The sequence below is a fragment of the Tenrec ecaudatus genome, chromosome 17, assembly GCF_050624435.1.
Source record: "Tenrec ecaudatus isolate mTenEca1 chromosome 17, mTenEca1.hap1, whole genome shotgun sequence".
Classification (NCBI taxonomy): Eukaryota; Metazoa; Chordata; class Mammalia; order Afrosoricida; family Tenrecidae; genus Tenrec; species Tenrec ecaudatus.
Window position 1 is genome coordinate 64770600 of NC_134546.1, and position 141153 is coordinate 64911752.

The 141153-nt window shown below is 52.6% G+C and overlaps 2 protein-coding genes, 1 non-coding gene and 1 pseudogene across 7 annotated transcripts; 3 read left to right on the forward strand and 1 right to left on the reverse strand.

Moving 5' to 3' along the window:
* The first annotated feature begins 6903 nt into the window (after window positions 1–6903).
* IGDCC4 (immunoglobulin superfamily DCC subclass member 4) lies at window positions 6904–55194 on the forward strand. 5 transcript variants are annotated; one of them, XR_012780676.1, is made up of 20 exons: window positions 6904–7033; window positions 18240–18590; window positions 19737–19878; window positions 28104–28240; window positions 29451–29591; window positions 33979–34134; window positions 35002–35415; window positions 36053–36217; window positions 36955–37092; window positions 37852–38025; window positions 38837–39073; window positions 39180–39281; window positions 40454–40637; window positions 41180–41307; window positions 46726–46896; window positions 47156–47293; window positions 48007–48112; window positions 48523–48786; window positions 49501–49662; window positions 51860–51998. XR_012780676.1 is itself a non-coding variant. In XM_075535995.1 (20 exons), exons 1-20 carry the CDS (start codon window positions 6964–6966, stop codon window positions 52268–52270), a joined length of 3756 nt encoding a protein of 1251 aa, XP_075392110.1. In that variant the 5' UTR covers window positions 6904–6963; the 3' UTR covers window positions 52271–55194. The 5 variants fall into 5 exon arrangements, 4 of the variants coding, with proteins under 4 accessions (XP_075392110.1, XP_075392111.1, XP_075392112.1 ...); XM_075535995.1 differs by having other exon boundaries at window positions 48523–48751; window positions 51860–55194; XM_075535996.1 differs by having other exon boundaries at window positions 37855–38025; window positions 48523–48751; window positions 51860–55194.
* Window positions 55195–58050: 2856 nt separating this feature from the next.
* On the forward strand, window positions 58051–102478 carry IGDCC3 (immunoglobulin superfamily DCC subclass member 3). Its single transcript, XM_075535567.1, has 14 exons — window positions 58051–58159; window positions 61337–61642; window positions 96186–96330; window positions 96585–96715; window positions 97217–97354; window positions 98487–98645; window positions 99453–99618; window positions 99833–100080; window positions 100237–100401; window positions 100621–100812; window positions 100933–101037; window positions 101427–101565; window positions 101908–102115; window positions 102308–102478. The coding sequence occupies exons 1-14, from the start codon at window positions 58051–58053 to the stop codon at window positions 102476–102478; spliced, it is 2382 nt and encodes a 793-aa protein (XP_075391682.1).
* Window positions 102479–111423: 8945 nt separating this feature from the next.
* LOC142430191 (peroxiredoxin-4 pseudogene) lies at window positions 111424–112338 on the forward strand (annotated as a pseudogene).
* Window positions 112339–132843: 20505 nt separating this feature from the next.
* LOC142431119 (U5 spliceosomal RNA) lies at window positions 132844–132959 on the reverse strand. Its single transcript, XR_012780686.1, has one exon. It is a non-coding gene; the product is annotated as a U5 spliceosomal RNA (small nuclear RNA).
* Window positions 132960–141153: the final 8194 nt, after the last annotated feature.

Genomic DNA, 141153 nt, shown 5'->3' on the forward strand with positions numbered 1-141153 from the left:
TCCCAATATGCAATGGCCATAAAATGCAATCTTTCTCCCAACTTTAGAGAGGCAAAAATATTGCTCCTTTATTTTATGCAGCGTTCTTTTCAATGTTTAAATCCCATAAACATGAGGAAAATATGCTTGAATATCTCATTTCAAAGTTAAGAAAAATGAGATATTTCTAACACAATTTAAAAAAATTTAATTTTTCATATAGGGTGGGGAGTTTTGTAACATTTAATTACACTGAATAAAGGAACTATTTCAAGATTTTGTAAAGACTCTATTTAACAAGTGATGTAGATGGATTTTAAATTCATTGTCAAAAAAGAGCATGATTTGCCAACAAAACTAAATATGTAATTTAGTTGGGTATAAAATGTCTATGGGGATTTAACCATGAGACTAGAAATTGCTTTCATGATATGATTAAATTTTGTTCTCTAAGCCAACCTTTTAAAATGGTTGAGCTCTGTTTCTGTGATGTGAAATCAAAGACTATTTAGAAGCACTTCTTGACACAGAGCATCATGTAGGTAGGAATCGTCTGCTTCCCCCATAAAACAAAAAGCAAGTTCCAATCGTCGATACCAGCCCACCCCACTGACATTAAGGCAATTTTGACTCACCATGCTGCTCAGGGTTTCTGAACCTCGGAGTCTTCATGGGCACAGCCTCATCTTTCTGTCACAGAACAGCTGGTGGGTTTGAATCACCAACCTTGTGATTCAAAGCCCAACATGTAACCCACTGCACCATCAGGACTCCTTGAAATTTAGGTTCTATTTTCTTTGACAATGATGTTTAATGGCTTAGTGACTTATAAATTTTGATTGGAAGACTATAACATCCTTTTCTGATAAGAAACGGCATGAAGTCAATTTGAAAAATTGCCATTTTTCTCCTCAGCATCAGGGTTGTTTTGTGACTTAGCCTTGTTGTCAGTGCAGCCAAGGCGATGCCCACATGGAGCAGCCCCACGTGCCCAGATGACTGTATAGGTGTGGTCTTTATCGCACAGCCCCGCTACGCTGGGTAAATCTGCCACACACGTCTGTGAAACTCTTTGAAGTGTTGAAGAGCAAGGATGGTGTGCCTGACCCAAACCATGCTACCTTCAATCGTCTCACATGAACGTGAAAGGTACACATTGAATAGGAAGACTGAAGAAGAATTCATGTATTAGCATTATGGTCCTGGTGAAAAATATTCGGAGTACGGTGGACTGCTAAAAGAGCAAACAAATCTGTCTTGGAAGAAGTCCAGCCAGAATGCTCCTTACAGGCAAGGATGACAAGAACCCGTCTCGCATACTTTGGAGATGTTGTCAGGCGCCACCAGTCCCTGGGAAAGGACAAGTGTGGTGAAGTGACTTCCCTGCCTTTGAGCCAATGCCGACTCCTAGTGACCCTATCAGACAGGGTAGAACTGCCCCGGCGAGTTTCTGAGACTTTCGCTCTTTACGGGAGTAGAGAGCAAGGCCCATCTTTCTCTCTGGTGACGCGGAGGGCCGGTGAAAAAGAGGAAGGCCCTTAGCAAGATGGACTGACACCAAGGCAGCAAGATGAACTCAAGCAGGATGGCACGGGACGCGGGTCCATATGAGGCAGAACTGACTCAAGGGCACCCACCAGCCACAAACAGCCATCTTCCCAGGAGCCGCTTGCTAGGTCTTTCTCCCTGGAGCAATGGTGTGGGCTGGAACCAGGACTTTGCAGTTGAGCCGCCAGACTCCTTAGGTGGCGTCAGTGCTCCGGCTACATCTCGCCATATGCATCTTGGGGCTACATCTCGCCATATGCATCTTTGGGGCTACATCTCGCCATATGCATCTTTGGTCCAACACGAGAAACTCAGACTGGAGGCAGGTCTCCCCTGACCTATAGGATCGCCATGAGTTGGAATCGACTTGATGGCAGTGAGTTTGAGTTGGGTTTACTTTCCTGTCCTGGTGGTGTAGTGGTTACGAGTCGGGCTTCCATCTGCAAGGTCAGTAGTATGAAACCACCCGGTCTCCCCTTGGGAGAAAGATGAGGTTTTTTACTCTCATAAAGAGTTACAGTCTGGGAAACTCACAGGGACAGCCTAACACTGCCTAGATGGTTGCTATGCCTCGACATTCCTGGCCCTGGATGGCAGTGAGTGAGTGACTCTCCTGCCACTTCATACCTCTGACTTTCTGCTTACACTGGATTCAGGGATGTGTTGGCTTGGGTAGCCTTCTCTGACACCTGCCCAAATTTGGCTTGGGCACCACTTATCCACAATCACCTGGTATTGTATCTGCCCCACTGTCTGGCTGTCTCACTAGACTGAGGACTATCTAGGTTCCCCCTGAGCTCCCATTGTCCTGAGCAGGTACCCCATGACTGTCAGTGCTTCCCCACTGCCGAAACCTCCCTGTGCCCACTCCCCACAGGGTCTCTGCCGAGCATGTTTCTCCTGCCATCCCTGTTGGTTCTACTCTCCACACGTTGTCAAAACCCACAAGCATCAACAATTCTGTGAGGCCTGTTCCTCAATGGCCCATCCCCCCACAGACCCAGAGCCCCTCCTCTTCCTTTTCCCATCCCCCTCCCACTGCGGACTCGAGTGTCCCTGTGGACAGGATTTCTTTTAAAATAATTTTATTGGGGGCTCTTACAGCTCTTATAACAACCCATACATCACTTGGATCAAGCACAGTTGTACATATGTTGCCATCATCATTTCCAAACATTTTCTTTCTTCTTGAGTCCTTGGTATCAGGTCCTCCTTTTTTCTCCCTCCCCCACCCTCATGAACCCTTGATAAATGACAAATTATCATTATTTTCATATCTCACACTGTCTGCTCTCTCCTTTCACCCATGTTTCTATTGTTTGTTCCCCTTGGGGGGGTGTTTATACTTTGATCATAATAAGTTCCTTTGTTCTCCCCCTTCTCCCCCCACCTCCCCCTACCTTCATGGTATTGCTACTCTCATTATTGGTCCTTAGGGGGTTATCTGTTCTGAATTCTGTGTGTGGAGAGCTTTTTTTAAAAAATCATTTTATTTGGGGCTTGTACAGGTCTTATCACAATCCATCCATTGTGTTAAGCACATTGGTACATATGTCGCTATCATCATTTTCAAAACATTTTCTTTCTACTTGAGCCCTTGGTATCAGTTTCTCATTTTTTCCCTACCTCCCTAATGAGCCCTTGATAATTTATACATTTTTTTTGATGTCTTACACCGACTGCTGTCTCCCTTCCCCCACTTTTCTGTTGTCCGTCTCCCTGAGAGGGGGTTATATGTTGATAATTGTGATTGGTTCCCCTTACTCCCCCCACTTTCCCCATGTTATCCTGGTATCACTACTCTCATTATTAGTCCTGAGGGGTTTATCTGTCCTGGATTGCCTGTGTTATGAGCTCTTATCTGTACCAATGTACATGCTCTGTCCTAGCCAGATTTGTAAGGTAGAATTGGAGGCATGACAGCGGTGGAGGGGTGGGGGGAGCTATAAAGAACTAGAGGAAAGTTTTGTGTTTCATCGGTGTTATACGGCACCCTGACTGGCTCATGTCTTTCTGTGACTCTTCTGAAAGGGGAGGTCCAATTGACTACAGATGGGCTTTGGGTCTCCACTCCACACCCCTCCCTCATTCACATCAATATGACTTTTTTTGTTTTGGGTCTTTGATGCCTGATACCTGGTCCCATCGACACCTCATGATCACACAGGCTAGTGTGCTTCTTCCATGTGGGCTTTGTTGCTTCCCTGCTAGATGGACACTTGTTTAATTTCAAGCCTTTAAGATCCCAGATGCTACTTCTTTTAATAGCCGGGCACCATCAGCTTTCTTCACTACATTTGCTTATACACCCATTTTGTCTTCAGTGATGGTCTCGGGAGCATCGCAGAGTGCCGGGTTGTTAGAACCGTGTTCTTGCATTGAAGGAGGACTTGAGTAGAGGCCCAGTGCCAGTCTGCCACCTTCATACTTAACCTATAAATATACGTGCCTAGACTGATATCCCTATCATCACATAGGAATATGTTTACATATGTACATGCTTATCTTTAGCCCCCTAGTTCTTTCCTCTATTTCCTTTTACTTTCTTTCTGTCCCACTATCATGTTCGACCTTCGTTCGGCTCTCTGTAGTTCCTCTTGGCTACATTGCACTTGGCCACACCCCACCAGGCCTTCTCCACCCTCCTTGCCATCTCTTGTTCCCTTGGCCCTGGGTTTGTTGTCTCCTCTCTTACTTTCCCTCACCAACTCCTGTCCCACGTCCCTCTGGAACCATTGGTCCTGTTGTTTTCCCCTTGGGATTATAAACAATCCTGCATATCTTATTTAGAAAGTCGTAAAAAAAAAAAAAGCCTATAAATAGTTTCAGGTCTGTCTCCTGACCCTTATGAATGTTTTCCCATTGGGTCTGATGAGGTGCCAAGCCCTGACCCCTCGGGTTAGAAGTCTGTTTTCGGGATTCCTTGGGGACTCTGTTGCTTTGTTCTCCTTGCTGCTCTGTTTCACCTTGGAGTGTGTGTGTGTGTGTGGTGGTGGTAGTGGTGGTGGTGTGGTCAGACTGGGCACAATTCCTCCACTGTCTCCAGTGCTGCCCCCCGTAGTGCTGTGGGTCAGTGAAGGGACTTCGTGTCTCATAGCGGGGCCAGCTCTCGGATCCTCTGTGCATTGGCTGCTCTGAACAGGCATGTGTGGACAGGATCTTGCGTCTTCTCTTGCCTCCACCCCCAGCACCTATACAGCGCCAGACACCCGTCCAGCTGTTTAAAATGTATCAATGAACACAACAGACAAAAACTCCTGTCCTCGTGGAGCCCACAATCAAATTGGAGGGAAAGATCATCAATGAAGAGAGTAGACGTTAGATCATGTTAGAAAGTGGGGAGCATTCGGTAGAAAACAAAGCAGGGCGAAGGCTAGGGGGAGTGGGAGACATCTGAGGAGGAATCCAGGGCGGGATCTGGAGCCTAGGCCTGGCTGGCTGGCCAAAGGTCTCTGAGGAGGAGGGAGGGGGCTGGCCACCATGGAGCGACAGTGAGGAGGCCAGTGTGGCTGGAAGCAGGGGGTGGTGCAGGAGGGAAGGCCAGAGGTAAGCTGCCTACAGACCTGGAAGGCTTGTCGGTGCTGAGAGGGCTTTGGCTCTGACATAGAACCTGCCCGGCTTTGAATGGAGAAGAGGGTGACTTCGCTCACATTTTAACATGTTCACTCTGGTTGCTGCATTGAGAAAAGATGGAAGGGAGACAAGGGCTGAAGGGAAAGCAGTGAGGAAGTTATAGCAACATTCCAGATGAAAGATAATGGTATTTGGACCCAGGTCACTGCCATTGGGTTCCATAGCGGCCTTACACAGGACAGAGTAGAGTTGTTACTTAGGGTGTCTGAGATAGTAATCTTTATAGGAACAGTCTGCCTCCTCTTTTTCCCTTGGAGCCGCTGGTGGGTTTGAACTGCCAACCTTGTGACTTGCCGCTGAATGCCTAGAGAGCAGGGGTGGGGGTGAATTACATGCAAGGGAAGACTCCATCCTAACCTGAGCAGTGCAACAGTGGAGCTGCCAGATGGATTGAAGGAGGGGGAAGACAGTAGGCGGAGCAGGCTGACATCTGAAGTTTGAGATGTCTATGGGAGAGTTACTGGTGATGGGGTAGCTGGATACCCAAAGTTCAAGGGATAGCCGGAGAGCCTGGGGATAGAAACGTTGACATCCTCAGTATCCCGATGAGAGCCACAAAATTTAAGCATCTTAAGGAAGAGGCAGTGATAGACTGAGTCAAAGTTGCTGCTGGGTCAAGAGGACACAATGAATACATGTCGGGTCTAGTTAGGGATGGAAGTACAGATGATTATTAGGGCTGTTACTAGATAAAGGAACCCTGGGGCGGGGTGGTTATGAATTGGGCTGTGATAGATCTGCAAGGTCGGCAATTCCAAACCACCAGCCACTCCTTGGAAGAAAGGTGAGGCTTTTAACTCCGTAAAGAGTGCCAGTCTGGAATGGAAGGACCTCAAATGGGCCATTTCATCTGTACTCTTCTCCTAACTCAAGACTGACTGTGGAGTCCCTGGTTCTAGAACAAGGAGTATGTGTCTGATAGTGAGGCAACCAGTCTGGCTACAGTTGAAGTAGAGAGGACAGGTCATCAGAGGGTGGACAGCAGACACCGAGTGAGGTGTGGGAGACAACTGCTCCCCAGCCAGAAAACCTGGATTCACAGAGTTGCCCATCTGATGCTCCCTGGCGTCATGTCACGCCCCCTCCCGTAGCCTCAGTTTCCGCAGGCGTAAAACGGGAGTGAAAACACTTGCCCTGTCCCAACCAGGCTGGCTGCCTGGTCTTGACATTGCTTAGGGTAAATGCCCTACCTGGCTGGGGGATTGCTTGAGCAAGGGAAGGGGTGGGGTGGGGCGGGGAAAGCGCTGGTTTACAGGCACCGGGAGTGAGGATGAGGAGGGAGCCGCCGTGTCCTGGGTGGGCTGGCGTGTGCGTGTGGAAAAGCTAACGAGGCTAGAGATGAGGCTGTAGTCTGAAGCAGGGACTTTGAACGGACCTCCACTGGGCCTGGGACAGAGAGGCAGGAGACCCCCAGACAGCGATAGGGATAAGAATCAGGGACACTGAGGTTGAAAAGATACACGGGGGTCCAGCGAGCAAGCGGCCCCATGGGAGCCCGGGGCAATCAGGAGGGCGCGAGCGCTGGGGCGCAGACCGCCGCCGAGCAGGACCCCCGCGCGGGGCAGGGGGTCCCCGGCGGGCCCCGGGCGGCCGCACTCATTGGGCGCCCCCGCCCCGGCGGCTCGCCCAAGATGGCGATGGAGGGGCGGGCGAGGCGGCGGCGGCCCCGGCCCCCGCTCGGGCCCGGGCCCCCGAGGCCGCGCCCCCGCCCGTGGCGCCGCGCCTCCCCGGGCCACTGACGCCCGGCGCGCCCTCCCCCGGCGGCGGCGGCCGAGCGGGCAGGCGGCGGCCGGGCCCGGCCCCATGGCGCGGGGCGACGCTGGCCGCGGCCGCGGGCTCCTGGCGCTGACCTTCTGCCTGCTGGCGGCGCGCGGTAAGGCGGGCGCGGGCCGGGGCTGCGCGGGCGGGCGGCGCGGGTCTCGGGGTCCGCGGGCGCGGGGCCGGGGCTGCCTGAGACGCCCGGCTGCGGGCTCCGCGAGCTGCGGCCGCGGCGGCGGCGGTGTGTGAGTGTGAGTGTGCGCGTGTCTGTGGAGGGCACTCCTGCGGGCGTGCGTGTCCGCAGAGCGTGCCATGGTCACAGCGTGGCACCGGCGGGGCGGGTGGCTGCGGGGCTGGTGGCTTGCTTGCGCGGGTCAGGTTCTGCCCGCGCGTCTCTCAGGCGTGTGTGTGTGTGTGTGTGTGTGTGTGTGTGTGTGTGTGTGTGTGTGTGTGTGTAAAGGAGAAGGGGTAGGGAGGGGTGTGTCTACACCTCCATTTGGGTCGAGTGCGAGTGTGTAATTGTGTTTCTGGGGCTGAGCTAATATTTGGCCTTGATTTTGGGGAGTGTCCTTGTCCGTGGTGGGGAACAGGGAGGAAGGTTCTGGACTGAGTCGGGGGAGGGGTGGGGATGATGACAGAACACCACTCAACTTTGCTCAGTGGGTGTGGTCCCCGGGGGCCGTTGGGGCAAAGAAAGTCTGCTCCCCCAATTCGTGGCCAAGAGTGGATCGAGGGGGAGGGGCATTAAACCAGTTGCTTTGGTGGACGTGTCCTGCTCACCACCAGGGGTGGTCAGGGGAGCGTGGAGGAGGTCAGCAAGGCCTCTTCTACCCCCCTTTCCCCCAAATACACACTGTTCCCCCAGACCCCCTCCCACTGTCCTACACACACACACACACACACACACACACACACACACACAGCCCCAGCGGGCGGGGGGAGGAGGTGAGGGTCTGGGATATCCAGCTGAAAGAAGGACTGTAGACTGGGGGGACGAAGTCCGTGTGTGTGTGCCCAGGTCGCTCCTTTCACCCCTAGCCCTCTCCTTTCTGTCCTGTGTGTTGGGGGGGGGGGCGACCCAAGGGGAGAGTAGATGGTGAGGCTGGGGAGGGGGAGGGGCTACCCGCTTTGTTCACCTCCTTCTTGCCTTCCCTGCCGCGGGGGTGGGGGGTAGTGGTGCTGAGGATGTGCCTGGGAGCCAGGGAGGGACTTGGAGGTGGGGGTGGGGAGGGGGATTTCTCTCCAGCTGCTGCGCCTTCCAGAGAGACTCAGCCAGGCCACGTGGGAGGGAGGCAGGAGGGTGGCCGCGGAAGGAGCCTCAGCCGGAAGGAGCCTCAGCCGGCTGGGCCAGCCCCAAGCCCACCTCCAGGAAACCCAAACAGCCTGTGGGAAAAAGTGCCCCAAGGCTTGGACCCCTTCTGTCCCAGCACAGACACGCCCCTTTCCAAGGCTGACCTTTGACTCAGCGGTCTCCCACGGCAGGAGGCCCCAAGGAGGCTGGGTGGGGTAACTGGACAGAGGAGTAGGGCGGGCCAGGGATTTATCAGGGTCAGTCCTCCTGGAGCCCTGGGGCTTAAGGTATAGTTTTGTGCATGTCCCTCCTCTGAGAGCTCCGGAAACAAGCTCTGGGGTCAGCAATGTGGGATCCCACTAGGAACCCAACCAGAGCTCTCCAGTGCCGCCAGGGCCTGGAGACTTGGCACAGGCAACCCCCAGCTAGAGCTCCTCCTGGCTGCCGAGCAAGTCTTGGAGTGTGCAATACTGCAGCAGGCCTGGGGACCCTCCTAGCGAGCTCTGATTCACCACGTGATCCAGAGCGAGGTCATTCATTCATTCAACGAATATTTGCGGAGCACCCTTATAGGCTAGCGTGTGCCTGGTGCATGCAATAGAGCAGATAAGAAGGAAGCATGGTCCTGGCGACAACGCTTCTAGACTGACCAGTAAAGGAGAACCCTGCAGTATCATGGAAGATCCTGGGAGGAGGGGGGGGCCTAAGCTCCTCTGGGGAGGGCGGGAAAGGCTTCCTGGAAATAATAAATAACAGAGCTACATATGGAGAAAGGAGGTCGTGCTGGGGGTTATAACATAATGGTGGGCGGTTCGGGCCCACCAGCAGGCCTGCTGGGAAAAAAGGGATCAATCTGCTTCTGTAAAGACTGACAGCCTTGGCAATCCCAATGGGTGGCACAGGGCAGGGCCCCAGCTGGGGCTCTCCCTGGTACGTCCTGCAGAAGGGTAAAGAGCAAACCATTTCCCTGGGAGAATGATGTGTGCAAATGCTCAGGTGATTTAACCAAACCCTGAACGAAAGGAATCCTGGAGTAAAGGTGGGAGTGTGGCAGGCTGGGAAAGCAGGGTGGGACAAGGGCCATGGAGTGCCAGAAGAGGAGACTCATGGAGGTCCTTGTCAGCCCCACCCAAACTTCTGGCCTGAAAGCCCCCATGAGCCACTGGCCAGTTTTAAGATCAGTTTGGCATCAGCTCCCTCCCTGTGGTCTAGTGTGGGGAATTAACTGGGCAGGGGTGGAAGCCCAAAGCTCCAGCTCCTTGGGAGGCTGTGCTGCCCATCCAGAAGAGAAGATGGTAGCAGCTAGTGTGGTGGCAGTTGGCATGATCAGGGTGGCTAAACTCTAGAGCAGCGGTTCTCAACCTGTGGGTCGTGACCACTTTGGGGTAGAACGACCCTTTCACAGGGGTTTCCCGCTTCTTAAGAGTAGCAAAAGTACAGTGATGAAGTAGCAACAAAAATAATTATACAGTTGGGGAGTCACCACAACCTGAGGAACCGTATGAAAGGGTCACGGCATGAGGGAGGCTGTGAACCACTGAAGTAGAGCTATTGAGGGAGGAGAATCAGTGGGACTAGAGGATGGACTAACCTGGTAGGGCGTGAGGGAGAGGGAAGTAAAAGAGGTTTAGCAGCCTCGGCGTAGCACAGAACCAAGCACTGAGGATGGGGTGGGGATAACAGCAAAGCCTCTTTCCTATCAAGTCCTCTGCACCTCCGCAGGGTTCACTGGACCATAAGTCTTCAAGGGAACACAGTCTCAACTTTCTCTTGAAGAGTGGCTGGTGGTTTTGAACTGGAAATCCAATGCTGACTCAGCAGTGTCAATGTAACCTAGGCCCATCTGCTGCAGAGTTAGGGATTGGGAACCAGGGAGACATTGTATGAGGGTGAGGAGGGAGGTGGAAAGCTGAGCTCGCCATTTTCACCAGATGTAAGACATCTCTGTCTTCAACCCAAGTCAGAATCCTGGAAGCCTGAGGGGGCAGCAGGAGAACTGGAGAACCACTCCTCACCCCCAGTTCTTTCTCAGCCCGCAGACTCTGAGATCTGTCTCAGTCAGATGAGGCGCGGTCCTCTCAGACGACACGGTCTCCGTAGTTGGGAACCAGCTCAAGGAAGAGTGAATCTTATTTAGGTGTCATCTAAACCTTTGTAGAGCCTGGTGTACTTCCATGCCCCAAGGAATCACACAGTGATGTGTAAATGAGCATTTCCTTTCAGTTCTCCTTAAAGAATCTTTCAGTCAAGTGATCTCAGAGGGATTCAGAAATAGTTGTTGCCTGACACCATTTTACAGATGAGCAAAGTGAGCCCTTAAGAGGCCAGCGGCTTCCCAAAGTTGTGAGGGTGGAGATTGAGCTGCAGCTGGGTCCAGGTCACCCTGCTCTGGGAGGCTGGTTTTTGAAAGACACCAACCCAAGTCCACCCTGCCAATGAGATGTCATCAGCTTTGAGCCTGGTCCCCCTCTGTCCCTCTGTCTGGGCTCTGGAATAGACCTTCCTCCACTTGCCCCCAACCACCCCCTCCCCCTGTTTGGTTCCCACTGCCTCTGAGGTACAGAATTCCAGATGCAGAACAGATGTCATTGCCAGGCGGGCCTGGGGCTTCCAGCCCTCCTGTGGTGGGGTGGGGGGCAGTGAGGGGGATGCGGGGAGGTCTGGGCAAGAAAGTCTGACTGAGGGGGAGGACTCAAGCCTGTCAGAGGAGCGGGATGATGGGAGATTGGCAGGGGGGCTGAGGGGGAGGGCAAGGAAAACCCAAAAGAGGCAGTGCCAGGGCCAGTTTCTACTCCCCCCCTTTCTGCTGAAGCAAAGGAAGCCTCTGGATTGGGGGGCTTGGCGGAGGGTGAGGTGGGGGGTCAGGGAGGCAGAGACTCCAGAAGCTCTCTTTTAGGTGCCAGGGGAAATGGCATAGACCTCCGGCCTCAGGAGGTTGACCAAGGCGCTCTTTATCTTGTCGCCTGGTTTGGAGGACAGATCTCTGGGGAAAGAACCAAGCACACAGGGAGGCAGGTGGGCGTTGAGACACGTTTGCCATCATGTGAGCCACACAGCAGTAAAGCAGGCGAGGGAGTGAGTTTCTTGCGGTGCGGGTGTGCTGCTTTGTAAGCGCCTTTCACGTGCCATGCCGTGTTTATTCCCACGTATGTTGTGCCCTAGCCCGAGCCTGGACAGGTCTGGCAATTATTTTTACAGATAAGGAAACAAGTTTAGAAAACTGGTCCGTGTCTTTTATTTTCGAGTGTATCTCTGCGTGTCTATCAACTCATCTACTCAAGGAGTATCTATTGAGCATCTACTGTGTCCTTGGAAGAAAGATGAAGCTTTTTACTCCCATAAGGAGTTACAGCCCTGAAAACTCATAAGGGGCAGTTTGCTATGAGTCAAAATTGACTCCCTGGTAGTGAGTTTCCTGTTTATTTTCACGATGTCCTTCAGGAGCCCTGGTGGCTGAGGGGGTCTAAGTCGGGCGCCTGACCACAAGGGCGGCAACTTGAAACCACCAGCTGCTCCATGGGAGAAAGACCCGGCTTTCTACTCCCATAACCAATTCAAGTCTCAGAAACCCACGGGGGCAGTTCTACCCCGCCCAGCAGGGTCTCCATGAGTCGCCATCAGCTCGGTGGCAGTGAGTTATTTTTGTTTGTTACGTGCCTTTGCCTGGTGCAAGTGGTTTACACTCAACTGCTGACCTACAGCATGGCCGTCTGAGCCCACCCAGAGGGGCTGCAGAAGAAAAGGCTGGCCATCTGCTTTCGTGTAAAGATGATAGCCAAGAAAACTCTCTAGGCAGTTCTGCTCCTTAGCACATGGGCTCCCTGCAGCAGAATGGACCCGGCCACAGCGGGGAGCATGTGCCGGGTACTGACTGGGTTGTTGAGAAAGCTGACTTAGGGTCCAAGGGTGTGGGCCTCAGCGAGAATGGCAAGTGAGAAACCTACAGTGATCTTTGCAATGATCCCAGTGGCCAGGGTTTTTGGGTTCAGAAAAAGGAGCCGGCCCGAGTCCGATGGGGATGGCAGAGCTATCGTAGACAGAGGGAGCACCAAGAGCTAGGTGTGGAGCTGCCTTGTGCCCTCTGAGAAGAGAAAGTGGTTTGGTGTTTCGGGGGCAGGGGGTCCCGAGAAGAAGGCGGGGCATAGGCCGAGTTTGGCTGTGCCATCGAGTTGGCTGGGCCTGTCTCCTCAGGGCTGCATTTGAAGGGAGGGCGGGGGGGGGGGGGGCCTCTCCTGTGTCCCAGGCAACCATCCCAAACTCTCCTTCCAGCTGTTGATGGGAAGGGCTTAGTGTGGGGGAGCCAAGCTGGGGGACAGGGAAGGAAGTTGCTAGAAGAAACTGACCAGAGGCCCAGAGGAGAGAGTGCTGACAGGGCCATGGAGAATTACCTCCTCGGCCTGCAAACAAGTTGTCTAAATCTGTTGAACCCCTAATTCGGAAGAGACAGGCATCCATGTGCACAGCAAGTCCTTAGCCTGACGCACCAGGCCGCCTGGCCTTCTCCACTCCTGCAGCCCCTTCTGGGAGCTCACTGAGAGGGGGACTCAGGAGGCCCCCTAAGCCCAGCCAGCCGGCCCTGTGACTCACCGCAACCCTCCTTTCTGCCTGGGCTCTAGTGGGCCTCATAAAATCTAGTTCATCTGTAAATGGGTAAAATAATCTGCCAAAGAAAAGATATTGAGCGAGAGCGAACCCTGCGGCTCCAAGCATAGAAATTCTGTGTTTCTGGCAGGGTCTCCCTGAGAACACGAAGGAATAGGAAGGAGGCCTCCCAGGGACGGAGAGCTGGCGGGCAGCAAAGGTCCACTGAGCTCCTCTGTCCGCCCAGTCCTGCTGCTCCTGCTGGGGTTCCCAAGTCTGCTGAGTCGGCCACAAATCCGCTGGACAAGCACGGCCCGCTACGCAGGGCACCGTGTTTTTGAGAGGAGTCCGTGGGGTAGGGACAGTGTTGGTATTATAAACGTTGCTATACTATTGGGACAGAATGTGAACTACGCCAGAGTTTTACAAATAAGCACATTTCTGGCAGTCATGAGTACGTCTTCTGTACTGTTTTTGTTTTTTTTGTGTGTGTCTTCTATACTGTTATGAGAACGTCCGTGCACATGTCTGAGAAGGGCGGCAATTCCTAGGCTTACACTCTGTGGAAACTGAGGCTGAGAGGAAGACAGTGACTGGCCCACAGTGACACAAGGCCACACGGACCTTCTCCTGCCGCAGCCAGCACAGAACCCTTCGTGATGTTCATTATCCCCTTTAACCGAGAATTGTACAAGCAGCACATTGTAAATGGCTGCCGTGAATTGATTCTTTATTTGACTATCAACAGAGAATGTGTTTTGTAAAGTCTTTTGACATTGAATTACAACATTACTACTTGCCACATCGTTAGTGACTGACGAGAAGCTTCTCTCTGATATTTTGCTGCCTTTTCCATTAATTGCTACTTCATTTGCGAAAAAGTTATTGACAGAAGTTCACAAATGCCAGTGACCATAATATTGTGGCTGCAACACAAGAAAATTCCACCCAATCGGCAGTTACGGACAGCCTTCAGCAGGGGACACAGCGTGTGCTTGTAGCTGCGGCAGACTCCGTTCTCCGGGCAATAATGATGGAGCACCTACGGCGTCCAAACTGTGAGTCCGCACAGGGCTTTAGCCTGGCAGGTAGTGATGCAGATAAGCCGGCTGACAGTGAAAGCTGTTTTGTTTTTATAACTAGCTAAATTCAAAACCGAACTCACTGCCAGCAAGTTGATGCTGACTGAGAGCAACCCTACGGGCCAGGTTAGAACTGCCCTATCGGTTCCTGAGTCGCACTCCACAGCCGCTCATTTCGATGTCACCCCACGGGCATTGTGCCCTGGTTTGCCTCGCAAGACCCCCTCGGACAAGTTACACCACTGACAGAGGCCAAAGCTTGCCACTTCACACCACGTGGCCCGGGCAAGAGGAAGACAGGGAAGGGACCTGCGAGTCTGTGAAATGCGAGGAGGCTCGGAACCAGCTCCACCTGGGGAAGACAGGGGCGTTTGATATGGGGGCTGCGGTTGAGCTGTGAAAGCAGAGAGACCCTGCAATTGGGGAGCGATTGTTCTGTTCGGGGATAGACTTATCCCCCTCCATAAGGTCAAAGAAAGTTTTGCCAGACATTATCTCCCAGAGAACTAAGAAACACATGGACCGCCCCTTTGTCCCCCCCCGACCCCCCCTCTCCCCCACATACTCTGGGCCTCCATTTCCCCATCTGTAAGTCGAGCTCTCTCAGGCTGTGCAAACATCATCATTAAAATAGGCCTTCCTGTTCCTGATGCTCTTTGAGGGGGACCCTGGTTCTTCCTCCCCCCCGCCCCCCACCTTTTCCTTTGTGGGTTCCTCAGAGGTGGGGAAGCTGGACATCTGCTGCTCCATGAATATTCAGGATGGGAATCAGCGCCTCGGGGCTCCCCAGCCAGCACTGGCGCCTCTGGCCCCGTCCTGCCTGCCAGAGCCCTGGCTGCTGACATGCCCAGCAGCTGCTGGGCCCCAACTGTTCACATTGTTTGTTCAGCGCGGCAGGGGATTTTCCAAGCCTGGGACATGCTTTGGGGGGTGGGGAGACCTGTTGTGTGGGGCTTTTCTCCCCTGAAATCCAAGCCCACTGCTCAGCCACTTGATCTTGGAGGCTGGAAGCCACTGAACTGAGCCCAGCCTTGCCCGGCGCCCCCTGCCCCCGCCCTGGGTTTGAATCATGGACCCTAGCGCCTTCGAGATAGACGATACGGGGTGTGATGGCCCACAAGTAGCTCTGTACTGCCTTTTACAGTTTATGGGAGCTGTGGAGGCTCAGGGGTGAAAGCGGTGGCTGCTGCCCACAGGGTCAGCAGTTCAAACCCACTGGTCACCCGCTCCATAGGAGGAAGATGCTTTCATAAAGATCCACCGCTTTGGGAACTCCGTGGGGCAGTTCTGCTCTGTGAGGACTCCGCGCCAGCAGTGGGTGTAGTCTGACAGTTGATGAAGTGCCTGGAAGGAAAGAGCAGTGTCCTGAGTGACGGCCACCTACTCTGGGCTGGAGCCTCGACAATCATCTTGTTTAATCCTCATCAACTAGTAGGAGCCTCTCCCTGTCACACAGGTGGAAACAGAGGTCCAGAAAGGCGAAATGCCTTCCTCCCCAGCTAGTGGATGGATCTTCAGCCCCGAGGTCAGACCCTTTTCTGCCAAAGCACGGGCCTGCCATGCTGTGACCAACTAGACTGGAAACGCAGGCTACCTTCTCCCCGCTGCCTCCACCAGGAATGCTGAGCCCACCTTTGCAGGGGGGGGTGCTCAGAGGGTCCTTTCTGAGGGATTAGAAAGGAGAGCGCCTGACTAAGCCCCTCTGTTGGTCCACCAGTGTCAGGACCCTGGTCTGTGTGTGTGTCTTAGTCTCCTTGGCTTGGCCAGTCAGGACTTCTCCCTCATCTTCATCCTCACCCCTCCTTGGGGGTGTGGGGCAGGTTGCCTCGGGACACACTGTGCTGAAGGGCTCTAGGCATCAGCCTGTGCGTGCCCAGGGCTTGGTGATGACAGCAGAGACTGCCATGCGTGCTCGCAGGAGTACAGGGCATGTCTACAGTTTGATGTGCGTGTCTAGAAAGTGTTAAACGCTTGTCCAAGAAGAAGTGTGTCCAGGCCACTGAATCATGAAATCAGAAATGGTCAAATATCACTCACTTCCTTCAAGTAAACAGAGGCTCAGAATAGGAGGTCACTGGTCCAAGATCATATAGCTAGACAGTGACAGAGCTGGGGCTCGATCTGAGAATCTCCTAACTCCTCTGTCACTCTGCTGGCTACCGGTCCCCAGGTGGCCCCGTCTGCCCAGACCTGCCTCACAGGGAGAATTGGTCATTGTTCTCACCTCTGCCCCGGGTTCACTTACGGATAGGGCATTCTGCCTTGAAGAAAGGAGTCAGGTCAAAGGGTGAGAAGGGACCCTAGGCCGTTGAAATGTTTATAAGAAGGACAGAGATCCACTCCTGGGGGGACCAACCATTTCTCTCTGGATAATGGGTACCAGGCCTGGCTAAAATGTCAGTTAAAACAATAAGCATCGGTCCTGACCTAGCATAGTATTCCTTCCCTCCATTGTTCTGTGCGTTTCTCTCTGTGGGAATCTACCAGCTCTTCAGGTTCTTGGGGGTGCAAAGAGCCCTGCCCTGGGCATCAAGAGATCTGGGTTCACTTCGAGCTGCTGCATGGCTTTGGATAGATTCACCTTCAGGAAGGAGGGCTCCTGGGCTTAGCTTCTTCCATCTCTGAGGCAGAGGAGGCAGCTGGCTGCCAAGCCACCAGGGTTTCCTGTCTGCCTGGGGCCTGGAATGAACCATGGGAGCTTCTCTTTGGACTGGCCTTGAACCCAGCTTGCATCTTATGCCTGCCTGACAGCACAGGCCACTTAACTCCGATCAGGATCTGTTCACTTTGTCCAAAGTCAGGGACAAGGTGGGGTCTGAACTGAACTTCTCTTCATCCAGGTGACTCCACAAACCACCTTGAAATTATTTCTGTTTTGTTTATTCAGGATATATGTGTTTTCACACACACACACACGCTTTCTTATACTCACAATACACATGTTTGATGTTTCCTTTTTTTTTTTTTTACATCACAGTATTTTTCTAGGGCATGATATGTTTCTCCCTGGGTAACATCGCTCAGACCATCTGTGAGGTGCCAGGGGAGGAAGTGCTACTGCGGACCCCATGCTGTGCCGCGTCCTGTGGCACTCTCCTTCCCCACACACACGCTCTCACGTCCTGCTCGCCACAGCACTGGGAAGAAAGAGCCCTGGATCTTTGGAAGCATTGAGATACAATTCACACGCCTGGAAATTTGCCAGTGAAAGTATACCCGAGTGTATTTCTGTCTGTTCACAAGGGGGTGCTATCACATTCTAATGCTAGACCATTTTCATCACCCCAGAAACAAGCTTAATACCCCTTAGTAACCACTCCCAATGATCAAGTTCTCTTAACCCTTAGTAACCACTCCCAATGATCACGTTCTCTTAACCCTTGGTAACCACCAATCTACTTCCTGTTTCTATGGTTTTACCTATTTTGGACATTTAATATCCATGGAATCCTACAGTATATGGTCTTTTGCAATGGACTTCTGTCATTTGGCATGTTTTTAAGGCTCATGCATGTTGCAGTATATACCACAACTTCATCCCTTTTCATGGCTGAATATATTTCCTTGTAGGGATTTCTCACACTTTATGTATCCAGTCACCAGCTAGGAGAGATTTGTTGTCTTACTTTGGGGTCTCTGGAGGAGCAAAACCAGGGAGAGGGTGGGAAAGAAGATAGATAGGATTGATTGATTGATTGATTGATTGATTGACTGACTGACTTCAAGGAATGGCTCATGCAATGGTGGGAGCTGGTAGGTCCTACTGTTGGAGGTCAGGTGGCAGACTGGAGCTGGCTCACAGGATTGTAAGGAGCTGGCATTTCAAAATCTGCAAATCAGGCAGCAACTCAGAATCTTGTGCAGGTTGACATCCAAGATCTGGAGGTCAGATGACAAAAAGAATAATGGGCTGAAAGAGAGAATGAGCAATCGATGCCAGAACGTACCTGTGTATGATCTGGAGTCAGGCCACACTCCTTTGTACGGATAGGTTCATCACATCATGGAATACAATGACCTGGGTGCATGATGGAGCAGCACCCAGTCCAGTCGATACCAAACCGTGGCGAGTCATAACCTAGCCAAGCTGTGAAATTAACCAGCACACTTGAGTTGTTTTTGCTTTGGGGCTCTCGTGAGTAGTGCTGCTACGAACCGCATCTTTTTACAGAGGAGGGAATGGAGCTGTAGGCGAGGGAGCTGCAGAGAAGTGAAAGGGATGGTCCAGATCACAGTTAGGAAGGGGCAGAGCCAGGATTCAGCCACCAGTCTTGCTTCCCAGCCCTTTGGGGGCTGGTGAGTCAGGAGCCGGAGGCGGTGGGTGGCGCAAGGACAACCTGGTGACCCATGCCTCCTCATCCATGCAGGGGAGCTGGCGTTGCCCCAGGAGACAACCGTGGAGCTGAGCTGTGGATTAGGGCCACTGCAAGTGATCCTGGGCCCAGGCCAGTCTGTGGTGTTGGACTGCAGTCTGGGAGCTGCTGCCTCTGGGCCCCCCAGCAGTGTGACCTGGAGCAAGGATGGAGCCTCCCTGCCCGAGCACCAGCCCCTGCACCTGCTGCCCAATGGCTCCCTGTGGCTGCCCCAGTGGCCAGCACTCAATGACAGTGGTGAGGTCATGCCTGAGGCCTCAGGCACCATCGAGGGTAGCTATTCCTGCCTGGCCCGTGGACCCCTCGGAGCGGTAGCCAGCCAGGCTGCTGTGGTCAAGCTCGCCAGTAAGTGCCTGCATCTGGGGTCTGGGAGTGGGTCCCAGGAGAGCTGGAATGTGGGAGGTGGGGTCTGCAATTAGTGATTTTTCACAATGGTGGTCTCTTGAGCCCACTCCCCTCTCCCTGCCTCCCCTCCTACTCAGTGGTTTCCTTCAGGAATGCCCCTCCAGTTCTCTGCCCCCTTGCCATACCCCTTTCTCCGCTCCGTGCCCTGTCTGGGGGCTCCCGAGTGTGGAGTGGTGGGCTCCCCCATGCAGCAACCAGAGGGACTGCTAGGAATGCTGGGAGGCACAAGGAAGCCTGGGGACTCCACCCTGACCCAGGTTGGAGGATGTGGTGTGGTGACCTCCACCCTGTCGGGATCAGCCTGGGCTGATGCTGATGGAGAGTCTCTGTCCCTCTCCTGAAGTTACAGGAGGTCAGATGCTTCCGCCGCCGCCAGGGTGTTCTGATGCGGGTGGAGTGCGGTGGGGTGGGGGGAGCTCCACAGTTCAGTCCCTCCCTTGGGGGACTCGCAGGGGGCACCAGTTCCCATGAAATCATTTTGGGGCCAGGAATCATGTGCGTCTTCCTGTAGTCTGACCATCTTAGTGATGTTAGCCAAACATACCAAGGCCCTTGCCCTCTAGGCCAGTCTACGTTAGAGCAGCCCTGTGTAAGTGCCTGAGACTGCAGAGCATGCTGGGAGCAGATGGCCTGATCTTTGCTCGGAGTGGCCGATGGGTTTGAGCTACCATCTTCGTGGCTAGCAGCCTGGCATCTAATCTGGAGCCCTGCTAGAGCTCCTTGTGATGACGTGGAACAGAAACCACAAACCACTGCCACTGAGTGGACTCTAACTTGTGGCCTTACTAGGCGTTTCAAGGCAGTGAATCTTTATGAGAAGAGGCAGCCTTACCGTTCTCACGTGGAGCAGCTGGTGGGAGTGGGGGTGGAAGTGGGGGGGGTGTATTGGGGAATTTGTTCTGTTTGCAGCATCTGACCAATAATCCGTACTTCTTAACTCCTTGGCCACCTCTCTCCGACCGTGCCTGTGCAATGTGTGTGAATTTACGCTTCTGTGCACTTGATTCTTTGCTGTGTGTGTCTCGCTGTCTGTCTCATTCGCTCTGCTCCTCCCTGCCCGCTCTCTGCCTCACGGTCCTCACCCAGCACTTGCAGACTTCTCTCTGCACCCGGAGTCTCAGACGGTGGAGGAGAACGGGACTGCTCGCTTGGAATGCCACATTGAAGGACGACCAGTACCGGTCATTACTTGGGAGAAGAACCAGGCGACAGTCCCCGAGGAGCCCCGGTGAGTGAGGCTGAGGGGAGTGAGCTGGGGTCCTCGCGGCAGAGCAGGAAGGGCTCTAGGCTATGATCAGGCACCAGGGGCCACCATTTTTCCAAACCGACTGACTACTGTCTGACTCCCTGCTCATCCTGGCCCCAAAGACAAGGCGGACAAGAAGATTTTGCTCTCTAAGAGGAAGAGGTGGCTTTAGCAGGGACTCAGTGGGATGAATGTGGTATTCTTCAGAACGTATTGAATGTAATCGCTTGCTTTATTGAGACAGAAACGGGGCTGCAGAGAAGCGTTGATTTAGCTTCTTAGAGTCATCATGGAGTACCCCTTCATAATTCAGGGTCCCCAAGCTGCTGGAGGGGCTTCTCTCATCGAGGTTCTTCTGAAGGTGTCTTGGAGGGGAAGGGTGGGCAGCAGTGACATTCCCATTTCCTGTGCAGAGTCCCGAGTTTGAATGGATGGAGGCGCAGGTGTGGTTATAGGAGTCCTGGCAGTGTAGTGATTTACACATCGGGCTGCTAATCACAAGGTCACCAGTTCTAAGCCACCAGCTGCTCTACAGGAGAAAGATGAGGCTTTCTTCTCCTGTAGAGTCACAGTCTTGGAAACTCACAGGGGCAGTTCTCCTCTGTCCTGTAGGGTCGCTGTGAGTCCGCATCAGCTCAGAGACCGTGACTGTGTGTTGTTGCTATGTTGGTGACCACGTTTCAGTGGAGCTTCTAGACTAAGTCACACTAGGAAAGAAAGGCCTGGGGATTTGTTTCTGAAAATCAGCCAGTGGCAACCCCATGGCTACAAAGGTCCAGTCTGCTGCTGTTCGTGGGGACAGGCTGGGCAGGTTTCCTTCGCTGTGAGTGGGGACTGACCGGCTCAACAGCAGTTAATGACTAACACATCCAACCTGGATGCAGGACCCCTACTTCCTCTTCTGGTTCTTCCAGTGGAGTGCTGCCACGGGGTGGAAAAGGGGGTGTGGAGGTCCTTCCAGCCTGCCTCCTCCTCCCCTCTCCCCACAAAGGCAATGCGTAGGTGGAACCGCCCCAGGGAAGAGTTCTGGAGTGGAAGAAATGCGGAAACCAGACCCCAGACTGATCCCTATTTTGGGGCCCAGATGTGCATCCACTGCGACTGCAAAACCACAAGACTCGTTTGCATCTGTGGTCTCTGAGATGGTCTCATGACTAGGTCATCACCCCATGGATTCTTAAGTATTTGGGAATGTGGCTCCCAAAGCCTTTCCCAGCCACCCTGCAGTCCCCTCCCACCCCTGCCCAGCTGAGTCAGCCACTCAGCCCCTCTCTCCTTCCCCGCTGGCTGCAAGTGGGGAAAGGCTGGCAGCAGCGGACTGGCCTTCTCTGGACGACACTGAGCTGTGCCAGCTCCTCTCGTTTCCCGTGTCTGGCGAGAAGTGGGGTGTGTAGCAGACGCTTCAAGAAAGCCTACAGGACTCATCCGTGAGACCTTTGTAAGGAAGGACGCAGGGCAAGAGAGGTCACGGCAGAAGAGATCCTGTTGACTTTGGTGACCAGGTAGCCCGCTGGGCCTCAGTGAGTCACTTCCCATTCGGCCTCAGTCTCCCCACCTATAAAGTGTAAGGTTCTGGTTAGGGGAGAAAGGTGTTGGATTCCACGGTGAAATAGGGCCCCCAAACTCTGTAACCCAGATCAGCAAGGCCTTTGAGCTCATCCGCGACCCATGACCCGCTCTGGTAGCAGCGCTCTGTCAACCTACCGCGAGTGAGCACCCGCTGGGCTCAAGCTACTGACCTCCCAGTGCTAGCCCACCGCCACCCGGGCTCCTTAAAATTACAACAGCCACCGTTGTGACGGAGTCTTTTATGTTTACACACATTTTTAAATTGAATCCTTCCCATCATCTTTACAAAATCAAACTCACTGCCATTGAGTTGATGTCGACTCACAGAAATCCTATGGACAAGGTGGAACTGTCCCTGTGGGTTTCCCAGCCTGTCCCTCTTTGTGTGAGTAGAAGCCTCACACAGTATTTCTCCCTCAGAGCAGATGGGGGCTTCGAACTGCTGACCTTTCAGTTAGCAGCCCAGCATATACACCACCAGGACTCCTGCCATCCACACAAGTAGGCATTTATTCTTTCTCATCTATTTACTTCTAGTTTAAAATCCAAAGGAATTAAAAAGAAACAAAAATTACCCCTTCTCCCACCACCCACAGAAAGCCACTGTGAGTTTAGACATCTATCCATCCAGACATCCCCTATATTTTCTATAATTACTCCTCCTAGATTTTAAAAACTTGGATTATACTACACTTGCTGTCTTTGCTGTTGACTCTCCTTTTTTATTTTTTAAAATAGTTATATTGGTGTGCAACATTCCCCCTACACCCACATACATTTAATCAACATCTATGCAGGTCTGTACATATGGATATGCAGATGGTCTTGTTTGCATTAAGTGAGGACACAGAGTCAGAGGTGATTGCAATTGCGCCGTCACACGGCCAGCACTTGGGCCTGTCTCCCCCAGAGGTCCAGGGTGGAGGGCACTCGGGCTCTAGAAGGTTTGACTTGGTGGTTGGAATCTCGGAGCCACAGGCCCAGGAGTTCATGCTGCCAGTGAGGCTTCGTGATCAGAAGCTCCAACTGTGGCTCAGGACAGAGAAGTGACTCCTTCAAATGCTTTTAGCAAACAGCGGGGTTCAGGCCTTGTCCCCAACATCTAGCATGGGTGTTGTCCCATGAAGCCACAGACTGCCAGCTCCTGGGCCCTGGCATGTTTGCTCCCAAGTCCTTTGAAAAGTGATCCTCATCTATAAATAATCCGCCCACATGTCCCAGCACATTGTGGGGGGGGGGGGGGGGAATAAAGAAATGTCGAAAACAGCAACTTGATTATGCCCAAGGTATGTATTTTTGCACATGCTCTGATATAGTACGTGTACAAATATGCTATTCATCAACGCGGCCCAGTGGTTTGAAGGAGAGCATATGCCTTGGGGTGGGGAGCACACATGTGCACTTAATGAGCGCCCTCTGTCAGGGAGCTGTGCTTATTTTGGGAACTGATGGTGAGATGAGACCCCGAGGCAATTCCCTTGCACATGTGCTAATTCCTAATACCAAGGGATACTTTTCCCTTCATGGAAACCAGTCATCCATCAAAGCAACGCTTCCCAAATACCGGCCGGTCACCACCGCTGTGTAGGGTGGCTCTGAGCTGGACCGGACTCGGCGGCACCTGGCAATAGCAACCATACCATGTCCATAACCTCTCACCTGACACTTTTCTTGGCCTCAGTACCCTCGTTTGGAATGACAGCACCTATTCAAAGGTAACATTCTCTCCCTGCAGTTCAACGGGCCACTACCAATGCGTGCCATAAATAGAAGGGAGCCAAACCCATAACCACTTGGATGGAAACCGTGGGACTGGATCCACGGGGAACCATGTCGCTACCTCCACTCACTCACCCTTTACAAGACATGAAACTAACAGACTTGAATAGCTCCCTGGGCCAGCCTCTGCTCTACCCACTCCCAAGGTTCATTGTGTCCGTCAACTTCCTTTGGGCCTTGGCTAGTGTCACTTCTGCCAGGACGGGTTCCTTAAAGGCCTAGTGTGAGGTCTTGCTGGCCATCAGGAAACTCAGAGAAGCGCTGACGTTTCTGCAGCCTCGAGTCTCTGGCCCCAAGTGGCCTTTGGGGTCTGGGGTTGCAGGCTCAGGCTTGGGTTTACTAAAAGGAGGTTCCTTTCCTTTTGAATAGAGGTTGTTTTCATTCTAGAACTGTTTATTTCATTTTAGTAGAAATTCACATTTATTTTTAAATGATAAAATATACTAACTTTGCAGGTTAAAAAAAAAGAAAATGTTACCTGCCTACTGAGCCCTGGTGGTGTAGTGGTTACAAGTTGCACTGCTAACTGCAAGGTCGGCAGTTTGAAACCACCAGTTGCTCCTTCGAAGAAAGAGGAGGCTTTCTGTTCCCACAGAGAGTTACGGTCTCAGAAACCCACAGGGCGGTTTCACCCTGCCTTACAGGGCTCTATGAGTCTGCACTGACGCGATGCCAGTGAGTTAGCGTTTTAACCAACTGAACGCACCTGGGAGCATGTTAAGCGCTCTCTCCGGTCTTTCAGAGCGCGCACGCGTTTTACACCAGTGTGGCCACGTGCGCAGAGCTTGCCCTCCATAAGCCGTGTGGACATTCGTTATCTCTGCGAGCCTCTCAGCGCATCAAGAGGGCTAGGAGTCTGAGTGGCCAGGGCAGGAATTTGTAACCCACTTTTTCACAGATAAGAAACCCGAGGGAGGCCCCGACATGGGAATGCCACTTGCTCAGACTCGGAGAGGTGGGACCTGCTCTTTGTGCTGGAGCTGCAAGAATACAGTGTACAAGCGCACACAATTTTTGTTTTGCATTTCATTCATTTTCAAACTACCACACATGCATTTGTAAAGAAAAAGAAACAACAGACTGAATCAGAGTCCTCAGTAAGTCATCTCACTCCCAGAGCAAAGCCCTGCCCCGTCCCTGAGCTCTCTCCGCTGCATCTCCTAACACATCTCATTGGTTTCGTTACCCGAAGCTGAATTGCCTCCTCAACCACCTGACAGTCCCATTTACCAAGATATCTTGGATATCTTTCCAAGGACAGAACTTCTAAACACACATTTTAACAACACAGAAAAAACTTTAGTTGAAAACTTATGGTAATTCCTCTATTGCCTCTGGTAGCAGGACCTTGTCAGGGAAATGGATGGCTTCTTCCACCATTCATTCATTCATTCATTCAATATTCATCATTACTGTCAGAGGCGATATTAATTCTTGGTACCAAGTGTACAGCTTCAGTAGAAAGCCCCAGGAGCTTTGAGGTGAAGAGCTGTGGGCAACTCCTGCGGCCAACACCACAGGCACAGGCGAGGCGGGGCAGAAAAGGAAGGCAGTCCTGGCCCACAGTGCAGGGGGAGGTGTCGTCCTGGGAGGGGGCCGCAGGGCCCTGTTCCCAGATGGCTCCTGCTTTCCTTCCCCTCAGTTGCCCTTCTCACTGCTGTCGAGGCTGCAGGGCCAGGTCCCACTGCCCCCGTGGGTTTCCGAGGATATACCTCTTACAGGAGTAGAAAGCCTCACCTTTCTCCCCAAGAGCGGCTGGTCATTTTGAACTGTTGGCCTTGGAGTTAGCCCAATACATAACCAATTTCTTCATGGCAGCAGGCTGGGTCTTGGCCCAGGATTTGACCTTCAACCATCCCTTGCCTCCTATCTCCTTCTCACCCTCTGGTCCCGGCATAGGTCGCCAAACCCACCAGAGCAGCCATTGACGTGGAGGGGAAAGGATGGGGGTAGAGGTGGGGGAGTTAAGTGATGCAGGCTTCCAGGCCAGGGGCAGGAGCTCTCAGTCCCCCTCCCCAGGAGATCCTGGTTAATGCAAATGGTTAACATATGCAGCTGCTAACAGAAATGCTGGAGGTTCAAGCCCACTCAGGCACCTTGGAAGAAAGGCCTGGTGATCGACTTCCCCACAGACATCAGCCATTGGAAGCCAGGGGGACACAGCTCGACTCGGCAGCAGGGTTGCCGTGAGTCGGCGCAGACTTGACAGCAACTGCCTTCTGTTTTGCTTTTTTAAAATTTCTCTCCCTCAATCTTTGACCCAGATCTCTCCCACACGAAGATCTCGGGTGGAGACGAACCTGATCCCTCCATAGCAAAGGGATTTCCACCTAGTGAACAGCTGCTTCATGCCCTCTGTGATCATGTCCAGTCTCTCCCCCAGGGGCCAGCACCTTTCACTCCATTGAGAGGCTAGGACCCACCCTAGAACTGAGCCTGCAAGGGCACAGTCACTGGTCTCAGGAGACCCCACTGACCTGCTGGAGCCCTGCTCTGCTCCCCACCACCTCAATCCCCACAGAGCTCCCTGCTTGGATTGCCTGTCTCTCCAGCAAGGTCTCTGGGCCTTTCTAATCTCACCACATTGCCAGAGCCAAGGGTACTCTCTCACCTGGGATCAGGGCCCCTGCCCAGTAACTTGCATGCTGATTGGGCCCCACTGGGGAGCATGTTCCTTCCAGGGCATCTTCAGCCTTCTCTTGGTGGGTGCCGAGATGGGTGGATGGAGAGAACATAGGACTGGACACCAGGAACCTGGGGTGAAGTTTTAGCTGCTCCAGCACTGTTGTTGGGTGGCAGCCAGCTGATGCTGACGCGCAGTGGCTGAGAAGGCAGAGAAGTCCCTCCTGGGGGTTCCAGGGCTGTCGTTTTCATGGAAACAGAGTCGGCCTCATCCTTCTCCCACAGAGTGGCTGGCTGGTTTGAACCATCAGCATTTCGGTCAGCAGCCCACTTAACCAACAGGCCAGCAGAGCTCCTTTGTGAACACATCCTCCATTCCCCTGACCTGTTTTGTCTCCAAGAAATAGCGCTGTGCTTCTAGTCCATCTCTTGGCCTTGTTTCCAGGGACAGATGAGCCAGTGTGAGTAGAAGGGATTTGTTTCTCAGGGGAGGAAGGATGTGATACAGGCTCGCACTCAAAACCAACGCACTGCCATCAAGTTGATTCTGACTCATGGTAGAACTGCCCCTGCGGGTTTCCAAGACTAGCACTTTCTATGAGAGTGGAAGGCCTTGCCTTTCTCCCAGGGACTGGCTGGTGGTCTCGAACGGCTGGCATTGTGGTTCAAAACCCATCTCGTCACCCATCACACTGCCAGGGCTCCTTGTAATACAGGCAGGGGTGCCAAACCCAAACTGTGGCTGGGAATGGAGTAAGTCCTCGCCCCACCCCCGAATCCGGGGCCACCACCCAGACCTGGGCATTCACGACCCATACACATGGCCCATACACAGGGCTGCCTGCCCTAAGCACGTGCTGGCGAGTGTCCTCTGTGAGCACAAGTGGAGCTGTTTCCTCTTTTAAAACATTTTCTAACTTGTGGTGAAAATACGTAACAAGACATCTGCCATTGCGGCCATCTTTATGCGCACGACTCTGACATTCCGGGTCCTGTGCTTCGTATAGCTATCACCACTGTCTGCTTCCCAGCGCTGTCGCCCGTCACAGAAGTGCAGTGCCCCAGCGTTTCCCCGGCCGAGAACCACCTGCAAGCTGTCGCCTCTCGCAGGTGGCTTAGCGGTGTCCGCTCAGTGGGAGCATGCAATCTTTGTTCTTTGGTGCCACCTAGCACAGTGTTTCCAAAGCGCAGCTAGTGTCTATCAGAACCTCACTTCTCTGAGGTGCTAAGGGGTGTTCCAGTGTGTGTGTGGACCGCCTTCGGTCTATCCACGCATCTGCTGGTGGACACCACGCTGTTCTCACCTTCGGTGAACATGCTGATGGCGACTCGCAGGGAGAACACTGGGTACAAGCACCGAGGCCCTGCGCTTGGGTCTTCTCGATAGGTGCCTTGGAGTGCAATGGCTAGGCTAGCTCTACTTCTCTACTTAACTTTCTGAGGAGCGGCTATCCCATTTTCTTACCAGACCAGCAATCCGGGATGGCTCCAACCTCTCTGCCTGCTCCTTTTTAACAGCTGCCAAGCAGTCCTTAGTGTAAATGTACCCAAACCGATCCAGTCAGTGCCCACCCTGCGGATGGATGCTTGACTTGTGGGTTATATTATTGGGCTGCTAACTACAAGGTCATCTGTTCAAAGCCCCCAGCCGCTCTGTGGGAGAAAGAGGAGACCTTCCACTCCCATAAAAGTTCAGTCTCAGGAACTCACAGGGGCAGCTCTGCTCTGTCCTCTAGGGCACCTGTAAGTTGTTATCAGCTCGAAAACAGGGAGTTTGGGTTGGTTTGTGTATTTGTTTGTTTGGCATCATAAGGCACACATTTCTGTACACGTGTGTGAATGTACGTGTCTGTGGGAGACCAGCCTAGCAGTGGCCCTTCTGGCTGAAAGAGGGTAGGTACGTCTTTTTGTCTGTGTGTCATTGCAGTATGTTCTGTCTTCGGGTGGCAGTGCATACCACACTATCCCCTCCGATACTCGGGGCAGTGTTGAGTTTGAGGTCTCACCACATCAGGTGGGTGACCACCAGACAAAGCAGGAGCCCCACCCCACCCCACCCCACACACACACTGAAGCCTGGATGTATATCTGTCTGCTTGGTGGACTTTTGTTTATGTATGTGTGTGTGTATGATGAGGGAGGCCTGACTGAAATGCAGCCATTTCAGGCAAGGACAGCTGGGGACCTGTCCCCAGGACCCTGAGAGCCTCACCGTTGCCCTCGCCACCCTCTCCAAGGCTCATCACTCTTCCCAACGGCGTCCTCCAGATCCTGGATGTCCAGGAGAGCGACACCGGCGCCTACCGCTGCGTGGCCACCAACTCAGCCCGTCGGCGCCTCAGCCGGGAGGCTGTGCTCCGCGTATCCCCTCGAGGTGAGTGGATGTGTGAGCCCGAGGGCTGGGTTTACAGGCCGGAGAAGGGCCTCAGGAGGGTCAGCCAGACCTTCAGATGAGGCAGTGAAGTCAGTAGGAGAAGGTGGAGACTAGACTGAACGAGGAGGACTCAGGCCTTGGGGATTCCGATCCAAGGCTCCTCCCTTCCTGAGGACTCTGTGCCCCCTGGGGTTGGACAGGACTGAGGGAAGGGAGGCATCTAAGCTAGGGCTGTCATTGACCTCAGCCCTGGCTCTCCTGCCTCTCTTGTGTGAGGGTCCTGGGCAGTGGGGGATCCTCCCTAGTACCTGAGCGCAGGGTGCTGGACCCCACGGCCCTGGAATTCAGCCTCAGACTCCATTTCGCTGTAAGCCTGCTGTTCCTGCGCCGCCGGTGTAGGAGGGCGCGGGCTTTGGGGTCAGAACGATCCGGTTTGAATTGTGGCCTCTCTACCCACCATCTGTGCAGCTCTGGGCTCCTTATCAGATGTCCAGCTCTAGCGTAATGGTGAGAGTACCTGAGATAAGTGTAAAATGCCTGGTACCTAGCAGATGTTCAATCCATGTTAGCTCAGGCCTCCCCAGGGCCCCTTGCCAGCCTCTCCCGCCTGCACTGCGCTGGTGCTGTCATGCAGACCCCCCGCCTGAGCCTGGGCATCTCTGCTGCCACCTTCTGGAAAAGCGAGGGTTCACTAAGGCTGTCTCAAGGGGCCTGGGTCTCGCTGGGAACCTGGCAGAGGATGAGGTTCCAAGAGCTGCCTGGCTGGCCCAAAGAAACTCCAGCCCCAGCCCACCCCTCACACTTTCCTCCCGGGAAACCTGAGGGCCTTTCCCAGTCACCCGGGACATTTGTGACAGTGCTGGAGCTAGGCACTGTGGCTGCAGAACCCAAGTCCGGGACTCCGTCCATGAGCCTGATTGGGTAGTGGGCTGCAGGTGGGTTATGGGATGGATGAACGGGGCGGGTGTGGTCTGTCCAGTGATTTTTCTGATGCTGAATCAGAGGTCAGCTCATTCTTCTCCTGGAGTCAAGAGAAAGTCCCAGTGCTGCTGAGCTGTTTGGCCATGCGGCTCTGTGGCTCTCTTTTCCCCCCATCGGATTTCTGTCCAATCGGCCATTGTGGCTCCCAGGTCTCGGTGAGCATCGGGTGAAGCACTGCATGTGAGGACATGAAGTGGTAAGGCTGCCTGCTGGCCTCTTCTCTCTCCAGGGTCCCTGGCATCTACCAGGGAGCTGGACGTGGTCATCGTAGCAGCCCCGGAGAACACCACAGTGGTGTCCGGTCAGAGTGTGGTGATGGAATGTGTGGCCTCGGCTGATCCCACCCCTTTTGTGTCCTGGGTCCGGCAGGGTGAGTGAAGCAGGGAGGCAGAGGGCAGGTGGGAGGGCAGAGTGAAGGAGGAGTGGGACGTCTCACCTACGTCCACACTAGGGGGCTGTCAGGGAACCACTATGGTTCGGCAGGAACTCCTCTCCCAGGGCGGACCATGCTGGACCACCAGGTTGGCAGCTGCTCACGAACAAGCTTGATCAACACCAATCAATGTAGCGCTGTTCCTTGACAAGGCAGTTAGAGTTGGCCATTCCCAACAGCATTCTTGAGGTCCTGAATAGGGCAGCACCATGCTTACTCATTTCGATTCCTCACAAGTGTTGCAAGTGAGGGTTAGAGAGCAGGGAGGGCGACTCGAGGCCAGTAAGTCGGGTGGGACCAGGATTCCAGGGCTGTTCTGTTTAAGTACAAAGCCAGTGTGCTCCTGTCTCTGTGGACCCGGCACCAGGCTGAGCCTGTGACTCAAACACACAGATGAGAGAGAGGCACACAACCTGCCCTCCAAATTCACGGTCTGCCCGAGGGAGACAAGGCACACTGTGAGTGGGAAGTGCCAGGGGACCAGAGGCACTGCCGCTGCCATCGGGGTAACACGTGTGCTGGGCCCAGCTCCAATCTGCTACTTACTGAGCACATCCACACCTTCTTTTGTGAGTGAGCGGTCTGAAAGGAGGGACGTCGGTGACACAGCCACCACTTCAGAGCCTGTTATGTTACTGGTGCACTGCTCCCCACAGTCCTGTGAGCAAGGAAGCGCATTGCTATTGAGTTAATGCCCACTGAGTAGAACTGCCCCGAGGGCTTCTTAGAACCGCCGACCTTGCTATTGACAGCGCAACGGCTCAGGAAAGATCATTTTTATTTCCGCTCGTCACTAAGAAGCGGCTTGTCCCATCTTGGGGCTGCAAGTGGTTTGCACTTGGCTACTGAGCTGAAGGTTGTCGGTTTGAGCGCACTTGGTGGCACACCACAGCAAAGTCCCCGAGGTCAGCTTCCGTAAAGATCACAGCCAAGCAAACGCCATAGAGCAGTTCTATTCTGTTACACCAGGGGGCGCCCTGGGTTGGAATTGGCTTGACAGCAGCAGGTTTGGTTTTGGGATTTGTCCCAACTCCATGGCAGAAGCAGTTCTTGACCCCAGGGCTCTTTCCCCTTCTTCTCTGGCTGATTCTATCACACACACACCCTCCCCTCCCCGCAGCTGCCTTCTGGTTACGTCTGCCACACATTCATTAGATAGACACCCGTGTACACAATGAGTACGTATTGTTAAAGAAAAAGCATCAACAGAACAATGAATGTCCACCACTGAGCTGATGGCGTAGCAGAGTGCTCAGCCTCCCGGCCTGCACCACCTGATGGGACTTATGCCGCTCGTCCGCAGGGCCCGCCTTGAGCTGCAGTGTCACCCAGAGGGCCCGATGCCGATGTTGCTCAAATTTAGACCATGTGTTGGAACCACCAAAGGAGCTCGTAAGACTGCAGGCCCCTCATTCATCCTGGGAGAGCTGTGAGCCAGGAATCGGTGTTTCACACAGACCCTAGGTCCTTGCTACTGAAAGTGGGTCCTTGGACTTGCCACCTGGGCTGCTTAGAAATGCAGACTCACAGGCCCTGCCCCAGGCAGCTCCTTAACAAGTCTCCCGGGGCCTCTGGGGTGCGTCCAGGATGGATCTTCAACTTGTCCTCCCCAGAGGATCCTCACACTAGAAGTCCTGGGAATTCAGTGGGAAAAGCTGCCTCCAGCCTTCTTGGATCAAACAAGCAAACAAGCAGCAATGCAAACCCACTTGTCATGGAGCCTCATCAAATCTGACTCAGAATGGCCCTGGAGGACAGAGGAGAGAGAACTGCCCATTGGGTCCCCAAGCTGCCGGTCAGCTTCCTCGGTCTCCCTCTGAGCGGCTAGTGGGTTCAAACTGCTGTCTTTGTGTGAACAGCTGACTGTTTTAACTAGTGTGTAGAACATGGAGGAGGAAAGAGCTGGAAAGGGGCTGTTTTTCTGCCCCGACACTGTTCCACTTCCAGGAGCTTGCGCTACTAAGTAGGACAGGATCTCCCCCTCTGGCTGAAAAGCTATGCATGTCCACTGTAGAGAGGAGGGGAAACCAGAAGCCAGAAAGCAACCTGCTGCCCAAGATGAAGATGGTGGACAGATGAGTGCATTTTTGTCCAAAGCAAGCAGCATTTACAATTCTGAATCCTATTTTCACCCAACTCACTGCCGTCAAGTTGATGCTAACTCACAGTGGTCCTATTGGGCAGGGTAGAACTGCCCCTGCGGGTTTCCAAGATGCTAATTCTTTTTTTTATGCTAATTCTTTTAAAAAATTATTCATCCTTTTACAGGGAGCTTGTACAGATATCATAAAAATCCATAATTCAATTAGGTCAAGCATCAGTTTCCAAACATTTTCTTTCTTCTTGAACTCCTTGATATCAGCTCCCCTTTATCCCCTTCCTCCCCCACCCTGACCTTCAGGAACCCTATTGTTATTATATATTGTTATTGTTATTATTGCCATATCTTACCCCACCAAATATTTCCATTCACCTACAATTCTGTTGTTTTCTCCCTTCAAGTGGGGTTATTCAATCAGCTCCCCTCGTCCTGTAGCCTCACGGAGTCATTACTCCCGTTACTGTCTCTGAAGGGTTACCTATCTTGGTTTCCATGCATTGAACTATCTTAATTATACAATTGAACCTAGGCAGGTCAAACAAGATTAATGAGGTAAAACAAAACCCACAAAAGTAAGGGGAGGAACTATTTCAAAAAACTAGAGGATAGTTATGTGTTTCATCAGTGCTATATCACACCCTGGATTTGTCATCCCCTTCATGTGAACTTTCTGTGAGGGACTGTCCAATTGTCTTACGCATGGGTTTGACCTCCACTTTGTCCACACTTCTTCACATCAATGTTATTGCTTGTTTTTGAACTTCTGATACCCATTCCTGCCAGCACGTCATGATCCACAGGCTGGTGTCCTTCTTCCATGTGGGGTTTGTTGCTTCCCTGCTAGATGGCCTCTTGATTAACTACAATCCTTTTTTTTTTTTACTACAATCCTTTAAGACCCCAGACACTATATCTTTTAATAGCCAGGCACTATCAAGGACTGTAACTCTTTTTTCTTCTTCAAGGATTGTAACTATGAGATTAGAAAGCCCATCTTTCTCCCAAGGTGGTTTTGAACTGCGGACCTAGTGGATTGGTGTACTACAAGTAACCACTACGTCACCATGGCTCCTATTTCACCCAACAGCATTTTATAAATAGCTCCCCGTCTTTAAAACGGCTTCAAGAATTACTTGTTAGTACAGCACAATAGCCCATCATTTGATGTTGGACTTAAAGTCCCCTCCAGTTGTCCACGAGTGCAGCATACACTTCAATGACTGTCCTTATTTACAGATTCCTCCCTGTCAATCTGCTCATCCCCCCAGGGCAGGCTCCCACACACGGAGGGGCTGGTTTCAAAGGGAAGGGGTAGCCCCTGTACAGTCTCATCAGCATTTCCCCTTCACCGGCGGTGCCAAGGACCTTTCTGAACACTTCTCTGGTTCGATCGATGAAACACGGAACCGGGCTTTGATTGCTTGGCTCTTTAGTGCACGAATGCCGTTCTGCTGGCCTTCGCCGTTGTGCGTCTCTTCTGGATTCTCTCTTATTGTCTGGAAAGCAAGCATTTTTTGTTGGCTTGTTTTGTATTTTTCTTTTAACTCGAGATAAAAGTCCTTGCAAATAGTCAAGTCTTCAGTCCAGGTTAGATCTTACAGCCATCACTGGGGTCCTGGGCTGAAGCCCTAGGCAGGGAATGTGTGTCCTTCTGAGGGCGATGTGGCCTGCCGCTGGCCACTGTAGGACAAGTGCTTATTGTCTCTGTGGCACTGTGCCAGGCCTGCACCAACTTTAAAAAATAGCTTCATTGACATATGCTTCACATATCATGTAATTTACATGTTTAATCACATTAAGAGCTGTGCAATCATCACCACCATCGATTTCAGAACCTTTTCCTCTCATAGTAAGTGGTGTTAGCTTTCCACTTCCCCCCAAGCTGCCCTGCCCTGGCCTGCCCTAGGCAATTATCAATCCACCCATATTTTGTTCCCCCTCACTGTAGCTCTCCCACCTGGGGGCTGTCTGCCCATTCTGCAGATGGAAACCGCAGGGCTTAGAGAAGCCCAGGACTAGCTGCTGTGTTTACTTACCTGGCTGTAGACGCCCGAGTCTGGAGATGGAGGGACGGGACCTAGCGGACCTGGTCATGGTGCGTGTGGCGGGCAGCCCAGAGTGCCCGCACGGGTCACGGCCATGACACTGAGCAGCTCAGTCTCCGCCATGCTGGTTGTCTGGGGGCAGCCTGGGCTGCACAGCGTGTTCCCCTCTTTCCCCCAGATGGGAAGCCCATCTCCACGGATGTCATCGTTCTGGGCCGCACCAACCTACTGATCGCCAGCGCGCAGCCGCGGCACTCGGGTGTGTACGTGTGCCGCGCCAACAAGCCCCGCACCCGAGACTTCGCCACGGCAGCAGCTGAGCTCCGCGTGCTGGGTGAGGCGGCGCGGTGGGGCAGAGTGGGCTTGAGACATAAGCTGGGGCTAAAGCAGTATTGCGGAGGGGTGAGTGTTGGGGGATTGAGGAGTGGGGGTGGGCGCGGGGGTAGGGCTACAGAGGACTGGCTCCTGGGCAGGAGCCCTTAGCAAAGGGGCCTTGAGGATGGGGCAGGGGAAGCCTGGGAACAGGTTGGGGAACGGAGCGGTGGCAAAAAGGGAAGAGAAGGGTGGTTGGGGCTGCCCTGGGTGATTGGTAAGTGGCGGTGGCGACGGAAAGGAGCCCCGGTGGTAGCGTGGGTTAGGCTCAAGGTCCACAGTTCAAACTCAGCAGCCGCTCCCAGGAGACATGAGGCTGTTTGCCCGTCTCAGACGCCGTCTGTCAGCATGAGTGCGATGGCAGTGCGTTTGTCTAGATGGGACTGACAGCGGAGGGGGAGGCAGTGATCCATTGGGGGTTTTTGCTCTAGGTTGGGGAGGCTGCAGAGCCCCAGGTTATGCTGCTAAAAGTAAGGTCAGCAGTTCGAAACCACCGGCAGCGCCACCGGAGAGAAGGGGCTTTCTAGTTTCATCGAGTGGACGCTTCCGGAACCTACAGGGGCAGCTCTAGCCAGTCCTATAGGGTCACTGTACGTAGGCAGCGCCTGTTTGCAGGGAGTTGGGCGTTTGGGCCAGTGGGGAGAAGGTGGAGACCCGGTGCTGAGCCCTGGTATTTGGGGGAGGGGTGAGTTAGGCAGCGATGAGAGTGAGGAAGGCAGGAGTGACAGTTTCCCAACGGGCGGCGCTGGGGCATGGGGACAGGATATGGGGGGCGGGCGGCGCTTTGGATGGCGGCGCCAATGGTCAGCGTCCTCCCTCCCGTCCCCAGCGGCCCCGACCATCTCGCAGGCGCCCGAAGCGCTGTCGCGGACGCGGGCGAGCACGGCGCGGTTCGTGTGCCGCGCGTCCGGGGAGCCCAGGCCTGCGCTGCGCTGGCTGCACAACGGGGCGCCGCTGCGGCCCAACGGGCGCGTCAAGGTGCAGGGCGGCGGCGGCAGCCTGGTCATCACCCAGATTGGCCTGCAGGACGCGGGCTACTACCAGTGCGTGGCCGAGAACGGCGCGGGCACGGCGTGCGCCACCGCCGCCCTGGCCGTGGTGGTGCGCGAGGGGCTGCCCAGCGCACCCACGCGGGTCACGGCCACGCCGCTGAGCAGCTCCGCGGTGCTGGTGGCCTGGGCGCGGCCTGAGCTGCACAGCGAGCAGGTCATCGGCTTCTCGCTGCACTACCAGAAGGCACGGGGTATGTGGCGCAGCGGTGACTGCAGGGGGGCTTGGGCATGCTCTGAACGGGAGAGAGGAGCGTGGATATAGACTAGACCAGGGTTTGGCCGATCCTGCCCCTCATAACAATTTAAAAATTATTCCGGAGCCACAAATACATTTTTACAAGTGAAATCACCCTTATCTGATTAAATAGTACCCTTTCATTTAAAATTTTTCCACTTCTACTTTAGAGCACACGTATGTGTTGAAAGAGCTGCCCATGGCTGTGAGGCACGTTTTTCGGCCCCTGCAGTAGGTGATGGTGCTTGGGCCTGATACTGGTGCATGGGTGTGTGGCGAATTTTCCACCTCAGCCACATTTGTTCTGAGAGAGGATGCTTCTCCTGCCGGGGGAGGGGGGGGGGATGAGAGAGAAAGCGAGAAGGAGCATTTCAGAAGCCCCTTTGCACACCTGAGTTCTCCCTTCCACATGGGTCCCTCTAAGTAGAGGCGGGAGAGAAGGTCCCACCCAGCAGAGGAGGCGATGCGGTAGCCCTCCTGGGGAGGTTACGCTAGAAACTGCCCCGTCTCTGGGGTTTATCTGAGGGATGCCTACAAAGCTGGGGTCCGGAGAGACCCCGTGATGCTCCCTCGTCCCTGCGTCACCACCCTAGGCGTGGACAATGTGGAGTACCAGTTTGCAGTGAATAATGACACCACAGAGCTGCAAGTTCGAGACCTGGAGCCCAACACTGACTACGAGTTCTACGTCGTGGCCTACTCCCAGCTGGGGGCCAGCCGCACCTCCACGCCCGCGCTGGTCCACACGCTGGATGACGGTAAGGACAGTGGACTGCACAGATTTCCTGGGGACTCAAAGTAGCCCTCTGAAAACTAAGCCCCAAGTAACCACCATTGAGTTAATGGGGACTCATACTGACCCCCTAGGACAGGGTGGAAGTGTCCCTGTGCACTTCTGAGACTGTAATGTTAACTAAAGGGGGTAGAAAGCCTTTCTCCCTCAAAGGGGTTGGTAGTTATGAACAGCTGACCTTTCGGGTCGCAGCCCAACACATAACCAGTGTGTCACCAAGGCCCCTCAGAGTAGCCCTGGCTGCTTCCTACGAGTATGCGACAAGGTGCTTTTATGTGCCTCAACTCATATTGTGTGCCCCTGTGTGCAGGGAGGAGACTGAACCCCCCCCCCCGCCCATGAGAGTGGCTTGCCTAGGGTCAGTTGCACAGCTGGGGTTTGGGTCCAGGTCTTGGACTTCCCTGTTCCAGACAGCCCTGCACACCCGCCCACACTCACCTCAGGGTGGAACTGGTGACGGTCAGCGTTCCCCGAGGAAGCTCCTGCCCCAGACCTCGCTCTGGCTCCATGCTTGGAGAGATGTGCTCTTCTCACAGAACTGTGGGGATCTCTGGGGCCAAGTCCCCTCATCCTCCAGCTTGGGACTCCCCGGAGAAGCCCCCTCTTCTCCCTCAGACCCTGGCTTGACATGCCGTGTGACCTAGACAAACGTCTGACAATTCCTGGGCCTCACCCTCCTCATGCTGATGGTCTCTGTCTTAGTCCCCAGCGCAGCGCCTCAGCTCTCCCTGTCCAGCCCCAGCCCTTCGGACATCAGGGTGGCATGGCTGCCGCTGCCTCCTGGCCTGAGCAATGGGCATGTGGTGAAGTACAAGATAGAGTATGGTTTGGGAAAGGAAGGTGAGTGGGGACAAAGTGTGGGCTCTGAGGCCTAGGGAATCACTCGTGAAGGCTTGGTTAGGGCCTCTGGGGCCTCATCTGGCTGGGGGAAGTCAAAGGAAGTTAATCGGAGGGGTGGAGAGAGACCCTGGGTGGACAGGCTGGGCATGGGGACAGCAGAAATGACAAGGAAGATAGAGATCGCTAGCACGACCTCCTCAACAGCTGCTTTTCATTGCCCTGTGGAGTCCCTGCCTCGGTTTCCCCATGGGTGAGATGGGACAGGATCCCTTCCAGCTCAAAAAGCCAGTGAGGAGGTGAGGGGTGTGCTCATGGGGTTGCAACAAACCGGGCACGGGGGAGGAGGTGCTGGGCACATCTAGGCACTCTGGGGGTTAGGGGGATGCACTAACTGGGCAGAAAGGAATGATGGTAGCTAGACACCCAAGGGGATGGTGGGAAGTCTTGGGGTGTTTGTTGGGGCTCCTGAAGGCAGATGGTGCCTGGTGGCCTTCACAGCGCACCCTGTCCTTCCCCTTGGTGTGTCAGGAGGCAGAGGGTCACCTGCTGTGACTCTCCCTGCACTAGGGGAGCGGCCTACATCCACCAGGATGGAGGGGGGCACCCAGGAGCCCAATGCCTAGAGCCAGTGTCAACCCAAGCACTGGGTGGTCAGTACTGAGGGGGCCTGAGGCTCTGGTGCGCCCCAAGGAACCAGGGTCTGTGGTGGAGGTCCCTGGTCCTCAGGTGACCACCCAGCAGCCCTCTTTCCTGTGCCAGCAGATCAGATTTTCTCCGCCGAGGTGCCGGGGAACGAGACACAGCTTATGCTGAATTCACTCCAGCCCAACAGAGTGTACCGAGTCCGGATCTCGGCGGGCACAGGTGCAGGCTATGGGGCGCCCTCCCAGTGGACTCAGCACAGGACGCCGAGTACGCACAGCCAGAGCCACGGTACGGAGCTGAGGGGCAGGCCAGTGCTGAGAGGGACTGTGAGGGCATCTGTCTGTGTGCCCTTGGAACCCAGAACCCCACCTCCTTGTCCAGGGCTCCCCACTGCTTGTCGGGCAAAGGAAGCCTGGGCATGGAGGCTAGTGACTCCCGTCTGTCTCCCTTCTTGGATCCGCTGTGTGACCAGGACAAACCCGTCACGATGCTGAGGCCTCTGCTACCTCAAGGGGGTGGCATCTCAACTAGCAATGTAGCCTAAACAAAGTGCTTAGTACACAACACGAGCCCATTAAGTTGTCGCGGCTTCCACGAGGATGCTCGCTGGCTCTGTTGAGAGGCCATTTAGTGTGCAGGCGGGAGCTGAGTCCCAAACCTGTGGAACGCACGAGCCGTGAGCCTGGGCGAGCTCGTGAGGGTCTCTGAGGCTCGGTTTCCTGATCTGTCAAATGGGGACAGTGGAGCAGTGACAATAAAGGCCAGACGCACGGACAAAATGTGCAGCCGGAGACTGACCCCAACAAGCTCCCCCTCTGGTACAACCCTGCTGTCCAGCCTCCAAAACCCTTGCCAGTACACAATTGTCTGCCCACTCTCAGTCGATGCCCAGGACACACCCTGTGTCCCTGGCACCCTGTGGTTGTCCAGCAGGGAGTTGGCTACTGCCCAGCGTGTAGGGTGCATGAGTGACCAAATGGGGTGGCCTTGGGGAGTTTGGCCAAGGCTCACACTGACTAGATGTCTCTGCTGTTCGCCTCCTCCCCCTTCGGCCCTCCATCCCATTCTCATTTCCCCCACTCCGCTGTCCTGCCCCTAGTCCCCTTTGCCCCCGCAGAGTTGAAGGTACGGGCAAGGATGGAGTCCCTGGTGGTGTCCTGGCAGCCACCTCCCCAGCACACCCAGATTTCTGGCTACAAACTCTACTGGCGGGAGGTGGGGGCTGAGGAGGAAGCCCATGGCGAGAGCCCCCCAGGGAGTCGTGGAGACCAGGCTTGGGACGTGGGCCCTGTCCGGCTCAAGAAGAAAGTGAAGCAGTATGAGTTGACCCACTTAGGTGAGGAGGGCGGGGGTTGGCGGGGTGGGGGCGCAGGGCGGGAGTTTAGTGCAGAAGGGACCTTCAGGACCCTTTAGCCAGCGAATGGCCCTGTGACCTTCCACAGCTCCTGGCCGCCTGTATGAGGTAAAGCTGGTGGCATTCAACAAACACGAGGATGGCTACGCGGCAGTGTGGAAGGGCAAGACAGAGAAGGCCCCCACCCCAGGTGAGGACGGCTGGGGGCAAGGGTGGGCTGGCTCAGGCTCGGAGTTGGGGTGCTACTTCTTCCCTCTCCCCTCTGAGGTGGTCTGCTGGCCTCAGTGCGCCCTCGGGCTGATTCTCCTAAAGTGGGTGGACCTCTTGTAGCTCCAGAGAGCCTCCCTCTGTCACAGTGAGAAGTCACGGAAGCTCCTTTCCACCTGCTACATAGGGCCGATGCCCGTCACCAGGTCTTGATTCGGAAGGCTGTGACAACAGAAGCCTCGCCATTGTTCGGTGACTCCTGATCCCAAGTTTGACCTGAAAACAATGCACGTGACTGTCAGGTGACCACTCAATTCTGGATGATACGTAGGGAGAGTGGTCCTATGTGCTCCACAGGGACAGTGAGGCTCAGAGGGGTCAAGGGACTCACCCAAGGGCACATAGAGCTGAGGTTGGAGCCAGGACTCCTGGCTTCCAGGTAGAAGATTTCCATTGCAGAAAAGGGACACCTGCTCAGGAGACTGTTATATGATTCCCCCACCCTAATTCCCAGGCTGACTCTCAGCCATGTGACTTGGGGGAAGGAGCCAAGCCACCTGGTACTAATTCAGCTCATGTATTCATTCAGCAAATATTTATTGAGCCTACTATGTGCTGGCTCTGTTCTGAAAATTTAGTGGTGAACAGCACAAATTAGGAATCTGCTCTCGTGGAGTTCATTTTATTTTATATGTATAACATAATGCCTTCTGTCTACTTTACAAATATTAACTAAGTTATTCCTCATCCCAGCCTAATGAGGCAGCTCTGCTTTACAGAATAGGGATGGGGCCCAGAGAGGTAAAGAACCTTGATCGAGGTCACACAGTTAGTAAGTGGCAGGACTGGAATTTGAACCAGGGAAGTCTGGCTCCAGAGTCTGTGCTCCTCACTCCCACGGGGTGCTGCTGCTTCCCATCACATTCCTACACACGCATGCTCAGTGCCCTGCTAGATGTGTGGCCTTGGCAAAAATCACGTACCTTCCTGGGAACTTTCATCCCTCATCTCTGTCATGGGATCCATGCCACCTAATTCACAGGCTCAGAAGGGCAGTCCCACGGTGCATGTCGAAGGAGACATGGAGACATCACACACACACACACACACACACACACACACACACACACACACACGCTGATGTTCGTTTTTCAGACCTGCCCGTCCAGAGGGGGCCGCCCTTGCCGCCTGCCCATGTCCATGCAGAATCCAACAGCTCCACGTCCATCTGGCTTCGCTGGAAAAAGCCGGACTTTACCACAGTCAAGATTGTCAACTACACCGTGCGCTTCAGCCCCTGGGGCCTCCGGAATGCCTCCCTGGTCACCTATTACACCAGGTGGGGGAGAGGCTGGTGCTTTAAAGGGGGAGGAGTGACAGGCGCATGGAGGGGCTTGACAGCCGATGGCAAGGGGAGGGGGACATTTCACAGCTCACTTGTCATCCTGGGGATACATGGAGGGTCTGCGTGGGGTGCCGCTTTCTTTCCCTCTGGCCTGATGGTAATAGTGGCAAAGAGAGAGTCAGTCCCCTGTGCCCTTGCCACAGAGCTCAACTCTGGAGACTGAGAGGCAAGACCTCATTTTCCAACCTCACGGAGGTCCCAGTCACATGGCAAGACAGAGCCCTGGGTCTAGCAGAGGAAGCAGATTGCGTACAAAAGCAGTAGAAATTTATGTTTAAGCCAAGTAAAAGATCATCCGAGATGATTCCTGGGGTGGGAAAGGACTTGCATTAATCCAGGAAGGCTTCCCGGAGGAGGGAGGAGTGACATCAGGGGCCCCATAGATCTAGATCTCTCTGCCCATCCTCTTTCCGGCCTGAAGGAGCTTTGCTGAGTCAATGGTCTGAAAGTGCAAGTCACCTTTTCTTGCCTGACAGCTCTGGAGAAGACATTCTCATTGGTGGGCTGAAGCCATTCACCAAGTACGAGTTCGCGGTGCAGTCCCACGGCGTGGACGTGGACGGGCCTTTTGGCTCTGTGGTGGCACGCTCCACCCTGCCCGACCGTGAGTGGACCCCAGCCCATGTTTTATCCAATGCCTGCTCCCATGGCCTCCTTTCCCAAACATCCCTCAGAAACCCCTTGCTCTGCGTTTGTATGGACGGCCTTTGGGCTGGTCTCAACCATTTACCTCTAAACCTGATGGCTTGGGTGTGAAGTGTGAGCCTGTAGATGAGGCTGTGGCAAGACCTCCCTGCCACTGGCCGGCCAGCTGTCTAGGAGTCCCATTCTGGACCCCATCCTGCCCCTGATACACAGACAGACCTGGGACAGGTCCCTGCCCCCGCCCCCAGCCTCAGAGCCTTATCTGTAGAAGGTAAAGATGGCATCGTTCAGCCTGCAGCTGTGTCTCTTGGACACGGACCCACCATTGGAAATGGCCTTCCAGGGCAGACAGAATTTTCGGAGTCTGTTTCCCTTTCCCATCAACAGCAGGCCTTTGTCCTCGGCCTCAGGGTCTGAAATAGAAGGGGGAGAGGCAGGGAGTGTGAGACGGGGAGGCCCTCAGCACTCGGGCTCTGCCTTTTGAAAAGACACCTATTGCTCACTTACTGTCTCATTATCCGACCTGTTGCATTTACAAATGTACTCCCTGCCTGGTTTGCGCATGAACAAGGTCTCTGGTAGTGGGAGCAGTGTGGGCCAAGAGGAACCCTGTGGTTAAGGTCCTGTGTCAACTTGGCTGGGTCATGACTGTCAGTGGTTTGGCAGTTACATAATAAGGTGGTCACCCTCCTTTCTCCCAGAGCGTCTGAGTCTTTGGAACGCGATCATCAGCATGCACATAGTTTCTCCCCCTCTGGAACCTCCGTGACCAGGGCTCAGAGCTACACAGTGACTTTTGAGAGAACAGGTGCTTTCTCAAAGGAGAGTCTGTAGCCCTAACTTCCCAGCTCACCTGATGGAACTCAAAGGGTTCTCCTTGTTCAGAGGGGGTGCCTGAATCCTGAGAAGCAGAGATTTACCAGAGGTCTGAAAGGCAGCCTGGTGCGTGGCTCTGTTATACCTTTAAACCCTGGGACCCCATCACACCCCTAAGATCGGAGTCCCTTCCCTACTCCCCCCACCAGGATTAGCTCAAACTGAGACCTTTCTCTGGTGGGGCCTTCTGAGCCTGTGGGAGCCTGCGCCTAGGGTAGGCAGAGACAAAGCTATACAGGGCATCTTCGTATCCAATTAATTTTACTTGAAGACTTTCTAGGAGGATTTGGAATTTGAGATGATAAATGATTTACAACCTTATTTTAGATATTAAAGTTTACTGTGGACTCACGTAGTAGAGAATTGAAAACAAAATGTAAGTCTTCCAAAAAGGCCTTTGAGCTCTGGCCCAGACTTCTAGAATACTGGGACTACCTCCTCTACTCTTGGAAGTTTTTACATATGGAAGTATGTGTGTATGGAGGTATCTGTGTATGGAAGACGTGTGTATGGAGTATCTGTGTATGGAAGTATGTGTGTATGGAGTATCTGTGTATGGAAGTATGTGTGTATGGAGTATGTGTGTATGGAAGTATCTGTGTATGGAAGTATGTGTGTATGGAAGTATCTGTGTATGGAGTATCTGTGTATGGAAGTATGTGTGTATGGAGTATCTGTGTATGGAAGTATGTGTGTATGGAGTATGTGTGTATGGAAGTATGTGTGTATGGAGTATCTGTGTATGGAAGTATCTGTGTATGGAGTATCTGTGTATGGAAGTATCTGTGTATGGAGTATCTGTGTATGGAGTATCTGTATGGAAGTATGTGTGTATGGAGTATCTGTGTATGGAAGTATCTGTGTATGGAAGTATGTGTGTATGGAAGTATGTGTGTATGGAGTATCTGTGTATGGAGTATCTGTGTATGGAAGTATGTGTGTATGGAGTATCTGTGTATGGAAGTATCTGTGTATGGAGTATCTGTGTATGGAAGTATGTGTGTATGGAGTATCTGTGTATGGAAGTATGTGTGTATGGAAGTATCTGTGTATGGAGTATCTGTGTATGGAAGTATCTGTGTATGGAGTATCTGTATGGAAGTATGTGTGTATGGAGTATCTGTGTATGGAGTATCTGTATGGAAGTATGTGTGTATGGAAGTATGTGTGTATGGAGTATCTGTGTATGGAAGTATCTGTGTATGGAAGTATGTGTGTATGGAGTATCTGTGTATGGAGTATCTGTGTATGGAAGTATGTGTGTATGGAGTATCTGTGTATGGAAGTATCTGTGTATGGAAGTATCTGTGTATGGAAGTATGTGTGTATGGAAGTATGTGTGTATGGAAGTATGTGTGTATGGAGTATCTGTGTATGGAAGTATCTGTGTATGGAAGTATGTGTGTATGGAGTATCTGTGTATGGAGTATCTGTGTATGGAAGTATCTGTATGGAAGTATGTGTGTATGGAGTATCTGTGTATGGAGTATCTGTGTATGGAGTATCTGTGTATGGAAGTATCTGTGTATGGAAGTATGTGTGTATGGAAGTATCTGTGTATGGAGTATCTGTGTATGGAGTATCTGTGTATGGAAGTATCTGTGTATGGAGTATCTGTGTATGGAAGTATCTGTATGGAAGTATGTGTGTATGGAGTATCTGTGTATGGAGTATCTGTGTATGGAGTATCTGTGTATGGAAGTATCTGTGTATGGAGTATCTGTGTATGGAGTATCTGTATGGAAGTATGTGTGTATGGAGTATCTGTGTATGGAGTATCTGTGTATGGAAGTATGTGTGTATGGAGTATCTGTGTATGGAGTATCTGTGTATGGAGTATCTGTGTATGGAAGTATCTGTGTATAGAGTATCTGTATGGAAGTATGTGTGTATGGAGTATCTGTGTATGGAAGTATCTGTGTATGGAGTATCTGTGTATGGAGTATCTGTATGGAAGTATGTGTGTATGGAGTATCTGTGTATGGAAGTATCTGTGTATGGAAGTATGTGTGTATGGAAGTATGTGTGTATGGAGTATCTGTGTATGGAGTATCCGTGTATGGAAGTATGTGTGTATGGAGTATCTGTGTATGGAAGTATCTGTGTATGGAAGTATCTGTGTATGGAAGTATGTGTGTATGGAAGTATGTGTGTATGGAGTATCTGTGTATGGAAGTATGTGTGTATGGAGTATCTGTGTATGGAAGTATGTGTGTATGGAGTATCTGTGTATGGAAGTATGTGTGTATGGAGTATCTGTGTATGGAAGTATGTGTGTATGGAAGTATGTGTGTATGGAGTATCTGTGTATGGAAGTATCTGTGTATGGAGTATCTGTGTATGGAAGTATGTGTGTATGGAAGTATGTGTGTATGGAGTATCTGTGTATGGAGTATCTGTGTATGGAAGTATCTGTGTATGGAGTATCTGTGTATGGAGTATCTGTATGGAAGTATGTGTGTATGGAGTATCTGTGTATGGAAGTATCTGTGTATGGAAGTATGTGTGTATGGAAGTATGTGTGTATGGAGTATCTGTGTATGGAAGTATCTGTGTATGGAAGTATGTGTGTATGGAAGTATGTGTGTATGGAGTATCTGTGTATGGAGTATCCGTGTATGGAAGTATGTGTGTATGGAGTATCTGTGTATGGAAGTATCTGTGTATGGAAGTATCTGTGTATGGAAGTATGTGTGTATGGAAGTATGTGTGTATGGAGTATCTGTGTATGGAAGTATGTGTGTATGGAGTATCTGTGTATGGAAGTATGTGTGTATGGAGTATCTGTGTATGGAAGTATCTGTGTATGGAGTATCTGTGTATGGAGTATCTGTGTATGGAAGTATCTGTGTATGGAGTATCTGTATGGAAGTATGTGTGTATGGAGTATCTGTGTATGGAAGTATCTGTGTATGGAGTATCTGTGTATGGAGTATCTGTATGGAAGTATGTGTGTATGGAGTATCTGTGTATGGAAGTATCTGTGTATGGAAGTATGTGTGTATGGAAGTATGTGTGTATGGAGTATCTGTGTATGGAGTATCCGTGTATGGAAGTATGTGTGTATGGAGTATCTGTGTATGGAAGTATCTGTGTATGGAAGTATCTGTGTATGGAAGTATGTGTGTATGGAAGTATGTGTGTATGGAGTATCTGTGTATGGAAGTATGTGTGTATGGAGTATCTGTGTATGGAGTATCTGTGTATGGAAGTATCTGTGTATGGAGTATCTGTATGGAAGTGTGTGTGTATGGAGTATCTGTGTATGGAAGTATCTGTGTATGGAGTATCTGTGTATGGAGTATCTGTATGGAAGTATGTGTGTATGGAGTATCTGTGTATGGAAGTATCTGTGTATGGAAGTATGTGTGTATGGAAGTATGTGTGTATGGAGTATCTGTGTATGGAGTATCTGTGTATGGAAGTATGTGTGTATGGAGTATCTGTGTATGGAAGTATCTGTGTATGGAAGTATCTGTGTATGGAAGTATGTGTGTATGGAAGTATGTGTGTATGGAGTATCTGTGTATGGAAGTATGTGTGTATGGAAGTATGTGTGTATGGAGTATCTGTGTATGGAAGTATGTGTGTATGGAGTATCTGTGTATGGAAGTATGTGTGTATGGAGTATGTGTGTATGGAAGTATGTGTGTATGGAGTATCTGTGTATGGAGTATGTGTGTATGGAAGTATGTGTGTATGGAGTATCTGTGTATGGAGTATGTGTGTATGGAGTATCTGTGTATGGAAGTATCTGTTTATGGAGTATCTGTGTATGGAAGTATCTGTATGGAAGTATGTGTGTATGGAGTATCTGTGTATGGAAGTATCTGTGTATGGAGTATCTGTATGGAAGTATGTGTGTATGGAGTATCTGTGTATGGAGTATCTGTATGGAAGTATGTGTGTATGGAGTATCTGTGTATGGAGTATCTGTATGGAAGTATGTGTGTATGGAGTATCTGTGTATGGAGTATCTGTGTATGGAAGTATGTGTGTATGGAGTATCTGTGTATGGAGTATGTGTGTATGGAGTATCTGTGTATGGAAGTATCTGTGTATGGAGTATCTGTGTATGGAGTATCTGTATGGAAGTATGTGTGTATGGAGTATCTGTGTATGGAGTATCTGTGTATGGAGTATCTGTGTATGGAAGTATCTACGTATGGAAGTATTAGTATCTGTGTATGGAAATTTCTACCTAAGGAGGTATCTACCCATGGAGGCATCTGTGTATGGAAGAAGTGTGAGGAACAGAGCTGAGTGGGAAGGGCTTTCTGAAGAGGGTGGGCCAGGGGTGGGGGCATAGTGGTCAAGCCATTTCTCCCTGCTGTTTCTGAGCAATGTCAGGCCTGTGTCATCCTGGCTGGGCCCTGGTGGGTTTGTGGTTTGTTCCAGCAAGAGAGAAGGGAGACCCTGTCCTTGGACTCTGCCTCCCAGCTGCCACAGACCTAAGGCTCTCCGTGTCCCTGCCTCTTCCATCTGCACCCCTGCCCCTCAGGACCCTCCACACCCCCCTCAGACCTGCGCCTGAGCCCCCTGACACCGTCCACGGTCCAGCTACACTGGTGCCCCCCGGCGGAGCCCAACGGGGAGATCGTGGAGTACCTGATCCTGTACAGCAACAACCACACCCAGCCTGAGCACCTGTGGACCCTGCTCACCACGGACGGTGAGGACTTGGGCTCCCTCGCCCCACACCAGGCATCTGAGCTTATATCCCATCCTCCTTTCCATATGTCCCAGGCCAGGGGGCAGGTAGCAGGGAGCAGCAGCCTTTCCCAGGCTGATTGCCCTGTCCATCCCATATCCCAGCCCTACTGGATCCCCCAAGCCTGCTCTCCCGGCAAATCTGGCCCATGTCACCACGTCACCATGTAGAAATGGTGCTTCAGGGCAGATGGACTTTCTTCCCCCTACCCCGTCCCCAGGAAACATCTTCAGCGCCAAGGTGCACGGCCTGGAGAGTGACACGAGGTACTTCTTCAAGATGGGGGCGCGCACGGAGGTGGGGCGCGGGCCCTTCTCTGGCCTGCAGGACGTGATGACACTCCAGGACAGGCTCTCAGGTGTGAGGGCGGGAGGACCGCATGGGCCCTTGGAGGCTTCCAGCATCAAATCACCTCCCCCAGGGCCCGCCTCTTCATTGCTTGGCTTGGTGAGGGGCGTGGGGGAGGGCGCACCCAGGGGAATTGGGTGTGGGTGCGTGATGATTTTACTGCAAGGAAGGTGAAGCCATCTGCTTCCGTAAAAGCGGACAGCCTTGACAACTCCATGAGACTACCGTGTCCTACAAGGTCACTGAATCAGAATCAACTTTCTGGCAGTGAATTGATTGTGGGGGAGTGGGCGGCGGGGGAGGGGTGGAGAATGGTTTGGAGACCTTCTTAAAGGGTCCCAGTTTCTCTAGGAAATGGATCTGCCTGGAGGATTGGCTTAGTGAGGTAAGAAGCTTTCTAGAAGGGTGGAGGCTGCCCGCAGAACCAGCTGCATAAGTTGTACAATGAGAATGCCGGGCCCCTTTTCAAAAACAGGAATTAGACTTTCAGCATGGTGACAGCACCACATTCAGCCACATTTGGGGCCCTGGTGAGCGTGGAGCCCCGTGGCCCTGCTCATGCCCTCTGTGTTCCACCCAAAGGCCAGTGGGATAGGGGAAGGCCATGACTTCTGGATGGAGGCCGAGAGGACAGTGGGAGGAGGGAGGGGGACTTGTCCTTCTCAGAAGACTATGAGTCTTCCCTGTCCCTGACTGCCCTGTCCCCTTCCTCTCGCTCACCAGACTCCCTGGACGTGCACTCGGTCACGGGCATCATCGTGGGTGTCTGCCTGGGCCTCCTGTGCCTCCTGGCCTGCATGTGTGCCGGCCTGCGTCGCAGTCCCCACAGGTGGGCAGGGGCCACTCTGACCGCAGCAGGGAGATTCCCAGGAAAGGGCTGCAAAGATGGGCAGACGGGTGGGCGGGTAAGGGGCTGTGCCTTCCCTTCAGCATGGCAGTCAGGACTATGAGGATGGAGGACAAGGGTGAGGTCCTCATTCGATTGGGGAGGTGAGCCCCCCAGACCACCCTCTCAGCAAAGACAGCCTGAACTGTCTTTCTTCCTCTTCTTTGGAAAGCCCCGGGTGCCTGCAGGGACACAGGGACTAAGCAAGCATTGAGTTGTGTATATTCCTTGCACCAATAAGGAAACTGAGTCCCAGAGAGGGTGGAAACCCACCTAGAGCCACGACTGGATCCCAGGCTCACCTGCAGCCCCTCCCCCTGTACCCACGGAGCCCTCTGCCCCATCTCTCCTAGGGAAGCCCTGCCAGGCCTGTCCTCCACCACCACTGCAGGGAACCCAGCGCTGTATTCCAGAGCCGGCCTCGGCCCTCCCAGCCCCCCAGCTGCCCATGAGCTGGAGTCGCTTGTCCACTCCCGTCCTCAAGACTGGTCCTCACCACCGTCAGACATCGAGGACAGAGCTGAAGTGCACAGCCTCATGGGTGGCAGTGTTTCGGACTGCCGGGCTCACTCCAAGAGAAAGGTGAACCTGAGCCTGGGTGGTCGGTCTCTTGCCAGGTTAGAGTCCCACACTGTGGCTCATTCCCAAGTAGGACACCAGGTGGCGCCAGAGCACAGCTTGTCACCCCACCCTCTCCTGGTCCTGGGCCAGCTGCCCCAAAGAGAAGGACATGAAAGGGTTGGCAGGGCAAGAAGCAAGTGGGCCTCTATCCCCTGGCAGACTAGGTCAGCCTGGTTTTCGCAGAGGGGAGCGCCCCCAGTGGATGGTGGGTGACTCAGGAGGCTAGAAACCCAGCTCTCCCATCCCAGGAGCTGGGGAGGACCTCTAAGGTTTGGCCCAGCAGGGGCAAAAGGACTGGTCAGCTTGGCTGTGGTCAAGAGGGGGGCCAGACCTGCAGGGTGGACCCCGCCAGACCATCAGAGGTTGCACATGGCATCCTACCCTGACCAGCCCCCTGGCACCTCTGAGCGCTCCCCATCCCTGCCTCAGAGGGGAAGGATACTGCTCTGTGCTTGGCAGCTCCAGTATCTACTGCCAGGTTTGCTTTGCTTTCCCATGGGAGGACTTTTCCATCTCCAGATCCCGCCCCACTGACCCAGTCTGCTCTGGGCTCCTCCCCTGAGCCTTGGGCAAAGGCCACTGGGAGGAACTAGCCAGGGGCGGGCAATGGGGCAGTCTTCTTCCCCACACACTTCCCCATCTGTTTTTCAACCCCAGTCAGGGCTGGTCTATCTCCCTTAATGCCCACCCTTCTTTCTGTCCCCATACAGATTTCTTGGGGTCAGCCTGGAGGGCCGAGCTGGGCAGGCTCCTGGGCAGGCTGTGACCTACCCCAGGCCGGTCCCATGCCCTCTCTGACTCGAGCCCTGTTGCCCCCTGCTGGAACTGGGCAGACGTTATTGCTGCAGGCTCTGGTGTATGAGGCCATCAAGGTCAGTGTCTTGAGATGAACCAAAGAAAGACTTGGCAATTGACTTTGAAAAACAAACTGTTTGGGCTATGTCATAGTCGGTGTGCCTACCTATATAAGACAGGCAGGGGAAGCGTACCCGAGGAGAAAGCAGTGGGACCAATAGTCCTGGGGAGACGTGGGGGTTGAGGGCAGTGGGGAAAGGGGACAATGAGCAGGCAGCATCATAGACAGGGGAACAACTAGGGTATTAGAGTCAATAACAAGGAGGAGATGGGGGAGGGCAGTGTCGGAGCAACAGCAAACTAGCTAAGAGGAGGTACCAAGAGGCAGGAATAAGGGGAAAGTGATGGTGGGGCAGGAAGAAGGTAAAAGGAAACAGGAAGGACCTAGGAAGCAAAGCAATGGATAGAGGTTTAAACATAGCGGTGTGCAAATGTAAATACATTAATCCACAAAAACAGGTATTGGCCCATGTAGATATATTTATACGGCAATACACTGAGGTAGTGGATGGATTTCGACCTCTGCTCATAGTCTCCCTCAATACAAGAACACTGTTCCAACAAATCAGCAATATGAAATGTTCACCTTCCTGCCACAATTCGCTGAAGACAAAACAGGTGCATAAGCAAATGTGGTGAAGAAGACGGATGGTGACTAGCTATTAAAAGATGTAGTATCTGGGGTCTTGAAGTTACACAAGCCACCACTCAGCAGAGAAGCAACACGTCCACATGGAAGAAGCACTCCGCTGGTGCGGTCATGGGGAGCCATCGGGACCGGGGAACAGGAATCAGAAGACACATGACAAACAAACAAACAAAAACATATTGTTGAGAACGAGGGGGCTTAGAGTAGATACCCCAAACCCATCTGTAGACAACAGAACAATCCCCCCTCAGAGGGGCCACAGGGAGGGGATGAGTCAACCAGGGTGCAGTAAAGAATTGATGAAACACACAATACTCCTCTGGTTCCTAGAGGCTTCCTCACTCCCCACTACCATGATCCCAGTGCTGCTTCTCAATTCAGACTAGACCGGACCATGTGCACAGGTGTAGGTAAGAGATAGGTGCTTATGAATACAGAATCCAGGAACAGGAGGGGGAATAGTGATACCAGATGGGTAGGGGGAAGGGGTAGGAGGAAGGGAGAAAGGAGGAACTGATCTTAATGATCGATACATAACCATAAACATGTCTCCAGGGGGAAGAGCAACAGAAACCATGGGGGAGGGAGACAGTGGTTGGTGTGAGATATGAAAATAATAACAATTTGTAATTTATCAAGGATTTATAAGGGAGGGAGGGAAAGGGAGGGAGAGGAAAAGTGAGGAGCTGATACCAAGGGCTCAAGTAGAAAGAAAATGTTTTGAGAATGATGATGGCTACAAATGTACAAATGTGCTTGACACGACGGATGGATGGATGGATTGTGATGAGAACTGTAAGAGCCCCCAATAAAAGCATTTACTAAAAAACAAAACAAAGAAACAGAAAAAAAGCAGGCATTGAAAACTTTATAGAGTTGCCCTGAGTCAAAATCCATCTGAAGGCATGATTGAACTATTGAATTTTATGCTATATAAATTATATACCAATAAAACTTTTTTAAACCTCTGTCAGCGGTTTTCAACCTGTGGGTCGCGACCCCTTTGGGGGTCAAATGACCCTTTCCCAGGGCTCATCCAATTCATAACAGTAGCAAAATTACAGTGATGAAGTAGCAACGGAAATAATGTTATGGTTAGGGGGTCACCAGCACATGAGGAGCTGTGTGAAGGTGGAGAAGGTGAGGAAGGTGGAGAAGCGCTGCTCCTTCTGAAGGCAACTGGTATAGGTGTTTCTGGTGGTGGCGCAGTGGTGAAGCACTTGGCTGCTAACTAGGTCAAACCCGCCAGCCACTCCTGAGGGGAAAATGCAGCCTTAGAGACCCGATGGAGGCAGTTCCACTCTGACCTGCAGCGTCACTGAGTTGCAATCATGTCTGGGCTTGGCGTTTTAGTTTTGGGTGGGAAGGGAGAGGGAGGGAACCGATGGCTTGGGAGTGCTCTGAGGACCCCTGGGAGCTCTTCTCCCTGGGGAGGGGCCTCTAGCCTAGAAGTCACTAGATTGAGAGGGTAGCGGGCAGGCCAGTGTGTGGGAATGTGTGCGTCCTTGGGTTGGATGCTCGGCTCCCAGCGATAGTGATTTTGTATTGTTTTCTGCTCTGACCAGGGAAGTGGGAGGAAGAAGCCACCCTCCGCCTACAGGAACCAGGTGGAAGCTGAAGTCATTGTGCACTCTGACTTCAGTGCGTCCAAGGGGAATCCAGAGCTCCAGCTCCAAGACTTGGAACCTGAGGCTGCCCTGCCTTTGGACCCTCCTAGTCTCACCTCGGGGGTCATAGGTCAGTGGCAAGCAGCAGACTGGCTGGACCAGGAGCAGGGAGGCTGTGAGCAGGCAGCTACTGGGTCAGACAGACTTACCTGCCTGCCAGAGGCAGCCACTGCCTCCTGCCTCTACCCAGAATTCCCTGCCAGTGCGGCTCTGGAGGATGCTCCTGGGAGCAGCTGTCCCCCGAAGGCCTCCTGCCCTCCAGCAGCCAGCCCAGCCCTGCCCAGAGTCCCGGTCTCTTCCTCTGCTTAGCTCTGCAGTTTGGAGCAGGCTGGTGTGGGCCAGGGGAAATGGCCTCAGTAGCCATGCTTGGCACATGTGTCCCTGTAGATGCTAGCCCTTTGGGCTCTTCTGGGGCACTTGACTGTGGGGAGAGGAAGATATGGATCTTTTACACCTGCCACAGTCTTTGCTACTCTTATGTGACATGAGACATAGCTACATGTGATGTGCACACGTGTGGAGCACATGTACTGTCTTGTGAGCTGTGGAGCCTGGGCCCAAGCACTGGTCACTTGGGCCTAATTGATGCTCCGGATCAGGACAAGGTCCAGAGGAGTCAGCCCCAGCCGGGCCCCCCACCTTATCTCCATCAAGGAACCTTGTATTACACACTCTGAGAGTGTCTCCAGTGCCCTGTCTGACAAGACAACCTGGCCCATTTCCTGGCTGGCTGGACTGAGTGCACGAAGGTTCTCACCGCCCAACATCTCACCTGCATCTCCTCCCCTGCCCCTACTGCCCCAATCCAGGGGGTGACCCTGGCACCCTCAGAAGCAACTCTGCATCTGTCTCATTTTGTAATGTGTGAAGTGCCTGGTTTTGAAAATCTGCTAATCTCCCTTTCTCTCCCCTCCCCTTTGCTACTTTGTCTGCTATTTCCCAATGAACTTGCCCTCCCTCTGCTCTGCCTCGCCTGTCCAGCCTTCTCTGCAGTGCCTCTCTCTGTCTCACACCTCTCCCAGATTGCCACCAGTTCCCCTGCCTGGGTTCCATGTCCTCGTCCTCCCTAACAACATGACTACCTCATGTCCCTTCCAGGCCACAGCGTGGCTCCTGCTGTGTCCACATCTCTGGTGGTCCTCGCGTCCTGTCTGCTAGCAATGCCTCTGCATGCCCCATGCCCAGGCCACCACGTCGTCCACAGTCTCCCCAGCTCAGAGCCAGAGACGGTGGTATCTCTCACCTGGGGACTGGGCTAAGGGGGCTCTGGAGGATAGTGGGAGTGAGGAACCCCAGTCACTGAGAGGGGCTTTTTAAGACTGGAAGGGGAATATGTGTCACACCTCCCTCAACCCCAGGGCCCAGGCTCAGGGTAAAATAACTCCCTCCCTTCTTTGCAGGGAGGTGGGATTGCTGGATGGAAGTGGCTTAGAACTTTCCTTCTAGTTTAGGGATGAGAGAAGGGAAGCTGGATTTAGGGGAGCTACATCCTAGCCCCTTCCTACTCTGCTTGCCTGAAGCAGTGGGGTGGGGGTGAGGTAGAGTAAGCAGAATCTCTGGATCTGCCCCCAGCACACTCACTGTCCATCAGTCCTCCCTGGGTGTTTCCAGGGAGGCCTAAACACACATTTTGTTTTTCTCTTCAAATCCAGTCTTGAAGTTCTTTGCCGTTGACATAGAGACAAAGCTTGATTTCTTACTGTTTCCCCTTCCGAGAAAACAACCCCGTGTGTGTGTGTGTGTGTGTGTGTGTGTGTGTGTGTGTGTGTGTGTGAGTTTGGTTCGCAGGAGCCTAGGCCTGTGGGGTCTGTTCCCTGGGACTCTGGTCTTGAAAATGGATCAGCACATCAAGGGTTAACTCTGGCTTCTGGGCCAAATTGAAAATAACCAGTCTATCTTTCCTCCCCCCCACCCCACCCCCACCCAGCCCCTCCTTCTTTCTTCTGCTTTTTTTTTATCGGTAAAATGTCTCTCAGCAGAGTTGCCACTTCCTCAGACCCTAGAAGCATCTGTTTATTACACTCGGATGTCACTCACGTTTGACATCCGCACCTACACCGCCGCCTCCCCCTCTTCCAGCCAGCCTCCGAGAACGCTAAAGATGATTAATGTGGGGTTTGTAGCTCATTAAGGACAGTCTTCTCGCTTGTACTATTTCTGTAGTGTTCCGCACTGCTGTGGAATGTTTCATATACCACTGTATATGTTTCAGCGTTGCTCTGAAGGTCGAAAGCCTCCTTTTATTTTGCTGGTTTGATTTTTTTAAGGAGAGAGAGAGGAAAGAAAACTGCCTTGACTTGAATGGCTCTTTTCACCGTGGGCTCTTAGCATTAAACTCCATAGTCACTTTTCATCTTCTTGTCTAACAGGCACCTAGGTTCTGGTCTAAATGAAATCACTGCAAATGAGACCATTTACAACCCATTAGGTGGGTGGATGGGAGCCCTGGTGACACTGTGGTTAAAGCACTCGTTGAGAGGTAGGTGGTTTGAACCGACCGGCTGCCCTTGAGGAGAACCATGTGGCCGAAACTCTCTGGGGGAGTTGTGCTCTGTCCTGTACCCAAACGCAAAGCAGACCCATTGCCATCCGGTCAGTGCTGACTCACAGCAGCCCAGTGGGGCGGGGGTGCTGCCCCTGTGGAGCGCTTGTTTCTGTGTCCAGCAGCTGGCAGCTGGCAATTGCTCACGTGGCAGTTAGCAGCCCATCTTGTAACCACCACATCACTAGGGCTCCTACTCTGTCCTAGACGGTCCCTGTAAGACACAACTGACGTGACAGCCATGGGTTTGCTTTTGTTTTAGGTTGAGTGAAAAATTGCTCCTGAAAAGCAAGTCAGCAGTGCACCTGGCCTCTGTCTGTAACTCACCCTCGGTCGGAAAGTCAGCATCGGTAGCATTGGCTATGACAGGCTCGGGGTCATTTTGGACATGTTAGGATTGTGTCTTTCTAGCAATACTCTTATCAGAAGAGAGTCTATTGGCCCTTACAGGGTAATACTCTCTTCATCGCCTTTCATTGATGCCTTAATTTCTTTTTTTAAGTCTCACTTTAAAAACCTTCCTCCTCTTGATGCATGACAAGTGTAATTGGTACCTGCTCGTTTATTTGTCTATATTTAGTTAATGCTGTATTATTTAATTATTTCTCCAGCATTTTTTTTCACCTTACGAACAAGATACTCTTTAGTGTTAAGTGAAGGCATTGATCATGTATCTGTCGCTATAATGGACTAATAAACTATTTTCCAAAAAAAAAAAAAGTGGAGTTCTGTTATGGAATGTTCAGGGTCGAGAAAGGCCCAAGGCAACTTCCTCCCTCACAGGCACTTTGGCCAAAGGACAGGAAGAAGGCTCTAGTGAGACCGGCCCTTCGATGGCGCTCTTACAGGCTCTCCAGACGTCTCATCCCTTCACTGTGGACTGACGTTTCTTGAGTGCAAGGGAGGAACGAACAACTCCACAACCATTCTTCTAGATAATTCTGGTCACCAAAATGACTCACAGCTGCACATTCTCCTGCATGCTCCCCCACCAGCTCAGAGACCCTGAAGCTCATAATCGCCTTCACATACACACCCAGACCCACACATGGAAATCCACGCTCCCCCTGACATATGTCTCAGGAAGATGGCTGACAGCTGCTCCCTGACAGAACCTTTACAGAGCCTGGACACCCTCTCCTCTTGGAAGGAACCGAGCCAGTGGCTACCCTGCCTGGGATCACTCTCAAAGGGGCTGGTAGGCCAGGCCCCAAGCTAATTGACAGATCATAGAGGGAGACACTGCACATTTTGCATGAAGCAGACTAGCCATCATTTGTATTGTGATCAAGAAGAATTAAACACTTGTCCAAATGAATTTCAAATGACAGCAATCCAAGACACCAATTTGATCCCTCAAAGGACAAACCAGGAAAAGGATGTTGGTGAATTTGGGACAGGCGAATACAGATAGGAGTCTCAGGAGAGCCCCCCTCACCCCTCCCTTCTCCTGGCCAATCAGGGCCTTTCATTCTGGACTTTTACTCACAAGGAAACCCTGGCGCCCCTACCCTTGGATTTCTCCATTGCGTCCCACTGTTCACTGTCTCAGATTCATCTCTCAACTGTGGCTGCAGAATAAGGCCATGCAACCTGCCGACCCCCCGCCCTGCCCCACCCTGAGAGTGCACCTGTCCACCTATTGACCGTCTGATTTATGGAGATCTGCACAGTCCTCACTCATTGGCAAAATATGTCTCTTTGTGTTTGTTAGTCATCGATACTGACTCACAGTGACCCTTGTGACAGAGTACAGCTGTCCCCATAAGGGTTTCCTGGGTGGTGCTTGTGACTAAAGCAGATTACCAGGAATTATCTCCCAAGGAGCCACTGGGCAGGTGGGTCCCAAGTGCCAACCATTCAGTTAGTAGATGAGCACCAGGGCACCTTACATGGGGCTAGTCCTTCTGGTCCCAAGGTTCCAGGGCAGTGGTCAAAAAGAGATTTAACCATTCTTTTATCCCAGGGAGAGTAGCTGAGTGAGTCAGAGACTGGCACCCTTCAACCCTCAGCTCCTAGTGGATGCTCGACAATTCTGATGGATTAGCACATCATGTCAGAGGAGCCCTGGTGGCACAGTGGTGACTTTTTGAACTGCGAACTGCAAGGTTGGCAGTTCAAAACCACCAACTGATCTGTGGGGGAAAGATGAGGCTTTCTACTCCTGTAAAGAATTAGTGTCACAGTGTCAGAAACCCAGGGTCACTATGAGTTGGGATCTACTTGATAGCGTAGAATGAGTTTAAGCCCATCATGTTAACTCACCTTTAATAATGCCAAGAATCAAGGACCCAGGGAAGAAAGAGGTGACTGTCGGCTACTGTCAAATTCTGTCTTATAGGGTCCCCGTAAGTTCAGAATGGGTCCCTATGGGGTATCTATAGGGTCCTTATGAGTCAGTTCTCTGTCCTACAGGGTCCGTGAGTCAGAGTGGATTTGATGGGCATGGGTTAGGGTTTACCAAGATTAACCATCTCTAAGAGCCAGTATCTCTCAAAAGCACGTAACATTCTAACTAACCTGCCATAGTCTCTTCATGTTATCTGAGAAGAATCGCTGAGTAGACAGACATATTACTGCGAATTGAAACTTCAGTACGCTTTTCCAGTTACCAGCTCACTTGACCGGCCCAGCTCGTTGTAAGGTCGCCAGGGGAGGGTAGGAGAGAGAGGATGATGATCCTCATTATTGAGCCGGTTGGTAGGGCTAGGTAGCACGCAGGACCAGGGACCGAGCCCGGTTACTTTTGCTCTTTCTCGATCCTGGTGGCTCTGCTCACAGACCGTGGAGGTAGCTGCCGCCACCCTCCCATTCACCCAAGAGTCAGCCCTCCTCAGTATAAACGTCCTAACCTTTGAGTGGAAGGACCAGGGACCCAGGGACAGGCGGACAACTTTGGGCAGGCAGCTTTTAGGGAACTGTCAGGAAACTAGAGACTTGGTGGTGGTGGAGGGAGGCGCAGCAGGGAAAGTGGGTCCCAGCTAATCAGGCAGCTTTTCATTTTGCTGATCCCAAACCTACTCCACAGTCCACTACCACCCTCACCCCCCAAGTCCGAAGCTGGCCCACGGGGACGCCGGGCGGGGCTGCGGTCCCAGGCGGCGCGGTCAGCTCCAGCGGCAGTTCAAAGCGCAGGGGGCGCGTCCGCCGCGAAGCCGGGAATGTCCGGCCGCGTAAAGCGCTCGCCGGCTCTTTTGTTCCCCAGACCGGGCCTCCGGGGAGAGGGGTGGGGGGAGGGGGCCGAGTGGGGAGGAAGGGGGACGGCGGGCGGGGCGAGGAGGGCGGGGCGGGCGGCGGGCGCTGCAAGTGCGGAGCGCGCACCTCGGGCGAGGCTGACAGATCGCCGCGCTGGGTGCAAGATGGCGCAAGCGGCGCTCCCCCTGCGCCCCCGGCGCGCCTAGGCTGGCATGCGGCCCCAGCCCCCCGCCGCCCGGGCTCGGCCCCGGCCCGGGCCCCGACCCCGGCCCCGGCGCCGGCCTCGCGGGACGCTGTGAGCCGCGAGAGGCCCCGGAGCCGCGCGTCGCCGAGCCGAGCAGACCGAGAGCCCATGGCTGCGCCGCGCGCCGCACCCCCGCGCCGCCCGCCCGCGCCGCGCCGGTCCCGGCTCCCGCTGCTGCTGCTGCTGCTGCTGCCGCTGCTGCCCGCACCGAGCCACGGTGAGCGCCGAGCCCACCCCGCCCCACCGGGAGGGAGCCCGCGGGCGCCAGGGCGGCGGACCCGGGCGGGAGGACGTGGCCACGGGCCGGAGGCACCCGCGGGACGGCGCGGAGCCCGCGGACGGGACGTCGAGGCCGGGGGCGGGGCTGGGTGCTTGGGGACGGACCCCCCGCCGGGAGACACGCGCTCTGTCCCGGCGGCCGAGAACTCGACCGCGGGCGCGGGCTGCGGCGAAGTAGGAGCTAGGGGCGGGCGGGCTCCGGGGAGAAGGGGTCGCTAGCGCAGGGAGGTCCTAGGATGCGCAGAGACGGGTGCTGAGCACCCAGGCGCCCGCGGCGGCGGCCGAAACCGAGGGGAACTGGAGAGCCATGCTCCCAGCCTGCGATGGGAGGAGAGAGCTGGGGAGAGCGAGAAGGAAGAGCCTGGGCGGGCTGTGTGTCGGGCGCGTACGGACCCTGGGAGAATCCGCCCACCCGCAGAATGCCCATCTGCCCCCGCCCTGCCGGGGAAGAGCATCCCCGCCTCTGGAGGCTCTGGCACCAAGACCCCTGTTACCTCAATGGCTTTAGTGATCCGAGTCTTTAACGGGGGAGGGGGGGAGGCGTGTAGACAAATTTAGTTGTCCCTTTCCCACCCCAAGTTCTCAGCCGACCCTCGCCCGGTCCATATTCCCTCCGCTCCCCCTCTATCTCCCGGAGAAGCAGGGAGTCACGACACCCCCACCCTTGCACTGAGAAACTTTATCTCCGCCCCCCACCCCATAGCCATACCAGGGGTACATTGAAGACGCTCGGAAATGCAGGCTATGGGGGAATAGGGAGGAATTTTAAACGGTTAAATTAAATTAAATGCTCAGTTAAAGTAGCGGAGTAACCAGGCGCTCAGCTGCTGACCCTCAAGTGTCTTGAAATATCACATCTCCTTGAAGAGATATTTAGAATCCCCAGCCCCTAACGTTTGTTGTATTTGCTAAAAGCACGGTCCCACTTTCAACCACACTGGGCAAAGGAAACGCCTTCCCTCTAGACTTGCTTTTCTCCACATCCCTGCATGCACGACCCCCTCTCCCCTAGCCACCTGAGGGCGCTGGTCTCCCGGGGAGCGCCCCACCCTGGGGACTGCTCTTCTGCTCTCTCTGTGGACAGGGGTCTGCTGCCCTGCGCCCCTTCAGGCAGGAGGCCTCTTTCCTCCAGGGGCGAAGTTGTAACCCATCTGGTAAGAAGTTTGCTGGAGAGTTGGAATCATGCTTGTCCATTCTATCACACTTCTTTTTTATTGTTTGTTTTTTAAACATTTTATCAGGGGCTCATACAACTCTTATCATAATCCATACATATACATACATCAATTGTATAAAGCACATCCGTACATTCTTTTCCCTAATCATTTTCAAAGCATTTGCTCTCCACTTAAGCCCTTTGCATCAGGTCCTCTTTTTTTTCCCCCTCCCTCCCTCCCCTTTCCCCCTCCCTCATGAGCCCTTGATAATTTATAGATTGTTATTTTGTCATATCTTTCCCTATCCGGAGTCTCCCTTTCCCCCCTTCTCTGCTGTCCATCTCCCAGGGAGGAGGTCTCATGTGGATCCTTGTAATCAGTTCCCCCTTCCCAACCCACTCACCCTCCACTCTCCCAGCATCGCCCCTCACACCCCTTGTCCTGAAGGTATCGTCCACCCTGGATTCCCTGTGCCTCCAGCCCTCATATGTACCAGTGTACAGCCTCTGCCCTATCCAGTCCTGCAAGGTAGAATTCGGATCATGGTAGTTGGAGGGAGGAAGCATCCAGGATCTGGGGAAAGCTGTGTTCTTCATCGGTACTACATCGCACCCTGACTGACCCATCTCCTCTCCTAAACCCCTCTATGAGGGGATCTCCAGTGGCCGACAAATGGGTCCTGGGTCTCCACTCTGCACTTCCCCCTTCCCCCTCCATTCACTATGGTGTGTGTGTGTGTGTGTGTATATATATATATATATATATATATATTTGCATGATGCCTTATACCTGGTCCCTTTGGCACCTCGTGATCGCACAGGCTGGTGTGCTTCTTCCATGTGGGCTTTATTGCTTCTGAGCTAGATGCCGCTTGTTCACCTTCAAGCCTTTAAGACCCCAGACACTATTTCTTTCGTCTATCATACTTCTGATCCTCATTTTCCTAGATACTCCCCCTCCACTTCCTCCAGCTCATCTCTCTTCAGCAGGAGAGAGGAAGTCGCTGGGATAAAGGTTCTAGGAACTTCTGTTCTTCCCAATCTGCCAGAACTCTGAGTTGGGCTTGGGTATCCTCCTCTCTCTCTCGAACAAAGGCTAAAAAGGACCGTCACCCCAGCTTCCTGCCAGGAGAGGGGCAGGGCTGCAACCCGGCCTGCACTGCTGTGTGTATTGAGCCCATCCACCCTGCTCTCTGCCAGCAAAAAGAAGCAATGACGCATTACTCTCTCACTGTATATGGGTTCAGAACTTTCAGCTTTTCATAGTGCCTTCTTAACCACAATTGACACCCCTAAGCCACGGATGTTGTTCCCGAGGACTGGAGAGCCAGGATGAGTTCCATACTTTATCCGAGATCGCTAAAGGCTGAAAGGCTGGGAGACTTCGGGGCCTAACCAGAGTGACACAGAGGTGGCAGCGGCTGTGTTCGATTCAGTCTTCTTTGAGGTCCCAGATTTGCGACTACTAACCGTGAGACCCTGAGCAAGCCTCTTAGCAGCTCTGGGCTGCAGTTTCCTTCCCTGCAAAAGAGAGAATGGTGGAGAGGACATTCATTTCTCTGAGATGGGCTGATGGTAAAATGCAGTGCTGTGTGGGATGGCACTTTGCCGAGTTCCGCATGTTCTAGGAGTCCCGTGGACGCTTCGAGTTGCTGGGCGGAGCACACGGTTAATACGCTTGATTACTAACCCAGAGGTTGAGAGTCTGAGTACACCCAGAGGCTTCTCTGAAGACCTGGTGACCTACTGCCAACACAATCGATCATTGTCAACCCTCCTCCTGCGGAGCACACCTTTAGTCTAATGCACAAATGCACACAGGGTTGCCATGAACTGGAGACGAGCTGGATGGAGTACACAGATCCAGAACTTGGACTCCCCTGTGTGTGTGCAGTTCTTCCTGCTGCTCACTTCCCACTGACCTCTTTCTTTCCCATCCCCCCCCACCCCCCAACGCAGGTCTTGGCCATGCTGCCGAACTGGCGTTTACTGTGGAACCAAGCGATGATGTTGCGGTGCCCGGGCAGCCCCTGGTGCTGGGCTGCAAGGTCCAGGGGACCCCTCCAGTGCGAATTACCTGGAGGAAGAATGGGGTGGAGCTGCCAGAAAGCAGCCACTCCGCCCTGCTGACCAATGGGTCCTTGGTGATCCGACACTTCCGGCTGGATCGGGGAGGCAGCCCTTCAGATGAGGGTGACTACGAGTGTGTGGCTCAGAACCGCTTTGGGCTGGTCATCAGCCGGAAGGCTCGCCTCCAGGCTGCAAGTAAGTGGGCATTCCCTCACTTTCTCGGCACATAAGCCAGGCTGGTAGTCTGGGGTCTACTGGGGTCTACTGGGGTCCCCAGGGCAAGGGGTAGGAGAGCAGTCCCATCTTAGGCAGCTTTCTGGAGGACTGATTTCTCAAGCACATGTCAGTGATTTGTGGCAGTGAAATGATATCTGCTTATTTACCTGGTTGGAATGCGACTCAACAAGAAGAGCTGAAGGCTTTGCGGGAGACAGGGGTGAAGAGAAGGAGGCCGGCGCCTGCTGGCAGGCTTTCCCCAGTGCTGGCTCAGCGTGTCTTGGTTTCTATAAGCTGTCTTATCTGTGGTGAGCATCCTAGCCCACTGAGTGTGATTCTTGTGTTTAAGGATAAACAACTGTCATACTCTGTAGATGCCTGCCTTAAGCCATTGTTGAAGAGTAGCTTTCATCCCATGTAATGCTCATTTTATGTGCTGATTTTCAAACCTAATCCTTGGCAGCCCCCGCATGAGACGCAGGCCATCTCCCGTGGGTTTCCAAGGGCAGACAGACATCGTTACCGCAGCAGACAGTCACATCTCAAGCAGCGCGACTGCTCAGTTCAGACTGCCGACCCTACTGCCTAGCAGTTGACTGGGCCATCAGGGCTCACTTCGGGTAGATCTGGCCTCCTTGTCCCATAAAGGCATCCCTGGGTGGTACAGACCGTGAATGCACATGATGACTAATCAGACACCTGGAGGTTTGAGTGTACTTCGAGGTACCTCCGAAGAAAGGCCTGGTGCTCTAGTTCTGAAACATCAGCCATTGAAAACCCCACGGAGCAAATTTTACTCTCATGTGAACGTAGTTTCCATGAGTTGAAAGGGACTCGATTAGCAACTGTTTCTTGTTTGTTTTAAAAACCCTAATGGCAGCAACTAATAACAACAACTATGAGTAAGTTCTGTAGTCTAAAATAATTTTGTTGGCATACACTTTACATGTCCTATAGCTTAATCATTCAATCTTTACATGTCCTACAACTGAATCAGTCATATTAAGAAGAGTTGTACGATCAATTTCAGACCATTTCCTTCTCGTGCTCACAGCTGTTAACTCCCCATCCCCCACCACCCCTGCCATACCCCGAGGCAGTTGTTTTTATTTTGTTTTCCTGGGCAGTTGTTAATGCAGTTACTGTCTCGATAGATGTACCTATCCAGGATTACATGTACAGAAAATCATACATGACACAACAGGAAGCAAACAGACAGAACACCATCAACTAGAGAAAACGTAGAATAACCTCAATCGAAAAGGAAGCAGAAAATAGGGAAAACTGAATGATATAGAATGGGTCCAAAAGGAGAAGAAAGGATGCGGTATTATATTGTGACCTGACTGCATCTGCCACACCCCGGAACTGTGCTCGGAGGGGGTTCACTGGAGGCTTAGACCCTATGCGAACCCTGCAAATGGATTTGGGGACTCCATACTTTAAAATAAGGCTAGTAGAGTAATTAATCTGACTGATGGCGTCACTCCTGCTCACCTTCAAACTGAGGTGCCTTTTTGAATGGGGGAGGGGAGGCCAAACACCAGAGGTTCAGTCTAGAATTGCACTTGGCTTGCGCACAGGGACCCCAGTGGTCGTGGGGATGAAGATACCGTGGCTGTGCTTGACGGCCCTGCCTTGAAACAGTTCTGGTGTTCCCCTGGCTGTCGTCCGTGTGTCTTCGGAAGTGGCAGGCGGGGGAGGGTGGAGGAGCTTGGTTGAGACAGGGCGAGTAGAAAGCAGTTCTGGCCAGTGCGCTCTGGTCCATATCTCTATACCCTTGGGATGAGAGAGGCAGTTAAAGAGACTGCTGTAAGACTGTTTTGTTGACAGTCCTGTTAAACTTTCCAACTCAGAGTGACCCTATAGGGCAGGAGAGCTGCTCAGGGACATTTGTTTCCCAGGCTGCACATCTGTATGGGCGCAGGAAGCCTCGTCTTTCTCCCTCAGAGCTGCCCATGGTTTCAAACTGCTGCCCTTTGGGTTAGCAGCCTGCTCCCTCTCCAGGGCTCTTTGATTAGTAATTTCAGCTCACTTGTGTCAAGCATTTGCTGTGTGCTGGGCACCCTGCCTGAGTCCCGGACGTGAATTGCTTCATTCCATTGTCTTGTTGCCCCTGGGAGGGAGGGACTTGTAGATGCTGGGTGCTGTGGAGCGGGATTTTGAGCGTGACCATGTAGAACTGGCCCCTGCGGTTTTCTTGGCGGCCCTGTTCCCCAGAGCTCATGGCCAAGGAGCAGTGGGTGGCTTCCAACTGCAACCTCTGGATGGCTGCTGAGTGCTAAGCAGTTGTGTCACCGAGGCTCCCTTTAACAGATGAGAAAACGGAGGCTTCAGGTGGCTTCAGTGACGCTCTGGTCATCAGAGGAACTGGGAATGCAGTCTGAGCAGTAGGTCTTCCCCTCCCAATTCCCGTGGCACACCGCCTCTTTCCCGTCTGATGGATGGACGGACGGACGGGCGGTCGGGTTTCTTCCTGGCGCTGATGGTGTTTGTACAGTGCCTCTAAATGGCTGGTGAGTGATGAATTGTCCCCCTCGATAGGTTTAAGATGCCCCTTTGTTTGAAGGAAGGCTGATCCAGGCCTCCATATGGGGCTCGCCGGGAGGCAGCCCTAGACTTTGTGACCAAATTGCTCTGGCTCAGCCACCCCTTCCACCCCAGCCTGGAGACACTGCAGTGGCAGGCTGAGCCGCCTTGAGCAGATGGCTGGGGGTGAGGAGGAGAAGGATGCAGGGATGGCACCTGAGAAAGACTTTTCGGATGGGGGACATGTGTCCTTTCAGGGAGAAGCCCCTCCCTCCCCCCTGCCTGGCCTGTGAGGGATATGAGGTCCCTCTGAGACCTCCTTAGCGCCAGACACATGGGAGATAGCTCTGGGCCAAGTGTAAATGTGCTTCTCTATAAATGGCAATGCCATCCCTTAAAGGAAAAGTCTGAGAATCTGGAGCACCAAGAAGAAAGTCCAGTGGGTATTGACTTGGGAGGGGCTGGTGGGTGGGGTCAGCCTGGTTCACGCTGGAGACAGCTGGGCGCTCTGTGGCTCAGGACATCCCTCTCCTTCCTCCCCAAGGCCAGGTGAGCACAGGGTCATGCTGGCCGCTGTGGGGGTGGAGCCCTCTTTCTCACTTCACAGGCTGCTGGACATCGCCAAAGTTGGTCAGCTGCCCGGGCCTACTCCTTCAGCAAGAATGCCCTGCCCGTGTGCGCAAAGCACTGCAGATACGTGACACAGGGGTAGGCCTTTCTGAAAAAATATGAGGGACCCTCTGGAGCCCCCTGCTCTGTAGGGGCTGATGGGAAGCATGTTAACCCCCCCCCAAAGATCCACAGATACACAATTCACTCAGTGGATAACCCAGTGAAGTAGATGGGGGCCCAGGTGTGAGCGCAGAGGGGGTGGTCAGCTGGGGCCCTGGAGTTCCCAGATGCCTATGTCAGGAAATGCCCATCTCCCTGAACCCCAGTGGACTCAGATGCTGACCAGGAGAATTAGTCTGATTAGGGCTAAACCACGGACTGCTTCTCTGGGGGCTTCACTTTTCAGCCTCTCCCTTTTTGATGGAGCTGCTCAGAGTTGTACGTAGGTACTTTGGGGCCTTCTGTCTCCTGTGCTGTATGTAGTTCTGCACACATGGAGTGTGGTGCTTAGAACTGAGCCACATGTTCCTGCGTGAAGAGACCCTGAACGAGTTAACCTCTGGATGGCCCAGGTTCCTCATCGGGGACATGTACCCCATCTTGTAGGGCGGCTGTGAGGATGGACACACCGGCACACACGGGAGAACCGCAGTCACAGGAGCTTGGACGGCATTCTTAACTTCCAGGTGCTTTCACCAATACTCCGTTTCCTCTGGCTCATCACCAGCAAAGGAAGCGCCAGCCCCCCAGCACTGCACCTCATGGGGTTCATTCAGGGAAATCTACCAGGAGTGAAATTGTTGGAGCCAGATGACAATTGTTCTCACTCCTTCCTGGAAGGCCTGGGGACTCGTGCTAAAGCTGGGGGGCCTGGGAAACCCCTGTCATCCCGCTGGAAGGGTTCTAGGTTGGCACATGGGTCACCTGCCCTGTGGGAGCATGTGCACTGACTGACTCACACCTGTTGAGGTCTGTGTTACCTACGTGACTATAGAGTTAGGTAACTCATAGGAGGGGGATGATGCGGGGCCTCACTCCCAGCTCCACCTCTGTCCTCGGGGTCTGGCTCCCAGCTATCTTCTTTAGGTCCCAGTCCTGTCCCTCATTCTCTGGCCTTGGGGCTTGGTCTCAGGCGCCATGGAGAGTCATGAGCCACGTGACTGAGGTCGCTCAGGCATCTCAGATGTACCCATACCTGTACCCCCTGGGAATCCTGATGAAGTTCATGTTTTCAGTTGGCTGAGGCCAGTGCCTAGGATTCTGCATGTCTAACAAATGCACAGGGGATGCTGCTGATGCTGGTCCACAGGACATGCGATGAGAAACAAGAGGCCGAAGGAGAGGCCACTCCCATGCCATGTTCTCTGGTGTGACCTCACAGTGAAATCCACAAAACATGGGCTTCAAGGCCAGAGGACGTGGGTCGGAACCCAAGCTCTGCCACTCATTGGTCATGTGCGCTTAGCACGAGTACTTAACCTCTTGAGCCTCTGTGCCCTCACCTGAGCAGCTGGGCACAGTAATCCTATCAACCTCTTAGGGCTATTGGAGAATTCAGTGAGGTCATATAAGCTCCCCGTATAGGTCTTGGCAGAGCTTCAAACTTGTTCCTTCTGGCTTGGCCCCTGATGAGAATGGGCTTTTCTGTCCTCAATATATTGAGGCAGAATCTACACTTTAACCGGAGCCCCATGCGTACCTATGAGTCACCTGGGGTCCAGGAGCACGCTTGCTCTTATCTGTTATTTCAGTGCTGGATGTTGGTTAGTGGCACAGATCAGCAGTTCAAAACCACCAGCCACTTCACCTCGCGAGAAAGATGGGGCTTTCTGCTCCTGTAAAGAGATACTGTCTCAGAAACGCACGGGGGCAGTTCTACCCTGTCCTATAGGGTCACTGTGGGTTGACATCACCTTGATGGCAGTAATTTTGGGTGATGTCCAGCCTATCTTGATTAAAAAAGAGCTAGGAATGGCTCCCCCTCCCATTCTACGCCCCCCTCCCCCCCAACCCCCGCCCACACACGCACCAGGGCCATCCTGGGGCCATCCCGACTGCAGACCTAACAGGGGTTCTGAGTTGTGGGCTTTGGAGGCCAACAGAGCTGGACTTGGTGGTCTTGGGTTCTGGCTCCACCATGAGACCATGGGCAAGTTCCGATGCCTCTCTGAGCTTAAGTTGCTTCATCTTTGTTTGCTTTTTTTGCAATTAAATAAAAATTTATTAAGCACATGAGTACACATCTCTGCATGTGACATGCAAAGTAAATGCAATACCCAGCAAACAACTCCAGTTATGCAGAGATGGAGTATTTTTGTATGTGTTGGATTCTTTATTTATTTTTACTAAATACTTTTAGTGGGGGCTCTTACATTTCTTATCACAATCCATACATTCATCCAGTGTGTCAAACATATTTGTACATGTTTCCATCATCATTTTCAAAGCATTTTCCTTCTATTTGAGCCCATAGTATTAGCTCCTCATTTTCCCCACTCCCTCCCATGCCTCCCTCCCTAACAAACCCTTGATAAGTTATAGATTATTATTTTCATATCTTACATCATCCTGTGTCACCCTTCACCCACTTTTCTGTTGTTCATTCCCCTGGGAGGGGGTTATATGTTGATCCTTGTGGTCGATTCCCCCCTTTCGTCCCCCACCCTCCCCTAATCCTCCTGGTATCTCTACTCTCATTGTTGACCCTGAGGGGTTTATCTGTCCTGCATTCCCTGTGTTTCGGGTTCTTATGTGTAGCAGTGTGCACATTCTGGTCTAATATGCTTTGTAGGTAGAATTGAGGTCATGATAGTGGGGTGAAGGAAGAATTAAAGAACTAGAGGAAAGTTGTGTGTTTTGTTGGTGCTATACTGCACCCTGACTGGGTCATCTCTTCCTTGTGACCCTTCTGTGAGGGGATGCCCAATTGTCTACAGATGGGCTTTGGGTCTCCACTCCTTGCCCCCCAGTCACATTGGTATGATTTTGTTTAGGGTCTTAGACACCTGATACTTTACCCCATTGATACCTCATGAACACACAGGCTGGTGCGCTTCCTCCACGTGGGCTGAGATCTCAGCTAGATGGCCGCTTGCTTAGCAGTTGCTTCATCTTTAAATTGAATAAATACTGCTTAGCAGGAGGGAGCGTTGTGTGGTGCACTTATGACAATGTGTGCAAAGAGCTTACTTGGCATGTTGGGGGCACATAAAACGTGTTCCTTCCCCTACCTGGCTGATGGAGCTGGTATCACTGAAGTCGACACATGAAAAACACAGAATCGGCCAATGTTGTGTTAATTGTATTCTTACAGCAACAAAAATTAACTGCTGTTATCCGGGCAGGTAACAGAGGTGAGGAAGGTTTTGTTTGGAGTTTGTCTAAGGTATGGTGATGATGCTCGGGAAGGGACCCTGGAGGCACATGGTAGGGGCTAAGCTGCTAACTCAGAGGTTGGCAGTTCAAAGCTCCCCGGTGGTTCCAACAAGGGAGGAAGACCTTGTGTTGCAGGAAGGATAGTCCAGGAAGCACCCCCGAGGCACGGGGGCTCACTGTGAGCAGAAATCGACTTGTCTGCACACAGCCACCTCCCTCCCTTTCTGGCGTGTTGGGTGCTGGGCCACTAACTGAGGTGGAGAGGCAGGAGACGCCTTTCACCGTGCCCCGCTGCCTTCTTCCAGGATCCCGATCTGTGGGCTAGAGCTGCTAAGGGGAAGCACAACTTCCATGGGAGGTTTCGGTGCATTTCTAAAAACAAAGCCAAAAAACATGTCACTGCCATCGAGTCGAGTCTGACTCATAGCAACCCTATAGGACAGGGTTAAACTGCCTCTGTGGAATTCTGAGACTAATGCTTTACGGAAGTAGAAAGCCTCATCTTTCTCCCAGGGAGCAGCTGGTGGTTTTGCCCTCCTTCAGTGTATCTCTCTCCCTGGCAGAGAGGCAATGCTGACTCATGGCAACCCCCTGAGCATTTCTGAGACTGCAACTGGAGTGGAAAGCCCAGTCTTTCTCCCGCAGAGCTGCTGATGGTTTCAAACTGCCGACCATGCAGATCTTAACCCAATTCATAACCACTATACCACCAGGGCTCAGTGTGTTTAGAGGACCCTAAATGCACAGAAAATGTATAGGACAGTGAGTTGTGGGGGAGGTGACTCCTGGCACAGCAGCTGGTAGCCCGGAGGCCTCTGTCACCTGCAGGTTGTGTGCTCAGATTTAGTGAGTTGAGCCTAAATGCTTTTCTTCTCCCTAAAGATGCTCAGCTGAGGTGACCCTGGGGAAGCCCCCCCGTTCATGGTCCCCCAAACACACGTGTTTTCCCTCCTCCTGCTCCTCCCTCTCCTGCCGTGCAGGAGCCGCAGGCAGCGGACGTGGCACTACCACCGGGAGAAAGCAGCTGTGCCCAAGCCTTCGCACATGGCAGGAGCTCAAGGGTCAGCCCGCCCGGTGAGGGGTGCAAAGAGGTGACATTCAAACCCTTGTGCTTTCCAGTCCTAGCTCCTCCTGGCACCCCAAGAAACTGAACTGTGGTGGAGAGGGCTTGGCTTTCCTAATTGTAAAATCAGTTCATTTCTGTTCCGATCCATGAAGGCTCTGCGTTCCCTTCCTGAGGAGCTCGGGTTACATGTTGGGCTGCTAACTGCAAGGTCAGCGGTTGAAACCACCAGCTGATGAGGACCCCACAGGGGCGGTTCTACCCTGTCCTATATTAAGGTCGCTATGAATCAGAATTGACTCAGTGGCAGTGAGGTAGGGCCCCTCCCTGCCTGCCAGCCAGCCTAGCTTCAGGACAAGTCCACCTTCACTGGGCCCTTCCCCCGTCTGCTCTGGCCCCAGCTGGCCCCTTCCTCTTCTTCTTCCTCCTTCTTTTCAACTCACATAATGTTTGTGGCCTGTGGCTTTCGGGCTGCCCCCTCCCCTCAGGGATGGCTACTTACATTGTTAAGTGTCGTAACTGTGTGGTGGCTGGCTATTCCATCTGTCTCCCCAGCAAACTTTTGAGCTCCTCTTTTTGCATTTCTCACGACCCCATATGTGGAGCTGGGCCAACACTAGATAGACCTGTGGCCTCCTGGGCACCAAGCTGTCTCCTGCTTCTGCCTGTCTCTCCCTGTCTTGTCGTTTCAGCACAGCTCAAAGGAGGGAGGCTCAGTGTGAGTGTATCACTTGGGGGCAGGATCACTGGGTGACTGGTGCTGAATGCTGTTTTCTGAGAGCCGAGATTCTCTCTCCCCACCAGCTGGGGTGTGAATCAGAGACTCCATTGCTGGGTGCCCCTGCTAAGCCCAGGCCAGGGTCTGACTCAAAGTCTCCCCCCTTGACCCTGCCTCCCGGCCCAGGCTCTCCATTGTGGGGGCAGGCCTCCCTTCTCCTCGAAGCAGGGGTTCCCCCCAGCCCCCCTCCCCACGACTTGAGTGTGGAAGTGGAACACTTCTGGTTCCCACACCTTGGCTTTGCTCTCGCAGGCAGCCAGCTGCCCCTTGAACACAATGTGCAAATCTTCTCTGTTCCCTTTTCCGTCATTGTCCGTGGCTGGGCGCCTTGGCTGGGAATGTGGGCCAGTGAATGGGAGAGGCATTTGCAGCCTGCAAATGAAACAGGCCCCCGGCCCCCCTTAGCCCTCTGTCCCTGCCCCGCCCCAAGGGAGAAAGGACTTTTTCACTCCTGGCCTTCTTGTGTTGCCTTCTTTCCCTCTCAGGAGTCCCTGCAGGCAGGGGGGGGGGGCGGTATGTGTGTGTGTGATTGAGAGGGAGACTTTTTTCCACAGTAGCTTGAAGGCTATTCTACTCAACCTTTAATAAAAGTAGAATAGAACAGAAGGGCCCCTAGGATGGAAAACCCACCAACTCTCCATCGGCTTTGTCTGAACTTGGCTGTGAGTCTACCAAACATGTGGGCCTCGTGTAGCTCCCTCAGGCCCCTGAGAGGCTCTGATCTGATTGCAAACAAGGAACATATCCCCCTACCACAGTACTGTTTGTGTGTGTGTGTGTGTGTGTGTGCCTCCACATGAACCTGGCCATACAAGGGCATGCCTGTGTGCAGGAGATGTGCCTGGGGACCAGAACCCAGTCCCATCTCACTGAAGGGGCTTCTGGTGAAAACCTTACCTCCCTGGGGCTGTGACCAGCCCAGAGGCTAGAGTGAACCAAACTGGTCCAGGGAAGAATCAGAGAATTGTACCGGGTCCTTTCCCAGCTGGCTGGAGGGCAAGACTTATATTGTGGCCATGTGAACTTGACTGCCAGCCATGATTTTCGTACTCTTATAAGAAAACGTCCTGCACAGAGCCCTGGCTGTGGCTGCAATCCATCCTCCCTGCAAGAGAAGTCTCTCCTTGGTCTCTGGGCTTCTGCCCCTCTGGAGAGAAGAGAGCTCCCCTTGCTGGAAGAGGCCTTGTAACTCCTGGAGGGCCCTGGACAGGTGATATCCGGACCGTCAAGCAAAGGCGAAAGGTAGGGCTTAAACAGACTCCTAGAAAGGGCAAGCAGGAGGAGTGCTCTATGGGCTCCCCCAAAACACACGGAGATGGAGGAGGAGTGAGTGAGCCCTTAATTCAGGTAAATTGGAGGGCTCACCTGACTCAGGCAAGTCACTGCCACCAAATCAGTTCTGACTCATAGCAATTCTATAGGATGAAGTAGAACTGTCCCCTTGGATTGCTGAGACTAATTTTTTATGGCAGTAGAAAGCCTCCTTTCTCCTGCTGAGAAACTGGTGGTTTCGAATCGCTGACCTTGAGGTTAGCCGCCCAGTGTGTAGCCCGCTACACCAACTGGTCTCCTTGGCCCAGGCGAAGGGAGGTAAACTCAATGCAGAGGACTGATGTCCCGGCTCCCCATCAACCTTTCTCCATCTGTTCTACTCTGCACCTTCTGAGGTTTGGTACTCTTCCACCGCCACCGTAGCCCTAGTTTCAGGAACCCTGGGTACAGTGGCTTACACGCTCAGTGCTAATTCCGTTTGGCTGTTCGAATCCACCGCGCAGCTCTTTGGGAGAAAGAGCTGGTCATGTACTTCTCCAAAGATTCCAGCCTAGGAAACCCTATGGTGTGGCTCGGTTCAATCCTCCGGGGTCACTGTGAGTGGAAAATCCACTCAATGGCACCTAACAACTACTGACTGCCCTCGCTTTTCCAGCATGCTCTTAGCTGCGTCCTTTCTCGCTCTCATCTTTTCCTCTGGCTCATTCTACCCTTCCTCCCACCGCTTTTTCCAGTTGTGAGCATTCCTGGGCCCCATGCTCTGCTGGGCTGGGTTTCAGAAGCAGCCGTGGATGAGTGCAGGCCTCTGCAGAGAGCAGGGAGGATGAGGAGGGATGAGGAAGGCAGGGGTCGTCATCCATGACCTCTCCAGCAAGACGGGGCCTCCCTGGGGGCAGAACTTTGGAGAACTTCTTCCCTTAGAGGGGAATCTGAGAAGGCTGGACCCTGGCTGGGGCCTGCCTGTGAGCCAGGACACTGACCGCAGTGGTTTGGGGCGGGTGGGGGGGGGGGGAGTTGGGGGCACAGGCGGCCCAGGGCTTCTCTCTGGAATGCCGGTTTCGGGTTGCAGTGCAGATGTAAGCAGTGATAACGGGCAGGAACTGGACTTTCTGGTCTGGCTGCTGCCCCCAAGGCCACTGGAATGGAGCAGGGGCACCAACTAGAGGCCCCAGGGATTTGGAGTGGGCAGATGGAGACCGGACCACCTAAATGGAGAGGAGGGGCATTTAGAGAGACCCAGGCACTAGCTGCGTCTGCTGGTACCGCTGCGGCAGAAGAATCCCGACATTCCCATTTCACAGGCGTCCAGGCTGCAGGAGGAAGCTTAGAGTCACACAGTCCAAGCTTCTCCTTTTACAGATTTGAAAACAGGCCTGGAGAGGGGACCTGCCCAAGGCTGTGACTGGTCCTCTGGCCCTGGGCAGGAACCACACTGCTAAACAGCCGCCTGGGGCGCCTCCTGCCTTCCCTGGTCCTGGCCTGCTCGCTGGTTCCGAGAAGGTGGTCTCATTCCTTCACTGAGGGCAGACTGGGCCGCATGCTGCTGTGCTTCTTTTGTCCCACCTCCCTGGTTTTGTCTGTGGCTGTCGTTCTGGGTCATGGCTTGTTCACCGTTCAACTTCAGGTGCTGGCTGCTGACATCCACACCATCTTAGGGAGGGTGGACCTCTGCACACTGGCTGCCCAGCTGAGTGGTTGAAGGGCTGGCTAATAGTTGTAAATGTAATAAGGGGCTCCACTGTCCTAAGCCATTTATCTGTGTTAATGTAGTTAATTCCTGTAATAATTCCATTACTTAGGTATTATTTGTTAGCTGCCAGCCCCACTTAACCCTCGCTTCTTCCTCACCTCCAGGGCAACCCCTCGAATTCTGGAACTAAGCTCTACCTGGTCAGGGTCTGACCCATGATGGGTGGCAGGTTGGATGGAGGTGGTCCACGGGGTTGTTATTGGCTGGGTTTTGAGAGCAGCCCACCGGCCTTTGTTCCCTAGTCTGCTTTCGTCCGGAAGCTGCTGAAGCCTGGTCAGCATCATGGCAACATGCGCACACCACCGGTGCCAGGAGTGGCCCCTCTCACCTGGAAGGAGAAAGTTCTCCCAGGGACCCACCATGCTTCCTACTGAGCTGTGACTTGTCCTGGCTTACAAATGAATACAATCGAAGTTCAGAACAGCTCATTCATTTGCTTAAGGTTACAAAAGCACACAGTCTGTAGGGAAGCTGGGGTTTGAACATGGGTCTTCCTGACGCCAAGGCATTCTGCCCTGAGTCTCCTCAGGTGTTGAGGAGGCGGCTAAGGTCACTTGAGACCACATCACAAGCAGAGCCAGGCTGGGAGAGGGGAAGGGGAAGGGGAGGGGGGGAGCTTAGACTGCTGGCCCAGTGGGGAGCCACTTCTGGGTGCTACTGGAAGCCTCAGGAGCCTCTCAGGCTAGTTGGGCTGGGCTGAACTAAGCAGAGCAGTCTACCGGATCTGTGAGATGGCACGGAAGTTGGGAGATTGCTGGAGCTGCTGGAAGTTGGGGTGGGAGTAGTTTCTTCCCAAGGAGAAAAGACAAGCTCCCCTCCCCCCTGGGGGCCGCTTCAGCTCCCTTTCCTGTTCTTGTTTCCCACTTGATGATGCTGATTGCTCCACATCTGTCATAATTGCTCTTTGTTTGAAAATTCAGAACAAATCACAGGAGAGGAACTGGTGAGGCTCCAGAAGGTTCTTTCTCCCCAGGGGTCCTGTGGGAAGAGAAGGTGGTGGGGAGGAGCTGCAATCAGCCTGGAGGGACTGACGGTTTGCCCCTGGCCCAGCCACAGCCAGTCCCCAGGGCAAAATGGCCTAAGTCTGGTGGAGTGGGGGAGGCGGGGAGGCTTGAAGGGCTTTCTCTCCACCTGGGGGAGGGGTGTGGGGTGAGCCCTCTGTCCTCCTTGTCCCGCCTACAATGGCTAGAACTGCAGCCTGCTTGGGCCTTTATTCTCAGGGGCTGTGGCAGTCCTGGTAGGGGGCCTCTGGAACTGGCTGAGCATCTTCTCTCTGAAATGAGAGCCTCAAATGGGGGACCAGCAAGCAGTGCATCTTTGTGCCCACTCCCCAGCAGCCTGACTTCTGGGGGCTCCTGCCCGTTGCCCTAGCCCTCAGGCATTTGGTTCTGGGGGCTGATAATCCCTGGGGCATGTGCCCAGTCCTGGGGCACCTCTCTGTGTCCCCTCCCAATTTAGCCCTTCTCACCTCAGCATCTGACCTCACAGACCTTTTGTGAAGTCAGAGGGGTTGTGACATGCTAGAATTCTCCTCCAAATCATATCGGTAGGGAACCCCATGAGCCAACATTCTGTGAGCACTGTGAACTACAGTAGGCTAGCACCTGCACCCCACTTAATCTGGGCTCTACTGTCTGCCTTCTCTATCTCTGCTGGGCTTCAGTTTATCTTTGTGGGAATGGGTGCCCTGCCTATCTTCTTAAGGGGAGTGGGTGGGTAGGAACCAGGCATTCATAGAGTAGAGGCCCTGCCCTACCCACCCCAATCCACCAAGAAGAGACCCCCTTTCGTCAGATTGAGAACTGGGGGTGGCGGTGGAGCAGACAGCAATTTGCGGACAGGACCCCACAGAAGTACCTGAAATAGGAAACACCCCTGCCCCGGCACTTAATGATTACGACTCTAGGGACCAGTCTGGGCTTGACCCTGGCACTCAGTCCATAGAAGACATGGAGTCGTCCATCTGGCTCCCACTAAAGCAAAACACTTGGCTATTTCTAAAGTCCTTTCTTTTTCCAAAATCCCAAGGCACTGTCTCCGCGTTTGGTCTTGTGACGCCGCTGGCGGCACGCACACCCTCACCCCAGGCTTGTTCTAGCGCCCGCTCCCCCTCTGCCCCGCGCCCGGCCTCAGTTTATCTTGTAAGCATCAAACTTTTGCAGAAACTCTTCGTTCCCACTCCCATTCGCTCCCCAACCCGGTCGCGTCCCTCTCACGTCTGCCCACGCGCGCGTCCCAAGCGCCCGCGAGCCGGAGCCCCTCGCGCGCTGCAGGAGTCGGGCCGACGACCAGGCGCGGCCTCCGGGCTCCACGCCCTCTCCCCCGACACCCCGTTGGGGCTCCACAGCGCCCCGCACCCCACCCGTCTGGGTGCCGGCAGAGCTGTGCCAGCGGCCTGGGGAGGAGCCCGCGCCAAAATGACCCCTCTCTGGGGCTTCGGGTGAGGAAGGGGGGCCACCCCGCCCGCCCCCAGCACAAAGCCCGGCTGCTCCTTCCGAGGTCCCGCCGGCACGGAGGCGGGCGGCAGAATCAATGTGCATTCAATTAACCCCGCGCCGCGCGGAGGGCGCAATTTCACCTGGCAACACGGGGAACAAAAAAACGAAAAGCCCAAACGAAATCAACTGTAGGCAAACCCGCATAGGACCGACTGGATCGGCTCACACCTTTACCCTAGCCGAGGGCCACGAACCCCTCCTCAGGGTTCAACACGCTGACCTTTGATTGCTGCTGCAGTGCTTTAACCACCGCGCCACCAGGGCCCTGGCATCCATCGGTAGGCTCACACACCACCACATCACTACTACCCTCACTACCCACCCCTGCAGACTGCAGCGGAGTCTGGTGGGGTGGGGGTGGGGGGCGTGGAACCAGAAGCTGCGGGTCTTAGGTTCCCAGCACCTTTCTCTCCCAGTTGGCTTAGGGTGTGGCCAGAAATTTGGGACCAAAATTTGGAGACCAACCTTCCCATGGGCCAGCCAATAGGAGAGGAGGAAGCTGAGAGGATTGCAGGACCTGGGGTAGAGCTGACCCTCTTTGGGGACGTGGGTGCTTGTCGTCCTGGCAGCGCTGGGATGCCTCCACAGGCTTTGCTGACTTAGACTTGCCTTCCTGTCTAGCCCATGGTCCCCAGATCACAACTGAGGCCTCGCTGTCCCAGGTTTCACCCGTGGGTGTGCAGTTGTTGGAAGAGGATGGGCAGGACCGGATGCGCTTTCTAACATGCTGATTTGTCAAACAGATTGATTTGGCCTCTAACTTCAGAGCTTTGGTGACTTAGTGGTTATGCATTAGGCTGCTAGCCGCTCACGCCTCAGGAGAAGGTTGAGGCTCTGCACTCCTGGGACAGTCTCTGAAACTCACAGGGGTCGGCACCAGGGGCTGCTTCCAACCGGTGGCAGAGAGTTTTTCATTCCACTTCTGAGCCCAGAGTGGAACAGGACTTCAGAGAGTTGAAACTCGGTATTTGACTCACCCAAGGTGTCCTGATGGCATAGTGGGTTACTGGGGGTGCCCCATCCACCCACCACATCTGCTTCAACCACATTTAGAGCCTCAGAAACCCTGAGGGGCAGTTCTGCTCTGCCCTTTGGGGTCATTGAGTCAGAATGGATTCACTGGCAGGGGGGGTTCTGTTTCTGTTTGTTTGATTTTGGGGGCTGTCATCTCATGAATCGGAGTCAATTCTATGTCAATGGGATTGCCCCCGCCCCCTCCTTTGGCTTCTGGTAAGCAATGATGATCAGATCTTTCTCTGCCATTTTAATATCTAGTTTGTCTTTTTCCTAGTCCCCCTTTTTGAGAGTTTGTTTTGCCTCTAACACCTCAGCTTTTTATCAAATCCCTTCTCTTTCTGCAAGCTTCCTTCACTAATTTTGAAAAAGTCTCCTTACATTGGATGCCAGTCCTCTAGCACCTTAGAGAAGCTGGACTTTAGTCCCACCTGCAGACTGGATGAGCAGGTGCTTGGTCCCGTTATCTCAGATCACCAATAAAGGTATTCACTTCAAATGATACTCCTGTCCGCCTGTGTTTCTGATTTCACTTCTTAAAATCAGTCATTTCCCTGCAAACTGTGACAGAGTCACATGCGCTACAAGCAAGCTGGTAAGCATGATGTAGATGGGACCCAAAGCTTTGCCGAAATAAAAGCAATATTGGTTTATCACATCAATTTAAACAAGGGTCCACGGGGTTGTGTGGTCAGCTGTATTGGGGGAAGGTGGTGAGGTCAGAAAGACGCCATCTATTCTTGGCCTGAAAATACATAAAGTATGCCTCCTGCGGGTCTGCGGCTTCCCTGAGAGGAGGGCTCGTTCCTCTGTGCCGCAGTGCCAAGCATGGGCTTGACCTGATGAAGGTGAGGAAACTTAAGTGGTGAAGGCTTAATGAAGCAGGAGGATGACAATACCTCCCGCCTACTGTGGATCATACACCCTGGCGCTCAATAGCCCAGAGAGGCAGGGGAGGGAAAGATAGGCAGATAGAACTGAGTCAGATATCACTTCCCCAGGGCCTGCAGGGAGAGACCCACTCAAGCCAATCCCAGTCTGCTTCGGGGCCCCTGCTGATAGGACCTGAGAGCAACTGTGTTTGACTGCTCTTGGCTGAAAGGAATCTCCCGTATTTCTCTGCCTATAATTGTACTTCAACGCCCCTATCCCAGCCTCTTCTGGGCTGAAAACTCCAAATCCACTGCCAGGGAGTCAATTCCAACTGATATTGATCCTGCAAAGGATTTCAGAGGCTGTAATCTTTGTGGGAGCAGACAGACAGCTCATCATCCCCCTCGGGGAATGGCTGGTGAGTTGGAATGGCTGAGCCTGTGCTTAGTAACCCAACACTCAACCCACAACACTCCTGTCAAATCGCCCTTCCAAGTCTTCACACTGGCTGCTTGGGTGAGAAGTGAAGATTGAACCAAGCCTAGCCAGTTGCAGTGACCCAGTGCTGAGTGCAAAGGGCATAACCTGGTGAGCTGCCTTCTCCAGAGAGATGGCCTCCATGCCCCAGCCATGCTCTTCTCAGTGTGAGACTCCCCCGAGACAAGCTGGAGAAATCAGGGTGTCAGGCAATTGGCACCTCCAAAAGAGTTAACAGGGCAGGTTCCATGCTAAGGAACTTCTTTTGTGCCCCTGGCATCCTGCATAGCACCGCTGCCCTGCCTCCCACAAAGGCATGTGGTCGCAGCCATAATCATAATGGAGCACCTCCTGTGAAGCAGGCTGCAGTGGAAATGAAATGGGTATACTCATCATCATCTGTAGAGTACACTCACCTCCAAGCATTATTCATTTTTCAAGTTACTTATGGTCTCTGATTTGGGGAGAGGGAAAGACGTGAGGAGAAATAGACCTCACTTAAAAATACCTTTCGGTTAAAAGTACTGAGTCTGTAATGTGGTTTTTGGTGTAGTGGACCATCTGTACAAAGTATAATTTATCTGGTGAGTAGACATACAGACACCCTGGCTGAAATCTAGATAATCGGACAAATACACATACAGTCATATATTCCCAAACCAAACCCACTGCAATCAAGGCAACTCCTGCTCACAGCGACCCGACGTAGCACTTTTCCCTCTTTGACCTATCTCTTCTGATGCTGTCGAGTCTTTGCGGAGCAGACGACTCCCTCTTCCTTCCATGGAGTGGCTGGTGGATTTGATTGCCACCCGGGCTCCTTACGTAATAGATGCTCTCAAAACTCAATGCTCTCAGGTTGATTCCCACTGAGTGGCCCTATAGGACAGGGGGGTTTTCCATGGCTGCACCTCGTTCTCCCACAGAACTGCTGGTGGTTTCGAACTGGCCGTCTGGCTAACAGTCCAGCGTGTATCCCCTACACCACTAGGGCTCCTGAGGGACAATTACCTCAAACTCAGCGCTCTGCCATTGAGCTGGGACTTGTAGCGACCCTACGGGGCAGGGTAGAACTGCCTCTGGGTTTCCTAGACTAACTCTTTAAAGGTGTAGAAAGTCGCATTTTCTTCCTCGGAGCGGCTGGTGGTTTCAAACTGCTAAAGCAGCCCAATGCAAAACCACTACACCATCAGGGCCCCTGAAGCACAACTACAGGCAGAGAACTCCATGAGACTTCTACCAACTCCAGCCCCTCCACTGACCAAGGCTTCCAAGGCTGCTTGTGGAAAAGAAAAAAGGGTTAGCTATGTCATTATATTTGGGGTTTCAGTTTGCCTGGTCATCTTAGTCTCGGGAGGTGAAACCAGTGGCCTGGGTGGCATTAGAAAGAGCGTAGATCTGCTAAGCAGGTGCTGTTGTCTTAGATAACCCTTTTCCAGAAGCCTCTTTGGAATTCTTGGGTCTCCAGAGAGGCTGGAATTGGTAGAAAGAGCAAGGCCGAATGGGTGGGGCTCCATTTTTATCTCTTTTAGAAGTGGGGCAGCCCACTTAGATCTCTTTGTGTTTGTTTCCTTTGAGTTTTCTAAGCTAATAAGACAGCCCCCTGGCCAGGTATCAGTCCTGAACGAGGGGCAGCTCAACAGCAGGCATCTGATGACAAGTGCTTTTGCAGGTCTTAGGCACAGAAGTATGAATGTGCAAGGAAGATTTAGGAGTTGTAAAGAAAAAAAGTACGATTATGTTTGAGGTTATGACTGAGTTTAGATGAAACCTGGATTAATCGTTGAGGATTGGGTCAGGCAAACAATGAGCTGTATTGACATTTTTCTCCTGTGAAAGCACGCGTTTCATGGATCAACTGTTACAGCCAGTGCTCGGTGACACTGGACACCACTGGTGAGTCAGATGGAGACTCCTGTTTATTCAGTCCCTCAGAAAGCGTTGTCCTTTCTTTCCATTGACTTTCAAATGAGATGGAAGGAAAGAGAGATGGGTGGGGTGGGTAGTCATGTATCAGAGTCCAGGGCTTAGCATCTAGTTGTGGTGATAAGAACATCAGAAAAATACTGTGGTGTGTGTGTCAACCAGGGAGGGTGGGGTGCAAAAACGCTGGCTACTAAACGTAAGGTTGGAGGTTCAAAACAACCCAGAGGTGCCTCAAAAGAAAGGCCTGGCGGTCTGAAGGAGCACAGCCACTGAACGGAACTGAAACTACAAGTTAATAGGATTTGAGCTTCAAATCGATCAGGACCTGTTTACCATTCGATAAACCCAGCAGAACAGTGGAGCACACCCGTCACGTGGTGCCTTCTGGTCGGAACCCTCCTTCACTGCACAGCCCTCCTGCTCTGGACGCGCATCCCACTTCTGAGGCCTGCCCTGACTTTCCGGGCGCGTCGTCATTTGGGCTCCCCTCACTTTCTACCCCTTTACCCCAGTTCTTCCTCCCGGTTCCACACACTCCCCCGTCAGACTTCTCCAGCCCTGTGCGTCTGTCTGTGGCACACAGGCCGGCATGTCCATTCCCCACTGCTCCTCCGACTGGGTCGTGCGCCCGCAACGCAACCGAATTTAGATCCTTGAATGCAGCGCCCCGCCTGCCGTTCTGGCCCAGGACCGGACCCGGCGCGCGGCGCGGAGCCCGGGCAGGTGCGTGTCCGCCGCCTCCCACGGAAAGGCGCAGGGCGTCGCATCCCGCAACCGCCCCCTGGGTCCCCCGGCCGCCCGCCGCGGGGCGCGAGGCCCAGCTGGGGAGCCGAGCCGCCGGGGGAGGGGTGGCGGGAAGTGGTGCCCGGCTCGCCCGGCGACATCAAACCCTCGTTTGGCGAGCGAGGACAATGGCGGTCTTATTTTCTCCGTTCGCCGCGCACAATGCCGGATTCTCCCATTCACCCGCGGCGGTGCGAGCGGGTCATTAGCAGCGCCTTTCAGCGCGGACCCCGCGGCTCTGCGGGGCGGGCTCGCTGGCCGCGGGGATTAGCGCGCGGGCGGGTGCAGCTGCGGCCGCTTCAAAGGGCCCGGCGGCCGCGCGGGCGCTGGGAACCCGCCCGACCCCCGGGGCGCCCGCGCCCTGCCCGGCCCAGCCCAGCCCAGGCGGGGGCGGCGGGGCGCGCCATCACACTGCCACCGTCGCCGGACCTCGAGTGCAGAGCCGCCGGAGTCAAGGGCACGGCGGGGGGCGGGGGGAGGGGGCGCAGGGGGTGGGAGCGCGACCCGGCGCGCTGACCTCCGAGGAGCCGAGCAGATGGTCCCACTTACGGCCGCCGCCCAGAGAGCGGCTCTCAGGTCCCAGGCGCGGCCCTGACCCCGCCCGTCACCCGAATGCCTGAACTGGGGGGGGGGTGTTGCACGCCCCCGCTCCGCCCCCCCGCAACGCTGCCACTCGGGGGGCCGACAGCCCGGGAGGGCCGGCCTCAAGCGAGGGGACCTGCCCTGGACCCTAGGGGCGATATTTTTTTTAAACAGTTTTATGTACATTTAATCCGCATACCATAGAATCCATCAGTTTAAGTATATTTTTAAAAGTTAAGACCAAGCAAATTGAGGGGTGGCATACGAATACCATACACGAAGAAAGCAAAAATGGTCATTACCAAACAGGAAGGAAAAGAAAACAGCTCGACATGGATGTCAGAAAAGACTCTCAAACTTCTCCTTGAATATAGAGTTATCAAAATCAAGGGGAGAAACGAAAAGAGCGCCACCAATGTCGAAAGGCAGCTCCAGAAGATGAAGCATTGTAATAAAAGGTGCAAAGACGTGGAGTTTGGAAACCCAACACGAAGAACACACTTGGCATGTCTCAGATTGAAATAACTGCAGAAGGTTTCAAGCCTGGAGTTAAGTATTGAAAGCTTCTGTGGGTCATTGTGGACGGACAGAGGCGGCACCCATGGAAGAGGCAAGGAAATACAAAGTCACTGCACCAGAAAGAGTTGGTTGACATTCAACCATTTCAGGACATAGCATATGATCAAGAACTGATGGAATTGAAGAAGTCCAAGTTGCACTGACAGTAATTGGCAAAAAATAAGGGTATAGGAATTGACAAAATACCAAATTCCTCGTGTGGCTGCAACACTGGCAAGATTTTTGGGAAAGAGTCACCTGGCCAACTGACTGGAATGTCCCTGTCCCACAGAAAGGTGACCCAACAGAATAGGGTAGTTATCAGACAATAGTGTGAATAGCAAACACCACAGGTAAAATTTTGCTGAGGTAATTGAAGAATGGTTATAGCAGCCCATCGACAGGGTCCTGCTAGAAATTCAAACTGGATTCAGAGAGAACATGGGAAAGCGTTGCTGATGTCTGTTGACTCTTAGCTGAAAGAGCAAAGATGTTTGCTTGTGTTTCATTGACTATGCAAAGGCATTCAGCTGTGTGGATCGTGCAGATTATGCACAGCACACTGAGATTGTGTGCATGGACTAAGAGGCAGCCAATTGAGCAGAACAAAGGAGGCTGCCTGGTTTGAAATCAGGAACTGTGTGTGCTAGCGTGCAGCCTTCCACCACCAACTTATTCAGTCTGTTTGCTGAGCACATCATCGGAGACACGGGCCTCCATGAAGAAAACACGGCAGCAAGACTAGAGGACACACAGCCCTGCTTGCTGAAAATGAAGAGGACAGATCGAGCACTGGGCCAATAATAGTATCAGAAATGAACAAAAGATTAAAGTTGTCAAGGATCTCATTTCACTTGGATCCACAATCCACCCCCATGGAAGCTGCAGTCAAGCAGTCAAAGGATGTATTGCATGAGCCAACCCTGTTGCAAAACAGCTCTTTATTTATTTTGTTATTTTTTCCCAACAGTTTTTAGGCACGTCTATCTTGGAAGAAGTACAGCCAGAATGCTCCTTAAAGGAAAGAATGGCCTGACATCTTAGCAGGAGAAGGACATCATGCTTGGTAGAGGGTCAGAGGAAAAAGAAACGGCCCTCAGTAGATGGAATTACACGGTGGTTACACAGCGGACTCAAATACAGCAACAAGTTTAAGGGCGACACAGGACCAGCCAATGTTTCCTTCCCTATGACTCAGAACCTACTCAAGGACACATAGCAACGTTGTTCTCCGGCAGCGGTTCTCAACTGGTGGGTCTTGACCCTTTTGGGGGTCACCTAAGACCATCAGAAAACATGTATTTTAGGAACCGAGACACCGCTCCTCTATCTGTCTCCAGGCGGGTCCGCCCACATGCAGATACGCCCCCATAGGAGTACCCCGTGTGAAGACTGTTACCCATGCTACACCATGCTTCAATTCAAAATTTCATTTATTTGTCATTAGAAATAAATATTTCACAGTATATAATTGCATATTTTGTGATGAATCACTATTCTTTCACTATGTTCTATTTGTAACAATGAAAATACATCCTGCCTATCAGATATTTACATGATGATTCATCACAGTAGCAAAATGACAGTGATGAAGTAGCAACGAAAATAATGTTATGCTTGGGGGCCACCACCACATGTGGAGCCGTATGAAAGGGTCGTGGCAGGAGGAAGGTGGGGAACCACTGTTCTAGGGGATGGAGATGAAAAGCGCACTTGACCTTCCTATGTCTGAGGGATTCAGGCCAATACGCCGACTGACTGACGTGGGCACTCTAATGCAGCCTGGAAAGGCCCGGGAGAGAGGCACTGGCAACACATTCGCTGTAATTCAGTAATTCTACCTGATTTTTCTTAGGAGGTGCTTTGGATTAGTTTAAACAGCCAACCTTCCCATTAGCAGCTAAAACCATTTGCTCCAAGCCCAATACCAGCCAAGAAAGCCCAGAGTCCTTCCGTGAGACTGAGACGGAGCCTTTCCTCTTCTCGAAACAGAAGGCTCCTTCTGGAGAGCTGTTGGGCCTGAGGGCCTGTGGGCTGCAGGGGTGCGGTTGGCAGTTGAGCTTCTGCCCAGCAACAGGACCAGGGGTTGCGAAGGCAGGAGATGAAGGTTAGAGAGTAGGAGAGAGCCCATTCGTGAGTGAACAGAGGCCACTTGATTCTAGAGTGTTTCCTTTTTCACTGTGGTAACAATAAACGTAAACAAACATTTGATGTTTCGGTAACCCTCCCATGTGAACTTGCGTGTCCTCGGTTATGTGCCTCATGTTGCTCAAGCGTCACTCTGGTCCATGTGCCAAGTTTCCCACCATATCCTAAAAATGTTACTGTTGGTGTGGGCCTTGGCATGTGTCTTGACCCTGCTGACTTCCATTTTACCGATGAGAAACACAAGGTTGGAATGGAAAGGCCACCGGAGTTCTGTGACAGAACTGGCATGACCCAGGTCACCTCGTTACGTGGACAGTTCTCACCGTGTTTGTCCTCACAAATCCTCATAAGTGCCTCTGGAAGTTTTAAAGAAGTAGCTGTTTTTCTTAAGGTTTCCTCGTGGCATGTGAAAGTAATTTACTTAAGAGCTGCCTAACCAGGTGTCTGTCTGTCCAGGAGGTGAGTCTGACCGGAGTGGCCACATCAAGGATAATGTGGGACTGGGCCAGTTTCCATCAGGAAGATTAGTGACCACGCACAGACAGAGACATGCGATCTGAGGAGAGTGTCCCTGCTGGGCCTGGACATGTTCCAGTTCAAGGCAAGAGGGGCTCCCAGGCTGTTTCCCAATCCCTGATCCTGGGGTTTCGAAGGAACTACACCTCAGAGCTCTAGAACTCATCCAGCCTACCACCTCCATTTTACAGACGAGGAAGCAGAGGCCCAGAGAAGGACTTTGATTTTTCCCAAAGTACAGGTCCCGTTATTAAAAGAGCTGGGTCACGCCCCTCTCCCATCCTCCTTTTATCCCTTGCACCTATTACTCCCTCACTGCCCACTCACCCTAAGCCACTAGCACTTCACAATGCTTTGTCTCCTCCCAAACCTTGCAGATGAATACCCCTACAAATAAACATGCTGACCTGCGAAGCATCTCTGGCCAGCACACACTGCCCAGGCTTCAGAGCTCTGGTGACTGGTTTACCTGTGTTAAGAGGACTCAGGAAGCAGGTGTGGGGGCACATCAGTGGGTGTAGCGCCTCCTTATCCTAGTGCTCATCCGCATTAGTTACACTCTATAAAATTTACCCCCAGCCCTGGGGGAATCCGAAGGAGCTGCTGTGTCGTGGCTGTCTCTGCCTGTGAGGATGGCCACATGGTCTCAGGCAGCCTGTGTCTTTTCTCTGTGTTTGGCTCTGGGCAGCGTCCCTGCTCATGTTCGAGCAGCATTTGGATGTCCCCCCACTGGAGGGGGAGAGGACGCAGCTCTGAACTTTGGTGGTACTGCGGGTGTTCGCTGGGCTGCTAACCATAAATCCAGCCTCTCTAAACCACCGGCCACTCCCGTGGGAGAAAGATGAGGATTTCTGCTTCCATGAAGAGTGGCCATCTCAGAAACTCATGGGGCCGTTTTGCCTTGTTCTAGAGGGTCCTTGTGAGTCGGCCTTGACTGCAGGCCTTGACTGAGCTTTGGTTTTATCTGAACCTCAATAACTGACTGTGGCCGTGGATAAGCTCTCCCTCCCAGAGTTACAGCCATGTAAGTCACAACTGCCGACGGCAGGACTCGTGGTTTTCAGGACTGTATTACCGAGCTAGGTCAGGTCCCTAAGGCTTCCACCTCATGGTGTTTCTTAGGAGCTTGGTTGAGAGCAACTAAGGTCAGGGCCTTCAAGAAGAGGGGAACTTGCTTCTGGGATGTCAAGACCTGCAGTCTAGTGCGAGAATGGGTGCTCAGAGCCCACTCCGTGGGACCGCAGTGTGAGTAGGACAGGTGACAAGCCACAAGTCAGAACACATCCTGATTCATTACCTGCTAAGTGGGAGGAAAGCAGGGCAAAATACTTGGCATTGGGGCTGCTTTCAAAGCCTGGGTTGCTTGTTGTGAACAATGCTCCCCTCCCTTCCCTGAGTGAAATGGGCAGCACCCCCACCCCCATCCCAGCCAAATCCCACCAAAGACCCTCCAACACTGCCTGGACCACCAAAACTCACTCTCCCACACCCTTCACCAAAGGCTGGGTTGGGGTGGCCTCATGGCTTGCTCTGGTGGGGGGGATTCTCAGAGGCAGGGCTTTACAAGGGTTCACCCTCCTTGGGTTGGGAAAGCCCAGCCCCAGGGCAGCAGAGAGCCCTCACTCCATCTTACAATCCACTGGAATCAAGATCAAGCCTCCAGAGCCAATGCTTCCCCCCTTCTTACAGCCGTCAACAGCTGGATGTGAAACTTTCCCAAGCTGAATACCCCAGCACGACCCACTGCCCCTCCTGGCCTCCCCTTATCCAGGCCCTCATTTATCAGAGGTGGCTGCCTAGAGAGGGGAGAGAGCGGATTTATGGCCGCTGACTTGAAAGACAAAGTTGCCTTTTGTGTTAGCACTGGGGCAGGGGGAGTGGGGAGCTGGTGGAGGGCTGTGATGGGGGCCCAGGCAGCGGTGGGAGTGGAGGGCTTGAGGAGGCTACAGAGGCAGACAAAGGGATCCAGGGACTTCTCAGAGCAGGGTCACCAGGCAGACTTCCATCAGCCAGTGGCCCCCATCGAAGCCTACCAGGGCCTCTGAACCCATCCCACTCTGCTGAGATTGTTTGTGAATTCCAGACACCCAGTGCACCCACATCCCTTCCAGCCCCAAACACACGCGTTCATTCTCACTGATGGGATGTCCTGTATGACCCCTCCCCCACTCTTCAAAACTCTTTGAAGTCAGACCCTTAATTCAACTCTGAAATGTTCCTTCGGGAGCTCTGGGAAGTATGTAAATGCTCCCTCCCCCTGAATGAGGACCACCAATCTATGTTACATTCTTCCCAAATAAGACCCCAGCCAGGGCAAGGTGGAGAGCTGGGCTGTGGAGACTTGAGGACAGTGTTGGGGAAGGTGGACCTGGGTCAGAACCGATACCCTACCAGGACCACTAGCTGCCAGCCCCTCAGGTCTCTGCCACTACCTCCCTCCTTCCCAGAGATTTTGAGATGAACCATTTATAATACTCTTACCTTGTGGAGTTTAAAGCACAGAGGAGGGGGATCTGGCTGACCTCCTCAGCCCTGTGGTACCCCCAGCCCCACAGTGGCTCTGCCTGGATGGCTTGGTGGAGACCAGGGCAGCCTGCCGGGTGCCTGAGTTCGACAGGTGTTTTAACTACACCTCGGAGAGCCACATCCAACCCTCAAATGAGCCTGGCCAATAAAGACATGAGTTTATGGGCTTCGTAAACATTTTACTAGAGAAATCAAGGCCTCAATTACACCGTGTCTCTTCCAACTGACAGCTGTCTATTGGGGCCTCTCTGAAGCCTCCAGACAGAAGTGAGCAGATTGAAGAAGCTGAATTTGTATTTATATACAGCTGCTGCTTCTCCTCCCCAGCCCCCCTTATTCAAGTCTTGCAAACTCTGGCTTTACTCCAGCTCCAGCGGGCTCCAGACTCTGCCTGTGGTTCTGAGCCTCACGCTTGCAAAGAAGACACCAGCTCACCCCCTGCCCCAGCCCTGCGCCTCATTCACTCTCAGCTCCCCTTCAGTTCCATATTCGACTACTTCTCCTTCACCAGGAACACACACCCAGGGACCCCAAAATCAGTCACGATAGCATGGTCCACAAAGACAATGCTCCGCATCTGATGTGACGGGGCTCTTCAAAGCTCCAATGTAGAGGAAAGGCGAGTGATAAACACTGATGCACACACAGAAGCAGTTTGTCCAGTGGACTGCTGGAGCAGCAGAGCTAGTCTCCAAGCCTCTGAGACCAGGAGAACCAGCCAGCAACCACTACCAAACTCTCTGAAAAGGATCACATTAGAAAGGCCCGTTTAGTGTGGGAAAAGATGTGCAACAGAATTGATCATGGCAAAACAGACCAGGCTTACTGGACAGAAAGACACTGGTGGAACCTCCAAGACTGTGACCCTCAGTCACCCTTCAGGTCGGGCGCTGAGCTCATCCATGTTAGACTAAGCGACCCTAAGAGATCAAAGGGGCAGCATTTGCCCCAAGGACCATGTACAGATGGCTAGGAAAGGAGGAGGCGTGAAAACAGGAAACGCAGGGAGCCCGCAGAGTGGCTGGTGGGTTTGAACCACCGACCTTTCAGTTAGCAGCTAAGCACTTAATCCTGCCACCATGGGGCTCCTTTCTGCAACAGCATTAGCTAGTAAGTATTTATTATTTCCCAAGGACTCTGCCCCACATTTTATAACCACAACTCCAGGTTCAGCAGGCCTGAAAACAGAAATGTTTATTGTGGCTGTTTTTTTTTTAATCATTTTATTAGGGGCTCATACAACTCTTATCACAATACATACATCAATTGTGTCAAGCACATCTGTACATTCATTGCCCTCATCATTCTCAAAACATTTGCTCTTCACTTAAGCCCCTGGCATCCGCTCCTCATTTTAACCCTCCCCTCCTCCCCGTCCCCCTCCCTCATGAGCCCTTGATAATTTATAAATTATTATTTTGTCATATCTTGCCCTGTCCGACGTCTCCCTTCACCCACTTTTCTGTTGTACGTCCCCCAGGGAGGAAGTCACATGTAGATCTTTGTAATCGGTTCCCCTGTCCAGCCCCACCCTCCCAGGATCGCTGCTAACACCACTGGTCCTGAAGGGATCATCTGCCCTGGATTCCCTGCGTTTTCAGTTCCTATCTGTCGCAGTGTACATCCTCTGGTCTAGCCGGATTTGTAAGGTAGAATTGGGATCATGATGGTGGGGGAGAGGAAGCATAGGAATGAGAGGAAAGTTGTATGTTTCATTGTTGCTACATTGTACCCTCACTGACTCCTCTCCTCCTCGAGACCCTTCTGTAAGGGGATGTCCAGTGGCCTATAAATGGGCTTTGGGTCTCCACTCCACACTCCCCCCCTCATTCACAATGATATGATTTTTTTGTTCTGATGATGCCTGATACCTGATCCCTTCGACACCTCTTGTTCGCACAGGCTGGTGTGCTTCTTCCATGTGGGCTTTGTTGCTTCTGAGCTAGATGGCCGCTTGTTTATCTTCAAGCCTTTAAGACCCCAGATGCTATATCTTTTGATAGCCGGGCACCATCAGTTTTCTTCGCCACATTTGCTTGTGCACCCATTTGTCCTCAGTGGTTGTATCGGGAAGGTGAGCATCACAGAATGTGTGGCTGTTTTCTTAGTGAGACAGAAGAGGTCCCTGAGAAGTTATGTAACTTGCCCAATGTCTCACAACTGTCATGGTGTTGGTATTTGATTCCAGAGGCTGTACCACTACCTCTTCAATCTGACACTAACTCAAACAAAACAAAGCAATTCTTAGCAAGTACTTCCCCACTGATAGTGGAAGTTTCCTTTTGTGAGGCCTTCCTGCTCTGCTCTGGGATTCGATAAAATGTGGATTTTCCCAGCTGTCTGTGAGACCAAGTGTGAGAGAGGGGAGGGAGGTCAGGCTAGTGATCAAGATGGGGATAAAGATGTGGGGTTGGGGGGCTACTGGAGAGAAGCCTTCTTTAGAGGGGCAACCAGGCTATAAGGTAGATGGCAATAGTGAGCCTGAGGCCTGGCTTTGGGTCTGGGACCCGCCAGTCCAGTAGATTTTTTCCGTGATGGTGGCAGCTCTCTGCCCATACCAGCCACTCGCTTCCTGTGCTGGCTGCCCTGACGATGTGGCTCATGAGTGTGAGGAGCGCATCACTGAGAATGCATACAGCAGAACACACCCCATCCCACCACCTTCGACGCATGTGATGTCATGCGTTGGTCACATGCACAGTTCAAGCTGTGCAGCCATTCTCTTTCTTGCTTTGGACTGTTTAAAATCATGCTCACTTTAGACCAGTGTGGATGGACACGTGTGCCCAGTGGCCACCGCACTGGGCAACACAGGACCGTGTTCGTGCAACTGGTGGCTGAACCTTGCTCTTGTGACACTGGGGCCCATGGGCGCAGGCAGCCACTTCTCAGTTGTAAGGGGGCTCCCTCCCACATGACTGGACTCCAGGCATCTGAAGGTCATTTCACATCACAAGGAGCTGACGGAGGGTCTCCCTTCACCCTGTGTCTCTCAGGGAGACACTCGGCCTCCTTAAGGATCTGAGGGGTTCTTGTGGAAGAACCCACTTGCAGTGACTAGAGCAGCGCTGCCCAGTGAAAGTCGGGGGGGGGGGGGTAAGCATCAGAGGTGGTTTTCCAGCAGTCACATTAAAGAAAGGGAAACAGGTGGAGTTCATTTTCATCATAAAGTCTATCTTAACGACTGTCTTCTAAATAGTATCACTTCAGCCCTTCTAAAGCTGCCATTCCTAGACTATGGCCAGTGGGGAGTCACTGGAGACTTGATCCACATATGGACCCTGCAAATGGATTATGGACTTCCACTGTTATTCCATAACCAGGGGTTTAGAACTTAGGGTCTGGTACTGTTCCCTCCTCTGGACTTGGGTTTGATTATTTACCATCTTTGGATCACACAGGCTGGTGTGTTTCTTCTGGACGGCTGCTTGTTTTGAAACAAACCTTTAAGACAAGACCCCACATGCTATATTTTCTGATAGCTGGATGCCATCTGATTTCTTCCCCACACTTTGCTATAGCACCCATATCTTCAGGGATTGCCGCATGCAGGTGAGACCAGGGTGTGAACTGCCTAAACATCAGACAGTGAACACTGCAAAGTTGTGTTCTCGCAGCTGTAGCCAGGCTGGAATGTAACAGTGTAACATCTTGTCATTAGATCTACCTTTGACCCATTTTGAATTTATTTGTTCATTGTTGTTTTTTTTTTTCACTACTAAAGAGAGATCAACTGTTTCATTAACCAATCATTGATTATTGCCTACAGAGTATATGTGTACTTGCTTGTATATTGAAAAAGTGGCTTATCAGTATTCGTTACATAATCGCTGTATGTGGGAATAATGGTAGCCAATAACAAATTCACCTCTCTTTTCAGACCAACTACCAACCTCTAGATTATAGCACAGGTGGGACATGGCATTCTTGTCTCTAAAGTTGGAGTCAGAAATGTTTATAGAACTAAATATGAGGAATCTGATGAGAAGCTAAAATATGTTACGGTGAATCTCTATGAAACCCTAGTGAAAGGCGCCTTAGTTTCTCACTATCTGTAAACCGCGTCACGAATCATTTGGAAAATCAGCCTAGTGCTCCCCCGCCCACCAGTGGCTTCGGCCAAGCACTCCTGAGAAGGACCAAGCTGTGGAAGATCACACTGAAGCCTGAAGCTTGTACGCAGCCCTGGTTCTGGCTCAGTTTTCTGGCTTGGGACTAGCCAAGGTCTGCTTCCTTCAGAATCTTCACTAGTGAATGTAAGCGAGTGCGTGTCTGCAGAATCTTCTCCTAAGGCACTTCAACCGTTTCTGTGAGGGCACGTTGTGAATATCCATCTCAGGTGCGTTTGCTATGGTTTTTGTTTTTAAGAGATAGCAGCACACCATTTTGTCACTGGAAAGGCAAAAGTCACCTCGCAAGGCAGCAAAACTCACCTGGGTGGAATAGAGAAGGAAGCCAATGGAGCCGCAGAATAAACGGTGGTAAATCCTGAGCCCCGCTTGGCGGTCCACGCGTATTTCGGAGATGAGAAGGCAGGAGAGAGCTATTCTAGATTTCATACTCGTCTCTGCTTTCTTTTCCATGAGGTTTATCTCTATTTTATTTAGTCATTGCTGCTGGGTCATTGTTGGTTTTTGTCTTTGTTTTGTATGTTTTTCTGTATAGCAAATTTAGGATATATGGATCTATAAAGACGACAACTGGATTAATAATTACCTGGGGACATAAAGGGCGTTGAGGGAAAATGGGAAGTCAACAGCAATGGGCACAAGAAGGAAGAAAATGTGATTGAACTATTGAATTGTATGATGCTATATTTTAATAGAGAATATATTATTATTATTAACTGATTAATGAATTCTTTTACCATCTTTTTAAGGGAGAACTAACTCTCTGAAATCTAAAATATTGTTTCAACTTAGAATCAATATTGAAAGATCATTAGCGAATGATGTTCCAGCCGAGTATTTAAGGTTTGGTGCCTATCTCAAATGCTTACGAACTGGCCCGGATAGCCAGCAGTGGGGGAAGATGGGCTTTTCACTCCCACAGGGGCAGTTCTCCTCTGTGCCACAGGGTCTCGAGTCAGAATGAACCGATGGCTCTTGAGAGTTTGCTCAGTTTGCTTCTTACTAGCAGACAGTGTGGCTCTAGAGGGAAAAGCTGGGGCTGGGTGGTAGATTAGAAGCTTATGGAAGAATGTTCTGTTCCAGTAGTCCGACCTGCCCAGGGAGGGGCTGGGGATCCAGGAGGCTGCGTGTGCCTGACCCTTGGCAAGGAGGAGTCAAGGAGGGGTCTGACCTTTGGCACGCAGCGGTCCTGTGGTCCCCCTCTTGAGTGGCTGCTGGAGGAGGCAGGCAGTGGTGCCTCAGACTCCCATGCCACAGGCTTCTCACAAAAGCTGAGTTCAGAACGCTGCATCCAGACATGGCCCGGACCTTTGGCCCCTGCACATGGATGGGAGTCTGATTGTGGTTGAAGGGAGGCGGCCTGGGCTCTGGGAGACTCTGGCCCAGCTCTGCCTCAGCCCTTTGCTGCACCCCTGCGTCCCCCTGGAGCCTGCCTAATCACATCCAGGCCTGACCTTGCAAAGGTCCTGAACCTGGAGGGAAGCCCCCTCCCTTCCTGAGCTGCTCTGGGTCTGGCTCTCAGGAGACCCCTCCCCTCAGGGTGATTTATAGGGGTGTCCAGGAGCCATTTCCTGCCTGCTTCTGCTCCCTTCCTGTCCAGGAATGCTGGGCTTGCTCTCTGCTCCTCTTTCACCACAGAGAGCCCAGGGTGGGGGCAGCAAGACACAGAGAAGTTGCTTTCCAGATTGCATGGGGAAAAAGTACTTCCTTTGTCCTTTCTCCAGAACTGCCCCCTTTGCAGGTCTTTCGCCTTCCTGGCCCTCATACCTGGAGGGCCTCCCAGTCACTCACCCCATCATCCTGCTTTAAGGGCACACCCCACAATTCACCCTCCCCCCCAGGCCAACAGGAACATAATCAGCCACAAGCCACAGCATCACCCTAATATTGTCCACCAGCCACAGTGGCTGCAGCTACAGCAGCCTGGTCAGCATCACATGGCAGCTTCTGGGGTGTGTGGCAGCTCCTCCAGGATGTGGGGGGTACGCCCAGCCCCACCACACTCCTGCTCACCCGGCTATGGCTAGCCTCTCCCCAACAGTGCCGTCTACTAGCATACGTCCAGGACAGAAATGTGAACCAAACATGTCCTACACTGAGAGATTTGGAGGGGCTTATGTGACTCCGATGGAACCCTGGTAGTGTAGTGATTATGAATTCACAAGGTCAGCAGTTCGAAACCATCAGCCTTTCCGAAGCAGAAACATGAGGCACTCTCTACTCCCGTAAAAAGTTAGTCTCAGAAACTCACAGGGGTGGGCAGTTCTACCCTGTCCTGTAGGGTCATTATGAGTCAGAACTGACTCAATGGCAGTGAGTAAATGGACCCCAGACGTCCTGATAGGAAAACACTGTTGCTATGAACGGGGGGGGGGGGGGGGGGGCGGAGGGACCGGGTGGATCCTAAGAGACCCCAGCTAGGTTTAGCCACAGACTGGCTCCAGATCAGGGTCTTTCTAGGCAGGCCTGTGGGTACTCAGAGCTGGAAGGCCCTGGAGAACAGCTAGTTCACCCCTGCATTTTATGGATGAGGAGGAGGCTGCTGAGGCCAGGCCCCACAGGACACCCAAACGGAAGGCCAGCTCAGCACTGGAGGACAGAGCCTGAGTTAGAGGGCCTTGCTCGCCTACTGCACCCACTTCCCCCAGACCACACCTGGCCTCTGAGGGGTGGGCTTGGGGAACCAGAGAGGCTTTCCCTTCCTGGGGCTCAGTATCCCCCTTTGCAACTTACAACTCCACCCCGCTCCCAACCAGTGAAAAGAGGCACCAGTGGGCGCTGGGGTGATTGAAGAGGGCCCGGGACCTGGGACTCCTGATTCAGAGCCCGTAGAGCCACCAGCTGAGCCTAGGCCTGTTTCCCCTTCATAAATCTAACAGGTCAGCTTTAAATTCGGTGTCTTCAAGCACTTAAAAGGCAACGAAAACATCCCTTCAAAATAACTGTTCTGTCGAACTTCGGTGAAGCAGAGCTGATGGAGAGGTACCCAGAGGTGCTGTTCTGATGGGGGTGGAAGGGGTGCACCCCAGGGGCCCAAGGGACCCTTAAGGACACCCCACCATCTCGGCCAGCCTGAGTCCTCACCTACAGTCACTGCCAGCTTGTTCCTCAGTAGCATCATACTCAACCCAGGTTGTTGCCCATTAGTTTGGGGCCTGGAGAAGAGGACTAGGCAGGCTAGGCAGCCTTTCTTGGTCCTCAGCACCCTCACCCTCGGAAGGGCCCTCTCCCTCGCAGCTTTCCTTGGCCAGCTCCCTACTCCAGGCGCCCTCAGGGAGCCTAGTATGGAGCTAGATGCAACAAAAGGATTTGGTTCCTTAATGAGGAGGCATCTGTGGTCCGTAGAGCCATTAGTCCCAGCCCTGGTCCCTGGGGAGCTGGGAGCGCCTCTCCAGCTGGAGTGAGGAGGGGCCGGGCCGCTCCCCAGGTCCCGAATGGGCAGAGCCCCAGGGCACAGCCTGTCTGCCCGCCAAGGATCCTGGTGCCTTCTCCCACCCCCAGACCCTGGTCCTGCCCTGACTTACCCTCCTTGAGGCTGAGGCCAGAAGCTGCAAAGGGCCCCAGCAGTGCCTCAGCCTCCTCCTGGAGTCTTGGCCTGAGACAAGCAGACTGACCTCAAGGGCTCCCAGGAGATACCAAAGTGACCCTGATGGGGGCACCAGCTGGGGCACTGGTCCCCCTCCAGTTCCCAGGGCCCTAAGGCCCAGTTATGAGAGCTGCCCTCCAGGTCCTGCCTCGCCCAGCAGCCCCATCTCCAGCCACCCAGGGCACTCAGACCACATCCACGAAGACCCAGCCCCGACACACTGACAAAGAGGCGTACACACCACTATCTGCATGCCCCCCCCCCCAGGCTCTCCATGAGCCAGTGGAGGGAGCAGAAGCAGGGCAGGGTGGGGTGGGTAGATTTGTATGCGTGTTTATATTTAATGAACCACATGCAAATAAGATGGAGAACATGCCACAAAGGAGTCGGCCCCCAGAGGCTCTAGGTAGGAGGGCACAAAGGTCCCCCCTGGGGGGCCGCCCTGCCTGGAGTCCAGGATGGGCAGGGGGTATGGGGGCCCCCGGGCCTGGGGGCTATGGGTGGGCCACTCACCATGACCAGGGCCAGCTCCAGCAGTCCTGTTGCCGTGGGGGGAGGGGAGCAACTGCCCCAGTTGATGGAGTGCCTGTGAGGAGGGGCTGCTGCCAGGACAGATGGTGAACCGCCTCCCGCACTTGAAGCAGAGTGGATTTTAATGAAATCACAGCCTGGAGCTGAAGCTGGGAACTGGCATGGGAGGGGAGGGTTCTTTTCTCAGGCTACAGGGTGGGGCTTGGGGGCAGACGGGAATAAGGGCACGGAAGGTACCCTGGACCAGCCAAAAGCAGGGGTGGGGGGGCAGGGCAACCACCACAGCCCCTCTGCCCAGGCCTCTCTGGACCAGAGTTCAAGGGTTTAGATGTGATCCCCAAAAGATGGGGAGGGCCTCTGAATATTTATGACACATTGAAATGCAGATTGGTGGCCCTGACAGTCTTCTGAGAGACTTGTCACCTTCTTCGGTGGATGCCCTCCCCACGCAGAATGCACGGGGAGAAACGGCACAAGTGGGAGGTGAGAAAGAAGGACAAAGAAGCCACTGGGCCCGGTCCCCACGGCTGACCAACTACTAGTAGCCCTACACAGTGATATTGGCATAATTGCTTCCCCTTTCTGGGCCTCAGTTTCCAATTTTGTAATATGTGGCGAATAAGACTTAGGTCTTACATAACTTAAAGGGAGTTTATGGGGAAAAAATAATCCAAAACCAGAGGTGAAATGGGGACCAGGCTTCCACTGACTGGATTTCACGGGTCACCTCTGGGGGTGGGGACCAGGGCGTCCCAGCAGAGCCTCTGGCAGTCCAAGATTCTCTTGTGGGAGGTTTACCTTCCAAGAATTGGTCCGGACTTTTCCCAGTGTGCTACAGTCCGCCCTATACCACCTTTCAGGGGGAGATGTGTGGGGGGCTAAGCACTCATGGGCCCCAACTCTGTCACCCCAGCACACGGGGGTGACTCAACCCTGCCTTCCCCTGCGCCCCCTCAGCTCGGTGCCTTTCCAGCAGCCTTCTCTTCTCCCACCAGCCATGTCCGACTTCCACGTGCATCCCCAATCCGCTGTAGGCGAGGAGGGCGGTGTGGCCCGCTTCCAGTGCCAAATCCATGGGCTTCCCAAACCCCTGATCACCTGGGAGAAGAACCATGTCCCCATTGACACAGACAACGAGCGGTGAGTCCCGTGAGACAGGCGGAGGAGGGACTGGCCTCAGCTCTGAGGACCATGCTTCTGGGTCTGCAGCCCGGTATGGCATCCATCCAGGAGGCCGGCCCAGCGCAGGCTCCAGGCCCAAGACACCTCTGTGAGCATGAGCCCAAGCACGGCCGGTCTGGCAGGTGTGTCCCTGCTGCCAGGCTGGGGCTAAGATGCTTACAGTCCCCCGCACCAGGCTGTGCTGGCAACTGACTGTGCCCCTCCCCCGACAGGTACACGCTGCTGCCCAAGGGGGTCCTGCAGATCACAGGGCTGCGGGCTGAGGACAGCGGGGTCTTCCACTGTGTGGCCTCCAACATCGCCAGTGTACGAGTCAGCCACGGCGCCAGGCTCACCGTGTCAGGTGAGTGTCTTCTGTTCCGTCCAGTGCCACCTTCAGCCTCCAATCTGGTCCCTGGTAACTTGTCATCTGAGTGCAGTAAGCAGGAGGCTCTGCGAAACTCCAGTGAGGGTCCGAGGCCCCGTTCCTGGCTCAGCTCTCCCCAGGGAAGCCTTCCGCCCAGGCGCCCCCCCTTGCTGTGGTGGCTTCTGACTCCTCATGTACAAGAGAATGAAATAGTGCCGGGTCCCTGTTCCCAGATGCCTGAATAAAGGAGGCCTGGTAGCACAATGGTTAGGTTCAGAGCCACCCAGCAGCTCCTCTGGGGAAAGGGCGAACTTTCTGCCAACAGCATAAGCCCCAAAGGGCCGAGGGCTGAGGTGGGTGCACCGGGGGCCACCTCCACTCTGCTCTGGGGTCTGGTGTCTGGGCTGGCCCTGCTTCCTGTCCCCCCCTTCCGTTCCCCTCTGTGCCCTGGCTGGCAGCGGTGGGGAGGCACCCACTGAAGTGAGGCCCTCCCTCCAGGCTCGGGCTCCGGGACCTATAAGGAGCCGGCCATCCTTGTGGGGCCTGAGAACCTCACCCTGACCGTGCACCAGACAGCTGTGCTGGAGTGTGTCGCCACGGGCAACCCGCGCCCCATTGTGTCCTGGAGCCGCCTGGGTAAGCCCCCTCCCACCCCCACCCCCACCTCACCCCTGGGCCCTGGCTCCTCACCCAGCCCACTTAGGGAGACTTTGCATTTTGTTTGTTCTCCGTGGGAGTCTGCTCTCTGGGGCCTCTGGAGGGGCGGGTGTGTTTCTCACTCCTCTGCAGGACCAGGGGGGCAGCTTGCCCATGGGATTCTCCTGCCCCTGTAGGGATGGCTTAGCTCCCTGGGTTACCAGCTCTAATCACCCCCACCATCACAAGCCCCCCTCCCCACCAGGCTCCCCATAACCTCTCAGTCCCCCTCCCCACCCTGTCACCCTGCCCTCTATACCTGTCTATACTCCCTACCTTAGCCTCTCAGCATCTCTGTCTCCAATGTCTCCCTCTGTGTCCCCAGTCTGTCCCGGGGGGCCCTAGATCCCCAGCCTACATCCTGGGCAGCTGAAGGCGAGGTGTGAGAGGGTGCAGATGGGCCCACATTGTCTGTGTGGAAAGGTCACCCCGGGGAGGAACCTCCGGAGGGCAGGCTGGCGGATCGGCATTCACCAGCGACTGTGCCACACTGTAGCAGCTGAGTCAGTGGGGAAGGGGGGCAGCCTTCGGGATAATGGAGTAGATTTCACCACTTCAGGCCTTGAATGGAGAGCTGTCTTCTTGTATTCGGACTGTGCTAATCGGATGCTGGGGTGGAAGGGTCTGTGAGAGGATGGGAAGGGTAGCCGCTAGGCCCTGCAATGCCATCTGGCTCAACATTTATTTCCCCAAGTGAGGTCCGTCAGGACCGAAAGAACAGCTTGGGGGGGCTATCAAGTCTGGGCCCACCAGAAAGGGACCTCGCAGTGTCTTTGCATCTATGGGCCCCGTGACCACCCAGGATCGGGATGGACGAATGGTGGACTTGAACTTTGTTGAAGAACAACAAACCCAGTGAAGCAAAGCTGACCTGACGCAACATGATGTCAGAACAGGGGGCCTGGGAGGCCTGAGGGTCCCAGAGCAGGCAGGTCCCCCGCTGGATTAGGACTCGGGCCTCTGGCTGCACCCTGCCACCCCTCAGGGCTGGGGTGCTGGGAGCGGGGACACAGACAGAGGCTGTGAGTCAGAATGTTTTCCGGCTCTGCCTGCCCTCTGCTCACTTGCTCAGATGGCCGCCCCATCGGCGTGGAGGGCATCCAGGTGCTGGGCACAGGCAACCTCATCATCTCGGACGTGACGGTCCAGCACTCGGGGGTGTATGTCTGTGCAGCCAACAGACCTGGGACCCGGGTGAGGAGGACCGCACAGGGCCGCCTCGTGGTACAAGGTATGCATGCCCTGCCACCCAGCGGAGGGAGGGAAGGCAGGCGCTGCCAGCTCCCGGTCTCATCAATATTCCCAGCCAGCCCAGGACTACGTTTCCCACACTCACCCCAATTAGGCCCCTCGTCCCCTGTCCCAATCCCACCCCCACCCCCAACGTGCCCACGGAGCACCATTCCCACTTAATCCCCACTGGCCGTGTCACTCACACGTGCCCCTCCCACCAGCGCCGTTTCCCTTCCACACTCACACCTGTCTGGTTGCCATTTTCACACGTGCACACCCTGGCGCCCCGCCTCCCAGGGTGGCTGCCGAGGGGAAGGTGAGGAGTTTAAATGCTGTTCTTTAGCATTCCATGTGCTGTTAATCTGTCCACATGAAAGTGACGGAGCATCTCATTTCTCGGGGATTAATGGAGGCTGGAGGCCCGCGATTGGAGGAGAGAAGAATTGAATGTGAGGGCTAGGGGTGCCCGGCTTGAAGGGCCATCCATCTTCCCATCATCGCAGCCTCCTCGAGGTGCAGCAAAACCTATTAGCACATTTATTTATTTAACAATTTCCTGAACAGGGAGCTCAGCTTGATTGCTTGTGGATACAAATGTCAGTCTTTTAAGTAGTCATTAAAATGGAATCCTTTCTGGGGTCTGCCTGGGGGGAAGGGCAGTGAGTCCTGTGGACGGTGGAGGGGGCCACTTGGAGGGTTCTCTGGGGGTGTACATGTGCCCCCAGCCCACCTCACCCTCTGCAGACACCCACTCCCTGGCCCTTTTATTCATCCTTTGACTCACAGCTATCCCCCCCATCCCTAGCCCCTGCAGAATTCATCCAGCACCCCCAATCCATCTCAAGGCCCGTGGGGACCACAGCCATATTCACCTGCCAGGCTCAGGGTGAGCCACCCCCTCATGTCACATGGTTGAAGAATGGGCAGGTGCTGGGGCCAGGAGGCCATGTCAGACTCAAGAATAACAACAGGTGTGTTGGGGGCGGTGGGGGGGGAGGGCAAGGGAGGGTAGGGACGGGGGCGGGCAGGACCCCGAAGGCTGCCCCACCTCCCTCCAAGAAGAGCTTCAGCGAGAGCTTCGACACGTGTTGGAACCCCCAGTCTGCCCTTAACTTGCCGGAGCCCTTGACCAGTCCTCCGCCTCTGGGGCGGGGCGGGCACCTGAGGCGCCCCCTTCTTCCGTAGCACACTGACCATTTCTGGGATCGGCCCTGAGGATGAGGCCATCTACCAGTGCGTGGCTGAGAACAGCGCCGGCTCCTCCCAGGCCAGCGCCAGGCTGACCGTGCTGTGGGCCGAGGGGCTGCCCGGGCCCCCCCGCAATGTGCAGGCAGTCTCCGTGTCTTCCACGGAGGTCCGTGTGTCCTGGAGTGAGCCCCTGGTCAACACCAAGGAGATCATCGGCTACGTGCTGCACATCAGGAAGGCTGGCGGTGTGTGGGCCCCGGGCACGACTAGCTGGGCAGCCCCTCCCCCACTGGATTCCTCCTCCTTTCCCATCCCACTTGTTCCACCCTCCCGTACTTGCCCAGTGTCTGCCAAATGCCTTCGTGCCTCTTAAACCCCTTGCCCCATCGTCACCTCCCCAGACCCCCCGGAGCTGGAGTACCAGGAAGCAGTCAGCAAGAGCACCTTCCAGCACCTGGTGAGCGACCTGGAGCCCTGCACAGCCTACAGCTTCTACATCAAGGCCTACACGCCCAGGGGGGCCAGCTCGGCCTCCATCCCCACCCTGGCCAGCACCCCGGGCGAAGGTGAGGCCTGCGGGTGGAGCGAGCCACCAGGACACTTGTCCAGGCTTTCGCACTGAGCAGTGGGCAAGAGGTGCTGGGTCTGCCTGGGGAGAGGCCGGTCTCGGCAAGTGGAGGCCCTGGGCCAGAGCAGAGCCCTGCCCAGCTCCTGGGAGGTGACCACAGAGAAAGGTAGGGGCTCTGGTTGAGCTTCTGCCCCTTGCCCTCCTTCTCTGCCCACAGCCCCTGCCCCACCACCGCTGTCAGTGAGGGTCCTGGGCAGCTCCGCCCTACAGTTGCTCTGGGAGCCCTGGCCCCGCCTGGCCCAGTATGAAGGCGGCTTCAAGCTGTTTTACCGCCCAGTGAGCAAGGCCACCTTCACAGGCCCCATCCTGCTGCCTGGGACGGTCTCCTCCTACAACCTCAGCCAGCTCGGTGAGGCTGCCCAGGTCCCGGGCATGGGGGTGGCGGTGGGGTGGGGGTGGGGGCGCTGTGCATGGGGTCACCGCCAGCAGGGGCCAGTGGCTGCCACTTAGGGGCCCTTCTTGCCCCCAGACCCCACTGTGGTGTATGAGGTCAAGCTGCTCGCCTACAACCAGCATGGGGATGGCAATGCCACCGTTCGGTTCGTGTCTTTGAGGGGAGCGTCGGAGAGGACAGGTGAGGGATGGGAACCGTGAAGGGGGCCTACAGAACAGGACCCGAGTGCAAAGCTGGCCGGGCAGTGTTCTCACAGCCCTGTGGCTGTGGAAGAATTACTTAGAAAAGCCCTGGCTGTCTGCTCTCTGAAACGGGGTCTTAGTCTCCTCTTCATCCCGGCTCGAGGGGAGCGATAGTGCTGAGAGTAAATGGGGGTGCTGTCCGGGGGCACAGTGGTGCACCGCAAAGAGTAATGAGAACGCACGGGACCGGGCTGGGCTCTCCAGAGCAGTGACGGGCTGCGGACCTCCCTCGGGGCGGAAGCAGCGGAGGGAGAGGGCGCTGGACATGTGGGGGCCCTTTACGGCCAGGAAAGCAGCAGGTGCCAACCCATCCCTGCCCATCCCCAGCCCTGAACCCACCCTGTGACTGCCGGAAGGAGGAGACTGCCAACCAGACCTCCACTGTGGGCATCATCGTCGGCGTCCACGCCGGGGTCGCCTGCATTGTCTTCTGTGTCCTGTTCCTCCTTCTCGGCCAAAGGGGCAGGTGGGCGTGCCCAGGGGGTGAGGGTGGGCGTGCCCAGAGGTGAGGGTGGGTGTGTCCAGGGGTGAGGGTGGGCGTGCCCGGGGGTGAGGGTGGGCGTGTCCAGGGGGTGAGGATGGGTGTGCCCAGGGGGTGAGGATGGGTGTGCCCAGGGGGTGAGGGTGTGCGTGGCCCAGGGTTGGGGATGGGCAAAAGTGGGTGCTGGGCAGGGTATTGGGCAGAGGTGAGATGGGCAGGGGAGGAGGCTGGCGGGTGGGGTGGGGTGGGAGTAAGGAAGAGAGGGTCTTGTTTGCTTTCTCTCCCTCTCCCTCCCTCTCTCCCACTAACTCATGCCTCACTCCTCAGGGTCCTCTTGTGTAAGGATGTAGAGAACCAGCTCTCCCCTCCGCAGGCCCCCCGAAGCCAGAGGGACCCTGGTGTCCTGGCCCTGCACGGGGCAGGCCAGGGTGAGCGGGGCCAGCTGGGCCGAGGCGAGAAACCCGTGGACATGAAGGAGCTGGAGCGACTGTTCCCCGCAGCTGGGGCGGCAGGAAAGCCAGACCCCAGGCCCACAGTGAGTCCTAGGCCTCAGTCCATGTCTTTTCCAGGCACCACACCTGTGGTGGGTGGTTAACTATGCATGTCTGCCGAGTCAGGCCTCAGAGACCCTATGCCCCAGGTGGGCTTGGTATCTGGAGCGGCCTCTCGGGTGGGGAACCTTTGGGCCCCTGGGTCTACTGGAGTCTCTATACCAGCCTTTTTCCAGCAGGATCCCGCAGGCCCCGCCCTACATGTCGAGACCCAGCTCTCCAAGCTGCCCCCGCAAGGCCTCAGCCTTCTGGAGGAGACAGCGCTGGAGGCCGAGGGCCCCCGAGAAGGTCCTGGGTCTGCCCCGCCAACCCAGGATGCAGACAGAGGGCTTCTCAGTGAAGGATAGGTCACCAGGCCTCCCGTGGCCCCAGCCGGCTCGCAACAGTAGCCCGCGTCTGGCCAGCCTGTAGGGGAGGCTGCTCCGTTCTCAGGTCATGGGCATGACTTCCCCTGTTGTGGGGCTTTGGGTGGCCCTGGAGGACTCCCAGCTGTTTTTCCTGACTCTCAGGATGTCCACTCCTAAGGCAGCCTCATCAAGGACCCCCAGGAAGCTGTAGGGGGTTCTGGCAGAAGCCCCTCCCCTGCCTGGTGCCCACATGACTTAGAACTGATGTTTTTTTTTTTGTAAAAAACAACTTTAAAATTAAGAGAGAGAGAGAGAAAGAGAGAGGAAGGTGTATTAGACTCCCAAAATGTGCCCTGCTGTGACCGGGCCCTGATGCTGGCAGCCTCCACCGACCTTGTTTTCTCAGGATGGTGTTTGCTCTTTTTGCTCTCCACACCTACCTCAGCCGGAATGAATGTCCTTGGGGGGAGGGGCTGCAGCCTCAGCCTCCCCCCTGTCCCACAGAGCCCCAAATGCACTCCTACCTCAAGCCCCCTTATGGGCATCCTTCCCTCCCTCCCCACATTGTTGTCCAGAAGTTGAATGAAAAAAAAAAAAAAAAGACAAAAAAAACTCTTCCCGAATCCAGGTGTGAAAGCAAGACTTCTACCTCAAGGCTCACTGCTCAGTGGACCTGTGTTGAGTCACTGGACCCTTTGTACCGCCTGCTGGCCCCTCTCCCTGCGGGCAGCCCCTCCCGCCTCCCTGAGGACAAGCAGGGATATGCCACCAAGAGTGGGCCTCGCAGGCCCTACAGGAATACGGTGGAATTGGTAAAAGAGAAAATGTGAGCGAGAGAAAAAGCCAAAAACCATAGTGGACACCCTTGTCCCGATCCAGCCACTTCCTCACACGCTGCCCCCACGCTGTCTGCTCGCTCCTTTTGGACCCTGTCCCCTCCCCCCTCAGCAGACAACCCCTTCCCCACCTGGGCCTGGGGAAGTTGGAAGGTGGCCCCTCCCCAGTCTGCTCCTCCCCTGCCCAGACACGGGGTCCCTGGGCAGCGGGCAGCCTGGCCCCTGGAATGTATTGCTTGTGTGATGGGTGCGTGTGGCTGGCGGTCAGGCAGTGTCCCTGGAGAAGGCCTCCCAGGCCATTGGTTCCGTGGGCACCGCCCGCGGGGCCCACCCTCTGGGTAGTGAAGCCAGCGCTGCCTGCAGTCATGGCTGGAAGCTATTTTTATACGCCGTGTGTCTAAGGGTTCGGTTCCGGGGAAGCTGTTTCTCATTTCTGTTGTGTTGTCCTTTTAAATACTTAGTGAAAGAAAAGAAAAGCCAAGGAAGCAAATACTGATTTTTGGTTACACTCAGAAACATTTTTTTAAGCAGCAGAAAGGGGAAAAAACAAAAAAAGAAGTTTGTTTTTAAGAAGAAAACAGATAAGGGATTCCTCACGTATGAGATTAGTTGATAAAGTCCCTGAACCCCACTTTAATTCACTAGCTGAAGAAGGTAGAAATTGTGATGTTTTCCTAGAGACAGAAGTGGTGTCTGTGTGACCTCCTGGGGGAGGGTAGCCCCGCCCTTCTCTGAAATGCTGAGGGCAGGACCCCTCTTTGGCTGCTCTCTGTAACACCCCTTGCCTGGAGCCCTCTCCCTAGGGAAGGCTGGGGCTTGGGGATGCAAGGGTCAGCCGAGCCACCTGACCTGAGGTGGCTTGGGTTCATCACATTCTGCTCATTTTGACTGAATAAAAGTCCGTTGCCAAAGTGAACCTGATTCTGTGGTGACTGTGATCGGGACCCTGGGGGTGGGGGCTGTGGCGAGCGGGTCTCTGGGCCCTAACAGACATACAGTGAGAACTGGTCAACAAGAGATGTGTGTGTCTCTGTGTATATGCTATTGCCCCACCCAGCCAACTCCAGCGACCTCCTGGTCCTGACAGCCCCACTGTGAGCCTGTCACTCAGGAAGGAGCCCTGGGGCTGTGGGCGACTCTTGGCTGCGACCTGCAAGGTCTGCAGGAGAAAGGTGAGGCTTTCTACTTCTGTAACAAGCTAAGGTCTTGGAAGTTCACAGGGGAAGTATTACTGTGTTCTGTAGGGTTGCAATGAGTCTGAATCCACTCGATGGCAGTAAGTTTGTGTGTTTGTTTTTTTGTGTCTGAGTTAAACCCATCCTCCCTCCAGACTCCAGTCAGACTCCAACAACCCTCCCCTGGGGCAGGGGGACAATAAGACCCCCTGGTGGATGTCTTCCTATAAGATCATCACCCCCATCCTCAGGTTATAAAGCTCAGCAAAGAACAAGAGGATGGAGCAAACGTCCAAAGCCGCCTCCAGCTCCGCTGGAGTGGCAGAACCAGGGCTTGAACTGGCGCTGCCAGGGCTGGAGCGCCCTTGCAGGACAGTGTGAGAAAACCCATCCAGTCACCTGGGTTGTGCTCCCAGGCCCTCTCCAGGGACAGGGGGTGCTGTGGGCTCCTCAGGCAGGCTGATGCCCACCAGGAGGTCCCTGCAAAGCGGTGATCTTCCCCAGGAAGCATGTCTTTCTCCCATCCAGTGCCTTGTGGGTTTCCAACCACGGACCTGTCTGTTAACAGCCAATCATTGCACCAAGAGCAATGGCGCCCCACCCCCACCCCAGCCTCCTTATTCCTTAGGAGGAAGAACTGTTGTACTCATTGTGTTTGTTTATGTTTAATTGCAATCGCTTGATTGACATAGAATTCATAGACCATACAAGTCTATGGCTTCAACATGAACAAGGTATGCAATCATCACACAATTTTATTTTTTTATTATGTTTTTAAAGATCATTTATTGGGGAGAGGAAAAAAAGATCATTTTATTGGTGACTCTTACAGTTCTTATAATAATCCATACATCCACCCGATCTGACTCCACCACACCGAGGCAAAACATAAGGGCGTGCAACAGAACAGCAAGGGGAACAGAGCAATGTAGTCCAAAAATAGACTTTGGGGCCAGGGCGTGGCACTCCATCAGACTCCACCCGGAAAACACTCCTAAAGGCTGACAAACAGTCCTTGAACTATTGACAGACTTTTTTTTGGTCACTGGTTTTTGTTGTTCTTTTGTTTTGTTGTTTTTTTTCCTGTCTTGTTTTTGTGCATGTTATTATCTCTGTAGGCCTATCTACATAAGATAGGTGAGATTAAACAATCTGGAGGAGAAACAACAACAACAACAATGGGACCATGGTTCTGGGGGGACATGGAAGAGGTGGGGGAAAGGAAGTGGTGTTAGCAAACCCAGGGACGAGGGAACAAGTGATCCAAAATCAGTGGCGAAAGGAGGGTGTAAGAGTCCTGATGGGCCTTGATCAAGGGCAATGTAACCAAGAGGAATTACTGAAACCCAAATGAAGGCTGAGCAAAATAGTGGGACAAGAGGTAAGTAAAAGGAAATAGATGAAAGAACTAGGAGGCAAAGGGCATTTATAGAGGTCTAAATGAAGGAATATACATATGTTAATTTATATATGATGATGGAGAAATAGATCTATGTGCATATATTTATAGGTTTAGTGTTAAGGTCGCAGATGGACATTGGGCCTCCACTCAAAGTACTTCCTCAATGCAAGAGCACTTTGTTCTATTAAACTGGTATTCCATGATGCTCACCTTCCTGACATGATTGCTGAAGATAAAGCGGATGCATAAGCAAATGTGGTGAAAAAGCTGATGGTGCCGGCTATCAAAAGGTATAGCGTCTGGGGTCTTAAAGGCTTGAAGGTAAACAAGCCGCCATCTAGCTCAGAAGCAACAAAGTCCACATGGAAGAACACCCCAGCCTGTGTGATTACGTGGTTCCGAAGGGATCAGTTATCAGGCATCAAAGAACAAAAAAATCATATCATTGGGTGCACACCTCCATGATACGATCACTGAAGACAAATGGGTGCATAACCAAATGTGGTGAATAAGGCTGATGGTGCCCTGCTATCAAAAGAGATAGCATCTGAGGTCTTAAAGGCTTGAAGGTAAACAAGCGGCCATCTAGTTCAGAAGCAACAAAGCCCACATGGAAGAAGCACACCAACCTGTGCAATCGTGAGGTGTCGAAGGGATCAGGTATAAGGAATCATCAGGAAAAAAAAATCTTATCATAGTGAATGTAGGGGGGAATGTGGAGTGGAGACCCAAAGCCCATTTGTTGGCCACTGGAGATCCCCTTGCAGAGGGGTCTAGGGGAGATGAGTCAGTCGGTGTGATGTAGCACCAATGAAGAATACAGCTTTCCTCAAGTTCCTAAATGCTTCTCTCCCCCCGCCCCCAACTATCATCCGAATTCTATCTTGCAAGTCTGGATAGAGCAGAGGCTGTACACTGGTGCATATGGGAGCTGGAGGCACAGGGAATCCAGGGTGGAAGATACTTTCAGAACCAGGGGTGTGAGGGGCGATGCTGGGAGGGTAGAGGGAGAGGGGGTTGGAATGGGGGAACCGATTACAAGGATATATACATGTGACCTCCTCCCTGGGGGACTGACAGCGGAGAAGGGGGTGAAGGGAGACATTGGACAGGGCAAGATATGACAAAATAATAATTTATAAATTATCAAGGGCCCATGGGCAAGGGGGAGCGGGGAGGGAGGGGGGAAAAAAGGACCTGATGCCAAGGGCTTAAGTGGAGAGCAAATGCTTTGAAAATGATGAGGGCCAAAAATATCCAGATGTGCCTTACACAATTGATGTATGGATGGAGTGTGATAAGAGCTGTGTAGCCCCTAATAAAATGTTTTTTAAGAAAACATTATGCTAAGTGAAAAAAGCCAATCGTATTGTCTGATTCTATTTATATAAAATGTTCAGAATAGAAATTCATAGAGAGAAATATTTCGGTATAAGGAAATGTATAAAGTTCTAGAGTTAGAAAACCAAGAAGAACACACTGGGTATATCTTAAACCGAAAGAACTGAAGGGGAGCAAACAACCAAAACTAAAGCCTCAATGCAGTGTGGAAAATTCCATGGGCAAAATATTGAATGATGCATGAAGCTAAAGAATCCACAGTCACTGTACCCAAAAGGGGAGAAACGTGAGGCTCTTACCCTGTAGAGAGTTACAGTCTCAGAAACCCACTGGGCAGGTGTAGCGTCACTGTGAATTGGAATTTTGGTTTTGGTACCAAGTAGAACTAGGCGACATGCCACCATTTCAAGAGTTGGGCCCTAACACATCCTGAGAAGAATAGGAATTTCGGGACACTTCAGTGGGCTCATGTGGAGCCTGTGCCTGGACCAAGAGGCAGTTGTACAAACAGAACAAGGGATTGCTGCAGGGTGTGCAATCAGGAAGGTGTGCTACAGGCTGCGTCCTCACCGTGCTTATTCAACCTGTTTGCTGAGCCGGTCTTCAGAGAAGCTAGACTATATAAAGAAGAACGCAGCATCAGGATTGTTAACATTCTGGGATGTGCAGGTGACGAACCGTGTGCTTGCTGAAAGTGAGGAGGACCTGCTGATAAAGATCAAAGACTGCTGCCTTCATGCACAACCACTATGTACAGCGAATGAAACACAGCCTTGGGTGCAGATTTTGACTCAATGTTGAGAAAACCAGGCTCCTCCCAACAGGACCAGTGGAGAAGGCTGAAGTTGTCAAAGACTTCATCTTGCGTGGATCCACAATCGATGCTCATGCAGGCAGCAGTCAAGAGAGCAAAGGATGCGTTGCACCGGGTGAGTCTGCTGCACGAGACCTCTTCAAAGTGTTGAAAAGGAAGGATGTTACTTTGAGGACTAAGGTGTGCCTGACCCAAGCCAGGGTATTTCCAATCATCACATATGCATGAGAAAGTTGAATGTTAAATAAGGAAGACGGACGAAGAATCGGTGCATTTGAATTATGCTGCTGGTGAGGAATACAGAAAGTACCAGGGACGCCAGAAGAACACACAACTCTGTCTTGGAAGAAGTACAGCCAGAACGCTCCTTAGAGGCAAGGATGGTGAGACTGTCTCACACATTTCAGAGACCAGTCCCTGGGTAAAGTGCAGGGGCAGCGAAAAAGAGGAAGGCCTCTGGGAGGTGCACTGACTGACACAGCGGCTGCAGCAGGGCGCTCGAGAGAAGAATGACCGTGAGCATGGCTGAGGACCGGGCAGTGCTCCCTTCTGGTGAGCACAGGCCTCATGAGTGCGGGCAGCTAACAGCAACAGACAGAAAGGAGACCTGCATTTGGGGGACAGGGAACTGGGGATTGGAGGAAACGGGAAGTGGCTGCTAATGGATATGGGGTTCCTTTTGGGGTGATAAACATTCTAAAATTGATTATGTAGATAGGCTAAAATTATCATTGCAAAGTTTTTGTTTTGTTTTTTACTTTAAGGTCTATTTTTTGACCTTTAGGAGTGTTTTCCAGTCGAGTCTGATGGGGTGCCACACCCTAGCCCCAAAATCTATTTTTGGTACTCCCTCGGGACTTCCTTGCTCTGTTCCTCTTGCTGTTGTGTTGCACGTCCTTAGTGTTTTGCCTCGGTGTGGTGGGGTCAGATTGGACTCAGTTCCCGCACTGTGTCTCCAGTGTTGTCCCTGTAGGGCTATGGGTCAGTGAGGGATGGCGTGGCTCGTAGTGGGGCCTAATTACAAGTTGTAATGGGTGAATTGTATGGTATTTGAATTATATCTCTATAAAGCTATTTTTTTAAGTTAGCAAGAGGATTCCATTAGTTCAATACAACACACTTTTAAGTATGCAAATGGCTCCGTTGTTGCCAGCAAAGAAACTGAGGAGGGCAGGGCAAAGTGATCCAAGGAGAGCCGGGTAAATAAGACATGGGAGAGCCGGAAGAGACCCGCTGGTGCGCTCTGCCTTCCTTAGGGAGCCTCTGGCCATCCTGCGGCTTCCCTGGAGGAGTCTGTGACTCGGGTGCTCTGCTGCCATCTCGGGGCCTTGGTGAGAAGCAGGAGCACAGAAGCAAGGGCCTCGCTCCCCTCGGTGCTGAAGGCAGGCAGCATTGCCTGGGCCACACTCCGAGGGACAGATGCAGCGCCCAGTACCAGACAGTCTGTCTGCAAACCGGAATGCAGATGACTGCACTCTACCCAAAGGCTTGAGCAGGGCCAGCGCCAGGCTGTGGAGGCTGACAGCATCTGAGGTCTAGGACGAAGGAGGGTCCAGAGCAGAGGACTGCAGAAGTGGACCAGTCACACGGTGCTGAGGACACATGGGGACAAAGGCTAGGTGGTATGACAGTGCCTGTGAGACCACTGAGCAGCAGGAGGCTGTCCTTTGCTGTGAGAGACCTGGCTCTTACTAAGGGCCTCCATGGATGTGTGAATGAATGAGCTCTACCAGCCCCCTAGGCTTTCCAGATGGGGAGGCAACCAGCTACCTAGCCGGGAGTTTTTCCTCAGGGAGGAGACTGCCTCTCTGTGGTCCTCTATGCACCCCGGGATTGTGCTAGGGCCTGTTTCTGCGTCCACACTGAGGGTGGGGACAGTCTTTGAACCACAACCTGCCAGTGCCTCCCTGGGCTGAACCTTCTCCTCCCTCACTACCTCCTGCTGCAGCATAGTGTGCACAACACGAGCGTCAGTTAAAAAGCGAGTGGGGAAAAGACAATGGTGTTTCCCCACGAAGTCTTGGAAACCCCATCGTAAGTGAGAGGCTGGGTCCAAAAGTACCGCTACAAAAACGGTAACACCCTTTATTAAACAAAGCAATCTAAATGCAAAGCTACTGCTTCTTGGAAAATCCTTCAGCTAAATCGACACGCTTCTTAATTTTCATCTTTAACTTTTTATTTGTTTGTTTTTTCTTTCTTTTTTAAAATTCGTTTTATTAGGGGCTCATACAACTCGTAATCACAACCATACATACATCAATTGTGTAAAGCACATGTGTACATTCACTGCCCTCATCGTTCTCAAAGCATTTGCTCTCCACTTAACTTTTTATTTGTGAGTTAGGTGAAGGTTTGCAGAACAGATCATAGTTGTACATTCAACAATTCATACTCATTCTAATTCATGCACAGTCTAATTGAACGCACCCACTGCAATCCCTCAGTACACAGTGCTCACACTGCGGCTCCCTTTCCTGACCCTCTGCGCCTTGACCTTCAGTAATGGCTGCCTTTTAAACCCTTCCATGGTTGATTATTGCAGCACAGAGGTGAGTTCTGTTCTGGACTTGAAGGGGGATGAGGGGCCCTATGGTCTTGGTGGTCCCGTGGCTGGTAGTGCGGGTCTCTCCCGATGCTGAGCTCCGTTTCAAACTTCCCTCCCGCTCTGTCCTGGACCTTCTCCCGGGAGCCGGACACTCTCTAGTTCTTCTGGTCCTGGGCTTGTGGACACCGATGTTTGGGTGGTCCGTTAGTCCACTTGGACTAAGTGTACATATGCGTCTTTCCCTGATCATCCCCTTGTTTCTTTGGCGTGAGAAGATGCCAGTAGGTGGACCTCAGGTGGCTGCTCACAAGCTCTGAAGTTGGTCTTCACGCTTCTCAAGCGGTCTTCTCCCACGGCGGCGCTGGACTTCCCTTGAAGAACCCTGTTCTCTCCGATTCACACCGCAGTCTTGGCATCCTCAGGGACTCAAATCATGTTCCTTTCAAATACTCTTTGAATTCAACGAACTGAAAGAAATCTCCAGGGGCAGTATCGGGGCTGAGGGGTGGGTGGGGTAAGGTCTCCCAGTGAGTTCCTGTAGGCCAGCCCTTGAGAGCCTCCAAAAACGAGCAGTGTGTGTGTGTGGTGGGGGGGGGGAGGGGGAATAGCAAAGATGACTGTATAACCCCACTCGAGGGGAACGAATCACAGACTTGTAGGTGAACAGATATAGTGGATGGTGTAAGATATGGCAAAAAATAGTATTATTATTTATAAGACGAAGCTTCCTGGAGGGCAGGGTATGGAAGGGAGGGAGGGGATAAAGGGGAGCTGATATCAAAGAGTTCAGGAAGAAAGAAAGTGTTTTGAAAATAACGAAGGGGACAAGGGACGCGTCTGCACTCGTGTGGTGGTCGTGGAGGCGTCGCCGTCGCTATGTTGCCTGTCGCTATGTCCACGGCCCGGAGCCCAAGGCTCCTCCTGCTGCCTCTGCTGCTGCTGCTCCTGCCCACCGGCGCTTTGCAGGGCTTGGAGGCGGAGGAGAGATCCCGGACCCGCGAAGGAGCGTGACACTTCTACGCAGGCGGCCAAGTGTACCCCGGAGAGCCCTCCAGGGTCTCGGTCGCCGAACACTCGCTGCACGCCAGCAAAGCCCAGATTTCCAAGCCAGCACCTTATTGGGAAGGAACCGCTGTGATAAATGGAGAATTCAAGGAGCTCAAGTTGTCTGATTATCGTGGAAAATACCTGGTCTTTTTCTTCTACCCACTTGATTTCACATTTGTGTGTCCAACTGAAATTATCGCTTTTGGCGATAGAATTGAGGAGTTCCGATCTATAAATACTGAAGTGGTAGCCTGCTCTGTCGATTCGCAGTTTACTCATTTGGCCTGGATTAACACCCCTCGAAGACAAGGAGGACTTGGGCCAATAAAGATTCCACTTCTGTCCGATTTGACCCATCAAATCTCAAAGGACTATGGGGTCTATTTGGAAGACGCAGGCCACACCCTTAGAGGTCTCTTCATTATTGACGACAAGGGGACCCTCAGACAGATCACTCTGAATGACCTCCCAGTGGGCAGATCAGTGGATGAGACACTTCATTTGGTTCAAGCATTCCAGTACACCGACAAACATGGAGAAGTGTGCCCTGCTGGTTGGAAGCCTGGGAGTGAAACAATAATCCCAGATCCAGCTGGCAAACTGAAGTATTTCGACAAACTCAATTGAAAAATACTTCCTCAGGGAACAGTGTTTGAACGTTACCAATAAAGTTCAGTGTTCTGTTAAAAAAAAAAAAGAAAGAAAATAACGAAGGTGGGCCAGTGGCTCAATGGATAATGCGTCTGAATGCGGATCAGAAAATAATGATGGCAGAAATCGTACAATTATTCTTGATCTAATTGAAGTATAGATTGCTATGCTAGCTGTAAGCGCTCCCAATAGAATGTTTGTTTGTTTTTAATGAGCAGGTGTCAGGACGAACAACAATTTCTCAGCACAGCGTCCCTGGCCTTTCCCTCCACGGTGCACTTCTCCATTTGTCAGAAAAACACCTTCCTGAGAGCCCCATGCTTGTCCTGGGTCCCCCCAAAAACATAACTAAAAGCTAAATCAACCACTTGCAATAATTCAGATGTGGCTTCAGGCAAAAAAAAGTGTATCAAAAGAGAGAATATACTTATTAAAATATTAAGGGAATTTGGATGTAATGAGCACTAATTGAAGATTAAGTCACCAGGGCTCATATGAAATCGCACTAGAAACACAACAATGTTTGTGGAAAGGCAGGAGGGAGACAGAGAGAGGGGGATGGGAGAGCTGAAGGATGAGGGAGAGGGACAGAGGCAGGGCGGAGGAAAGCCCAGCACAGGAGCTGGAGAAAGGCAGTGTGATGAGCTAGAGACGGCTGAGCCAGCCCGGCTTCACTGCCGCTCACACGGAGACTCTGGCCTGCCTCAGCTCTCTCATCTGTGTTACCAGCACTGGCCACAGCGGGCAGAACCTGGACGACAGCCCAGCGCCAGGGCCCACCTATTGTCCAGAGGTTTGAAGGACCGCATCCAAGTGAGCTGTTAGCGGCCTAAGCGAAGCACCCCCATAGAACCCAAACGGGCAGGTCCTGGCGCGCGGTGGTTGCTCTGAACCCTAGTGATGGGGTGCCCAGATTTGTGGGGATACAGGACTGAGCACACACAGGGACGGAAAGGGCAGTATGTCTATTGTCCTACAGCCAGCCCCTGTGGTCACCCAGGGGTCACCGGGCTCTCTGCTGGGCCTCCCTCCACCTCCACAAAATGCAATAAAGACTCCTGGCTGCCTGATTAAAAGAAGAGGAAATGCAATTAATTTCCATTTTGGGCCTCAAACCTCCTCCTACCTTCAAAAAAAAGCAGAATCTATTTCAATTCTTTCAATTGACACACTGAACCAACATGGAATTTTCCAGTGGGTTCTGTTGCCTTTGAAGTGACCAGGCCAGACTATTGATTTATTTCCGACTAACCTCTCTCTTTGAACCCAGAAGGGTCAAGGTTAATTATATAATAAAACACACTCTGCCCAGCTGCCCCTCAGAGGGCGCAGGGAGCTCCGCCTCCACCGTCCCCAGGCTGCGAGCGGATCGCATTTCTTACCCCTCTCGGCAGTTTCCTTCATCAGGGCCCATTAAGGAGGAGGAAAGCCCTGACTCCTCATTTCCTCCCTGAGAAATAAGTTTTAATTTGTTGGAAACCTACAGAGGGAAAAGAACCCTGCCGTGTTTCCAGGCTGCACGCAGGCCGGAAGTCTTGCTGGGAGCACCTATTCTGGAGTTGGTGGGAGAAGAGGTGGGGTGACTCAGGGGAGCAATGGGAACAACCCCCCCCCCCCACCGAGTCTGCATCTCCCACCAGAAAAAAAGCTACTGGATCCCTTTCAACCGTTGGCCACCCCGCGTTTCACCCAGTTGGACTGCTCCATGGGGTTCTCTTGGTCACAATCTTTGCAGACACGGATCACCAGGCCTGCCTTTCTCAGGACCACTGGATGTGTTTGAACCACCAACCTTTCGCCAGAGCACCAAACCCTCAACCATTCACACCAGCCAGAGACTCTGGGCGGTGCAAAGAGTTGGCAACGGCTCCTCACCGAAAGGTTGTCAGTTCAAAGCCAGCCAGAACCTCCTCCAGGGGCAGCCCTGGAGATGGACTTGGGGCCATCACAGCCATGGGAAGCCCTATAGAGCACAGCTCCTCTGTGGTACAGGACATGCCATGGTCGGTGCCAGCTAGAGGTCACTGCATCCTCTGGTGACCCCCGAGGCCAGTTAGTCCTGCCTAGGGGGAGGACCCAGGAGGTGCCACTCAAAGACCAAGTCTGGGTCTTGCCTCTTGGCTGGTTGGCAGCAACGAGGGACCAGGTGAGAAGTGGTGCTCAGGGAAGGTTTTGGGGTGTTTGGAACACCCCAAACTCCAGAGCCTGCAACCTCACACCGTAGCAGGAAGCCTGCCCTTCACAACCCCAGTTCCAAAGGGATTTCTTGGCTCGTCTTTGTGGAGGGAAGGCCATCGCTGAGCAAAGCGTCAAGGTTTCCGCCCTTGCTTGAACATTGTACAAAGGGCTACCCCAAAAAGATTGGAATGTCTTTCTCCAATGCTATGTATTTAAACTTTTTTTTACAAAAAAACCTTATCACCTTCAAAGTACTCTCCATTACACTTCATACATTTGTCAAGTCTGAGATTCCATCCGTGGAGACGTTTTTCAAGCTCATCTGTCTGGGTGGCTGGCAGCACCTCCCTCGTGGTTTCTCCTCTTTACATCATCGTGTCCTTTCCTGTCCCTCTGCAATCGTGTCCTTTCCTGTCCCTCTGCATTCGTGGAGACAAAAAGAAGTCTCATGGAGGGAGGTCAGTGAGTAAGGTGCGTGGGGCAAGAGAGCCTGTTTTTTGCCAAGAACTGGTGCACCGAGATGGCTGTGTGAGCAGGCGCGTTGTTGTGTGTGTGTGTGGGAGGGGAACCTGTGCCCCATCTGCCACAAAACAGGCCTTTTTGTCACATACTGTGATGCAATCTTTTTAGAACCTCTACGAGAGAGCTGCATGGACGGTCTGACCCGGTGGACCCAACTCCACATGCACTAGCCCCTCACATCACGTCTGGTCGGGCGGGGAGGGGGCATCCCCTCGCACGTAGGGTGCGGTTGACATGAGACAGGAACCGCAGGGGGCCGTGGGTGTATGGGAACGGAGGAAGAACCAGGACTGACGGCTGAGGGCGGCAACACAGCCTCCTCATCCGTGTCACGGAATGGCAGAGACAGTGGGTCGGTGTCTGCGTCTCTAGGGGCACATGTCTGCTAATTGGAGTATGTTTGCAGGTGGCTTTTTGACAACAAAGGAATGAACTGGAAGGAGTAATAAGGGGTTGCAACCTTGGGAGCCGAATGAAGCAGCTCTGCTCGGTCTCACTGGCCACTAGGTGTCAGCATTGCCTCGCTGGCAGCAGGTGAGTTGGTTGGAATCTGTGGAAACCCACCTCCAGGCCTTTTCTTCCGTCGTACCACTGCAAAACGGAGCCAAACTCACCGCCATCCAGTCGACTCCGATGCATTGAGACCCTACAGGACGGGGTAGACTGTCCCCGTGGGTTTCCGGGACAGTAACGTCGCTCTCTGTCTCCTGGAGCAGCTGCTGGTTTCGAACTGCTGGCCTTGTGGTTAGCAGCCCACTGTGTAACCACGGCGCCACCCACCAGCCTCTCTGTTACCAGAGGGACACGATCGATCGTTTGTGCCACCTCCAGACCTCCGTTTTCTCAGGTCTCTCTGGGAAATTCCTTTTGCCTCAGGCCACACACACACACACACACACACACACGCCTCTGCTTGCGAGAGGCGCCCCATGCTCTGGGGTAGGCTGCTCACTGCCGTGGCTCTGCTTGCTCAGCCCTGGTCTCTGCCTGGTGGGAGTGGTGTGCCGCTGCAGTTCCTTGGGGCCTTACTGCCTCTCTACTCTCCGGGCCCAGCCAGGGTCTGGTGTCGAAGGCTGTGCATAAATGGCTATCAAATAAGCTGCAATACAAAGAAAGCCCATCTGCCTTGGGCTCAGTCTTACATTTGAAAGTTTTATATTCGAAATAAAAGTCCAACACCCAAGAATAAATAGAGAAAACATTTAAATCTATACTAAATACCCTGGAAGGGGGCTGGGGGCAAAATAAGAAGGGCATTGTCTGTCAGATGAGACCTGATAGCGTGGTGTAGCGGTTACTCATTGGGCTGCCAAGCATAAGGTCAGCGGTTTGAAACCACCAGCCACTCCTCAGGAGAAAGACAAAGCTCTCTACTTCCATAGCGTGACCGTCTCAGACACGCACCCCTAGAGCTGCTCGGAGGCGCCATCGACTCCACGGTCGTGAATTTGCATATTCATTTGGGGGGGGATGGCACACGCTGATGATATGAAATCTTCTCCATGCCCAGCTTCTTCCAGGAGACTCTGGGTTCCTCCCTTACCTCCCCCGTTCTCCCCATCTCGAGGCCACGCTGGGTTTTATCTCACTCTTGCTTCCTTTCTCCTCTTTCTGGATCAATTTGGTTGTTCTTCATGTAGCTCGATGATTCCTCTTGCAGTTTTATTTTCTAATAAGCAATACACAGAAGCACTCTCCTTACGAAAAAATGCAATGTTACATCCGTCGCTTCGCAACCACCCCAAGCCCAACCCCCTTCCCACTGGTTCTAGCTCGTGGTGGCCTTCCAGGCCTGTGCTTGCACCTAAATAAAACATACGGCAAAGCCACCGAAGGCTACTGACATGCTCAGAATGGTGCCAACTTCCAGCGCACCCTCACCTGCTGACCCCTGGTGCGAAGAGCATCTTTGCACAGTCTCGTTGAGCTCACGGGCACGTGTTTGTCTGGAGCAAAAGCAGAGAGCTGTGCTGGGCCTTGTGCACTGCACATGTGAGTGAGCTGCGGAACTCTCCTGCAGGCGTGTGCGCCCCACTCTCCCACCAGCAGCATGGACGCACTGGTTGCCATCCCGGTGCCGCTCACGGAGACCCCTGTGTGTCAACTGTGCTTCCGAGGCTCTTCAAAGGCTGATTTCTCAGAAGCGGCTTATCCGCCCTTCGTCCCTGCGCCTGTGGGCAGACCTAGCAGCCCAGCACAGTCACCATTTGCACCACCAGAGGGTCCGAGCAGTGAAGAGGGCCTGGGGTGTCTTGGGCTCACACGGCAGCTCCTTCCTTCCCCGCAGGTCAGATCTGAGCTTCAGAGAGAGGACCAAAGCTTAGGGGACTCTGGGTCCGGAGCGGTGGTGGAATAACTTAGAAAGGGATTGGGGTGACAGTTCCATAACCTGATGAACTTTGTCAATGGCACTGCATTATGCAGGTAAAAACTGTTGGATTGCCTGATGTTTTGGTATATGTATGTTTACCATCATTTAAAATGTATAAATATTCATGAAATTAGTTTTTTTTAAGAGGATCCCAGGAGGTATTGTCCATCAGTAAACACTTCATCTGCGAGTCTTCGCTGATTCAGAAGGGTTTTAATGGTGACACGCTTTTGGTGGTTACAGGTTGATATTATCCTCCCTTCTTGCCCAGTGTGGCTTGGTTCCCTGGACCTTGTGGGTTCCATGTGCTCTGAGTCCTGTCCATCCCTCCTGACCCTCCCTGGCTCCTCAGCCAGGCTCCAGGGAGGGTGTGAGTGCGCATCCCCAAGGTGGGACCAAGCAGGAGCAGAGGGAGGGTACCTATCTCTAAATGGCACCACCCCCGATTTCAAGATGAACAGCCATTGACAGTGGTCATGCACCCACAGAAACACCTTCCCCTGTTTCCCAGCGGCCTCAAGCAGGCACCTTTTACATTTGTGGCACCGTGGAATGTCACCGCACACCTGTTCTGGCATCTGCTTGGACCTGGAGCCCTCCCTACACCTGTGATGTCCGCCGGGCTGCAGGAAGGGTGGCGGGCTCTGCCTGATGACAAACCAACCAGTGGGGCCCCCATCAAGTGGCACCCAGGGAACCTTAGCTGTACCCTGGAGGCCAAGTCCCCACTCAGTTCCATGGCTGGTCCCACACACAGGCCCCAAGCTGCGCAGGACACAGGCCCAGGCCTCAGCCAGACTGTTCACAGGAGCCCTCTGGACGTGGAACCCATTCATCATCACAAGCTAACTTTAAAAACTTAAATCACAAGCCAACACCACAATGAAATGGGCATGGAATGGAATGAAGCACCCAGAACACTATTTGTTATTGCTGGGTGCCACGGAGTGGATTCTGACTCACAGCTGTTGGAAGGGGGACAAAAGGAGAGCGGACCCAGAGCAGAGACCTGTTTTAATGAACAGGTTTCCTTAGAGGTAAGGGCCTGCCTGGGTGTTTAGAATGGAATGAGAGCCAGGGGGGCAGAGGGGGGGGACTGGAAGGCAGAGTAAAGAGAGAATATCCCAAAGTTAGAAAGGGGGGGCGAGAGAGAGGCGGAGACAGGGACATGCAGCCACACCAGAAGGCCGAGGAGGTCAGAGAGTGCCAACAGAGGAATCCCGCGTTAATAAACGTTAGTGACAGGGATAAATTAAGATGTCTAAAAGGCACTGGGGAGGAGCTGGGGAGAGGAAAAAAAAGGATGAAAATAAGGAAGAAAGGGGGACCGGGGGCATGGGGCGCTGACCCGCCCAAGGGCAGGGTGTTGTTTATATCTCCACAGGGAAAGAAAGATCAGACTTCAACCCAGTGCTCCAAGATGTGAATGCAACATGCCAGCGGCGGAGTAGGGAACCAGTGGAGAGGTCTGGGGGGCTGGCCCCAGTACCAAATATTAAGTGGATGCCTGCCCCTCTCCCCAGAAGAGTTTGTTTCAAAGGATGGCATTGAATCTGCAGCTCTGGGAGAGGGACATATCTGATCAGAGCACACAGGAGCAGATGAAGGGGAGGAGGAGAGAGTGGAGCACATCCTGGCCCACCAGGCCCTGAGGACGATGACTCCAATTAGAGCAGCCAGTCCACAGAGAGGACCACATGGCCAGCCCCACTAGGAGACATGACTCCCTCACTGACCCATGGCCCTGCGGGGGACAGCACCCTAGACACAGTGTGGGAATTGCACCCGACCTGATCTCACCACACTGAGTCAAAGCACTGGGGGAGTGCAGCAGAACAGCAAGGGAATGGAGCAGCAAGGTCCCCAGGGAATGCTGAAAGTGGACTTTGGGGCCAGGGCGTGGTGCCCCAACAGTCTGGACTGGAAAACACTCCTAAAGGCCAACAAACAATCCTTGAACTAACTGCAAGCTTTTCTTTCTTGTTGTGTTTTGTTCTTTGTCATTGGTTTGTTGTTGTTGTTGTGTTCTATATTGTTGCTTGGTTTTGCTCTGTCTTGTTTTTGTGCATGTTATTATCTCCACAGGTCTGTCTAAATAAGATAGGTTGGATGAAAAATCTGGAGGAGAAACAACGGACCAACAGTTCTGGCGGGGGGGTGGGGGTATGGGATAGGGAGAGGTTTGGCGGGGGGGGGGGGTTAAGGAAATGGTGTTAACAAATCCAGGGACAACGGAACAACAAGTGATCCAAATTGGTGGTGAGGTGGGTTTGGGAGGCCTGGTAGGGCATGATCGAGGGTAATGTAACAAGGAGGGATTGCTGAAACCCAGGTGGGGACAGAGCATGATTGTGGGATAGGAGGAAAGTCAAGGGAAATACAGGAAAGAGCTGGGAGGCAAAGGACATTTATAGAGGTCTAGACAAAGACAAGTACATATGCAAATATATATATGAGGATGGAGAAATAGATCTATGTGCCTATATTTATAGGTTTAGTATTAAGGTAGCAGAAGGACATTGAGCCTCCATTCAAGTACTCTCTCAATGCAAGAATACTTTCTTCTATTAAATTGGCATTCTATGATGCTCACCCTCCCGACACAACCGCTAAAGACAAAGCAGGTACATAAGCAAATGTGGTGAAGAAAGCTGATGGTGCCCAGCTATCAAAAAGTATAGCATCTTGGGTCTTAAAGGCTTGAAGATAAACAAGCGGCCATCTAGCTCAGAAGCAACCAAGCGCACATGGAAGAACACCCCAGCCTGTGTGATCATGAGGTTCAGAAGGGATCAGTTATCAGGCATCAAAGAACAAAAAATTATATCATTGGGTGCACACCTCCATGATACAATCGCTGAGGACAAACGGGTGCATAAGTAAATGTGGCGAAGAAAGCTGATGGTGCCTGGCTATCAAAAGGTATAGCGTCTGGGGTCTTAAAGGCTTGAAGGTAAACAAGCGGCCATCTAGCTCAGAAGCAACAAAGCCTACATGGAAGAAGCACACCAGCCAGTGCGATCACGAGGTGCCAAAGGGATCAGGGATAAGGCATCATCAGAACAAAAAGAAATATTTTACCATAGTGAATGAAGGGGGAAGTGCAGAGTGGAGACCCAAAGCCCATTTGTCGGCCACTGGAGATCCCCTCACAGAGGGGTCTAAGGGAGGAGATGAGTCAGTCAGGGTGCGATGTAGCACCAATGAAGAATACAGCTTTCCTCAAGTTCCTAAATGCTTCCTCTCCCCCTCCACCCCCCACTATCATGATCCGAATTCTACCTTGAAGTCTGGCTAGACTAGAGGATGTACATTGGTCCAGATAGGAACTGGAGGCACAGAGAATCCAGGGCAGGTGATCCCTTCAGGACCAGCAGTGTGAGTGGCAATATTGGGAGGGAGAGTGGGTTGGAAAGAGGGAACCAATTACAAGGATCTACATGTGACCTCCTCCCTGGGGGACGGACAACAGAAAAGGGAGTGAAGGGAGACATTAGACAGGGCAAGATATGACAAAATAATAATTTATAAATTATCAAGTGTTCATGAGGGAGGGGGGAGCAGGGAGGGAGGGGAAAAAAAGAGGACCTGATGCCAAGGGCTTAAGTGGAGAGCAAATGCTTAGAAAATTATGGGGGAAGGCAATGAATGTACAAATGTGCTTTACACAATTGATGTATGTATGGATTGTGATAAGAGTTATATGAGCCCCTAATAAAATGTTTAAATAATAATGACTAAGTAAATAAAAATGAAAAAGATGAGCTATCAGACCTGAAAAAAAAAAAAAACTGTTACATGAAAAAAAAAAGATGTCTAAAAGGAGGCTGTGCTTCCCCACCTCCCACCCCGCCCCCCTTGGCTGTGGCACCAGAGGAATGGGAAAGAGAGGGGCAAGGTCTGAGAAGGTGAGGTGTCAGTTATGCAGGGCGGTGACGGAGAAGCGGTTAGAGACTATGTCTAAGAATGGCAGCCTTACTGCCGGCCCCTTTGATAGAGACTCTGGACAACCGAAGGAAACATGGCCTGGCCCCGTGCCGTCCACCGTCAGAGTGGGAGTTAGGTTTGAACCCTTTGCTGCAGCCACAGGAGCAGTCTGTTCCTGGGGGGGTCTTCCTCTTTTTTTTAATTAAAAAACGTTTTATTAGGGGCTCATATAACTCTTATCACAATCCATACATATACATACATCAATTGTATAAAACACATCTGTACATTCTTTGCCCTAATCATTTTCTTTTTTTGTTTTTTAATCTTTTTTTTTAATTTTAACAATTTATTAGGGGCTCATACAATTCTTATCACAGTTCATACATATACATACATCAATTGTATAAAGCACATCTGTACAGTCCCTGCCCTAATCATTTTTTTCTCCTCTTTTCTTTTTTTACATTTTATTAGGGACCCATACAACTCTTATCACCATCCATACATATACATACATCAATTGTATAAAGCACATCCATACATTACCTGCCCCAATCATTCTCAAAGCATTTGCTCTCCACTTAAGCCCCTTGCATCAGGTCCTCTTTTTTTTCCCCTCCCTCCCCTTTCCCCCCTCCCTCATGTGCCCTTGGTAATTTATACCTCGTTATTTTGTCATATCTTGCCCTATCCGGAGTCTCCCTTCCCCCCTTCTCTGCTGTCCCTCTCCCAGGGAAGAGGTCACATGTGGATCCTTGTAATCAGTTCCCCGGTCTTCCTCTTTTTGCCGACCCCCTATCACCCATGAGCACCCATGACGTCTGCTACTTAGCATAGAAAGACTTTTCATCAGAAGCAAAGCATGGTGTCATTGCCCATCCCCACAGCTCTGTGTGTTCAGATGCCCCTTTGTTTTATGTGTAGATGGGCAGTGAGCCAGGGCTTGACTTCAATAACGTATCATGTCCTCCTTCAAATAGTACAGACGGGGTGCCGGGCACCTGTTGACACCCTAACCTGCTGCCACACTGCTGTAGGACAGAGCAGACCTGTCCCTTTGGGTGGCAAGAGACTGCAACTTTACATGAACAGAGAGCCGCATTTTTCTCCTACAGAGTGGCTATCAGTTTCAAACTGCCGACCTTTCCGGTAACAGCCCAAACATAACCCTCTATGCCACCAGAAGTCCTCTGTGTTAACACAGTTAATACTAAACCTAGGATGCCACTGCCAATCAGCCAGGCAGACTGCCTGTCACATAAATCCAGTACTCAGACAGGCATGGGGGACAGAAGTGAACTTTATCATCAAGAAATGATACTTTATTAAGTGTTGACGCCCCAGGAGGGCGCCCTGGGCTGAGTCCACCCAAAGACTGTGCTCCTGAGCAGGGAGCTCAGGAGGGTGTTCCAGCTGTCAAGGGTTCTGGGGTTTTGAGGACCGCTCAGATGGCCACCGAGGCCACGCCGCAGACAGCTGGTCTCTTGGGACTACTTCCTTTGTACAGAAAGTGTGGTGATACTCTGACTGAGCCTTATTGGTTATTGTTGGTGTCCTCTTTTCACCAGCTGCGGGGAAGCCAGTTAATCTTTAATGGGAAGTAGCAAGGACAGTTAGAAGTGCATCCGCTTCTGACGACGGCGTCGGTCTTGTTTGTCCCACTGACTTGTTGGCAGGTTGCAGAGGTGTGGGGCCAGCTCCTCCCTCTTTCTGCTGATTGATTTCTCATTCCTGGGAAAGGGGCACCATGTTCCCTTGGGTAATTCCTGGAAGTCGGTGGGGGTCTGAGGACTGTACAAGAAGTTCCTTGGAAGGTGGGAGAGGAAGTTCGTTACATCTAGGTAGACAGGTGGCAGACATCGTCCATCCACCTCTAAAGGCAGAGTGGTACGCTTTGACCATTTTAACGGCCCCTTGCATGACACCTCTCATGAGCCATGGAACTTAAGCACAACCTTCACACTGGGGTAGGGTTGGGTCCACGAGGACAGCTGGAAGACTGCTACTTGTCCTCAGGAGTTGATTCAGGGACAGAAGGTCCTATTGGTGATGGCACACGCCTCTCCTGACTTGGCCAGAAGAAAGTCTAACCTTTAAGCAATACGATTATCAGGATTATTTCAGCTAGTGAATTTATTGAGGTTTGCTCTCAATGCTCACACAGGTGTTCCTAAAGTTAGAAAACATGACATGGGGCTCCTACTTAACTCTAGCCCCAATTCAAGAACAGTTAGTTCTGATAGCATGGCCTTGCACCATGCTCACCTTCCTGAAAGGATCACTGAAGATAAGGGTGCTACAGCACAGTGTGGTGAAGAAAGTCGATGGTGCTCAGCTATCTGAACAGTGTCTGGGGTCTTAAGGGCTTATATTCAAACGAGCAGCCACCTAAGCGAGGCATCAACTAAGTCCACACAGAAGAAGCACACCAGCTTGTGTGATCCAAAGATGACAATTACAAAATGCAACTATAGCGAAGGGCAAAGTATCAGAGCAAAAATTATGAATACCCAATTTGTAGAAGGCTACAGAGGACAGTGGGAGCCTGACACCCATCTGCAGAGTGTCTAGCTAGACGGAGCCGCTGGCAGATCCGCTCTAGCCACAGGCAAGTCTCCTACAGCCTTGCTGTCAGGCACGGTCCACTGTCATGGTCATTGTGCTGGGTCAAATGGGACACTCCGTCAGTTGACCTCCCCATAGACCTGACCTGGACTTGTTCTGGGGACAAGTATCCCTTACCTGTTCCGTGACGTAAACTTCTTCCCTGGCTTTTTGAATGTTGACGGCTCTTTTCTTTCTTACTCACTATTTGTATTGCTGCCGTTGTGTTATTGTCATTTCATCTTTACCACGTTATTTTGATTTTGCTTGTTTCTGTTGAGTTTCCCAGTTTGTGAAGCACACGAGGAGTGGACGCATACAGGTAACAATGGACACGGGGCTGATAGGGGATGGAGGGTGGGGGTGGTAGGGAGGGCCAGGGGGGCCAGGGGTAAACCATGAAGGAGGGAGGGAGCACTAGGACTGAGATTGCACAACACATTTTCAGGGTGATTGAACCATGGGGGTTGGGGAATGCTCTGAAATGGATGTGGTAATGAATCTACAACTCTTTCTGATATGACTGAATGATTGAATTGCATTCTATGTGCCAATAAAACTGTTGGAAAAAAGAAAACAATGTCTTGGAGAAGCTCTGAATAACTGATTTCATTTTAAGGGATTAGAGACCTAAGGAAATACAAGCGAGCTCAGAGAGGTGTAAAATGGTGTTAGTTCTGGTGTCAGGTGTGCCCCCGGTTACAGGTTTGGTTAAAAGCATGTCCTTCCTTCTCCGGGAGGTCTCCTTCGGTTCGGCGGATAAATGAATTTGGGTTGGGAAAATGAAAATTTTCTAAGGTTTTTTTGTCCGGTAAAATGCACACCCTTCCGGCACTGGACGGCCCAAGTGTAAAGAGAACGCTGTTCTTTCGTGACAGCTGCGTGGGTAAGGCCGTCTGTTGCGTGGCATGTCCCGAGGGCGACACAGGAACAAACTGGCACTGGGGCTGGCAGGGATGCTGTGAGGGCTCCTAGTAAGCCCAGGGAGAATGAAAGACTTGTTGTAAGAGAAAAGCAGACTAAATTTTCTAAAGGTTTGCTGAGGAATTCAGGCCTAAGGATTCTCAGATCTGATTTGCCATTCTTTCTCCTTAACATTAAGGATATTGGCGAACAAGGAACAGAGCCCGGAAAAGGGGTCCTGAACAAGTGGTGCCGTGATGAGGGACGGAGGGACATCATGTGCCAATCACATCTGGTGCTGCCACAAAATTTAACATGGCCTTGACTTAGGAAGGTGGGGACACACCCACCGATTACTAAGACCCTTCCTGTGGCTACAGCTTGGGACATAGCTATTGACCAACCTGAAGATCAGGTCAATGCATAAGGTCTGTGCACTTCTCCGAGTCCCCCTCTTTGACTGACTTCTGTGTCTCAGTGGTTCTGGAAGATGGGGATTTCACGCCTGGTGAGAGTGACTGTGGGAGAGAGCTGGGGAGGAAGTCAAGTGTTAAAAGTGTAAACTACGTAAACTACCTCCTGGGAGCAGGAGGGCTTTGCTGGTTAGCAGGCCCACACGTGGCAGAGCAAAGGGGTACCTGGCCTTCAGAGTGAGGCTGCCTCAGGTGTGCAGGGCAACTGGAGTCTGTATAAATGGTGGGTTATTAAATTTAAATAACTAAATAAGCCATGGCTAAGCTCTTTTGAATAGCTATTTCAAATGTACTGGGGTGCAAGAGTGGAGTGGAGGTGGGCTGGGGGGTTTCTGGAGGCTGTCTCCACTTGAGAGGGGTTCACCTTCACCCCGTTTGGGGGTGATGCCCTCAGGCGGCCATGCTGCGGAGGGAACAGTGAGCGGACCTTCAAAAATTCTGATCCACTGGAGTCAGCCGGGGCTTGGTTTCTCCGGGACTCACGGACAAGGTATCTCCCAGCCAATGCCTGTGGAGAGAGGAATCAGTGGGAACAACGTTCCAGGAGGAGCAAGGAGTGGATTGTAGAGCCCTCTGGATCGCTTGGCTTAAGGATCATGCCCACTCTCCTCTGCTTCTGTCTGGATGCGGAAGGGAAAGGGGACTTTGGAGGGCAGGGCTTCTAGGCTCCATTACAAAGGGCTTCCCTTGAGCCCACAGCAGGGGCTGTCTGTGCCCACGTGACGTGGGCTCCTGGGCCCAGTTTGGCTACAGTTTTCATGAGCGTGCCAATCATCTTTTGAGTCTGGCCAGTGGACGGATTCTCTGGCTGAGTGCAGCTTCTGAGCAAAGTCCAGTGTCCCACCGATTGCTGGGCTCAGCTTTGTAACAAAGCCTGCTCCTTTGTGACACCAGGAATCCGAAATGGGGAGCGGTTTCTTTCAGCAAGGACTTAAGGACTTTGGGTGGCTTGTTTTTGTCTTGCGTGGGAAGGTCTCACCCATCCTGAAAAGGTGTCAGTTAGGACTAAAAGGTCGCCTGGAGGCGACTGGACGTCTGTCTGCCAGTCTGCTGCTGGAGCAGCACCCCATACTGACCTCCAGGCTCAGGGAAGGGTGAGCTGTTGGGGCCCACAAGTGGAATCTCTTGATGACATATTTGACTGTCAGCCTGGGGCCTGGGATTGTCTGCTGAAGCCAGATCAGGCCTGCATCCTGCCCAAGATGTGTGCTGTTGGGGAAGGTGGTTCTAAGCGGCAACCTTTGGCTTCAGGCACTAGGACCATGCCTTGGGGTTGGTAAACCAAGAGGAAGCAGTGGATAGGCAACATGCCCATTCTTCTGCCATTTGTTGCTCCTTCTCAATGTAGTTGAGTGGAGGTTGTTTAAGTGAGGCATTAGGAGAAGCACCGGAGGGTCACTCCCCCCCCCCCCCTTGGCTTTCCGGTTCCCCAGTCCTGAGAAAAGGCCCTTGGAATGCCCCAGGCAGAGCATCTCTGCTACTTGATAGGATCATAAACTGCCTCTGTCTAGGAGTTCTAACATTTGGAGGGCATTTTCATTTTCTAGTTGGCAGGGGCGAGGAGCCCCTCTTCTCTTCAGAAAACCAGGAGAATGGAGAATGAAGAAGGGACATTTGCTGTCGGTGTGCACATTGTCCATGTTCAGGCAATGAGCTGAGCCTCCGGGGCGGAGGTCACTGACAGGAACATGACCACAGCATCCTTACCTTTTGGCATCCCTGGTGGACATAGCTGCTGCTGGCCATGAACGGTTCCATGTCAGGGTCAGCTAGTCAATGACATGGACTGGCTAGAAAATATTTCCTTTTAACTTCAACTGCCAGCCAGCGTCAGTGCCACTGGGTTCAGAGTAGATACTGTCTCTCACTAGGGTTACAAAGAAACGGGCCTGGTACTTGGCCGGCCGTTCATCCTGCTGTCCGTGAGAATCCCCCTTTCTGCTCCAGCAAAAGGAAGCACTGGAAATGTTGTACGGACTAGGATCTTTTGGCCCAGAGTGAACTTTTCTGCTTCTTGCCAAAGGTAGCTCATGACCACTACCACCCTGGGGCAAGGTGCCCAGCTGCCGGTCTTGTGGGCCAAGCGGTCCAGTTGCTTGAAGGAGTCATCTGTGGGTTCTTCTGCAGGGCTCCGAGTCGAAGTGAAGCCTCTCAGGGTCTGCTCTTACCTTTTATGAGCACAAAGTTCTAAAGGGTTTTGAAGTTCTGGAGGGTCCAGCGGTCAATGGTGAGTCAGTCATCCGTTTATCGTTTATCGCTTGTGGGGTACCAGCCCCCACCATCAGACATCGGACGGGTCCAAGGGGCAGTTGTGTAACTGAGGGGGTACAATTAAAGAGACATCAGATAAAATAAAGCATATGAATGCTCACCTCGGGATGTCCATGACGTCAGCAGCCAGAGAGAAAAAATATTTTTAATCAAGGCTTATATATTCTCATAGGAAGGGGTTGTACAATAGGCACACGTGCAACAGGAAGGGGAGGAATTCGCAGTGGTTCTCAACCTCTGGGTCGCGACCCCTTGGGGGTCAAATGGCCCTTTCACATGAGTCACCAGATTCATAACAGTAGCAAAATGACAGTGATGAAGTAGCAACAAAAATAATGTGATGGTTGGGGGGTCCCCACCCCATGAGGAGCTGTATTAAAGGGTCACGGCATTAGGAAAGTTGAGAAGCACTGAGCTAGGGGTGCACATGCAATAGGAAGGGGAGCACTAGGGGCGCACGTGACAAGAAGGGCGGATCCTAGAGTCACAACGATGGCAGCCTAGCCTTGGTCATCGCTCTTGGTCACCCCTGAATTGGCTTGACTTTAGTTCTGTGGGTTATCTGCGAAGGGGACAATCTTTTGTCCTTATCAGCAGGGAGTGGGCCCTACTTAAGGTGGGACGGACTGTAGGGTCTGATTGCTCCAGATGGCTGACACCCTTCAGCAGATAACCTTAAGCAGTTGACCTCCGAGTGTATAGTCTTTGACCATCTGGTAGCAAGCAGCACCTTAGGTTTGGCATGTGATATGGGGGGACAGCCTGGGGAATAACCTTTCTTTTCCCACAATCGCTCACTCTCAGAGGCCTTGTCCCCCCTTTCCAAGGCTTGTGCATGGGCTTGACTATGAGGCTAAACTTTGGGATGGATATGCAGCAAAGCCCCATCACGCTGAAACACGGTTACATACACAACCCTGTACTTCTGGTGATGGGCACGTAAGCACGGAGGTAGACAGGGAGGTTGAACAGATGTGGGAGGGAGAGCGGGAGTGCACCATGAATATGAAGGATTTGTCGTCGGGATATTGGTATATCTTAGAGGCAAATATATCCATGGATATGCTGGAGCGCCCAGGGGGCAAAGTTTGGTTTGGCATCAGCAATCCCCTTGAGTCCGTGGCCTTGGGGTTAAAGGAGATCATCTCAGGAGACACCAAGGTCAATTGGCAGAAAGAGATTTCCATACCATGCTTTGCTGCGTAGTCACTGGAGCCTTACAGGTGTGAGCAGCAACTATTGGTCTCTCGTCGTCCAGAGGAATGAAGAGCAATACAGTCCAAAGACCTATGAAGATAATTAGCCATTAGATGCAGGGGTCCTGTCAATGCAAATCATCCATCTTCACAACCCTAAGGCCAGAAGAACTAGATGGTGCCTGGCTACCAGTACCAACTGCTTCCAAGGATCACATTAGGAAGCCTGAAGTAGAGTGGGAGAAAACTACAGACCAAAACTCAAAATCATCAAGGAGACCAGGCTTACTGGTTGGATAGAGACTGGTGGGCCTCCCAAGACTATGGGCCTCCGTCACCCTTCAGCTCCGGAACTGAACTGACCCCTGCTAGAATGCTCAACCTTTGGCCATGAGAAAGGTAGCATTGACCCAAGGGCAAGTTCAGAGGCTCCGGAAAGATGGACCAATGGAGAGTGGAAACACAGGGGTCCGTGATGGTGGATTCAGGGAACTGCAGTGGATGAGTGGAAACAAAACATGTAGAAATGGTTAGATGTGAAACTGACATCTGCTCTGTAAACCATCATCTAATTCCCAATAACAAGTTATTTTAGAAAAGAAAGAAAAACAAGCATGTTGGCTTGAAATAGTAACTAGCAGGGTGGAAGGACTGACTCCGGCGGTGGGTGTATGTCCTCCACAGTTAGACGGATTTTCTCAGGCCTTATACAAACTGGGAGCTTTTAAAATGGAAGTTTCTGAGGCATGGGTGACCAGCACACTCATGAGCCCGACCACAAGGGAGTTCAGAAGTAAGGGAGTGAATCTGGATTCCTTAGGGCTCTCCCGCAGAAGGGATAGTGTTTCTGGGTGACTGCACACTCAGGAGCCCTCGTGGCATAGCTGCGAGGTCGGCAGTTTGAAACTCCCAGCTGCTCCATGGGAGAAAGATGGATAGGTCTTGGAAACTCTGCCCTAGAGCTCACTAGGAGTCAGTTCTCAGTGGCAGTGCATTTGGCTTTTCGCCTTGTGTTTTGAGGTCCGCGCTACTTCTTTTATGGCAATGCAAACAGGTATGGCAAACCTGTCCTCCCAGGGGTCACTGAAACCCACACTCCGGATGTACCTGGTCGTGCATTTCCTCGGGTCTGCCGCTAGAGGAGGACCTTTCCTCAGCGGTGGAGGGATCAGGGAGTCGCCGCCCAAGCACCGCAGGCCCCTAGCTTGGAGAGCAAGTCTCGCCCCTGGAGTGGCGCCGGGCTTTGAGACGTGTGTAAGAATTCATATTTCGGAGGTCTGGGCCAAACACAAGTGATGAGTTGCAAAAAGGGATTTTTCTGAGAACCCCCTCTCCCTCTCGTTTTGGGGGTCCTTTGCCTTAAAGGGGGACTCCGCGTATTCAGCGATGTGTAACCCGGTGTCCAAAATGAATCAGATGTCCTCACACCTACCTCTAAGGTGCCCGGGGCTCCAGGTGGGGGTCTTGAGTGGAGCCGGGCTGGTTGATCTGAACCACGGGCTCCCGGCCCTTCCAGGAGCAGCGGAAGCGCCGAGGGCTCTCGCAGTTTCTTCCAGCGCCCTCTTGCAGCAGGAGGCACACTGGGGGGGGGGGGGTCCCCCGCGTGCCCCGCCTCCGCTCAGGTGGGTCCTTGGGCCGCTCTGATGGGGGGAGCCCTTTCTCTTTCGCTTTCTGCTCCGGCCTCGGCGATGAAGAGCTGCCAAGGCGATTTCTAAAAGCTCTCCAGACCGCCCGCCCTCTGGCTTCTGCGATGATTTCCTGACATGCACGCTCACTTTGAGAAATGAGAAACCGGTGGCTGGCGCCTGGTTTGTGTCTGGGGCCTTCACGTCGTCACGTGGGCAGCGAGCCTCGATATGGCCCTTGCGGCCATAATTTCTTAAGTGAAGTGTTTTTATAACTCGGAACTCCATGCCTGTGCCTACAATCCCATTGGGGGGGACAGGATTAGCATGGGAGTAAAACCTGATTATAGAAATGGGTGTGAACAGTTTCACCCTGTTTCCTTGGGGGCCTCTCACAGACTGCTCTTCCAGAAGGCGTGACTTAAGAGCCCTGGCCTTTGTTGTCCTTGGATGGGGGTTGGGGGGGCACAGTTCTGACCCACACCCCTGGCCGAGTGCCCCTAGGCCCCCAGCCTCTGTCCCCGGGTCCAGGGAGCGGTAAGTGTCCGAACAGCAGGTGTGGTGTGTGGAGGGCCAGGGTATTCCGGTTCCACAGTCAGAAGTGTGATGTAAGCATGGGTCCCCTCGGCCTCACTCCTCAAAGCCCCCCAAAGAGACTTCTCTAAGAAGGAACTGCCCCGCCCCGCCCCTTGTTGGTGTAGCGGGAGACCAGTTGATACCTCGAGTTTGGGTTCCTTTCGCTTCCACCTGCCCAGCGCCTGGCGATGGGATCCGAGGAAAGCGCACCCAGGGGGGTGGGGTAGGGGGGGGTAAGTGCCTCCCAGGAGGATTCAGGCAGCACTTTCCTTTTCTGATCCTTCGGAAGAAACCCCCATTGCAGCAGGTCCGCGGTCTGTCTGTAAAAGTCTGACTGTAAGACGGTGTTCTGCTTCAAAGATTGGCCCCCAGTATCCCTGCTGTCCCGAATTTACACTGGGGCCATGCCGCATCACATAGAAGCATCATTCTTTTCTTGGCCCAAAGGGTCTAGGAGGAACCGCCTGGCCCCTCCCATCGCACGAGGTCTGGCCCCTGGGGAATTTCAAGCACCTGTGGGAAGTTGCTACCATCCCTTCTTTTTCAATCCCTAAGGTAAACTTAGCCCTCTCTCTGCTTATTCAGCCTAAAGGAAGCCAAACTCTTTCTCCCAGCCAAAAATAAACAAACCCACTGCCATCGAGTTGATGCAGATTCATGGCGAACCTGTAGCACAGGGAAGAACTGCCCCTGTGGATTTCCAAGACTAATTCTTCACAGGAGGAGAAAACCTCTTCTTTCTCCCTCAGAGCACCTGGTGGTTTCAAACTGCTGGCCTTGTGCGTAGCAGCCCAACGGATAACCGTGATAACATGTCCTCAGGTACTGTTTCCTGGTCTGCAGCTGAGAAACCTGGCTTCCCAATCCCAAATCTGGTCAAATCTAACTACCTTCCAGTTAAATTCAAGCCCACCGCGGGCCTAGAGTCCGGCTCAGGGGAAAAAAAAAAAAGCTACGCAGGGAGGGACACGGGGGTGGGGGCGGGGACAAAGGTCTGGACTTTCGCATGGAATGGAGGATGGGTGGAGGCACTTATGGGAGGGGTTTAATTAGTGGTTTGGACGGTTGAATGCAAAGTTAATTACCGTCTCTGAAATGTAAATCCCCTAATTTACTTTTTTTAGTTTAAAAAGAAATGAAATCAAAACCCACACCGAAAAGGGAAGAAAAACACCCCATTCAGACATCCAAAGCTCGAGGGCACTCTCGAAAACCTCACTCGTGGGTCGGTCAACTGACAAAAGGAACCATCTTCGGATCCCGCCCCAAAACCCACCTGGTGGGTACTTCCAGGCCTGGGCGCCACCAAGGGCGACTTGGGGCTTCAGTCTCCCCTTTAACTCTGCAAAGGGGGAAAGCAGGAGCGAGGAGGCGTTGGGGCGCTTGGGAGGCAAACCTGCTCCCCAGCAGCTGAGGCATGGGGTTCTCACCCAGGGGCGCGGATTCTGTTACCGAGAGCTGAGCGAGAGGCCCGGGCAGATGTTCACACGGTCATTGAGATTACAAATCACTTGTCCTTGACTGTCCCATAGAATGTGGGGAAACCCCCTAGTCTTTAACCCCCGGAGGAAGTAAGGGCAGCTAGGAACCACATCTGGCCCTAGCTCACTCAGTAACCCAACACCATGCCCTGGGAGCAAAGCAGAAAGCTACAAAAGTTGCAAAGACTGGCCAGGTAAGAAAGCTAGGCATGAACTAGATAAACCAGCGTTACTAAGTTAACATTTACTATTGAGTCAGAAACAACCGAGTAGTACAGATACTAAGCTAACCATTCACTTTATTGTAACACTAACAACTTCCAATGCCTTTCCCATTCACTCTTCCTGAGCCAGCAAAAGCTCAAGCACTGCTGTAAACAAGAGCTGCTAAAGTCAGTCTAATTTTGAACCTTCATAATGTAGCCTTGCATAAACAAGGCCTCAAAAAATTAGTTTAAGACTCAGAGTTGTTCCTCTCCACGGAAATCTTTAGTAAAAGGCGAAAGATTTATGCGATCTGAAGAGAAACCAGAGTATGAACTCAGAGCGTTGTTACTCAGGACCCTAGTAACAAAAACTCCTAGTTCATTGATGGTCTCTAGAGCATGCCAAGCCCGAGTGCCCAAAGATAAATGTACAAATGTTTTGTAAATAAAACTCCAGGATTTTTATAAAAATTAACTTAAGTACAATTAAAATGTTTTCCTTTTAAAAATGTGTTCAGTGTGAAGTGCATTGTGGGTATGTAAATAAGTCTGCGTCACTAGCCTTTTGAATGCGGAAATCTCGTACTATTCACAGGTGTCCCTGAGCCACCACTAGGCGGGGTGCGGCGGGTGCATGGCTGGCCGGATTCTACACCGCAACCTTGTCTGAAACTAGGTTTTAAATTTTGCTTACTGTATTTGTATGGGGATGTGATTAAAAGTAATAAAGTTACTAGATTGACAAAGGAAACCTTAGCGAAGAACTCGGTAACGCAGAATTCCCGATGGTGGCCGGTCGGGTGGAGAGGCGTGGGACGGGGACGGGGACCGCGATTGAAAATCTTGAGAACGTCCTTTTTCGGAAGCTGCGTGGTGCGCCCGGAGTATTTCTGCGGTCGTGCTTCAGACCTAGGGGCCACGCGTCCTGGAGAACTGGGCCTTGGTGCCGTGCGCGGCGTCTGATGCCCGAGCAGGGGCTGTGCGCGGCGGGAGGTAGCCCTGGCGTCGCCCGGCGCCCCGCGCCCCGCACAGCCTGCTCCTCGCGGCTGGTTTCGCTGCTGCGGAGTCGGGCGCATTGGGCGCGTATGGGGAGCTTCAAAAAGTTCGTAGGAAAATGGGATGGAAAGATCATGGATTTGTTCCTCCTACTTTTTGAACCCACTCTGGTATTTGATTTAACTTTGTAGATACAGAGGGGGCTGGGGGGCTTGCCCTGGTGGTTCTGGTGAGTGAAAGCAGTCTGTGCCAGGAAGATGCGGCAGCTGCTTCCTTATAAGGCTGGCCCACTGAGAAGAGAGGCCCTGTGCCAGGGGCTGTTAGTTATTAAGAGATCGTGTTCAGACCGTTCCCATTCCCTCATTTCAAAGGAGCAGTTTGAGGTAGTTTAGAATAGTCACCAGGTTGTGCCATCAGCAGCACAATCTTTGTTTTTGTTTCGTTATATTTTATTTTTTAAAGTCAAGTTATAGTTCACATACTATACAATTCACATTTTTAAAGTAGATAATTTAGGAGGTTTTAATATACAGATAGTCCCCAATTTATAATGGAGTTCTGGTTTTATTTACTTTTTAAATTCATTTTATTAGGAGCTCATTCAACTCTTATCACAATCCATACATACATCAATTGTGTAAAGCACATTTGTACATTCATTGCCCTCATCATTCTCAAAACATTCGCTCTCCACCCAAGCCCCTGGCATCAGGTCCTCATTTTTCCCCACCCTCTCCCCTCCCCCCTCCCTCATGAACCCTTCATAATTTATAAATTATTATTTTGTCATATCTTGCCCTGTCCCACGTCTCCCTTTACCCACTTCTCTGTTGTCTGTCCCCCATGGAGGAGGTCACATGTAGATCCTTAAAATCGGTTCCCCCTGTCCAGCCCACCCTCCCTATGTCCTCCCAGTATCGCCACTCACACCATTGGTCCTGAGGGGACCATCCGCCCTGGAGTCCCTGTGTTTCCAGTACCTATCTGTACCAGTGCACATCCTCTGGTCTAGCCAGACTTGCAAGATAGGATTTGGATCATGACAGTGGGGTGGGGAGGTAGGGGGTGGGAAGCATTTAGGAGCTAGAGGAAAGTTGTATGTTTCATCTTTGCTACGTAGCACCCTGACTGACTCTGCTCCTCCCCTAGACCCTTCTGTAAGGGGATGTCCAATGGCCTACAAATGGGCTTTGGGTCTCCACTCCAGACTCCCCGCCTCATTCACTATGGTAAGATATTTTGTTCTGGTGATGCCTGATACCTGATCCCTTTGATGCCTCATGATCGCACAGGCTGGTGTGCTTCTTCCCTGTGGGCTTTATTGTTTCTGAGCCAGATGGCCACTTGTTTACTTTCAAGCCTTTAAGACCCCAGATGCTATATATTTTGATAGTCGGGCACCATCAGCTTTCTTCACCACATTTGGTTGTTCACCCTCTTTGCCTTCAGCGGTTGTGTCGGGAGGGTGAGCATCATAGAATGCCAATTTAATAGAAGAAAGTATTCTTTTTTTTTTAAGCAAAAGGGAAGAAATTTATTGGAGCCCATACGGGAAACCCTAGGGGGGGGGCAGCATAGCCTACTGTGTAGGCATGCCCAGCAAAGAGTCATACCATTCACTGTACCCCCATGTCCCAGAGGTACTCCCCTTGAGCCAAGCCCTAAAGCCCCAGGACTGGCTGGGGGTGGGGACGGAAGACAGTATTCTTGCATTGAGGAAGTACTTGAGTGGAGGCCCAATGTCCTTCTGCTACCTTAATACTAAACCTATAAATATATGCACAATGATCTATTTCCCCATCTTCCTATATAAATATATTTGCAAGTTTACATGTCTTTATCTAGACCTCTATAAATGTCCTTTGCCTCCCAACTCTTTCCTCTATTTCCCTTGACTTTCCTCCTCTCTCACTATCATGCTCAGTCCCCACCAGGGTTTCAGCAATTTCTCTTGGTCACATTACCCTTGATCATGCCCTACCAGGCCTCCCATACCCTCTCACCACCGATTTGGATCGCTTGTTGTTCCCTTGTCCCTGGGTTTATTAACATCACTTCCTTTCCCTCCAACTCCCCCTCTCCCATGTCCCCGTGGAACTGTCAGTCCAGTTAGTTTCTCCTCCAATTGTTCATCCAGCCTATATTTTTTAGACAGACCTGTGGAGGTAATAACACGCACAAAAATAAGACAGCAAAACCCAACAATATACAACAAAACAACAACAACAAGAAAGAAAAGCTTGTAGTTAGTTCCAGGATTGTTTGTTGGCCTTTAGGAGTGTTTTCCAGTCCAGTCTGTTGGGGCACCACGCCCTGGCCCCAAAGTCCACCTTCAGCATTCCCTGGGGACCTCGCTGCTCCATTCCCTTGCTGTTCTGTTGCACCCACTTAATGTTTTGCCTCGGTGTGGCAGGATCCATTTGGATGCAATTCCCACAGTGTCTCTGGTGTTGTCCCCTGCAGGGCCATGGGTCAGTGAGGGGCATCATGTCTCATAGTTTGGCCGGCCATGTGGTCCTCTCTGTCGACTGGCTGCTCTAATTGGGAACATTGTCCTCACGGCCTGGTGGGCCAGGATGTGCTCCACTCTCTCCTCCTTCCCCTTCATCTGCTCCCCTGTGCTCTGATCAGATATGTCCCTCTTCCGGAGCTGAGATTCAATGCCGTCCTTTGAAATAAGTTCTTCTGAGGGGAGGGGCAGGTGTCCACTTAGTAGTTGGGGTTGGCCTCCAGTACAATCTAATACCCCAATATTTCCATCATCCCAAGAAGAAACCCCAATGCCAGTAGCATCCTGCCCTCGTCTCCCAGTCCCGGGGCTCTGGGCATTTTACATAACTGGAATCATACACTGGGTGATCCGTTTGACTGCCTTGTCTTCACATTATGTAAATTACTGATACATATGTAACAACTTGGATGGATTTAAAAAATAACTGATCCCCAAAAGTTATATCCTATATGATCCATTTATATAACAGCCCCAAAATAACAAAATTGGGGGCTCTAGAAGAGATTAAGGTTGCCTGGGATGGGGCTGGTGGCCCGGGGCAGGGGTGGCAGAGACTACAGAAGCCAGATCACATGATAGTGATTGTTACATGTGGAAAGGGCCCCACACACGTTGTGCTGATGCCTTCTTCCTGGTTTTGATAATCTCCTCTGATTGTGCAGTAGGCACCATGGGAGGGCCTGGGTATGCAATCCATCGGTTCTCTCTATCATGTGGATCTGTCATTGTTTCGAAATGAAAGTTAAAGATAACAAAAACATCTGGACATAATATACAACAAGCGTCTAAACTATTTCTTGATGTGTGGGTGGGTTTCATCTATTAAACCTGCATGCTTTGAAGCAAACAAATTGGTTTGTTCCCTAATGTTTGGTTTGGGTAAGAAATTAATATTTAAAATATTCCTTGATTAGTCTGCATGCCGACTTCAGAGATTAAGTCCCTATGAATTGGAATCAATTTCATGGCAGTGGGTTTTGGTTTGCTTTTGTCTTTACCATAATGATTCACTCACTCCCCACAGGTCAATTCACCCTGATTCTGGCCCTAGAGGACATTGGGGTCACCAGTCTGGTTCTCCTCCTGTCCCACAGCCTACAGAATCCTTAGGAATACTGTTGTTGTTTGTGCTGTTACAAATTTTAATCATAAAATAACATGTGAGAAACATGGTTGTGAATTGCTTAAATCTAATGTTTCTTTGGGTACATGGATATGAATGACAAGCCGCTATGAGCTGGTGTCGACGTGATGGCAGTGAATGAGTGAGTCATTCCTAATATATATATATGTGTGTGTGTATATATAATTTAGGTGTACAAATACCAGTTAACATGGTAGAGGTAAGACACTAAAAATTCTTCTTGACAAAATTAACTACTATGGAAACACTCTAGCTTCACTTAACATGATTCCTAAAAAAAAAACAACCCCCAAAACATGATTCTTTCTGCTGACCAAGGCACCTTCTCTGGGGTCAGATACACACAAAAAACTTTTTTTAAGTTCTTAAGTAGTAAGTATTCGTACTCCAGGTCAGAAATACTGACTTTTGTCCTATTTGTTTGTAAAGCAGTAAAACTGACAAAATAGCTGAATGACTTTTTTTTTTTAACAATTTATTGGGGCTGATACAATTCTTTTCACAGTTCATACATATACATACATCAATTGTATAAAGCACATCTGTACAGTCTTTGCCCCAATCATTTTTTTCTCTTTTCTTCTTTTACATTTTATTAGGGACTCAAACAACTCTTACCACAATCCATACATATACATACATCAATTGTATAAAGCACATCCATACATTCCCTGCCCCAATCATTCTCAAGGCATTTGCTCTCCACTTAAGCCCCTTGCATCAGGTCCTCTTTCCCCCCCCCCTCCCTCCCCATTCCCCCCTCCCTCATATGCCCTTGGTAATTTATACCTCGTTATTTTGTCATATCTTGCCCTATCCGGAGTCTCCCTTCCCCCCTTCTCTGCTGTCCCTCTCCCAGGGAAGAGGTCACATGTGGATCCTTGTAATCAGTTCCCCCTTTCCAACCCACTCACCCTCCACTCTCCCAGCATCGTCCCTCACACCCTTGGTCCTGAAGGTATCATCCACCCTGGATTCCCTGTACCTCCAACCCTCATATGTACCAGTGTACAGCCTCTGTCCTATCCAGCCCTGCAAGGTAGAATTCGGATCATGGTAGTTGGGGGGAGGAAGCATCCAGGATCTGGGGGAAAGCTGTGTTCTTCATCGATACTACCTCACACCCTAATTAACCCATCTCCTCTCCTAAACCCCTCTATGAGGGGATCTCCATTGGCCGACACTTGGGCCTTGGGTCTCCACTCTGCACTTCCCCCTTCATTTAATCTGATATATATACACATATATACACATACATACACACACTTATATCTTTTTTTTTTGCATGATGCCTTATACCTGGTCCCTTGGGCACCTCGTGATCGCACTGGCCGGTGTGCTTCTTCCATGTGGGCTTATTTGCTTCTGAGCTAGATGGCCGCTTGTTCACCTTCAAGCCTTTAAGACCCCAGACACTATCTCTTTTGATAGCCGGGCACCATCAGCTTTCTTCACCACATTTGCTTATGCACCCATTTGTCTTCAGCGATCCTATCATCGAGGTGTGCAGTCAATGATATGATTTTTTTGTTCTTTGATGCCTGGTAACTGATCCCTTTGGGACCACTCGATCACACAGGCTGGTGTGTTCTTCCATGTGGACTTTGTTGCTTCTGAGCTAGATGGCCGCTTGTTTATCTTCAAGCCTTTAAGACCCCAGTCACTATCTCTTTTGATAGCCGGGCACCATCAGCTTTCTTCACCACATTTACTTGTTCACCCACTTTGGCTCCAGCCGTTGTGTCGGGAGAGTGAGCATCATAGAGTTCCAATTTAATAAAAGAAGGTATTCATGCATTGAGGGAGTGTTTGAGTAGAGGCCCAAGGTCCTTCCGCCACCTTAATACTAAACCTATAAATATAGACACAAAGATCTATTTCCCCATCCTCCTATATATATTTGCATGTACATGTCTTTGTCTAGACCTCCATGAATGCCCTTTGACTACTAGCTCTTTCCTCCATCTCCCTTGACCTTCCTCCTGCCCTACTACCATGCTTCATCGCCACCTGGGCTAGAGTATACCTCTTCTCTAAGCAACCTTACCCTTGATCATTTCCCACCAGGCCTGCCACTCCCCCTTCTCTACCATTTGGGGTCCCATGTTTTTCCCTTATCCCTGGGTTTGTTAACACCACTTTCTTACCCCCCCACCCCCCCCACCCCAAGTCCCCCCGGAACTGTCGGTCCTGTTGTTTTTCCTCCAGATAGTTCATCCAGCCTGTCCTATTCAGACAGACCTGTGGAGACACTAACATGCACGAAAACAAGACAGAGGAACACAAAGCAACAGTATACAACCAGACAACAAAACAACAAAAACAAACCACTGACAAAGAACAGAACAAAACAGTTCACAAGAGAAAAGCTTGTAGTTAGTTCAAGGATCGTTTGCTGGCCCTTAGGAGCGTTTTCCAGTCCAGTCTGTTGGGGCACCACGCACTGGACCCAAAGTCCACTTTCAGCATTCCCTGGGGACCTTGCCACTCCATTCCCTTGCTGTTCCGCTGCACTCCCCCAGTGATTTGCCTCGGTGTGGTGGGATCAGGTCAGGTGCAATTCCCACACTGTGTCTCCGGTGCTGTCCCCTGTATCGCCCTTAGTCACTGAGGGGCATCATGTCTCATAGTAGGGCCAGCCATGTTGTTCTCTCTGTGGACTGGCTGCTCTACTCAGGAACATCATCATCACGGCCTGGTGGGCCAGGCTGTGCTCCACTCTCTCCTCCTGCCCCTTCATCTGCTCCCGTGTGCTCTGATCAAATATGTCCATCTCCCATAGCTGCAGAGTCAATGTCGTCCTTTGGAACAAATTCTTTTCGGGGGAGGGGCAGGAATCCACTTAATTTTTGGTGCTGGGGCCAGCCTCCCAGAGCTCTCCACCGGTTCCCTCCTCCACGCCGGGATATTGCATTCACACCTTGCGACACTGGGTTGAAGTCTGGTCCCACTTTCCCTGTGGAGATATAAACAATACCCTCCCCTTGGGTGGATTAATGCCCCATGACCCCTGAATGACTTTTTTTAAGTAGAACTAGGTATCCTAGTTTTCTTCATTCAGTCATTTGGTCAGATGGTACAGGACCAAGTGTTTGGGCCGGGTCTGAACTAGGCAGCCCGTTTGCAGGAAGCTGAAGCGGGTCCGGGCCCTGCGCGCCCTTCCCTGCACATCCCAAAGGTCAGCAGCAGACGGTGCCAGATAGATAACCAGTGAAACCAGATGTTCCTGGTTCGAAGGAAGCCGAGAGAAGTCCACCAGCAATTCTCCAGGTTTCCACGCCCCATATGCTAATTGCCGCACATCCCTCACCACCCTTTAAAGCTCTCACCCCCAGCCGCTGAGCACGACTTCCCTGACCTGTTGACCTAGGTCACAGGAACCTCTTCCGGAGTCCGTCCCCTCCCCCCGCCCCCAATAAAGCTGTTTCTGTTTCTGTTCTCCCTTGTCCTGTCAGTTATGCCTTTCCACCAAGCAATGGTTTTTGTTGTTCAGTATGAGTTGGCACAGACCCAATGGCCCCTAACCACATAGACCCTGTTTGAATCTACCGCTAACAGCACATAATGAGGAGCCCTGGGAGCACAGTGGGTTATGAGTAGGTTGGCAGTTCAAAACCACCTGTTGATCCATGGGAGGTAGATGAGAGTTTCTACTCCAGTGAAGAATTTCAGAAGCCCGTAGAGAATTGATTTGATGACGGTGAGCTTGGTTTTCATTTATGCCACACAATTGATAAATCTATGTATTTTTCACATTTTGATAGAAAAAAATAACATTATACTAGAAGTGAAAGTATTAATGAGAAAAAAAGAGAAAGTATTAATGAGATGCATGTATCCATGAATAGGTATGATTAGAATGAGACAGGATTC

Bases quoted from the DNA above. Each gene is read 5' to 3' on its own strand.
- IGDCC4 (XM_075535995.1), top strand. From the start codon at position 6,964: ATGGCGCGGGGCGACGCTGGCCGCGGCCGCGGGCTCCTGGCGCTGACC. The intron at 18,591-19,736 runs GTAAGTGCCTGC...GTCCTCACCCAG, and splicing joins TGCTGTGGTCAAGCTCGCCA to CACTTGCAGACTTCTCTCTG. The intron at 49,663-51,859 runs GTCAGTGTCTTG...TGCTCTGACCAG, and splicing joins TGGTGTATGAGGCCATCAAG to GGAAGTGGGAGGAAGAAGCC.
- IGDCC3 (XM_075535567.1), top strand. From the start codon at position 58,051: ATGGCTGCGCCGCGCGCCGCACCCCCGCGCCGCCCGCCCGCGCCGCGC. The intron at 96,331-96,584 runs GTGAGTCCCGTG...CTCCCCCGACAG, and splicing joins ATTGACACAGACAACGAGCG to GTACACGCTGCTGCCCAAGG. The intron at 101,566-101,907 runs GTGGGCGTGCCC...CTCACTCCTCAG, and splicing joins CTTCTCGGCCAAAGGGGCAG to GGTCCTCTTGTGTAAGGATG.